Source organism: Scomber scombrus, chromosome 10, assembly GCF_963691925.1.
Source record: "Scomber scombrus chromosome 10, fScoSco1.1, whole genome shotgun sequence".
Taxonomy (NCBI): Eukaryota; Metazoa; Chordata; class Actinopteri; order Scombriformes; family Scombridae; genus Scomber; species Scomber scombrus.
In genome coordinates, this window is record NC_084979.1 from 582,512 (window position 1) to 726,690 (window position 144,179).

The 144,179-nt window shown below is 39.1% G+C and overlaps 5 protein-coding genes across 8 annotated transcripts; 2 read left to right on the forward strand and 3 right to left on the reverse strand.

The window, feature by feature from the left end:
• The first annotated feature begins 337 nt into the window (after window positions 1-337).
• Window positions 338-35,159, forward strand: plod1a (procollagen-lysine, 2-oxoglutarate 5-dioxygenase 1a). Of its 2 annotated transcripts, XM_062427903.1 has the most exons (20): window positions 338-532; window positions 3,833-3,924; window positions 4,261-4,394; window positions 8,794-8,957; window positions 10,759-10,871; window positions 11,394-11,457; window positions 13,196-13,293; window positions 19,589-19,690; window positions 19,865-19,996; window positions 21,608-21,729; window positions 23,052-23,156; window positions 23,345-23,470; window positions 24,472-24,613; window positions 24,811-24,924; window positions 25,556-25,621; window positions 26,091-26,195; window positions 27,113-27,259; window positions 28,999-29,124; window positions 29,370-29,495; window positions 33,963-35,159. In XM_062427903.1, exons 1-20 carry the CDS (start codon window positions 442-444, stop codon window positions 34,116-34,118), a joined length of 2,325 nt encoding a protein of 774 aa, XP_062283887.1. In that variant the 5' UTR covers window positions 338-441; the 3' UTR covers window positions 34,119-35,159. The 2 variants fall into 2 exon arrangements, with proteins under 2 accessions (XP_062283887.1, XP_062283888.1); XM_062427904.1 differs by lacking the exon at window positions 28,999-29,124.
• Window positions 15,434-17,597, reverse strand: LOC133988306 (uncharacterized). The gene is made up of 2 exons (XM_062427918.1): window positions 17,188-17,597; window positions 15,434-17,106 (listed from the first exon to the last, which is right to left on the reverse strand). Exon 2 carries the CDS (start codon window positions 17,004-17,006, stop codon window positions 16,140-16,142), a length of 867 nt encoding a protein of 288 aa, XP_062283902.1. The 5' UTR covers window positions 17,007-17,106; window positions 17,188-17,597; the 3' UTR covers window positions 15,434-16,139.
• Window positions 35,160-40,663: 5,504 nt separating the features above from the next.
• On the forward strand, window positions 40,664-64,803 carry LOC133988300 (DENN domain-containing protein 2D-like). Of its 2 annotated transcripts, XM_062427909.1 has the most exons (17): window positions 40,664-40,899; window positions 45,796-45,865; window positions 46,007-46,093; window positions 46,288-46,347; window positions 53,490-53,537; window positions 54,022-54,114; window positions 55,582-55,757; window positions 56,557-56,669; window positions 56,797-56,866; window positions 56,967-57,044; window positions 58,548-58,688; window positions 59,631-59,779; window positions 60,552-60,723; window positions 60,833-60,883; window positions 60,993-61,071; window positions 61,174-61,419; window positions 62,588-64,803. In XM_062427909.1, the coding sequence occupies exons 1-17, from the start codon at window positions 40,870-40,872 to the stop codon at window positions 62,653-62,655; spliced, it is 1,731 nt and encodes a 576-aa protein (XP_062283893.1). In that variant the 5' UTR covers window positions 40,664-40,869; the 3' UTR covers window positions 62,656-64,803. The 2 variants fall into 2 exon arrangements, with proteins under 2 accessions (XP_062283893.1, XP_062283894.1); XM_062427910.1 differs by lacking the exons at window positions 40,664-40,899; window positions 45,796-45,865; window positions 46,007-46,093; window positions 46,288-46,347 and adding an exon at window positions 49,778-49,988 and having other exon boundaries at window positions 62,588-64,770.
• A 338-nt stretch (window positions 64,804-65,141) lies between these two features.
• On the reverse strand, window positions 65,142-84,768 carry stk38a (serine/threonine kinase 38a). The gene is made up of 14 exons (XM_062427912.1): window positions 84,736-84,768; window positions 77,739-77,876; window positions 75,593-75,644; window positions 75,057-75,179; window positions 73,981-74,064; window positions 73,766-73,889; window positions 72,371-72,525; window positions 71,251-71,362; window positions 70,817-70,878; window positions 69,682-69,799; window positions 69,442-69,565; window positions 69,265-69,360; window positions 68,627-68,721; window positions 65,142-68,532 (listed from the first exon to the last, which is right to left on the reverse strand). Exons 2-14 carry the CDS (start codon window positions 77,867-77,869, stop codon window positions 68,396-68,398), a joined length of 1,413 nt encoding a protein of 470 aa, XP_062283896.1. The 5' UTR covers window positions 77,870-77,876; window positions 84,736-84,768; the 3' UTR covers window positions 65,142-68,395.
• A 2,261-nt stretch (window positions 84,769-87,029) lies between these two features.
• LOC133988305 (mitochondrial carrier homolog 1-like) lies at window positions 87,030-101,232 on the reverse strand. Of its 2 annotated transcripts, none has more exons than XM_062427917.1 (12): window positions 100,999-101,232; window positions 99,369-99,453; window positions 98,428-98,534; window positions 97,110-97,169; window positions 95,509-95,566; window positions 94,992-95,043; window positions 94,740-94,799; window positions 94,544-94,637; window positions 91,491-91,538; window positions 90,971-91,038; window positions 89,782-89,857; window positions 87,030-88,687 (listed from the first exon to the last, which is right to left on the reverse strand). In XM_062427917.1, the coding sequence occupies exons 1-12, from the start codon at window positions 101,152-101,154 to the stop codon at window positions 88,613-88,615; spliced, it is 939 nt and encodes a 312-aa protein (XP_062283901.1). In that variant the 5' UTR covers window positions 101,155-101,232; the 3' UTR covers window positions 87,030-88,612. The 2 variants fall into 2 exon arrangements, with proteins under 2 accessions (XP_062283901.1, XP_062283900.1); XM_062427916.1 differs by having other exon boundaries at window positions 97,110-97,172.
• Window positions 101,233-144,179: the final 42,947 nt, after the last annotated feature.

Genomic DNA, 144,179 nt, shown 5'->3' on the forward strand with positions numbered 1-144,179 from the left:
CACACACACACACACACACACACACACACACACACACACACATTGTGTGATGTGATTTGAAATATAGCTAATTGCGGAGATGGTTTGAGTGTATTACTCTGTTCCTTTAATGCTGTTAACTGGGGATTCATTCCAATGTGGCTACTGTACCCATCCAGTCACCCTAAACAAACCCCCTCATCAGCATTCTCTTTCTCTGAGAGGGAGAAAGAGAGAGAGAGAGAGAGAGAGAGAGAGAGAGAGAGAGAGAGAGAGAGAGAGAGAGAGAGAGAGAGAGAGAGAGAGGAAGGGGTGGGAGAGAGCCATAAAGAGACGGAGGGGGAGAGAAGAGGGAACATAACCCTGCGTTGTTGGCTTCCTTGGACGGAATCAGTGGGGAAAGTGTTGAGTGTGTCTTACACAGCGGCTCCGTGGAAGGATTTTACTCTTAATTTCGCAAAGATGAAAGTTTCGCTGGTGCTGTTGTTTTCAGGGTTTTTGGTCTGTGCACTTTTCCCTCCGACGAACTGTGCAGAGCAGCGCGTCCCCGAGGGTAAGTTAGGAGACTAACGTTATGTCTGCAGCCTACCAACATACTGCTTTAACTCAACTACACACTTCTAACGTTACATAATAATGGCGTTAAATCAAGTCTATGTTACCCATCGCAGCCGTTTGGGGCACGGATGCTGGGTTTGGGCTGTTAGGGGAGACTCCAAAGCTCACTAGAAAACGTTTTACTCAAACTGTTGTATGGTCGAGCTACCGACCAGTAAATGAGTCATGTCCTCCTTCCATAGTGCGTCTCTCTGGAACAACCTGTAATCACAGCTCTTACTGGATGATAGAAATAGAAATGGTTATCTTGTAGCTTGAATGTTGCTTGTTTTATGATTCTTAATACAGTTACATGAAATAAATAGGGGTTTAATGACCCATTAACTTAGAAAACTACATGTCGGTGCTCAGTAGGGCTTCCAACTCGCTGACGTGGACGGGGCTCCAATGAACCAGCTGGTGGGCTGTTAGTGTTGCTGGTATATGCTTCATTAATGTAGTGGAACTGTGTTGAATGGACTCTTAAAGAACAAAAAAAAGCCTGCCTCATCTTTTTAGTATTTTTCCAGTTAAAAAAACTTCCTGGCCGTAAGTAGGACGGAAGAATTTGAGTTAGTGAATAGCACTAGAGTCTTCCTCGGGACGTTTCTAGAAACGTCTGCCAGTAGCTTTAATCAGGACTAAAATCACTTTGTACAAGAAAGCTTTGAATCGATGTTCTACTGAAAACTGATTCATCTGGCAGTTTGTTTTGTCTTGGAGAGATGTTTCAGCTCTAAATGAATGGGGGAATTTTCCAATGTTCCATTTGAGTCAATTATTCTTCCCTTCTTGAACTGTACTTTTAGTATTATACAGTCTCCAATGTAACTTTTTTCCCACACTGGCCCACTGGTCATTAGATGGGAGTTTTAGTGGTTCCTTGTATATGTTCACTGTGGGCTATATTCACCAACAGTAGTGGCAAATCACTATAAACTCAACGATATCTCACATGGAAACTGATCTAAAACGTCAGTAAAACAAATAATGTTCCTGACATCAAAATGTTGATTGAACCTGAGAAAGAATGAAGATCACAGACATCAGTGAGGATCAGTCATTGATCCTATCCTCTGTCCTCATGTTGCAGGTCTGCTCTGTCTCACATCACATGGCTATACACTGGGTGTGTATGTTTAGGGAAACGGAGATTCTGCCACACTTCCGAAACGCGTAGCAGCACGTTTGGTGGAATCACAAGCATTTATTAGAGTGGACTTAATCGGCAAACTAACATAAACATGCATACAGACAGCACACTGCTTTTGTTTCAACAATTCGTTATCAGCTCAACCAGTGTACTGTGTGTTGAGAGATGCCGAGAGACTGTGGACAAAACTGTTTAAATAACATTCTCTACATGTTTATTCTTATTGAACAGGCGTGTGTGTGTGTGTGTGTGTGTGTGTGTGTGTGTGTGTGTGTGTGTGTGTGTGTGTGTGTGTGTGTGTGTGTGTGTGTGAGGATACAGTCACACGCTGGGCAGAGGAGAGGACAGAAAAGCAGCGACCATAAATGATACAATAGAATCGAAAATTAGCAATTTAAGTCAATATCAATGATGATATTGCAGAAAATAGATCGATGTAAACATTGTATATGTATACATAGCCTACACGTGTTTTCTTCTGCTTTCTATTTATTATATTTATTAAATTCCCAGTGAAGTTGACCGTTTCAGTGCAATCATGTCAGTTTATTGTTAAACTGTAAAATATCGTGCGTCCGTTACATGTCTTATATAGAATATATCTTATATATTACGAGAGTTTGATAACCACATTTGAGGGATCATTGCAAAAAATGTGTGTTTATCTACTCTGCATATATAAGATTATCAGCTGATACATCCATATCAGATTTATTTTAACTCCCTACTATCTACCAGCGATGACCCCAATTTATTTGAGGTTATTTATTTGTCCGCCATCATAGTCCAAAGAAAAATAACTGGCCAAGCATTTGGTTTTTACCATCGCAACTCAATTACTGCCCCGTCCAACCTGCACACATTAGTATACAATATCAACAGACATTTATGACTGCAATTTCATTTTATGAGTGTACAAGTCATATCATTATAATAAGGCCAGTGAAGCACGCACACACACACACACACACACACATTTACATTTATAAATTGCATCACTACAATGTACGCCTATGCTTACATATACACACACACACACACTCACACACTGGCACACTAACACATACAACTGAGCCCTTTGCCTAATAATTTCAATTGTGTCATAAAGTCTAAATAGCTACTCATATAACACTAATAAGTGAAACCTACATGCATCCTTCTGTCCACTCACAATTGGTGTAAGAGTAAGAATATTGCACCAATCAAAGCACAAGTATTTATGTCCATTCTTCCTCCTGGTTTTACATGTAGCAAAGTCCTTCATTACAGCTGGAAAACATTAGGCTTTAACAATGTTAAGTAATGCATCATTCTGTTTTGATCATTTCCCCCAGCATGCTCACCTCAGCTAGCCACTTTCAAACTTCCAGCTCCAGCATCACATGTTGACAAACAGCCACTGAACGATGAATACTCTGATAAACAGTCATTTCCTGCCATGAACTGAAGCCTAGAGAGTTAAACATGCTTCATAGAAACAGAAAGAGATGATAGACAGTTCACAAAAGAGAGAGACTAAAAGTGTAAAGGCACAAATGAACACAAATAGACCACAAACATATGAACGAGGCAGGAGTTGTTTTTTTTTGTCCACCCTTTGTCTTCTTTTTTTGAGCCTCATGGTACTTCCATGTGATTGGGCCGGGGGCGGGGCTTGTACCCTGGTAAGGCATTTAAATGCCACTAATGCTGATTTCTCCTGAGAGGGCCAAATTCATGGATGGGCGGGCATGGCACTGCATGGTCCTTACATAATGCCAGGTGCAGCCATGACAGGGATTGGCTGTCACTGGCCCGGACCATCTTGCCCCGCATAAACTTTTACTGGTTATGTCAGAATCTAATAAAAAGTAAGTTCTGTGTGAGGAGATTTTTCCTTCAGTATGTGTATAGTTTATGGATTAAACTCACATTAATGTTTAGACCTGCAAGGGCATACCAAGAATTGATAATAAAAAATCAAACCCTTTCTAAAACACGTGCACAATCACACATATATCACAGAAACTAGCAATTGTGTCACCGTTGAGTTGCTTCAGGTCTAAAGCAAAGGAAAGAGAGACTCCAGTATCATCTTTCTGATCATAATGCTGTGTCTTCCAGACAAACTCCTTGTTGTGACAGTTGCAACCAAACAAACTGATGGCTTCAGGCGTTTTCTGAGGTCAGCTAAACACTTCAACTACACTGTGAAGGTAGGAACCCCTGCAGCAAGATCACAGTTTGACGTTCCTTTCCTGCTGTTTGGCCATGAAAGCCTCTTTGTTTATATAATAAATATATATAATAAATGCATATTTTTGTGCAGCATGTCTGTAATTTAACAATATCTATATGATGTCCTGTATTTGGGACTTTGACTCTTTTTGTCAAAAGTTAATCAAAGTAAAACTTGTCAAGTTACATACAGAGAGGTATCTTTATTAAGTGGCAGGAAAGAAGTATATTTGTCCTTAAATTGTAGTAAATGTTTGTTTGTGTGTGTGTGTGTGTGTGTGTGTGTGTTTGTATATGTGTCTGTTCTTTTGAAGGTCCTTGGTCAGGGTGAGAAATGGACAGGAGGCGACTACATGTCAGCACCAGGAGGAGGCCAGAAAGTGCGACTCCTTAAAGAAGCTGTGGAGAAGATGAAGGATGAAGACAAAATAATCCTTTTTATTGACAGGTAGAGTGTCTTAACATTTATTTAGGAGAGACAGTGCACATTAATAAACATTGCTGTAAATTTTAGCCAATTGGATATTTTTGTATCTCTAGTCCCTGATTGCTACAAATAGATGTAAATGTGGGGGCGCCAAATTTTCCCGTCTCCATATTTTAATCTATTTCATTCAGGCGGGCCTGTGAAATCCAACATGCATTCTGGGGCACTTCCTGTTGGTCCATAGCAACATAAATTGAATCACACCATCATAGGGGTGCTGGCTTTCAGGCAAATGTGGTTGCAAGTCTGTATCACACCGTATGGCCGAGCAAAGCCCCGAAATGTTGCCTAGCCCTCATTGACTTAACATTATGACCTCTTGACCTCCAATCTAAATGGCTGTAACTCACCAACCGAAGGGGTAACTGACATGGAACAAGGTGTTCCTGAAAGCTCTCATAGAGCTTGATTTGGCTGAAAGCTCCAAGATGGCCCCAGACTCTCAGAGTCCATGCTGACCCATAGTTCCTTAGGCCCTCTGGTTAAACAAGATGAATCAGACAAACTCTGTCATATTGTGCCAGGTATGGACGGAGAGGTCTGATCGAGCCGAGTCGCTCTGTCTTGAAAGCATAGCTGTAGCCCCTTCCTGTCCAGAGCTAGGGGGCACCAAACGTTGACATTTTTTACTCCTAACGGAAGCAGCGGGGGAGGAGAGACAAACATCTTGGAAAGCTCTCGAAGAGCTTTATCACATAAGCCAACGCCATCTAGGTGGCGCCCTTCCGGAGCAAACTCTATAACCAAAGGGGATAGAGACATGGGACATGGTTAGCCTGAAAAGCCTTAATGATACAAATGTAAGAATACCCTCAGTGTCCTCCCGCCTGTAGTAATTATTAGTCTTTATGGTAAGATAGACTTTTAGTATATCACAGCATGTTTTCTTAGCACCACATTGTTGCTAAACTGCTTTACCCATGCACACTAAATATTGCCTTGCAATGCTATCCATAGTCATAAGTAACAGATAATGTATTTACCTTCTACACACATAATACTAAAACAAGCCTGACCTTTGCATAGTCCACCAGTAATACATTCTTCAAAATATACCGAAACTTGTGTATGAATTTAATTATATTAGAACATATATAAAATGTGATAGCAACATAAACTATTTACCAGATACATGGACATGTAGTTGCAGGTACAGTCCATGAAGAAATGATTTTGGAAATAAGACTCCAGGAAGCTGCAACAGTCAAAAAAATAGTAGAAATAGTAACTCCTCCTAAAACCACAAATTGTCATTTTTACATTTCTATTTGTGTACAGATCAAACAAATAAGAAATAAGAGAAATAAGATGATTTTTAGAGGTGTTGGTTGGTGTAAAATGATGGATGGCAAAGTATGCAAAGCTAGCATTATTGGCAACTTGATCAGCACAGGCTAACTCTTGTGTGTCCTGCTGTCCTGCCCCAGAACTGCAACATGTCCAAAAGTGCTCTGATTCTGATGGCAAACTCACTGAAGCCTTGTGAGTGTCCAGCATCCAGACATCTCACTGAAAACTAAATGATGTGGTTGGACATGGTGCTGCAGTCAGTGCGTAGGTGTAAGGATATGTGCATGAGAGAGGGCGAGGGGACAAGCAGTCGCCAGCTACAGATGGTCAAGCAAGACATGATATTTATACTGCTCAGGTTCATCTTGGGGTGGGAATTTGTGAAGGGGCATTTTAACATGGCAAATTCCTGAAAGTTATCATGGATGAAATGAGGGAATAAAAGGCTTCATGATGGGACTTGAAGGTAGCAGCCTTCAGAACAGGAATGGCTGGGGGAAACACCACAGCTGGCTGTTGCATATAAACTCAAGAGGCATCAGTTTGAACCACCTGACCTCTTTATAATATAATAACATCATCTCTGAACCACCTGACCTCTTTATAATATAATAACATCATCTGAACCACCTGACCTCTTTATAATATAATAACATCATCTCTGAACCACCTGACCTCTTTATAATATAATAACATCATCTCTGAACCACCTGACCTCTTTATAATATAATAACATCATCTGAACCACCTGACCTCTTTATAATATAATAACATCATCTCTGAACCACCTGACCTCTTTATGATATAATATCATCTCTGAACCACCTGACCTCTTTATAATATAATAACATCATCTCTGAACCACCTGACCTCTTTATAATATAATAACATCATCTCTGAACCACCTGACCTCTTTATAATATAATATCATCTCTGAACCACCTGACCTCTTTATAATATAATAACATCATCTCTGAACCACCTGACCTCTTTATAATATAATAACATCATCTGAACCACCTGACCTCTTTATAATATAATAACATCATCTCTGAACCACCTGACCTCTTTATGATATAATATCATCTCTGAACCACCTGACCTCTTTATAATATAATAACATCATCTCTGAACCACCTGACCTCTTTATAATATAATAACATCATCTGAACCACCTGACCTCTTTATAATATAATAACATCATCTCTGAACCACCTGACCTCTTTATAATATAATAACATCATCTGAACCACCTGACCTCTTTATAATATAATAACATCATCTCTGAACCACCTGACCTCTTTATGATATAATATCATCTCTGAACCACCTGACCTCTTTATAATATAATAACATCATCTCTGAACCACCTGACCTCTTTATAATATAATAACATCATCTGAACCACCTGACCTCTTTATAATATAATAACATCATCTCTGAACCACCTGACCTCTTTATAATATAATAACATCATCTGAACCACCTGACCTCTTTATAATATAATAACATCATCTCTGAACCACCTGACCTCTTTATAATATAATATCATCTCTGAACCACCTGACCTCTTTATAATATAATAACATCATCTCTGAACCACCTGACCTCTTTATAATATAATAACATCATCTGAACCACCTGACCTCTTTATAATATAATAACATCATCTCTGAATCACCTGACCTCTTTATAATATAATAACATCATCTGAACCACCTGACCTCTTTATAATATAACATCATCTCTGAACCACCTGACCTCTTTATAATATAATATCATCTCTAAACCACCTGACCTCTTTATAATATAACATCATCTCTGAACCACCTGACCTCTTTATAATATAATAACATCATCTCTGAACTACCTGACCTCTTTATAATATAATAACATCATCTGAACCACCTGACCTCTTTATAATAACATCATCTCTGAGTCAGAACCTCTGAAACCATGATGGAGGACTGGAACCAGTTCCCTATCTCTCTCTCCCACACACATCTTTTAAAGATTCATTATCCAAAATTCTTATTGACAGATGAAATATTTATCAACTGTATTCACAAAAAAAGACAAGTTATGAGTTGACCTATGAGTTGTTGTTTTCAGGTCATTTCTTTCTTTTCTTTCGAGTTAGATTAATGTGAAGTTACCATGATTGTTGTTGTTAAATGTTTTTTTTTTCAGCACAGAATTTACAGTTGAAGCAATTAGTTCATTTATTATACTAAATACTATCATATTTGATTTTCAGTTTCCATTTCTTCAACAAACAATGATGTTTGACTGTAGAAGGAACATGGTCAGACACTGTATCAGATTTTTATGAAAAATACTGCTTACATCTATTGATGCAACCCAGTGTCCAGTTGGTGTAAGCAGTATTTTTTCATAACAATCTGATTATGTACAGGAAAATAAACATGAACTAAAATGTGGAATAAATGTAATCCACTTTGACAATGCAACAAAATGTTTTTTTTTAAACTAATTTTATATGATTGGGCCCAACTTATGTAGAAAAAAATGTTGTTTTTAGGATATGTCCTGCTCGATAATGACAAAAAGCATTGAAATTTAAATGAAGGAATACACCAATTTTTTTTCTTTTCATTTTATGTCATTCTTTTTATAAATAAACTTAAATACACTGTAGGTGATTCAAATATTTAATATATATCATTCTTTGTGGTTACACCATGGGACACTTAGTCTTACTTTTGGTAAAACAAATGTTGCAAATGTCATTTCAAATCACATCAAACCAACAAAAACACAAAATATAGATATTAATAAAACTGACATTTTTGAATTTCTCATCTTGCCTACCCTTATTTGTCACTGACCCATATATAATAGTCAAGAGAGTGTGATGTTTTTTTTTTGTTGAGTAGTTCCTCTTTACAATAGTGACCACAACCACTGGCAACTTCAGACTCCAAATAAAGACCGCTAGAATCTTATAAAGGCTACCCTTTCATTTCTTTTAAACATGTCACTGGTTTCACACACTGCTGAGCCGCACAGTGCAGTAAAGTTTTCTATTTTCACTCTCTGTTTGACACAGCTTTGATTTGGTGTTTGCCTCGGGTCCCAAAGAACTGCTCAAGAAGTTCCAGCAGGCTAGACACAAGGTGGTGTTTTCCTCTGAGAGCCTGATCTGGCCCGACAGACACCTGGAGGACAAACACCCTCACGTCAGGGAGGGCAGCAGGTTCCTGGGCTCTGGGGGTATGTTCATCACTCCTGTCATTCAAACACATGGCTTTAATGTCAGTGCTAGAAATGTAAACGTTTGTTTCACACATTCTGATGAACTTCATTTGATCCATACATGACAAAACATTTTGTGTCATACTAGCAGCATGGCTGCACCGATCCATCAGCCACTGAAATCAGCCATTGAAAACAAACAGTTTTCAGCTGAACAGCCATGACTGATGATTAGCAGCAATCAGCACCTTTGCCAGATGGGAAATGTTAAAGTATCTTATCAGAGGCCTAAAATGATTGTTTTGAGGAAATGTTTGTATGTTATTCATAACCAAGAGAACAAATAGGCATACATTTATCATTTAAAAAAATACATATTTATGGAGACATGCTACTGTTTAAAACTACAGGACTGGCCATGTTGTTTCAAATAAGAATTGCTGACATAGTTATGAGGCGTGGAAGGGTTTAGTCTGATTACACAGGCTGATTACTATTAATTGTCACAAAAGAATCAAATGATCTTATGTTATGGGACTTAATGTGTTTGTTTTGTCATACAAAGGACAAAATGATCATACAAATACAAAAAATATATCCGTGTCATATATCCAATTTTTTGACAGTCAGATTTACATACATCTAATGCACAATGGTTCATGTTGCAAACCCAGTGGCACAGACAGTAATTACTATCTAATCACGGTTTGTAGATAAGCTACAGTAACCTTCATATTCAGGAAGGAAAGAACATGTCACCCAATGCAGCAGTGTGGCTTACTGATGTGTTTCTAATAGTTTTTGAACAACACTGGATGTCTAAATGAATGACAGTTTTTTATTAATTCATTTTGGTTTGTTTTTAAATTCATTTATTAAGTATTACAATGGTTTTAAATGCTCTTTTTTTGATCCAGCACTGTTTGTTTGTTTGTTTGTTTGTTTGTTTGTTTTGTGTGGATGAAGCCAAATCACTTCAACTGTGAACCAAATCTACCTTTGGGTACAAATAAAGTTACCTTACCTTATGACACAGAGGACTAAGATATACCAGGCTTTGGGTACAAACACAATTCTTGTTAGTAAATCAGTTTGTGGGTTTGGCTCTGCACATGAGATCTGTTTACAATAAGAACAATATAGAAAATCACCACACTTATCCTTAAATGTTTATTCTCATTTTGCTACTTCACTGGTTTGTTAATTAGTAGAGCATCATGACACTGACAGTTCTGGGTTTCTCTCTCTAAAATCTGTTTGGGTCATCCACACCACATTGTAGTTAGGCTCAGGTCTCTTTCTCGTTCCCCTTTTTTGAGGAGTATGAACACCAGAAACCTTTTCAGACCCAGCTATTTCACCAATAAGTTCTTTGTTTTGGATGTCAGTTTAGCAGACTGATAAAAAACAATATACGTGTGTCATTCAGAAATGTGTAGACACGTGATTGATTTTGAAGACAGTGAAAAGAGTCGAAGATTTTAAGGGATGCAACAAACTATTTGGTCTTGCCTGGTCAGACTTGCAGTAACAGTTTAATGATATGCCACATGTTTGTAGGAGGGAGTGTGGCAGTTTCTTTTTATAGCAGAGAAACAGCAGGTCTTTAGTCAGTAGTCAGCACAGGGCTGTATGTGGCAGTAATTATCTCTCATGGCATTTTGAAAAAGACTTGACTTTTCCTTGATGTGTTTGAATTTGGAAACAACATGGTACACAGCAGTGCAGATACTGTACATTAATGATCAGACTTTATAAGAATAAACTTAAATCATAGTTTCTCATTTTCTATCTGTTCTGTTTTCACTGCTATCCTCAGCTTTCATTGGCTACCTTCCCAACATCAAAGAAATGGTTGCTGACTGGACAGGAGAAGACAAAGACAGTGACCAGCTGTTCTTCACCAAGATTTATATCAATCCAGAAAAAAGAGTAAGAAATGTTAAACTACTGTTCACTTCATGGATCTTTTTATTTCATGATAATGTATCATTCAATTTTATGAATCCATTAAACATTCATTTACCTGTGTTATTCTATTATATACTGTACATTCCCAAACTGTGGCCTCAAGTACAGGGTGAACCAGGCCTTTATTTTATCACAACATTTTTATTATATTTTAATTCTCTGTTCTCTGGTCTGCTTCTACTTTAATTTTCTGTTAATGCACACTCCCCATGTTTATCTGTTGTCTTAAATATTCAGCTGAATGTACCCCATCTCACAGTTTTTAATTGCTGTTAAGCTAGTAAAACTAAACACTTTGTGGGCAGATACAAAACATTATAAAAGCCTTCCTTAATCTGAAACATCTGCAGGACATGTTGACTTTATAATAAATAAAAGCAAACAAAACAATGGTGTTGTAGACGTGAATTCATTACTGAATGAAAACAACATTTGTGTTGACAGCTACATACATATTAAAAATAATATATTTCAATCTTTCAGAAATCCATAAATATCACATTGGACAACAAATGCAGAATGTTCCAGAACCTTCATGGAGCACTTGGTGAGTTATCTTTTTTATTTTTTTTAGCCCAGCCAGTAAAGTTTCACAGACCCCATGCAACCAGATACATGTACCTACAGAAGACACTGTCTATTTTACTGGCTACTTCTGTAATGTTAGAAATGTTAAGTGCATGTTTCTAATAACACCTTTGCTTGTTGCCATCTTTCATCACTTGTAGGACAACAACATCAATGAAAGAGTAACATGTACACATATTAGAAACATGCACTTAACATTTCTGCATCTCTAAACCATAAAAAGAATGACAAAAGACAATATTTTGAGATACTGTATGTATTTTATATCATTTTTTTTATCTTCATATTCATTTCTATGTCATGCCAAACATCTGGCTGGTCCCACATATGAGGACACCGCTATTTTACAAAACATTCTCCGTTAACACATACAAATGCATGTGGAAAAAGAAAAGAGCACAAAGTATTGCCCAGTAAAAAGGACAGTTGAAAATAAAATATAACTCAATTAGACAACACTTTGGCTTTTCTTCTTTTAGACTAACAGTCCAAATTCAACAGTAAATGGGAAAATACCTAATCAGCTGGTTACATCTTAAAACAAATTATATACACAGTTTTTGGTTTAGTCCATATATCATCGGCCCGCTTCCCACTGATTCTCTTAACAAACAGATCGTTTTATTAAAATATTGAAAGGGCAGTGGCTAGGTAAGAGAAGCAAGCTTGTGACCAGATGGTTGTTGATTCAATCCCTGGACTAGCTGGATGAATCTGGGGCAAAATTTGCAGTTAGGCTTGTGATAAAAAATGATATAATATGGAGGAGAAACATTTGATACAGTGTTTTATTTATGCAAATGAACACACAGTGAACTAATGGAATGTTTGGGGTGCCTTGGTATCCCAAAAGTATAACAGTCGACTGCATATTGAGAATCAAAAGATTTTTCTCTATTCTTCACCATTACTGCTGGTTGATGCAAAATGTATGCTGGGATACATTCATGCCAGTCAGATCCCAAAGCATGCTGGGTAAAATAGGAAGAGCAAGAACACTGCGGTGAAATTACCGTCAGATATTGTAACATTGAAAAAAGGACTTGAAACGTTGAAATCCTGAACTATGGTTTTAAACTGATGTGTTTAAATACTTTAATATTTTATTGTCTGACATGCTCGCTTCACAATTATAATGTTTGCAGTGTAATGTGTTCAGTACAAGACTAGCTTTGCATGCATTTAATATAGTCCTTACAGTATGAAACTCACTGTTTTTAGAGATTCAATACTCACATTTCAGAGATTTGAATATGCACTTTCAGCTTTTCATTATAGGATATCTGATGAGGTTTTACCTGGGTTAATAATCTGAGCTGAAAAAAAAATGTGGCACCAAAATACCAGACCAGCCGAGGAGGAAACAGATGCTCAGTCAATCACATGGATGCTGCTCAATAATCAAACAGGAATCCATCAAAACATGTTTCCAATAGCCAGACAGATGTCGGTACAACAGTACAACTGGACACCAGTCACACTACTTGGGCTGTGTATAACTTATTATTATTTTTAAAGAACACAGAGGAACACAGGTTGACAAAGGTGCATTGTCTGCAAAAGTAGGAAGTTAAGGAATATAATAAAGTTGTTGGACTAACAAGTCTGTGTGTGTGTGTGTGTGTGTGTGTGTGTGTGTGTGTGTGTGTGTGTGTGTGTGTGTGTGTGTGTGTGTGCGTGTGTGTGTTTGCTTTCAGATGAGGTGTTGTTGAAGTTTGAGGATGGACGGGTACGAGTCAGAAATGTGTTGTATGATACTCTGCCTGTCATCGTCCATGGGAACGGACCAACCAAGGTACTGATTTCTTATAACATACTGACCAATCACATGCTAAACACAGTAGCCTGATGAAGCTAACCATGACAGTAACTAATGGCAAGGTCATCTTCTGGTACTGGTGTCAAAATACTTCCAGTACATTAGTCAATGAGTATGGGACTGTGACGCCTCACATGCCATGATCAAAATAAAACATGCAAAACTGGTGTGATAAGACATCCCGATCAGTCATTTCTCAGAGAGGAAAGAAAGATTCATTTTTAGGCTTTAATGATACAGACTGACAGTGTGCTCCAAGTCTCTCTGCAAAATATGTTTAAATAGGAGGCAAACCCAGCTTTATTACTGTTTGCCTATGATTTCCAACTGAAATCAAGTATATTTTTTATGCTAAGTCATACATATCTGCTTTGTAAATAACTTGAGTGTTCCCTTTAAGAAAACTAAATAAATAAAAAAAAATGTTTGTGTCATCACAACGTCCCTTATCTCTGCAAATACCACCCAGAATCTGTATCACATGTTGCAGGCAAAGTGAAATACGAATAAAAGCATACAGAAAAATGACTTTTGTTTATATGCTATTTTAATTAAAACACTTACGGTGGAAATATAATTTAACCATTTCAAAAGCCATTCAATCTCAAATATTTTGCCTCCTTAAAGGTTCTGTATTAATTATTAAGAAGCTATTTGCTTTTATTTATTGTTTTTCTTGTGGCCAATGAGTGAATGAGTATTAACGTCAATTAAACAATGAGATTAGGACTGGGTGGCCAAAATCTTTTTTTTTAAAGATTTATTTTTGGGCTTTTCTTGCCTTATTTATACAGTAACTAACAGAGATGCTGACTGGAAACAGGGAGAAAGAGAAGGGAATGACCTGCAGTAAAAGTGCAATACTTTTCTTCCAAAGCTCCCAGGATATGCGCTGCTAGACGCGCCCAATTAACCACACGTTCTTTGTTGTTTTTAAGGATGTTTATTCCTGATCGTGACGGACAATTGTGTCATTGCTTTCTTACCGGAGTGGAGGAGAAACAGGCCAGTTCGTTACCTGCCGATTGATTCTGTTGTAGATTTAGTGGCTGCTTTGCTGCAGTCTAAAAACTGTGTGACTGCATACCTGGGAACCCAGTTCACTGACTGGGCACAGCTGATATTCACTGACTGGGCACAGCTGATATTCATTAGCAGGCTCTCAGACTCGTTCAATTGTGGGGTGGAGTTTGTTTTACGCACAGTCCTGTCCTCAACCACTTGGCATAGACTAATTAATTGATTTAAATAATATGTAAATCAACAAACAACTCAAAATTGATAAACCAATGCAAAATATCCAATAAATCACGAAATCAACTATTTGGCTTCAACATTCAGGCCCCTAATTGTAATGTATACATGACAATTACTTAATTAAACAAAAGGAGCCAAACTCGTTTCATATTTTACAATTTCCAAAAACAAGAATACATTATAAATCCATAGATTCTTCAACGTATGATAACGTTAGTGGCAAAAATTCAAAAAAGATTGTCCATGGAAAAATTGTCATTGAAAAAAGTGTGTGTGAGTGTGTGCGGGGGGGTCAGACTCCAACTGGAGCCTCAAGGAGCAGGGCAAGTTTGGTGATGGGCCTGCGGAGGGTGCTGGTCTTGGTCCTAACTTCAACATGCCTTATAAGACCTCTGGAATCTGGCAGGGTTTCCATGACTTGTCCCATTATCCATGAGTTTCTTGGGGCTGTATCATCAATAATGAGCACAATGTCTCCTTTGACCAAGTTTCTTGTTTTTCTTGTCCACTTTTGTCGTTCTTGTAGTTCTGGTAAGTATTCTTTGGTCCACCTTTTCCAGAATAAATCTGCCATGTATTGAACTTGACGCCATTTTCTTCTGTTGTAGCAGTTATCCGGACTGAACGTTCCTGGAGGTAAGAAGGGCTTTGTTTTAAGCAGTAGGAGATGGTTTGGTGTAAGGGGTTCCACATCCAAAGGGTCATTTGAAGCTTTTGTGATAGGTCTATCATTTACAATTACTTCCACTTCACAGAGCAAGGTGGCTAGTCCCTCTTCATCCAGGGTTTGTTGGTGCATGAGTGCACTGAGAATCCGTCTGATGGTTCGAAGTTGTCTTTCCCAGATGCCTCCGGCTTCTCACGGCATAGCAGACCTGTTCAACCTGCCACCAACTCTTATCAACTGATCCTGAAGAATTGGTGCAAGCTGGTGCAGATGGCTACTTCTTTTCACCACGTTTCCTTTCCTTAAAGCAGTCATCTCCTCTGCAAAACTTGTTTGCTGACAAAACTGAAGGATGGCCACTTCAGCTTCCTGGAGGTTTTCCACAGAGAGAGATTGTGTATTAGGTTTGTCCTCCTTTTTTAGTTCCAAGCAGTCCCTTTTTCTTTGCGACTGCCATTCTTAGTGCCGCCTTAATGTGAGTATCCAGGCCACAGCCCTTTTGAGATGGTGCCACTTGGAATACTGCAAGATAATCCTGTCGATGGCGTCATTTCCTTCAATGGCAGTAATGCTTACTGCAAGCACCTTTACCTCAGGATCTTTGACAATGACAGTCAAATCTGGAGCTTTGGGCCAGTCAGACTCATTGTGACGCAGGAATTCTGGGCCGGATATCCAAGTTGTAGTTTTCAGGAAGGTATGGACTGACATACCTCTGGAGGCACAATCGGCAGCATTCAGACTGCTGTTTGTATACTTCCATTGGTCCAATTGTGACGCAGCTCTTATGGTGGCCACTCGGTTGGCCACAAAGGTGTGGTATCTGGAAGTTTCATTCTTTATGTATTTAAGCACCGATGTGCTGTCAGTCCAAAAGACTGATGGTTCAATAGGGAGTTCAATCTCTTCTTGCATCATGCGATCCATCCGTACAGCTAGCTACAGTGGCTGCTGTGAGCTCCATTCTGGGGATGGTCACAGGTTTCAGGGGAACAACTCTAGCTTTTCCCATGAGGAAGGCACAGTGAACTTGATGGTGCTGGTTCATCATTCGCAGGTAAGAAACGGTGCCATATCCATTTTCGCTAGCATCAGCAAAGTGATGAAGTTGCGAGGAGACTGGGTGTGCAAAACCATGAGGTTTAAGACATCTTTTAACCTTGTAGTCTGATAGAAGGCCCAAGTCTCTCAACCAATTTGACCATGTTTGTTCTAGATTTTCAGGAATGTTATCGTCCCATCCAGGTTTCAACCTGCAGAGCTGCTGCAAGATTTGTCTAGCAGGGAGGATGACAGGGGCCACCATTCCCAGCGGATCATAAATGGAACTGACTACTGATAGAATCCTACGCCGAGTGAGCGTTTTTTCTGGGAGCTGGATCTTGAATCTGAATGAGTCTGTCTCGAGGCACCATTGTACACCTAGTGCTCTTTCGACAGGCAAAAAGTCTTGCTCAAAATCCAGATCCTTGACCTCCTTAGCTCGATCCTCCTCTGGTATGGAGAGTATTAAGGCTCGGCTGTTACTGACCCACTTGTTGAGCTTAAAGCCTCCTGTAGCACATAACGCTGTGAGGTCCTTAGCAAGTGTGAGAGCTTCTTCTTCACACTCAACTGATCTGAGGCAATCATCCACGTAAAAGTTCCTGAGCACTGTTGTGATGGCTTCTGTCTTAAACTTGCCAACATTGTCCCTTGCACACTGCTGAAGAACAAAGTTAGCGCAACTTGGTGAAGATGTTGCTCCAAATATGTGCACAATCATCTTGTACTCCTCCAGTTCCTTTTCCACATTTCCATCAGGCCACCATAGAAACCGAAGAGGTCAGCATCTTCCATCGATACTTTGATCTGATGGAACATTGCTTCGATATCAGCCATAAAGGTGACGGGTTTCTGTCGAAATCTTGTGAGAACACCAATGAGACTACTAGTTAAGTCTGGACCTTGGAGAAGCTCAGCATTGAGACTCGCACCTCGGTAAGTAGCACCACAATCAAACACTACCCTCAGTTTGAGTTTTTTTGGGTGGTACACCCCATGGTGTGGTATATACCAAACTCTTTTGCTCTGGCTTGCCTTAGCCTGTTCCTCAGGTGACACTGGAACAGCAAACCCTTTGTTCAATATGTTGGCCATAAATGTCTTGTATTCTTCACAGAATTTGTTATTCTTTGAGAACTTTCTCTTCAAGTTTAAGGCTCTTTGTGCAGCAACTGAGTGATTGTTATGGAATTCAGTGTCTCCATTCCTCAATGGCAATCCAATCCTGTAATGCCCATCTACCAATTTGATGGACTTGGAGACGTGTTCCATGAACATGTGATCCTCTTGTGACATTTCCAGGCGCTCCTCAAACTGACGTTCTGGAAAGTCATACTTGATTTGCTGTTGCATCAACTCTTCCATCCTTACAACAGCGATCGTGTGGGCCATAACAATGGGTTTTCCAACCCTTGAGACAATCGTCTTCCTTAGAGGTCCATTTACAGTCCACCCCAAGGCTGTTTTAATGGCATGAGGTCCATTATCTTGACTGCTGATAACCGTACATGGTTCCAGAGCCTTCGGTACGTTGCTGCCAATCAGCAGGCCAATATCAGCATCAATCTGAGGGAGCTTTACCTCTCTTAAGTACGACCATTGTTCCACGTCCATTTCGGTAGGAATGCTTTCCTTTTTCACTGGGATTTCTTTTTGTGTGTAAGTATCTGGGAGTTCAAAGAACGACGTTCCGCTTCCCAGGCCGCTTATTTCTAGACCGCAGCAAAGCAGCCACTAAATCTACAACAGAATCAATCGGCAGGTAACGCACTGGCCTGTTTCTCCTCCACTCCGGTAAGAAAGCAATGAAACAATTGTCCGTCACGATCAGGAATAAACAACCTTAAAAACAACAAAGAACGTGTGGTTAATTGGGCGCGTCTAGCAGCGCATATCCTGGGAGCTTTGGAAGAAAAGTATTGCACTTTTATTTGTTTAAAAACATAAACTGCTTGTTGCATGGACGGCTCAAAGCGCAGTCTCACAAAGAACACGATGGCAGTGTTTGTGGAAGCGATCCTACGCTTGTAAAGTAATGCACCGGATTGATGTTACGAGCGTTTCACTAAATGCATATTTCCTCAATGAATCAAAGCGCCGTTGCCGCGTCATTAATCTGCCAGTCTCCTAAAAAATGCATCTTAACGCACTTCAAGAAGTCAAAGCAAATCAAGAAGTCAAAGCAAATCAAGAAGTCAAAGCAAATCAAGGGATATTCACAATGCAAATGAGGTGAAATAAATAATTAAAAAAAGGGACTCCACTGTGTTGATTCTCCTCTTTGCTGTGTGTTTATTGAAAAAGAGGATCATGGAGGATTTGCAAAACTTGGAAAGTGACATTGATGTTGCACTGCTTGAAAAACTCAATCAGTTGAAAGCATCCAGAAAAAATAAACTGGCCCTATTAACAACTCAAAATTGATAAACCAATGCAAAATATCCAATAAATCACGAAATCAACTATTTGGCATTTTTTTTTTGCATTTCAACATGCAGCATTGGCTGGATTCGAACCAGAGATGTTGCGATTATGTGGCATGCCCTCTAATCACCAGGGCGTTCTGATATGACCAAAATCCATGACCAATACAGGACATTTCATAACTCTATAACGGTATCCTGATGTAGCACATTTTAATTCATTGAATAAATAGTTGGTCCGATGTGTAAGGCAGTGCAGCAGTGCAGGTTCTCATATCATCATAACTCAGTCTTGTCCATATCTATAAAATTCAAAAGCCCCCTTTTTGTCTACATGGATCCAAGTCTTGTGTCACATGTTAGCTTGCTGAATAAGAAACCAAAAATCCATCTGCAGGAGAGAAGCAAACTGCTGACATCAGTTTGCAGGCTAGACAGTTATTACCTGCAGCTCATTAACTGTCAGTTAATGAGCAGCACATTGAACAACCTAAAAATGTCCTCACAAATATCAGTATTGGTTAGTTTAGTTGCTTGATGTAGCCCTTAATCTTTGACACCACTGCCTACAAAACTGTCTGATTGTGGCTTGTAAGCTACAGTTAACAGCACAGGTTTGTTACATTATGTCTTGGAGCCCCTGTCTGCTCACCTGTCAAAGAGGTACAGCTGTCTGCTCAGTAAGAGGGTTAGAGGCTGAGGGAGCAATTTTGATGTATGATATGTCAATTCATATATATTTCTTCAATCACTTTGATTTAATTTGATGCAGTTTTATTTTATTGCCGTGGTATCATTAGGGGTGTGCAGTCAGTCTTGCCACAGTACCTTATTCAATTACCAGATATTAGATTGAGATAAGATCATTTTTGTTTTCCAGCTCCAGATCAACTACCTGGGCAACTACATCCCCAATGCATGGACATTTGAGAGTGGATGCACGGTGTGTCATGAGGATCTATACTCACTCACAGCTCTTAAGGTCTGTTCACACATTTTGGGTCTCCTGACAAATTGTTTTTCCATCCTCCACATTTAATCAATACTGAAAATTATTTCAGCTTTCAATTAGTGTGTTTTTTTCCAACCACCTTTGGTACCAAATAGAAGTAATAATCCCTTTCTCATGGAATGTTTATTTTTTTCTTTCAAACAGGAAAGTGAGTACCCGCTGGTAATGATTGGCATCTTCATTCAGCAGCCCACCCCTTTTGTCACAGTGTTTTTTGAACGCCTGCTGAAGCTCCAGTATCCCAAGAAGAAGCTCAAACTCTTCATTTACAACCAGGTAAATGATTTAATACATCAACATTTTCTTTAAATTCATATCAAAGGCACGTGTTTCTGGTAGATTGTTTTCTAGCTAAATAGTTTGAATAACATGGAGTACAAGGCAGGAGTGTGCCAATCTAGGTCTTCTAACTAGTCCAGGTAAAATACCAAAGTGTGATGGAGGCTTTGCAGTTCTGGCTCCTCGGCTCTATAATAACCTTCTAGATCAGCTTACTCTGTCACTGCCTTTAAATTTCGTTTTAAAACTTACTTCTACAGAATGGCTTTTTCTCACAGCTGATTGGCAACATGTGTGTGGTCATCAGCTGTTGTTTTTGTATTATTATATATTTTGTTTTTATTACTTGCTATTATCTTTAATGTTTCCTGTTTTGAATTTTTCTCACCTTTTGAAAAGCACTTTGTGTTTAGTTCTTTAAAAAGTGCTCAACAAATATAGTTATTATTATGATGAAGATGACGATGGTGATTATTATTTTTTATCATTATTATTATTAATAATATTGTTATTATTAGTAAATGCAAACAAATGAGACATGTGCAAGGTAGGATGAAGGGAAATGTACTTATGCAGTAGTAGTCAGGAACAGGCATACAGGTATGACTGTATCCATTTTAAGGCCTCCCTATTAAAACCTTTAATCTTTAGTTGGTGACCCACTTTGTCAAATGCTTTTTTCAGGGCGAGCCTTGCCACTCCACAATACTTGTGACTGTCAATTTCTTTTTTAATAAGGTCAGTTAGATACATCATGCAAGTCTCAGATGAGTAACACTGTCTAAAACCTGACTGAAAACCATATAAGATATTAAACTGGTTAACATATTTAAAAATCAGTTAATGAAAGGCTCTTTCCAGGATATTACTTAAAACACTTATAATATAGACACAGGCCTGTAGTTGCTTTGTTCAATCGTACTGCCAATTTTTATATGGAGCAGTAAGTCTGATAGCACTCCATACAAGGAGATACATTCTCAGGAAAGTCGAGCAGGCAGGTCAGAACACAGGTAAGACACAGGGCCAGCCCTGACTATGCTGGTGCCTGAGGTGAGATTATAGACTGGAGCCCCCCACACACACCCTGGTGCTGCAACAGTGCAACACCACTTGCTTTTCAACTGAACTTCAATTTAATAAGGAAAATAATAAGTACATTTAATAGAAACATTTAGTAATAAATACAACTGTGCATTCGACAACAACAAAAACATTTTTTGTATGTGTGTCATGGGATTGGAATGTATGATATGGCAATTTGAACCCACATTGTGGTAAATACTCTCTCTAGGAAAAATCTAACTGTTGTAATGAGGTTTCTCTAATCCCCAATATCCTACTGAAACAATGTTTCTTTTAAGTGGAGTTTAAGAGAACACTTAGTGTCTGTAAACCGATCACTTAAGTGCAGGTCAACACACTGACTGAAAAAAGGTAGTGTTGAATGAATAGAAACAGGTTGTAAGGTTTTACAGACATGCACATGCATAACTGTGCTGTGGTCCACCTGTATTATAGTCTTTTATGCATATTTAGTGCAACTCTGTGACTGTTGTAATTCAGAGTCCTGCTCTCTACTTCTGTTTATTAATTCTTTCCATCTAGGAAGCTCATCATGAGCGTCAGGTCAGCTCTTTCCTGCAGGAGCATGGAAGTCTTTATCAGGATGTGAAGTTGATCGGACCTGAAGAGGAGATGGATGAAGCTGCGGTCCGCAACCTGGGCTTGTGAGTTATACAAACAGTGGTTGGCTGTATGACACATCAACAGTTAAAAGATATTCCTAAAGAAACTGAGATGCTTAAAATTCTACATGGTCTCCTTATAGACAAAAAGAAGCATTGCTCAAAGGATTCAGTTTGACATAGTATAATGTGTTTTCTTTTCCCCAACTCATGATGTGAAGTCATCCTTTCATCTTTCCATCTTTGCAGTCACCAGATCTCAGCCCAATTGAACAACAAGTGCTCATCCCTGCAGTAGAGTTCACAGACTGTAGAATCAATGCTAAGGTGTATTGAAGCTGTTCTGGCAGCACATGGTGGCCCAACACCTTACTAAGATACTTAATGTTGGTTTTTCCTTTAATTTGTCACTCATCTGTATGTACAGAGTTTATTTTCACATTCATCTCTGTGCTCACCTTTAATCTGAGTTTAACACATGAGCATGATTAGTTTGTATATATGATTAGTTTCTTATATAAATAACCTCAAGAGGTCTGATGTCTTAGTTTTAAGTTGAACTGAAATATATAATTTTCCTCACTTTTTGCATAAGGAAATATTATTGATAGTGATACAGCAATTGGGAAAAATGTTCTGCTTTCATAAGAGGACATATTTGTGGAAATAGTCTCTAAGCAATCTTGTAGGACATGTGAATTTTTAATTATGTTTAAATCAGAATCTTTTTTTACTTGCCAAGCATGCAAGCATATAAAGACCACAAACCTTCATAGAGTGATAAAGAATGAAAATAGAGCAAAAGTAAGGTAAGAACAATGAAATAAACAAAATAATATTAAAATTAAAATTGAAAACTATTTACAGAATAGAATTGTAATAGTTGTGAAATTGGATATGAAACTTGAAATGGAATATTGACTGTGCAAAAGAAATATGGACTGTGCTGTGAAGAAAAAACTGAAATCAAATCTACGAAGGTGGAAGTTCAAAAAATGTACATGTTGACAAATAATGAAATGATATAATAGTGGAGCTGGAATATACAATGTACAATATTACGTGTAGATTGATGAAATATATGAAAATGACAAGTGCAATTTCTGGAAAGCTGTTGCTGTGACTGCTGGTGGAGATTTTCATGGAGCTTATATTTCCACAATGAAAAACAAAGGAGGTTTTGTGCATGTTACACTCAAGAATCTAAGGAAGGCAAAATGCAGCATGCAGCATCATTTGTTGGAATACATGTCGAAATGAGTGCTGTTTGACACTGTATCGTTTACATGAAGCATATTTCAGCATTGTTTCTTAAGTTCACATAACATACATGTTAATGTTTCATTGCCTTTCCCTTCTTTCAGTGATATGTGTCGGAAGGACAAGGACTGTGACTATTTCTTCAGCTTGGACATAGAAGTGGTCTTAAAAAATGAGAACACACTCAAAATTCTCATTGAACAAAACCTGCAAGTATATTTATCAATATTGAATTGTCAGTAATAATCTTGTGACGGTCTCTTCTGATGTCTTAGGAATGCTGTAGTCACAACCACACAGTAAATGTCTTCATTGTTACTTTACTTATTTAGTTGCATAAGTCATGTTTTTACCACCTTTGCACTGTTGTACTAACACCTCTGTAATTGTTCCTCAGTCCTGTTCTGGCACCAATGATAACTCGGACTGGCAGACTGTGGAGCAACTTTTGGGGAGCCCTCAGTGCAGAAGGCTACTATGCTAGGTCTGAAGACTATGTGGACATTGTTCAAGGACGCAGGCTGTAAGTTGCTTAACTGCTGCTCTACATAGACTTCACATAGCTGGTTAGCTACAGAAGACTTTGTAAGATTTGGTTGACAAACTAGATGTGAACACTTGAGGAACTAGAGAACTTGCATCTGATTACACTGAACATACAATATAATGGAGGGTTGCAGCAGAGAGATGTAATCTCAATAAATGGTGATAAATATCCTAAACATTGATGTGGACATTGGCAAACGGTTTAACGACAACAACAACTGAAAGATGCATTTGCGGCAAGGTCTGCAAGAACGTGTGAGGCCTAAAAATACATCAGGCCTGAATGAAATGCTTGGTGCAGGAGAGTGCAACACAGCACACAGGATCCATTCCTGGTGAGACGCAGGACGAGCCCGGCCTGGAGACAACCCACAGAGCCCAGAACCTCCAAGTGCTAAGCTCCCCAGCTCCCAGCAAAGTAGTTCAGCAGCAGATGCACACCTTGAAATTACCTATAGCTCATATAGTAAATTCAGCACAATTTATGTTTCCATAGAAGTCATTCCATCATACATCAGCAGTCATGTCATACTCACAAATATTCTCCTCATAAACTAATTATTGCTTGTTGGTTTTCCTTTACATTTCTCTTCTTTTATGTTTTCTTTTCCTCAAAAAGGGAGGAATGATTCCCTGTGAGCCCATGGACAGCTTTTAATTTGAAACATGTTGTGCAGCAGTTTGTTTCATTGATAGCATCTTAACAACAATCAAAAAAAACTGCAAGGTGTAAGAGACTGGCAATAATAAGTGATAGAAAACAGTGTTTCTGAAAGTGGTGAGTATGACATGACCCTGTTGTAATGTTAGAGTTAATGCTCAGCAGAAAACAAGGAAGCCTCTTATTAAAATATGATGAAATATACCTTTAAAACAAGGGAAAATAGGAGTATTTACAGTATCTTAGCACAGAGTGTTCCTGATATTAGATCCTAGTGTTAGTATGCACATTTTCTAAGATGATGTCTTGTTTTTTAGGGGTGTGTGGAATGTCCCATATGTGTCCAGTGTGTACCTGATGAAGGCCGGCCTCCTTCGATCAGAGCTCACAGACTACGAATTGTTTAACTCACATATTCTAGACCCTGACATGGCTTACTGCCACAACATTCGCAACAAGGTCAGTAAGAGTTCATGAAGGCAGTAGCTGAGTCACCTCATTTCATGTGCAGCACTTGTAGTTGATAATGAACAAAATAAAAAAAGCACTTAGAGGATAAATGCAGTTAGTTAGCGTTGCCCTAATTTGTTGTTCTAATGTGCAAATGTTAAATGTGTTCCCTGTAATATTTGACCTGCTGTGAATCTTTCTTTCAGGGAATCTTCATGTATGTAACCAACATGCACACTTTCGGTCGCATCCTATCAACAGAAAAGTATGAGACCAGTTATCTTCATAATGATCTGTGGCAGATCTTTGAAAACCCAATGGTAAGAATCAGCATACTTATCTTAATATATGTATACATAATGTCTCTATGTTAAACATAAACATGTTTACATGTTGAATTGTTTCTGGCTGACTGAAACACAAACAGGGATCAACATTTCAAAAAAGGATTTCAAAGGATTTCCTTCCTTTTTATGTTTAGAGCAAGACTAATTATAATTTTAGTTTTATCTATTGTTTCTTGTTCAGACTGACTAAAATTATTTGATTTCACTGTCCAACTAATGATAATAATAATTATTAGTAATTAGTATTATTTGTATTGTATTTTTAATTGATGTACTTAGATGTGGATAAGAAAGAATGACAGTATTTGATTTGACTATTTTCTTCATCATGTCATTAATTGGATGATGTCATGTTGTGTGATGACCTTATGTACGTGCAACAGACCTTAGGAAATGATTCAAAATGATCTAGAGGCTGAAACAAAGTCCTCGTACATAGGAATGTTATTACTCTTCCTTCTACTTGATTACTCTGAGCAGTTTCTTACACATCTGCCATAGAACACAATTTCAACAAGGGCTGTAACTGTAGCAGGAATAGTTACACTCTGTTAGTTATGCTCTGAATTTGCACTGAATAGTATGTATGTTGTGTTTCTTTCAGGACTGGCAGGAGCGCTACATTCATGAGAACTACACTCACATGATTAAGGATAAACTGATTGAAACTGTGAGTTGCAACACTTTAAAGGACCAGTGTTTAAGATGTAGTCATCTAGCAGGACGGACTTGTGTATAATCCCATGAAAGTAAGAATCATTGTGTATTTGTTCCATTAGAGTGAGCTGTTTATATCCAAAAAGGGGTTGGGTCCTCTTCCACTGAGGCCATCATGTTGCACAGCCATGTTTCTACAGTAGCCTAGAACAGACAAACCAAACACTGGCTCTAGAGATGGACTTTCATGTTGCAATCTGTCATTTCACTGCTAGATGCCACTAAATCTTACACACTGGTCCTTTAAATCAGTACATGAGTTATCTGCATTGAAGCACAGTAAAATGATAGATTGTATATATAGAACTCTTAATGACAGTGAACACTTCATTTAAAATGTGGATTCTCTAAATAGTGTTGTTGTATGGAATAGGTAATGTCACTCAGTGGTTAAACTGTACTGTGTTTTTTCTGTGTTGCAGCCTTGTCCTGATGTGTACTGGTTCCCAGTGTTCAATGATGTTGCTTGTGACCACATTGTTGAAGAAATGGAACATTTTGGGAAGTGGTCAGGAGGAGGCAATGCGGTATGCTATCATCCCATATCATCCCATACCTTGTAGCCAGAACAGAATTGGTAGAAGACAAGTTTGTTTTGTCAGTAGTTCAATGACTATAACTTGATATCAATATAACATCAATATAAAATCATTTTTTAGGGGTGCAGTATTTTGGCTCTATAGCCTTTTCATTTTTGAGGTGCTCGAAAACTCACAAAACTTTGCACATGCATCAGAAGTGACATAACTTTATATCTGATATGGGATGTGGATTTGGATGTAGTGAAGTGGCTCAAGGGAGCTCCTTCGAAAATGTTAAAGTCGAGGCACCCACTTTTAAATTTGATATACATTTCTGAAATTTGGTAGGCAGATGTAACATTTCCAGACTTAAAAAAAAGCCTCTTGGAGCTATACCCTAAGACCAACAGGAAGTTGGCCATTTTGAATTTACAGTGCAATTTGTTTCTCAAAATGTAAGCCATTTACAGTTGCTCTACTTTAACAAACTCCTCCTGGAGAGTAACCCATATTCATCAAAATGCATATGTCAGGAGAGCTCTATTAAATGTATTGCTGCATGAATGATCCACTTGTGTAGCATTGCCTACTGGCATCAGGAAGTTAGCCTTATGTGATATGCAATTTATAGGAAATGTACATGACGAATAATTAGTGGCACACCCTGACATGTACAAAGGTTCAAGGGCCAGATAATCACTGCTTGCAGCTTTCATTTACTTAATATTTATTACTTAGGTTGAAAAGTTTTCCTAATATTTCCCCACCTCATGGACAAAATATTAGGAACACTGTTCAGTATAATTCGTCCTCCAAGTTTGTTGACTCTCGTAGTTAAAAATCATTTTGTCATTATCTGAAAAAGAATCTTTCATTCAGTTTAGCTGATAATGATTTTACTGATTCATTTTCTTGCTCTTCAGGACACTAGAATCCAAGGTGGCTATGAGAACGTCCCTACCATTGATATCCACATGAATCAAATCAACTATGAAAAGAACTGGCAACAATTTTTAGTGGAGTACATAGCACCGATAACAGAGAAAATGTTTCCTGGTTACTACACCAAGGTAAGACTCATGAACGGGACGGGAGCGTGAAGTTAAAACCATCATTGTCACACATTCTTAAGAGATTACATTCTAAATTGAGAGGAAATGAATTCATGATTTCCATGTCTCATACTAACAATCAGAAAACCTTAAGTTGATGTTCTTGAATATAATCAAGAATAAATTGTGCTTCCTGAAATGATCATGTTTGCTATGAATGTATTGAAATATAATGATTGTATTCTGTGATGTTCTTATTTATCCTGCTTTGTCTCCTGGTTGGTGCAGAGTGGATGTGGATGTGGTTGTATTGCATTTCCCAGAGATCACCTGTCAGTCTGATAGAGTACCTTAGTGGAAAGAATTATTTTGGGTGTCCAGGGTTTCAGGAGTAAAAGTCCTGTTTGGATGATGTGGGTGGTCGTTAAACTGTCAAATATCAAACCAAAAGTAAGAATGTGTTGGGAAAAAAAATCCTAAACTTTCTAAGAAGCTTGATATAAAGAATAAGTTAAATTTACAGTATTGTAGTTTTTCCTACACTTTAGAGGAATTTAAAGAATAGGTCTGACATTGTTCAAGTCAGTATTAAGACAGTTTTGAACAATTGTGAACATCTTTAACATTGTTATTAAAAGAAAAGCCATCCACTCCACTGTGGCTTTTTCAGTCACTGTGGCAATCACAGTTAATGCTAAATTGGTGAGTATGATGTGACTCAGCTGATAGAATGATGTTGATTTCAAAATATAAATGATGCAGAATTTATCAAGACAAACGTTAAAACAGAGTAGACCTAAAGGACTTACACTGTTATAAGCTAGTGTCATACTCTCTGCTGATCATGTATAGTACTAGATACAGTATAGTACTGCTCTGACAATGGTTAAAGAAGAGCAGGATCTCTGTTATTAAAAACTGGATAGGTCACTTTGGGTAAGGAATACAGATTAGGTTTAGTGAAGAAGAAGGGAGGAAATCATTTTAATTTCTAGAGATGGCTAATGACACATGGTGTTCAACAGACTAATTATGAATAAGGTCATAAAAGTTTCAAAGGATCAATCTGGCATTGTTTTTTTTTTTTTCCTTTTGTCAACAATTCTGATCAAATCTGAACAACAATGTGTTAGTCCATTCCTCAGTACTTTCTGATCTCACTTCTCTGTCTATGTCGCTCAGCTGTAAACCCTCATCTATATATAAAAAAAGAAGCTCAGTAATAACATCTGGAAAAAAACTAATAAAAAACAGCTGGACAGTAGTTTTTATGAAAACATCATTGAGGTGGAATTTGTTTAGAGACTATTTTAGCACATTTTAAAAACGTGGTGCTCATGGTAATGAACAAATATGTCACCCACTGCAACAGTGTAAGTCACTGATGTCTTTTTAATTGGACTGCAGCAGAGATATATCATCTTTGAGACATACTGTACACAATACTTGGCAATGAATCCATTGTTGTTCGTTTGGCTCTATGAATGGAATTAGTTGACAAGAAGAAAAATATAGAATTTTGGGTTTTATAGTAAGAATGATGTATCTATTGATTCTTGGCATGGTGCTGAAATGATGAATCACTATCCATTATGATAACTGATTAATCATTGGTCAGGTTGAAAAATGCCCAACATTTGTAGGACAAAATTAGACTTAAACTCTAAAGGTACTGTTGGTGTATGATTTGCCATTATCACTGACATGTTACAGACTAACTGAATAATGTATAAGATGATGATGTCTTCCTTCATCAGTGTTCTACTCCCTTGAACTTCGTGGTGAGGTACAAGCCTGACGAGCAGCCCCTGCTCGCGCCTCACCATGATGCCTCCACATTCACTATTAACATAGCTCTCAACAGGAAAGGTGTCGACTACCAGGTAAATGAGGAGAAGCTGGGAGGTAATAGAGGCTACAGGACATGATGATGCAAGCGAGCTACACCTTTCTCTCTGCTTCTTCTGCTCCATCTATGGAAGTGAATGCTGGAGTGGGAACCAAGCTGATGCTTTTCTTTATTAAGCAGGAGCTGCGAGGGTGCACATGTGTTCACTCTTTCTTCTGGCCAGATGAGCAGTTTCTATGCGAATGCTTGCATGACTCCTTTCTGTCTGTGTGTTTGCAGGCTCATTTTGACTTGGCCTTTGTAGTTAGATATAAACCAGATGAGCAGCCATCTTTGAAGCCACACCATGACGCCTCCACATTCACTATAAACCTTGCACTCAATCAAGTGGGCCTTGATTACCAGGTGAGTGTGTTTGGAGGTAAAAATCTGATATTTCCAACTGGTAGCTCATGAAGCTACATGTAGCTACATCCTAAAAACAGTTTGCACAACATTTTATTTACCCAACATACAATTTAATTCCATTATCCATACTCTGATTTTCAGCTATGTCAGTTGGTATTTTAATATGTTATGGAACACAAATGTTTCTCTATCCCAGTAAAATCACCATGACTGCCGTCACAAGAGTTTGTCGGTTTATTTATTCAAAACCATTACGATATGTCTAGGTTTAAAAATGTCTGACTTTGGAACCCCCTGGTGGTAGAATGAATAGGACACGTCTCTCTGTCATGTCATATCAAGGAGAGTCAATACAAACACAACACTTGTAACTGTAAATCACTTGATGGTGGAGCAGATGGGTCAGTACATCTGTTTTCTTGAAAGATAGTGTAGTGGTAATAGGGGAATAGAAGGGAGAAAAAACCTCAGTAGACATTCATTCATTATTCATTTCTTGTCAGAAACTTGATATATGTTAACTTAATAATAATAACAATAATAACAATAATAACAATAATAAAGATAATAATAATAATAAAGATAATAATAATAATGATAATTATATATAAATATATTTTATTTTATTTTTTAAATTTAATTATATTAAATTAATTAATTTATGTTTTAATGTTCAGCTGACCTGCAATACAATGACTTAAAGACACTGACATGGAAATAAATACATTAAAGTGTACCAGCTAAACAATTTATTTTTTCCATTTAATTATAACAAAGTTATTTCAGGGAATGTCTTAGAAATAAACTGGTAGAAATAAACAGAATTAGTAAATAAAGCATTCAATTTCAAATATTGTGTCTAACATGGATTTGAGTGCAGAGAGATGTTGGTCCATCAGTTTCATGGTGTAGGACAGAATTTTTTATGACTTCTAATGGAAGCATAACAAATAGCAATGTATAATATTATTTAAGTCATTGCATAATACAACATTGTTGAATGAAGTCACCAGAAACAATGCACAGTGGGAGATATGGGGGTCAATAGAGGCTCATTCTTGCCCCTGGGCAGAAAGGTTTAATTTGTTTCAAAAATGTAAACACGTGAACGTAGAGTAACACCAACAACACATTGTAGCATAAAGATTTGACAAAGCATGATGCTTTAATCAGAATCATATTGAATGCCATCATATTTCTGGCATGTACAGCTACATTTCTGGTGTGTCAAACTTTCCATCTGTTTCATTTCTGTATTTGTGAGTTTGTCTTCTTTGCATGACACATGAACCCAAGCCTAAAGTCTTGTTATTGTTGCATCCATGTTGTTTCCCTGCATCTTTAATATACTGGACTAAACAATCCACATTATTTGTGGTTTATGCCACATGGATTCTTACGTACAAGAAACAACTGTTAAATACAAATTATATCATTTCTGAAGCTGGTGAAGTATTAGTGTCTACAAAGTCCTATAAGGATGTCTGAGAATTATATTTGACATTTTTGAAGATTAACATTTTTGATATCAATCAATCAATCAATCAATCTTTATTTATAAAGCGCCAAATCACAACAAAGTTATCTCAAGGCACTTTACACATAGAGCAGGTCTAAACCGTACTCTTCAGGTTTCATTTTAAAGAGACCCAACATTCCCACATGAGCAGCACTTGGTGACAATGGCAAGAAAAAACTCTCTTTTAACAGGAAGAAACCTCAGGCAGAACCAGGCTCAAAGTGGGAGAACATCTGCCTCGACCGGTTGGGGTAGAGAGGAGAGAGAGGAAGAATAGGAGAGAGAGGAAGAATAGGAGAGAGAGAGAAGCACATTGAAAATAAACATTGAAGCTAGAAGGTCCGGGACTGGAATCTGTCATCCGGACGTCTACAGGCCCAGATTACCTGTGAGACGAGAAAGCACAGACAACTCCGGGGAAGAAGTGTAGGTTACTGAATGCATTAATAGTACATGAATGTTAATGGATATAGATGGATGGATAGAGAGAGAGAAAGAGGAGGAGAGAGGAGCTCAGTGCATCATGGGAGTGGGAGTCCCCTGGCAGTCTAAGCCTATAGCAGCATAAACTAGGAGCTGGTCCAGGACAAGCCTGGCCGGCCCTAACTATAAGCTTAAGTTTTAAGCCTACTCTTAAATGTAGAGAGGGTGTCTGCCTCCGACCCAATCTGGGAGATGGTTCCACAGGAGAGGAGCCTGATAACTGAAGGCTCTGCCTCCCATTCTACTTTTAGAGATACTAGGAACCACAAGTAGGCCTGCATGCTGGGAGCGCAGTGTTCTAGTAGGTACATAAGGTACTATAAGCTCTTTAAGATATGATGGAGCCTCACCATTAAGAGCTTTAAAAGTGAGGAGAAGGATTTTAAATTCTATTCTAGATTTTACAGGAAGTCAATGCAGTGAAGCTAAAATAGGAGTAATGTGATCTCTCTTTCTAGTTTTTGTCAGAACGCGTGCAGCTGCATTCTGGACCAGTTGGAGAGTCTTTAGAGACTTGTTAGGGCAGCCTGATAATAATGAATTACAATAATCCAGTCTAGAAGTAACAAATGCGTCGACTAGTTTTTCAGCAACTATATATAATATACTGTATAATAATTGTTCGCTGGTTATTCTGATGACATTACCAGTGGTGTTGCTTGTTAAAGGCCATCAAGTAGGAAAAACATATACCCTAAATTCCCAAATAAAAGCTCATATTACGTTCTAACAAGAATGAACAATTAAAGACATAATCAGGATTATGTACAACAGAGTTATGCCTTACTCACCACACTGCTGAAAACACTTCCTGTTGCTGCCACTTTGCTGTTTTTGCAAATTGACAAAAAGCTACATGAAAGAAAGTCCACACTTCCTCCAGGTTTTTTACCATAAAAGCCCACCATGAAAGGGAGGGATTCTGCCTATTGAGCCACTTGAATTTGTTTTATTTGAAATATCTGTGCAGGAAGTGTTGAGGTTATTGGAAGCATTTTAACAGTGATCAGAAAAACAGCAAAGAGAAACTGGGATTGTCAGTAAATGAAAACAGTAGTGAGACACAGTAGTGAGAGCAGCACAGTGCTGAGTTTTACTGATTTTCCTACACATTTCCACTTGTAGTTTTTCAGTCATCTTGTTTCATCCTTGTCACCTGTCCCTGCACTACCTTTTGGTTTCAGGGGCCATGTTGAGACAAATGACAGTACAGCATAAAGAAAAATATGGTGAGGCAGCCTAATTAATGCTCACATACTGAGTTTAGCTGCAAAATACATGAAATGTTCATTAAATATGTCTGACAGACTGATTGAACAACTGTAGCCAGCTGTACTTCACCAGCTACTTCCTCTCAATACTGAACATCCTGATTCACAACTCTGAAGTTGATTAGACTCAAATGATCTGATGTGAATCAAAGTTTTACTCAGAGATTCTTAAAGTGATGTAAGCTGATCAGCTGTGACAGTGATGTTACCTTCACATCTACCCAACTAAACATAACACACATCAACAACACTGCTGATAAACCCTGAAAGTACTAGTTGTTCACATCCTAGCCAGGAACTGCTCATTAGAGAGCAGGACGAAAGCAAGACCTCTGACTTGTAATGTTATGTTTAGTTACAACCCAGGGTATGTGCAGTACAATGCCTGGTTGGGTCTGAATACAGCCTTAGCTCCTGTCTATTTAAGGGCCCCCTTGCAATGAGCCCACACTCTTGTGATTGGCTACCGAGGGGCAGTCATATCAGAGTCATGTTTAGTTACTGCCCATGCAAACCCAACATTTCCTGCTTTACTGCATCATGTTAAAAGTTGAATGACTAAATAAGAGGAGACTTTTATTTTGAAGAATTTAAAAGAAATGAAATGTGTTCCTCACAAAATTAGCGGAGCTTCGTAACAGGTGCTTAAAATTGGTCAAAGCAACATATGAAGATATTTGGAGTTAAACAACTTATTTTACATTGCCATGCTGGGGAATGGAAAAACACTCACAGCATGCCAGCTCAGCTCAAGTCATGGCTCAGCTTGAATAACTGCAAACAATGGGAAAATGCGAAAAATGTTAGCAGAGCAGTGAACACATGAAAAAATCCATCTTGAGTCAACATCAGCTTGGGCTGAAAGTAGAAAAAACCTTTGTTAACTGAGTGTTCAGATCATGTGAAGCTGGTGCTTTTTGCTCACGGATCATTTGGACATACATTTACCTCAGTATTTGACATTGTGGCCACAACTAATATGAACATCTGACATTGTAGCATTATTCATAAGACTGAAAATAAGGAAAAGCATAACAGGTTCTTGCAGTGTGAAAGACCTATGTGTTGCTGGGATCAATTCATTACAAAAACGCTATAAAAGTGGGGGGTGATTTAACTATGGCTAACACAAGCAAAACCAATTGATTCTGCGGGGGTCACATGTTAATTTGAGTTGTGTTGTGACTGCAGGGTGGTGGATGCAGATTCCTCCGCTACAACTGCTCCATTGATGCTCCCCGTAAAGGCTGGGCCCTCATGCACCCGGGCCGCCTCACCCACTACCACGAAGGCCTGCCGACCACGGCCGGTGTCCGCTACATTGCAGTATCGTTTGTGGATCCCTGAGCTCCCTGGTGAAGGTACACATCCCACCATATAATCCAGACCAAACAGGACACACACTGGCAGCATCCTTCAGATATGTGCAAAAGCATCACAGCTGCTCTTTGATTTCTGAATTGGAGTGGTGACCATCTGTTATAGTTTATTTCCTTGTTTTAATACCCAAAATGATATTGTCTCTGGCTTTAAATCATCAGCAGTAGAATGTTAGTGCTCTATGAAGTAATGAAACATAAACAAAGGTGCTCAATGCAACAAGTACCAAATCAAGAACATATAATGAACATGTTATCAGCAAGTTACAGGAGGAGCATTCAGACCTACTAGGCATCATTTAAATGAGTGGAGCGAGCACAGGGGGCTCACTGTGTGCTTGTCGGTTTGTCATAATTGGACTAATAATAAGTGCTAATTTAATTGAGGAATATTCACTACTTAACCACATCAACTAAAGGGATTAGAGCCTTATAAAGCAATGAATATTACATTGTTTTGTGGCACTTTCTCTAAATCTAGTTTGATGACCTTTATTATTTCAGTTGTTCAGCAAACATAGGGACAGGTAGTATTCCAATATACAAGGTGATGTCTGGGTGACTGTGTACTTACACACTAATATCATCTCACAGCTGTGTTTTTTGCAATTCACTCATTTTGTATTATACCCGAGCTCTTAAAGGAAGGGTTCACAATGTTTTAGATCTGTCTTAAAAGAGATGTCCAAATGGTTATTGAAACAGTTTTCTTGCTGTAATCATTCCTCCTGTTCATACTGACCACTTACAATGGAAGTGATGGAGGACTAAATCAATTCCTTGTTCTGTGCAAACATGTAAAGTAAAAAAGTATTTTCGATTTTTTTTCAAGTTCATTTGAAGCTTCAGCCGTCTAAATGAACTGGAAATCTTCTAAAGTGTTTTAGTGCAAATGTATTTTTCTCATGGTCAAAATGAGGAGAGGATTGATTACAGCAAAGAAAGCCTGTTTCAGTGCTCATCTGGGCACCTGACTATTGTTTTAAGGCAGACTTAAAAAAACTGTGAACCTGTTCTTTAATGATACAAAATGGGATTTACTCTTATCAAGTTGTGTCAAAGTGATAGAAGTTGGAACACTTCAGAAAATAGTCCAGCTACTGAGTTTAGTCATCTCATGTATTTTTCCTTTGTTTTTTTAGATAGTGGGCATGTTGCTGTAGTCCCAGGTCTAACCTGACTATTGGAACAATGGAACAAACCCTCTTCCTAATGCGAAACATGATGTTCACACGAGTCACTATTTAACAGCATTCAAGCCATTTTAGAGATTAAAGGGATTCCACATATCTTGCACATCATATTGATCATAAAGTATAGTCTACTAATCAACCTGTGCAGATATCCTCAGATACCTGTTTTACAAACTGGGAGTGAAGTGCACCAGTTAAGGGCAGTTTTAGAAGACACTATGCTGTTGCATTATGGGAAGTATTTGAGACTAAATATGTCAGACTTATGTCAATATACATCACTAAAGCACTGTCAATGAGCTGATGAGGGCATGCAGGTTGGTCCTGATCTGTTACCTAATCTTAAGGTCTTGTCTTGAAAAGATATATTTGGTTTATAAGACCTTTATTTCACTTTTGGCTCATGTTGCATTTTACTTCAACGTATTCAAACTAATTACCACAAACAAACCTGACATCAGGCAGTCAAATATTCAGAAATTGACATTTTCTTTGCCAATATAACCTTCTTGCTTTCCAGCTACACTTCCAGTTGAGAAAGTGCTGTTTTCATCATCATTGCATGTAGTGTCACCATGGTGACCTGCTGAGTCAAATCTCTTGTTTGGTCTGGACTGTGTGGTGTGCATCAACAATCAAGTTTATTCTTTTGTGCCTTAAGATACATTTCTCTCAGGAAATCACCAGGAGTTCAGCTTAGATAGAGACATGTTTTTGAAAAAGTTTTATGTTGTTGCCATTTTTCTGTATCCAAACAGTTCTTTTCTAATTCTCACTCCAAAGCATCTTATTTATTTTTTGTATATTTTATTTTATAAAACCCACACTTTTTTTTCATTTGCAATATACCTGCTTTTTGTGAGATTGCATATTGTCTGCAATGAAAAAAGTGAGTTTGAGCTCACTTTTTCTTCTGTCAGCTGACTTTATAAAAGTGGAACATACTCACACATGTCTTGCCGATATAAACTATCGCTGTGCTTTCATGCAACTTGAATAAAACAGTGAACGAACTTTGAGTCTCAAGTGTGTGACTAAGTGTGGGACTAAAATAGAGTCTCCTTGCCATGTGAATCTATATCTGAAATACAATGTGTCAGAATGCCTCAAGAAGAAGAATCCATTTATGTGGATGTGTTTGCAGTTGGAATAAGCAGCACTGAGAAGTATCTTGTCTGTGGTCAGCCCAGCATCATGACATGCCATTCTACAGGTATAGTTATGTAAAGTACTAACACTTTGAATTAATTGAAGAGAATGTAAGAACAGATTCAATAAAAAAGGAGTAAAACAATTTCATAAAAGTGGTGTCAACGTTAAAACTGCGAAGCTTGCGGAAAAAAAGAAGTGCTTGAGGTTCAAAACACAGCTTGCTGTTGATCACAGTACCCAAGTATTTGTACTGCTGCACAAGTTTAACAAGCTGTCCATCCAACACCACCGGGGAGATGACAGAAGGGTTTCTGCTGAAATCCATACACATCTCCTTCTTCTTTTCCACATTGATATTTAAAAAGGATGATTTGCACCATTGGGTCAAATCGTTCAAAACAGGACCATGATTGGCATCGTCACTGTTGAGGAGGGACACAATCACAGAATCATCTGCGAATGTTAAGATATGGCGCCAGTCATAACAGCTTTGATTACATTATCATTATTCAACATTTACTCCATTATTCCTTGTATTGCCTCTATTTTGAAAATGTCCGTTCCATTTGTATTCCATGATTTCTATATTTATTTATAATCCATTAAAAGTCAGACAGATGATTCTTTAGCTGGACTTACGACCCTCCTGTCACTGTTGATGGATATTACTATTGTCCTGTTAGCACATTCTACCTGTTTATACCTCTGAGGTATCTTCCATTTCTTTGTTTAACTGCAGGCTTAAGGTCAGAGGGTGTTGTACTGTGAGACATGTAATGGGCTCAACAATGGAACTTTACTTGATTCATTGTACAAGGCAGACTCGTTGTATCTGCAAATGTGATTGTGAACCTCTTTTGACATAAGTGTGCAGAGTGTACAGTAATAATAAATCACCAAACTACCTATGTTATTAATTATTGACCTACTCCTAATTGATTGCACAAGTTCATTTTCATATTCATTCAGGTTTTCTCCCCCAGGATTTAACCACAAGGTGGTGCTGGGGCACCATTAACAGTATTGTTCTTAAAGTTGAGTGCCACTTTAGAGAAACTTCATAAGATAATTTACATAGCCAGAAACAAATGCTAAGATAGCACAACACCTTTCCACCCACCTCTTCCTCATCCTGGCACTTCTTACTTGAAGTGGCCTCCTCAACTGAGCAGCCTCCTCCTCTGTTTTGTCGATGGGATTGAGGTTCCGTAGCCACCAGGATGATCGTCCTTCCTTGAAACAGGCAACAGGTTGCTAACCTCTGAGTGATGTTGTGGTATTTTTCTGAAAACACTGAACACAGATATGAAATAATACACAAAACACTGCTGTGTTGAAGATTAAACTAATATTATTGTACAATAAAGAGACAGCATACACACAAAGTGACATCAGCTCATCTCAACAAGCGAAGAACAAACCTAACCTATTATAGTCTCTGAAGGAACAAAGAAATGATCTGTGATTGGTCAAACATGTCAACCTATGTGACTACAGCCAATGGAAAATAGCCACAAAGAAATACAATTGCATGTATGCATACTTATTATGCAAAAGTCATGTCACACAAGGGTCACACATCCCCTGGGTTTAGGATATGGAACGTTGAACGATAAATGGTCAACTGTCACTGCCCTTTCCAAGACCCTAACCCTACCTTATCTTAACACAGGTCAGGAACCTGACCCCTGAATGTAGTCAATAAGAGCATTTTCTTCAGGACACACACACTTACAGAGTCGTGGCAGTGGTGATCTATTCACTCAGAACTTGTATCTTATCATGACATGGACCAAGGCAAGGAAGTAGCAGTAAACTCATTAACAATAGCACAGAGCACATTCCACAAGACAGCACAATTACAAGTCTAACACAGTGCTCAATCATGAATTAAAATGACACACTGCTGATTCTTTACTTTTACAGCTTCTTGGTAAACACTGTCGGTTGCTGTTAATATTGCCTGCTACATATTTGATCTTCTTGTTTAAAAAAAAATGTGAACCACAAACAATTGCCTTACCTTACCTTTCCTGCTTTTGGCTTGTGATGGAGAGAAAAAATGTAATAACAGAAGCCATGTGAAAGAGGACTGTAGCTGCTTTATTATTAAACAGTACACATTACATTTTTAGTGTACAGTTGCGGACTAATCAGTTGAGCGCATTGCACAACAGTTGTTATAGTTCAGGCAGCCTCTGTGCTTGGGGTATTGCGCCATACCCGGAAGTGTGCTTGTGACCTTACAAGTTCATTCTCCCACAAGCAACTAGTGAGAACGTTCTCCTCGTGAACACAAGTCCATTTTTTTGCATTCATGGGTTTGATCTTGCTCCGACAGCTTCCACTCCACAAACACAATTTATACCTACATCAGATTGTAGACAAATATGTCTGCTCTCATCCTGTGTTATATCCATTTGTCAAAGGTAGGAGGAGTGTGTTTGGTTATTAGCAACAATGAATAATTAGAGGTATTAATACAAATGAATAATATTGGGGCACCACCAGGAAACCGGCATCAATAACTAAACAGCAAGTCTTATAAAAGGTGATTTAGGTAGTAATATCTAAGTAAATCAGACCAGAATACACAGGTGGATGAAGAAGGTGAGGGTCCAACCTTTTCTCTCAAGCAGCCTCTTATCACAACAAGTAAACACAAGACTTCTCTTTAAACATACAACAGATTTTATTCACTTCAGCGACAGTTAATACAATTAACAAATTCTTTAGTTATCAAATTCCTGTACTCTGTCTGACACACATGGAAGTGAATGGAGGTGAAAGCTTGTGTGTATAATTACTGGCTCATGGGGAAAACAGAGCTTTTTCTGCAGCACTGTTACAATGGAAAGGTAATGTATCTGTGCAACTGGTACTTCTAACTGAGGTGATGATGGAATAATGATGTGACACATTTGTTAAGGTATGTGGGTATTGATTTTGGAGTCACATTTATCGTAAAAGCAAAACTATATTTAATTGTTGATCTGCTACTATTTGACTACGTGAGTTATGTTATTGACCACTTGAGAATAAAGCCTTTCTTGGTGTCCTAACAGCTCGTCCAGAGTCTGCACTGGTACAAACTGCTTCCAGGAAATTCCAACACCTTGTACATGAGTCTGACACTGACAAAAACTCTCACCTTATTATATCAGCCTTTCTAGGTTGGATTTATTACAACAATATTGAACTTATTTCAATGTTTCACGTTTAATTTCACCCTTACATACTGTTTGGGTCCAATTTGACCCGTTTTAAAATTTGACAGCTGTAAAAACACACCACATGTATTTTACCCTGAAATTTGATGACTTTTCTTAAAGTGGCCAAAAAATACACAAAAATAAAAATATTTTAAAATGTTATACTTTTGTATAGGTGCTACACATGTTTGTAAATTAGAGCCGTATCTATTGACATGTGTTTTAGTGAAATGAATAGTTAATAGTTTTAATAAAGATTTCTTTTTATGATGAAACAGTGAAGACTGATGGCTCTAATGGTTCTACAATAAACACCACAGTTCTTGTCATTTTAGGATTGCCAAAACAGGACATGATATTGTGTGATAGTAGCTGTTTTTTCTCCTAAAAATACACTCTCTCTGCTCTCTGAAACATGAATCAAGGTTTAATCACACATTTATTGACCAGTCAGATCAACTATTGAGGCTTTCTAAACAGATATTTTTTATGAGGGGATAGACCGGGTCAACATTTACTTGGTGTATAATATTAACAGTATGTAAGGGATCATCTCTGTAATTCACATTTTCTCATTTATATTCAGTGTTGCACATCAAGCTGTTAAAGGCTCAGGATCCTTTCCTGAGGATTCTTGCATTGTTCTTCTTTGTGGTGGAGCAAATTTTCCCTTGTCTTAAAGAACTTGAGTTGACTCTGGAACTGTTGCAGTAAAGCTCACTGAGGCATCATATGTGATATTTGCTTATGCAAATAAACTTGACTTGAGACATCTGCCTCAAAATGACTGACTCAATAGGAAGTTAGCATCAGGCAGGGTTTCATGCATCAACCTTCATTTAGTTGAACTACCAATGGAAGCAGATAAACACAGATCACACATGCCCACACCCACATTGTGTCAACTGCGTCACTGCACTTTGGCTTTGCATTGAAAGAGGAAATCCCTGCCTCAGACTGAAGTCCGTCAACCACATTTCAGCAAATGCACTTCCTCATCCATGTGCACTTGCTGCCTTATTGTTACCTATAGCAATTAGACACACCGCCTGCATACGAGAGAATATTTGAAGCTGGTATTTATTGATTAAGAAAGCAATTCAAACTTATGCCAAAGTCATTGCATTAGTGCTGGATTCTTCCACCTGTTCAGCCAAAAGAAATGGACAAGATGTCACAGCACACACAGGTGGTGAGTATGATTCTGCTTCAAGCTATACTCTTTATATTATGGGTTCAAGGCTGCACCACTTGTTTCAGTAGGGCAGTGTGATTAACCAACCAATGCTCACTTTACATATGATTCGCTGATAATTGATATCTGAACTGCATAGATTTAAGTGTAGTATTGCAATAAAGTAGATTGAGCAATCAGAACTAAACATTGCACTGTGAAACTGAGAGACCTTACTGGGAAAATTTCTGAGACACTGACATTTCCTGTGAGTGTCACATGACACGAGGAACAGAGAACTTTGATCTTGACAACTTCACTTTTACTTCCTGTGGTTAGAGTTACATCAGAAACGTAACACATTTGACTGTAAAGGGAGGGGGGTTTATTTTGTTAATATATACATATGTAAAGACATGAAATGTAGCACCAAACACATATTGGTACACTAACCTCAGCTATCAGCAATTATAACTTCCTGCACACCTGTTCCTGCCAGCATAGTCTTTTCATATTAGTTAGTTCAAAAGTACTGCTGCTGCCCAACATGAATGACCCTTTGACCTCTTGTACAATGTAGGATGAATTATAAATGGCCTAGTAAATTTTAGTATTAAAAAAAATCAAAAATCTTACTTAACTGTGATATACAGTTACGTGAGACAACATTTCAACAGACCAGCACTGTATAAGTGAAACAAAAACACACTCTGACCCTGCATCGTTCCTGTATTTATGTTTCCACAGCCTGGTTGGTATTGTAATACACACCAGTATCAAAGCAGGTTCAGTCTGAAGTGCTGAACAACTCTTATTTCTCCTACTCAGACCCCCTCTTCAAGACAGCAACTCAAGATTGTCTAAAGTGTTTCCAAACCCTCAACGGTTGGCAAGACGAATCTGAGAGGTTGAGAAATGATTAGCAGGAATGAATGCACAAAAACACATTCTTGCTACACAAAATTGGGTTTGCCATTTCTTTTTCATCGACTGTGTGCTTCCACTCTATAATTTTATCTTAGGCTTCAAAATATTCAGATAAAATGAATGAAATCGTTGGTTGAAGTGGCCAGCACACATGGACATCCAGTATGTAATCTGTGATGAGTTTTAACCACTCACAAGCAATGGTGAAAGAAGTATTCAGTTCCTACCATCAGTAAAAGTACCAATACAGCTATCTAATAATACTCCATAACAAGTAAAAGTACTGCATAAAAAAAATCCTGCAGTATTATGATGATGTAGTATGCAGTATTACAGTAAAAGTACTGCAGTATTATGAGTGATGTAGTATGCAGTATTACAGTAAAAGTACTGCAGTATTGTGAGTGATGTAGTATGCAGTATTACAGTAAAAGTACTGCAGTATTATGAGTGATGTAGTATGCAGTATTACAGTAAAAGTACTGCAGTATTATGAGCGATGTAGTATGCAGTATTACAGTATAAGTACTGCAGTATTATGAGTGATGTAGTATGCAGTATTACAGTAAAAGTACTGCAGTATTATAGTGATGTAGTATGCAGTATTACAGTAAAAGTACTGCAGTATTATGAGCGATGTAGTATGCAGTATTACAGTAAAAGTACTGCAGTATTATGAGTGATGTAGTATGTAGTATTACAGTAAAAGTACTGCAGTATTATAGTGATGTAGTATGCAGTATTACAGTAAAAGTACTGCAGTATTATGAGCGATGTAGTATGCAGTATTACAGTAAAAGTACTGCAGTATTATGAGTGATGTAGTATGTAGTATTACAGTAAAAGTACTGCAGTATTATGAGCGATGTAGTATGCAGTATTACAGTAAAAGTACTGCAGTATTATGAGTGATGTAGTATGCAGTATTACAGTAAAAGTACTGCAGTATTATGAGTGATGTAGTATGCAGTATTACAGTAAAAGTACTGCAGTATTATGAGTGATGTAGTATGCAGTATTACAGTAAAAGTACTGCAGTATTATAGTGATGTAGTATGCAGTATTACAGTAAAAGTACTGCAGTATTATGAGTGATGTAGTATGCAGTATTACAGTAAAAGTAGTGGTTTGGTCCTCTGACTGATATATTATTATTATGACATCATTAGATTATTAATAGTGAAGCATCAGTGTTAGAGCAGCATGTTACTGTTGGAGCTGCTGGAGGTGGAGCTAGTTTACACTACTTTATATACAGTTAGCTAGTTTAGTCCAGTGGTTCCCAACCTAGGGGTGGGGCCCCTCCAAAGGGTCAGCAGATAAATGTGAGGGGTGGTGAGATGATTAATGGTTCTGATACACAAATGTGTTTTCAGTTTTTGGACTTTTTCTCTAATCTTTGATTTTTGCTAATATATTGGATCATTTGAACATTTATTGAAATGAAAGCATGTGAGAAATCATACAATTATCTTGCTTTATTAAAGTTGAATAGATAAGCTATATAATCACACTGCAATCTTCTCATAAATGTGTGTTTGCGATAGAGTCAGTGTACAGACTTATCATATGTGTTACAGGCGTGGTGCCTGTAGACGCTTGAGGCCACCTGTTCTTTGAAACGTGTCATAAACAAGGGGAAGCACAAGTGTGTACATGTTTAAAAGCACCGCAACAGCCACACGCCAGAGGCTTCAAATAACATTTGCTTTTAGGTGGCCTTATATTGTTTTGTAGGGTTACAGCAGGCATACGATTTGATCATTTAAAGCCACTATGTGACTATTTATGTGACTATAGTGTCTTTCAAATGATTCTGATTGCAGTTTGTTTACTTTGAGTGTGGGACTGTTAACACTATGTCTGCTACAGTGTCATTTGCCTGTGCGTCCAAAGTCTAGAACTTTCCAACTCTTCATATAATGGCTTCAAAGCAATAGTTTTATATATTGTGAAATAGATACTTTCTGAAAGTGACGATAAACATTTCATATCTGAATGTGTGAAACACAGAATTGGAGTCAGAATGTGATTAGCTTAGCTTTGCATAAAGACAAAGGAAACAGGTATAAACTAGCAGCTCTTGAGTAAATACTTAGTTATTTTCTACCACTATTACTGTGTTTTAATGTCGTTTAATGTCGTTTATTAGCAATGACTGCAGTACTGATTTGTCAGGTGATACTGTGGCATCTTGTCTCTTGGACTTTCTATAGAAAAGCTTTGACTTGGTGTAGGTGGTGCACTTTCCTTTGTTCACTAATTGTTTCCTTTGTTGGTCAGTTACAGTTAATTTACCCCCAAAAAAACCCCAGAAACATAAAACGCATCACTTCCTGTGCCAGAGGATTTTCCCAGGAGCTATCAATGAGTGACTACACTGTACATGCGTAAGCTATTAGGAACACAAATAAGGAATTTCCAATCTTCTACATAAAACCAAGATTACACGTATTCAGCTCTTTTGTTTTCTGCATAAGTATACCATAAAGGCATATCACATACTTTCATTCCACTTGTACACAATGGGTTTATATTGCATGGGAGTTTTCCCATAGGGCATCCTCATGTCCTGTCATTTTGTTCTTCTATAAATAGTATCTGTGTCTTCTCATGCAGAAGCTGTCATGCTCATATACAGTATATTCCTCCTGTTGTGTATTCAACCAAGGGGTATTAGCAACAGCAGGGGGTGAGTGGTAGAGAAGTGATCACATCATTAAACTGGTATCAGATAGTGTTTTTGGCTAGACTGAGTTTCAGAGTGGAGCAAACAAACTATTAAAGCTAGTTTAAGACTATACAGTATGAGCCTGTACACTAAGGTCAACATACTGTTAATCACACTCAGCAACAACTGTCTAGGTAAATACCATGAGAGTATACAGTGTTGCAGTGACAACAAAAACAAGACTAACAGTTTTTTTCTTAAAGAGTGGGGGCCGTTAACCAGTGCAGTAGGAATGCAGGCCCATATGCTTTGTTTATTTTAATCTCCAGTCCACATGTATATCTGTCCCTGGGCAAGATACTGAACCCCAAATTGCTCCTGTTGCTGTGCCAACAGTGTATGAATGTGTGTGAATGGTTAGTTTCCTCCTGATGAGCAGGTTGGAACACTGTGTGGTAGCTCCTGTCATCAGTGTATGAATGTGTGTGAATGAGTGAATGAGACATGTAGTGTAAAAGTGCTTTAGTGGTCAAAAATACTAGAGAAGCGCTAGGCTATATAAGTACAGTCCATTTACCATTCTATCAATCAAATAGATTTATAGCACTGTTCAGGGTTGTATCTGAGGGCAGATGGGATTGTTTCCTTTAGTATGTGAGGGCATATCAGAGTTACAGCTTATTTTAATGCTGAATTGGGTAAAACAAAAAAAGACCCATATACACAAATAATTTGTTCTGTGTTGCACTTTGAGATAAAAGATGTACTTTACTGTTTATCCATTGTTATATCCTGCTCCTGCTGCATTGATGGTTGATTAAAAGTACTGTTGTTTTTACCTTAGGAAGAAAATGGCATCAACACATTATTTCTGTTATAGTGCTACCTATTTGTGTTTATGAAGAACAAATCTTTCATGGTTGAATAAGCTAAAGTTGTGGGTTTCAAACAACATTTGAATTATGATTTTTACATTTCTGGCAGGTTATTAAACTTAATTTCAGCCTCATGTACTGTTGAAACAGCATGGTGCTACTGGTATTAATGTCTATCATCATGTAGGCACAGTGTTAGATGTAACAAGGTTTTTTTTTCATTGGGAAAATAAATACTTGATGTAAACTATGAAAATCAAAACTTCAACTTTCATCAATGGGCTAGATAGTGTTGTTGTAGGGCTGGTGGTATGTGTCATCCCCTTCAGCATGTTCTGCATCTGCCTCAGGGTTTAGTCCCTGTTGAAAAATTCCACCATAAGGTGATGGCTTGATCATTTACATTTCATTTACTTGTATCTTTGTTCTCTTTCCTTTTAGAATGCTGAGCAGCAGCGATCTCAAAACCCTCAAAGAAGGAGTTTCAGCTTCTCATCTATGCGAATTAAAAGTAAGACAGAAGTGCTCCATCTATGATCATACCGATCGTACTATACTGTTCATATCACCTGAAATGTCTTAAATTAAAGATTTCAATTAGCCTGTTGCTTATTGGTAACTCTTTTATGATATCTATGTGAATTTTCCACAGAAAGGCACAACAGTAATGAAGAGGGTGGATTCAAAGGGCGGAGAGGGCTGAGGTCTTTTTCATCAGTCCGGGAGTCATCGAGAGAGGGTAAACAACATATGTTCATAATGCAGTCATTCCACTTCTTTTACTATCTTAAATATACTAAGGTGAAAACAAAAACCACAGACATTCATATTCAATAAGATGACAAATCAGTTGGTGCCCCAATGAAGAAGAATGCAAAATGTGTAGACCTCAAATTTTTTTACACCATTTTACATTTTGACTCGTATTGTCAGTCGCAGATGAAGATGGTGCCTCACTGCCACAGAGATGTCAAGACTGGATGAAAAAGACAGGTATGCTAGCATCACGTGGCATGGCAAAGTGTGGCTTCTTAAATGGAGAATAGCTTATATATTAGTCGAGGCAGAACATAGGTCCTGCTTGCATCAGCTGCTTCGTTCATTCTCCACTATCATTGGCTCATTTGCTCGTGGCTGTTTTGCCATGAGCTGATAAGTAATGTCCAATCATATTTAGACAGGCGTACAGCATGGCCGTTACAACCTGACACTTCTCACTGCTGCTCACCACTATTGCTGCTGATTAGTTCGCAAATCCAGCCACACTGTGAAAGTCACAACACAGTTTGTGGTAAAAACCCAGTTCCCTAAAAATAACATTATATACTTCTGATAAGCAACTGCAAACACATTGCACAAAAAATGATAATGCTGCCCAAATCATTTGGAACATAATGATCTTTTAAAAGTCTCACTACTACTACTACTGATACAGAAGGCATACGTAAATATTCACTGTCAACATTTCAATGAGTTTTACTTGCAGTATACTGTACACCTGTGCTTAAAAAGACAGTTACAGACTTGTTTAAGGGGAAGGAAAGGTCATCATGTAGTTAAATATTGAAACAGTGACTTGACGCACTATGTCTTTACTTTCTCAGTATTTGATCATAACTACAATCTTTCCCTGACCAAGTGTTTTAACCTAAACATAATCCCTCAACCCTGGTTGTCTAATTCTGCAGCAGACAGGGTTTTAAAAGCAGTTGGTTATGATTTATTGTCAAATAAATCAGAAAGGTATTTCTGTAGTTGATTACAGGTACAGACAGAGGCTCCATGATGGATTCTCAGCCTTTCTTCAGTGGTCATTACTCTGGAGGTACACTTACATACTACATCACTCATAATACTGCAGTACTTTACTGTAATACTGCATACTACATCACTCATAATACTGCAGTACTTTACTGTAATACTGCATACTACATCACTCATAATACTGCAGTACTTTTACTGTAATACTGCATACTACATCGCTCATAATACTGCAGTACTTTTACTGTAATACTGCATACTACATCACTCATAATACTGCAGTACTTTTACTTGTAGTGAAGATATGTTTACATTATTGTGTTGGTACTTTTACTTAAGAAAAAAATTGAGTTCTAAGATGGTCTTTGTAGAACTCTGAGGAAGAAGAGGATATTGCATGAACACTTTTTCAAATTTTTGGTTAAATTAATGACAGAAATCACATTTATTTGGCCATTGTCATGATCCTTTTACCTCATTTTGAAGAGTGATAGCTATTAGCATATCTAACATAAGGCTCATAAGAAATGTACATTTCCCAATTGTGGGACTAATAAAGGGATATCTTATCTTATCACCAACTGTTTCTTTGATGCACAAATGGCACATTTCACCTGTCAAAGTAGAGTACTAAGGATAAATTATAGGGAAATATTCTTATTGCTAGCTATTAGCACCCTGGAAACTACGTGATCTGGATTTTGAAGTGTATTTTACAGATGTGACCTTTATCTTGTAGCTGTGAGGCAATTAGCCATCTGAAAGTTCTGGCAAATGAAAAAGTATTTCAGTATTTATGAGCTGAATGTACTAATAAACAGCATTTTCCAAGAATCTCAACCTGTCTTAACATCCCTGTCACAGTGGAAGATAGGTCATTAAAGCAGGCGGTCTGACTCAGCGCTGACATTTAACAGGTTCCTAGTAAGGTAAAGAGTATTTTGGCCTGCTTTCACTCAGGGAAATTGGGTCATTGCCTGCCAGTAACTTAAGAGTTTCAGCAGGAGAGACTCAAAGAAATGATATGTTGTTTCTGTTTATTGGTTTGACATCTGCAGACCTTGGCATTGGACAGAGTGGCATCCTTCATTTGAATAGAATAGAATAGAATAGTGTAATGAAGAGCGCTTCGTTACTAGTGACTGATGGCTTTGGTCTTGTAAATATGGCACAACTGGGTCTGTGTATTAATGTCACTTTTAACCAAACAATTTAATTAGGCACTTTAATAATGGCACATGGCACTTTCATTGTGATAGATGCACTTTATTGCATATTTGCACATTAATCTTTATTGAATGTGTGAAGCATGTGGGAGAACAGTTTAAACCATTGGTAATGATGAGTTGTGATTGATGTGTGTTGTCTTCTGCCAGGTGTGATAATCGGCTTCACCTGAGGGAGAGAGGGAGTTAGATTATATAATACTGTGTGTGCACCCCCAGTGTATAATTGATAGACAACAGTGGAAATGTTGAGCTTTATCTCATCAGACACAACATAAATGTGTTTTAATATTGCAATGTGAAAGTGTGTATTAGTGTGTTAAAGTTGCAGCCTGTGTTTGAGTTGTTTGTGTGGATTCTTACCTGTCTTCTGTCCTTTTGGTGTCTCATTCAGAGTGTTTGGCCAAGAGAGTCCCTGGGGGTACGAACACCAATTTAAAGGTTCCGGGAGAGACCAAGTGTTAGGATAGGAAGAGGGGGGTTTGGTAGTTGGTGTATATATGTATATTTATTGTAGTGGGTTTGTGTTTATTCTGGGGAGGAGTAAATAGCAGTACAGCAGTAGTGATAAATATTATGTAAGGGTAGGCTGGTTATATTGTCTGTGGCGATTAGCCGTGAGATAATATATTTTGTTAAAAGAAACCTGTGAGTGGAAACATCCAATTAAGTAGACCAGTGATGGGGTATAAAAGGCGCCAGTTTCCATCTGTCCTTGTTGCTGGTCAGGTCTCTCATCTGTAATACTGCCATGCCTGTACAGCTGTATGTATTTGTTATTTTGGGTTTTGGTGAATAAACACCCATGATTTGGTACATCGTACCATCGCTTTCGACTGCTCTTTAACTGCATCATCCAGCAGCTCATGGTCAATCTAACGAGTAGAGTAGAGTAGAGTAGAGTAGAGTACGATGGTGGAAAATTGTCTTTGGCTCACCAATAATAGACATAGGCTACAGTATACAGAAATTACATAAATATCATAGAATCCATAAAATTACATAACATAGTTTCTATAATACATAAAATACATAAATACATCAAATATGTGAGGTATAGAAATACAAGTGCATAACAGTTCCTGTATGTGTATTGATCATTTGGAGGTGTTTAAAATATGAATTGCAAGACTTCTTATAAATGTTCCTGGTTGCCATAGGAACTCTTAGGAGTTATTAGGCTTTGAGTGCTGACTACGTGCATGCATGTTGAATCTATTGTTTTGGTTGCGGGGTTCACCTACTCTACACAGCTTCCTGTTATTTGTGTTGGTTGTGCCAACAGAAATTGCTATTAACTCGCTGTGTGTCTGATGTGCTTCAGCTTCATGGCTCAAAACCAGATTTTCTTTTACAGCCAATGAAGAGGCTGAATTGAACTCTGTGGGAAACACATGACAGCCCGTCTTCACTTGAACGCAGCACATGACCGCTGGGGCGCGCACCCAGCAGAGCTGTGTGAGCAAGCCAGTCAGTATGCGATGTTACGCGCAGGAATGGAGACGATAAAGTACCGTAGTTGTGTTGTTGACTTGTTGGACATAAATAGCTGAGAGGAACATATTTAAAGGAGTGAAGCAGCAATGAGTGGAGCAGTAACGAGAAGAAGAAAAGGACCTGGACTGACACTGTTAAAGAACAGATGGAGTGAGTATTGGACCGCTGCCACTAAATGACTGAGAGCTTCATGTGAGACCAATCTATCCACAACATGTGACTTTAATACAAACTAGCGTCACATTTGATGTTAGAATGTTAAAAGACAAACAAAGTAGCTGCTGAAGCGCGCTGGTTAGAGCAGGTAGTCGCCTCTTTGTGTCCGAGTATCAAGTGTTTTACCAAGAATCAGCCCTGTGTCTGTGCGTAGTGCGTCCGCTGGGGTTGGTAGTTGGATAGATTACTGCACACAACCGATGTTTACCTAATAGAGTAGTCAGACCAATGAGATGTGTGTGACTTCAACAATTGCACAATATTTATGCAGTTTGTTATGAAAGATAGAAGGTAACATTTTCGGGTTAGACAGACATTGAAACTGAAAGCTTCTTTTCATTTCAGTACTGTAGCCTACTTAAGCATGTCAATAAATAAATGTGTTCTTAGATCTTTATTCCATCGACTCTTAGTTAGGGATGTATTAAATGGAAGAATTTGGATCACATTGAAGCCTTAGGAAACACTAGTGTTGTTATCAGTGACACCAGGCCTTCTTTCATTTTTGAAGTCAAACACCTATTCTCTTGGCAGACCAAGGTGAGGTTCCTTCATGGCTGACTACACATTAAGCTGGAATGTGGTTGTTGACACAGGAAGGATCACTGGTGAAAGAGAAAGTTGAAACCTGCTATATTTTGGACATAACTGGACATATTGAGCAGCTATACATACACACACATCTGGGATTCTCTGAATGAAAGTGAAAATATGAGCATGTTATGAGATTCAGACAATTTGAATTGGGAGAAGTTTTCCCTGTACTGTGTCATTGTACCATCATTCCTTTTGTGAAGAATTGACAGCTCAGTGTTGTAACATGTTCAGACTGTAAGGCTGTTAAACAGGATCGTTGTGTACACCCACGTCATAACTCAACAGCAGTAATACAACCAGGCAGTAGGCTTCAAAAATGCTTCCTGTGATGTGAGCGTATACAACTAGAGCAAAATACAATGTTATTTACTACAACCTAAGATAGAATTAAAGCAATAGTTATAGTAGTTCTGTGCTCTTTGGTGGCTTGTTATGTGCAAAGTGTTGGCTAGCGTTGCTATTGACAGTGCAAACATCTTATCCTTTCATCAGAGGTGGACTTTAGACTTTGGTACAGCTTGTAGTTGGTCCTGTTTGTTTAGTTGAATTCATTCTTAATGTGCTGCATGTGCTCACTCAGCTTTTTCACTTCATATGATTAAGTGGATGATAAATGGTAGATAATGTTCCACAGTAAATCAAACACTGTGGAAACAACCACAAACCAACAAGAATGCAGTTTGTGGTAAAGTTGACCAGTTATGTCTTAAAGTAATTCACTTGGGATTATAACTCTAGTTTTTTGTTTGGCAACCTTTGCTTTAACATTGTAGTTGAATAAAGCAGGATTCTAATACCTTGTTCTACAATGAAAACGTGTTCAACTCACATCTCCCATTACTCAGGTGATCTGTGTAGATGCTCTTTACTGAACTGGTTTTACAGCAGTATTGTGTGTCAACACAATAAATAGGCTTTTGTCGTCTTTTTTCCAACATTATATTTATTGAAAGTTTTTCAAGATAAGTAAGCTTACATCACACACATGGTCGCCCATAAAGTTGGAATAAAATATTGTTTACTTCTTCTCATGAAATGATTGTGACAATGTGATTAATAATTGATAGATAAAGTGTATATATTCTCAACATTGTATTGATCAATCTCATTGCACCTGATCAAAGGTGATTACTGATGTGTATGAATAGAAAATAAAAAGAGGAATGTGTCTGAAAACTAAATTATTCCAACTTTATGGGCGACTGTGTACATACATACATACACACCATATCAACATATACAAACTGAACCAACATTACAAAGAACATCTTATCAGACAAATACAATTATAGATATGAAGGACAATTAGGGGGTTTTCCTTTCTCAATGTTAGCACAAATGTAGCACTTACATCCGTTTTATTCACTCTCTACATCCTCTGTTAGATCTAAACTTTTTATAAATACAGTAAAAGACGGTGTGTTAAAGTTGCCATATCTAGGTATTTGGGGGCACTGAATAAAGTTAAAGTTAAAATATCTTGAAGGTTAATTTAGTCATGGTCAGATTCCCATCATGAAGTTAAAGCAAGTGATTTAAAACTAACATGCACAGTTATTACAGCATTGTGTTGTTGTTACTGAAGCACTTTCAGTCTTAACCACATTGCTGCAAGGCTTCCTCCTCTCTCCTCTTCCTCCTCTCTCCTCTTCCTCCTCTCTCCTCTTCCTCCTCTCTCCCTGCTCAGAGTTTCTGACTCAATCACTAACTTTCACTTTTACTTGGACCAATACCCTTAGAGATCTTTCTTTATATCTATTAGTTTTACAGTATTTCCTTCTTGTTTGTAATTAACACATTCTATACATCTAACTTGGGATATTTCCTTGTTTTCAGAGATTTGGATAGTCAGAGAGCTAGTTTTTCCCATATGACCTGAATGCAGCACTAGTATGAAAATTCTTTCCTCAGGGTCTGAAGTAAACAAATGATTCAGCAGACTGTTATAACTGCAGCATACGCTAAAGATTGATAGAAGAGCAGTGTTACAAAACCTTTGTTGTTAGGCAACAGGAAAACATTAATAGTGGTTGATTCCAGTAAATAGTCAATCCAACAAGTATGATGAAGTCCAAACACCCAGCACAGTTCAGAACCAAATGGTCACCATCTCTGAGTAATCTGAAGGACAATGCTGTCACAGTAATGGTGACATAAGAACAGGTGGTTTAATAAACACTCTGTCAACATCTGTTCCAGCTTTGAACTATGAGGATGGTTGAGTCAGAGTGTGTGCTGCTGAAACTTACCTTGATAAATCATGTTGCTTCTCAAATGTTGAAGTGGCTCCTTGTTTAAATAGTTAGTTGTGATGTTTCCTTCTGCTGGTGGTCATCTCCTGTCACTGTTCAGCTGTACCATACTTTACTTTCTGCTGTTTGTGGTCAAGTGGTCTTGGTCCTTCAATTGAAGCGTGTCTGCATTACATTATTTCCATACCTGAGGAATGCTTCAGAAAGCATGATTATTGAAGTAAGTTTAGCTTTAGTTCATTATGTCTGTATTCAAAATACTGTATCTAACATTTTAGACTTTTCTTATATTGTCTATATTATTCTATATCTGCAGAGCCAAACCAACAAGGAAGTGATCTACTAACCAGTATTGTGTGTGTATCTAAAGCCTGATCTTATTCTTCTGTGCTATATCTCAGTAAGAGTGCACAGTGGAGTCTGCTTTACATAGAACTACTCTACTGGACACTGAAAACATGATCGCTGTTGTCACTGTAGTGTTAGGAGCTGTCTGGACACAAACTAACATGATCATACTCTATATGGTGTAAGAATGTGTCAACCAGTGCAGCAGTGTTACTCATGACTTTGTTTTGTACTGTAGGCGAGCAGCCCAGAGGTAACCTCATCTCTGATGTTGCAGGGAAACACAGTAAGTATACACTTTGAAGTCAGTTTTGAGTCACGTCTGAAACAATCTTGGCTAGTCAAATAAAGTGTTGCTAAATGGGATTAGTCATGTTTTATATGTTCTGAGTATTGCTACCAACCTGACCATGTGTAAGCTTGTAAGGTGTCTGAGATGTTTGAAGCTGGCTCCTTCACAGAGGAGAGCAGCTTACAATACATCTCAATGGCACAACTCAGTCACAGCAGAAAAAAACATCTCAAAGCATTTGTACACACTTCTTTTGTGCAGTTTAATTCACTTGTTCATATGTATGCTTATTATGGATGTTGGTGACATCATTCTGAACATACTAGTGTCACTGACTTCAAACTGAGTCTAATCGTATATATAACTGTTAGCACTTGTGTGGTTGTTCAGGGCCTTTAAACTAGTAGGGAATGGTGGGGCTAATGTTGCTGTGCTAATATTTGGTATTAAGTAGTTGCTGGTGCTGTTTCCTGAACAGGCAACCTACCTAGTGAAGATGAAGGTGGACGACAAGGGCCCTTCAAGAGGTTAAATGCCATGTGGTCATCCTTCCGCAGAGGCAAAAGACATGGTGAGTAATACATTACACCTCATCACATACACATCCAGTCATTTATATATATGTATAGTCATGTGCACCCTTGTGAAAGAGTTGATGCTGGATGTTTGATAATGTTGTGGTTAGGGGTTACACAAATGCTGATTATGGACATTTTGGGTTTTTTGCTTTGTAAATGCATAGAATGCAATCACAGCCTCTAATCTGACTAGAGTTGAAACAACACTTACACATTTCACAAAGGCAGTGGTGTGATTAAAGGATATTATCACATTGCATGTGCAGGTGCACAAATACACACTTCAAACATACACTGAACATAAAAGTATGCAGGGACAAAGGTTATGCACTTTTACAAATCATTTAAAAGAGAGCATGAGTAAATGACAGCTTGTAGCACATATAACAGCTCTCTTCTGTTATGACTGTGTGTGTGTGTGTGTGTGTGTGTGTGTGTGTGTGTGTGTGTGTGTGTGTGTGTTTGTGTGTGTGTGTGTGTGTGTGTGTGTGTGTGTGTGTGTGTGTGTGTGTGTGTGTAACATGCACAGTCAGACTTCACACAGCCAGAGGGTCAAGCCCTGTTTCATCAGACACTTTCCCTGAGAATGGACAATGGATTGCACAGCATTTTCACTCACAATCTGCTCTGTTGTAATGTTCTATCCACAGAAAAATGAGCTCTAATGATATGTCTGGTTTGTGTCTGGAAGCGGAGCAGTTTCCAGTGTTTCAGGTTTTTCTCCACATTTCAGCACACAGATTGGTCCATAATGAAAACTACAAAGAGAACAAAAGCCTCACATTGCTCATCTTTATTTAGCAGAGATGCACACACACACACACACACACACACACACACACACACACACACACACACACACACACACACACACACACACACACACACACACACACACACACACACACACACACACAGAGCTCAATCACAAACCAATCTTCATCTATTTTACTTCTTTTATTAAAACATAAAAATGTAAAAGTACATATATCAAAGTATGCAAATCTGAAATGTGTTAAATGAATGTCTTAATCTTAAATAATGTTCACCTCAGAGGCTCAGCCTGAGCCCTCTGCAGTGGCAATTCCACAGAAACATCAGCACTGATGTTCTGGTTGTTCACAGCCGGCTGCAGCATCACACAGCAGCTGAAACGATGTGACAGTGTGTCTCCAAAGCAGCAGTAACTTCATTAACATTGGGTTAATTCAGTCACAGCTCTTCTAAATATCCCCTGGCTCTGCATTGTTGGCCATATCTCTACCTACTGTTGAAATCCAAACATAATTAACATTCTTCCAGCTGATATTTTCTGCTCATAGATAGTCATCAACAACCTTGCCAATCCTTACATGTCATCACTGTGACTTCCATCATCACATGGGATCAAGTGGTGATCTAATCAGACCTGTATATATTTATGGCTGGACCTCAGTGGTAATCCCATCATTCTATTGCAGGAATGAGAGACCCAGAGCCAACAGAGCCAAATGCCCCTGCGCTGGCAGACAGCACATCCACGCAGCACCGCTGTGTCAGTGGTCAGTACTTCTTTGAATATCTGGTGGTGGTCAGCCTCAAGAAGACCAAGGATGGCAGCAGTTATGAACCTCAGATCACCTACCAGTTCCCCAAGGTTAGTTTGAGCAACGGTACAAGCCTAGTGAAGTAGAGACAAAGACACAATATAGAAACCTTACTTTACCTTTATTGAATTTTACAGATGCATTTCTGTTTAAGTGTTACAGTTTATGTTTACAATCAATTCAGATGACTGGCAAAGGTTGTATCAGTCTCTGTGCTGCTCCACCACATCGCTGTGAAACTAGATAACATTGCATGATGGTCAGCTGAGTTCACATGGCTGTATGTTCTACAGGTGTCAACATTTCAACTGCCAACATATCTTAGAAAGGTGTTTCTGACCAACCGGCAACCTTTATAAATTGATCAAATAGTGTTTGGTGATTGATGAATAGCTTTCATTTGAATTAAAAAACATAACTTGGACATTTACAACTAACCCTTTTCAAAGAGAAATGAAAGGTGCTCTTCAGTGTACTGCATGAAGTAGCATGCTAACCACTAGTATTCTCACTGGAGATGGTGCTGTATGTATCTATAAAATGTAGCAGTTCACCAAATAAAAGAGAACAAACTGATTACCAGACAACATTTACCAGGCACATGTACTGTCTCCCCTCACTTCAGATGATAACTTAACTATCAGCATCAGTTTTAATCATTTGCTGTCGACTTTCAAATCATCATGTACAAAAACTTGAATTAGGATTATTTAAAGTGGAGCTGCGGAGATGATTTACCACTGCAGAGCACTCTAATCAAATCTACAGGTTCATTTAACTTACTGTAGGAAAACAAACATGTTTTAACTGTGTGTGTGTGTGTGTGTGTGTTTGTGTGTGCACTTTCAGAGAGATCAGATGCACAGATCTCAAAAGGAGGATGAAGAGAAGACACTGAAGGCAATTACACTCTTCTGTTTCCCAGAGGGCATCAACTGGGCTCCTTTGACAGAATACCACAGGTACAGCTGGATCTACTCTATGCTGCCTCTTTTATCACTTTGAATTTTTTTTTTCCTTCATTCATGGTTTGGTTTCATTGTCAGCATCCACTGTTTGTTGTACTTAGTTTTCCCTGTATGTTTGCAGTGAGACCTTCTCCTTTGTACTCACTGAAATCGATGGTAGCAGAAGAAACGGATACTGCAGGAGGTTGCTGGTGAGTGTGTGATGTGTGGACTGAAGGTGTGCTCCTCACTGTGTGTTATCATTTTCCTTTCGTCTAATGTTTCAACATCAAACATTGTCTCCTTTCACAGCCTGGTGGTAAAGGAGCTCGTCCACCTGAGGCTTACTGCATCATCAGCAGCGTGGCTTGTTTTGGCCTCTTCTCCAAGGTGATCTAACCTGAACATTCCACAGTTCATTCAACTTGGTGTGATACTAATGCTTAAGTGCTCTTTATTCAAATACTGAAGCCCACTTCCCTGACTTGAAGGTATTTTATACCATACAAGCAACTGGCTAGTGTAGCTTAAATGTATTGTGTATGCAGAACAGATAACAAGAAATAATATTTTATACATTTATACGAAAATGTCTTAAACCCTTTTTGGTTAGTCATTATTGATTATTGAGTGTAGATTGATGGTCATTGTATCCATTTAAACACAATAGTGTGCACAAAGTGACGGGATCTGAATGCTTTCTGTTTATCTTATGTTAGAGGACTCATGTGCTCGACTAATATTGACAGAACAATGAGTGTGTCATCAACATCTTTAAGAACCACACCTGTGTGTGTGTGTGTGTGTGTGTGTGTGTGTGTGTGTGTGTGTGTGTGTGTGTGTGTGTGTGTGTGTGTGTGTGTGTGTGTGTGTGTGTGTGTGTGTGTGTGTGTGTGTGTGTGTGTGTGTGTGTGTGTGTGTGTACTGTGAATAAATGATTCCCCAAACCAACCTGCAGACACCACTGAGGTCACATCCTGTGGATTTTTTCTGGGAATTTGGTTTGTTGCCAAATACCAAGCTGCTTCTAGAGGATCCAAATGATTTTTAAAGTTAGTCTTAAAAAATACCTAGGATTTATTCATGTTCTCAGTATTTCCAAATATACTAGTCATAGTCCTGATCTAAACAAGCAATACTTCAAGTTCTGTTCCAGCTTGGCTCTGTGGTGGTAGAATTTACAACTGATGATAAACAAGTATTGGCTTAAATATTTTGTCTATACCTTGAAACGTGAGAGAAAAATGAACCTTTGAAAAAGATATTTATTAGTTTATATTATTATAATTTATTTTACACTGGATCACCCAAAAAGTCTAGATGAATGTAGATAGTCCAGAATCCTGTGGCAGTGATTTAAGATGTTGTGAAATGTCAAATGATTGTAATTATTATTATAAACATTATTATTACAGGTCACATTCTCATACACATTGTACACTGATGACAGGGGCTGCCAGCAGGGTGCCAACCTGCTCATCAGAGGGAATCTAACATTCATTCACACATTCATACACTGTCGGTGCAGCCATCAGGAGAAATTGGGAGTTCAGTATCTTGCCCAAGGACACATGGACTGGAGGAGCCGGAAATCGAACCAACAATATTCTGATTAGAAGACTAATCTGTGGCTCTGTGGCTCAGGAGGTTGAGCCACAGAGCCACAGTTGAGCAACTGACCCACAGTGGCTCAACCTTCTGAGCCACAGCCACATCAGAAAACACAACATTTCAAAAATACATTCAGAAAACAGTTGAGAAAACATGAACACGTCACAAAACTCACCAACCAATCAGAGAACAAAGATTAAACATCAGAAAACAGACATCAACATTTCAGAAAACACAATAACCAATCCATGTTTTACTGTGTGTGTATGTGTGTGTGTGTAGATTTTTGATGAGGTGGAGAAGCGGCGGCAGATCTCCATGGCCATGATCTACCCATTCATGCAGAAGCTGCGGGAGGCTCCATTCCCAGCTCCGGGAAACACTGTGGAGATTAAGAGCTTCATTCCTGAGTCAGGCACTGAGGTCAGAGCAAAAGCAAAACACTCCACTTTAAATGTATTGATAATATGCTGCAGATCTCAAATGTTTGTGTGATTGTTTGGTTTAATTAGAGTTGAACTTTTAAAGGTTCAGAATATCTCAAGTTTAATGTAGTTTAAAACATTCAGGTGCAACAGAATAAGTTGAGATCTCAGATCCAACACTAAAAAAAACCCCAAAAACCAAATAAACTACAACAGCACAATGACATTATCAGACAGATTGTAAACAGACCTCTAGATGAACCTTTTTGGATGTGAAAATGAAGGCAAAGGGGAAAATAATAAGCCCAACTGTCACTTTGTACACATCAATCACAGTTTACCACTTCCTGCTTCAACTTTAACCTAGTGCACTTACTCTATTTGCTGTCTTGTGAATTCTTGTGAATTTACAGTTTTGCCTCCAAAAAAAAGTGGAGTTAGATAAAAGGCTGATAATCTGGTTGCTTTGATTAGAGCCTCCAGCATGAGCATGTGTAACCCACCCAGCTCATGTATTCATCCTGTAGATGGGTGCATTTGTGTGGAGTTGTGTCTCAACCTGTCTTGCATTGCTCAACATTTACCCCAGAGCGGGAACCTCACACTTATACATCAGGTTTCATACCATGTTTCAACAGCTCACAGTCACCTCAAGTATTCACTGATGCTGGTCAATGTGCTCCAGTTACTGTGAACAGCCAACAGGGCTAAACGAGAAACAAAAGCACAGTTCTCTGGCTGCATAAAGACTCTTGATCATGATGGCTGCAAGGATGCTCTTCTAAATGTGAACGACATGGTAGTGAAAGACTAACCCTGCATCTCATCCCATTCTCTAATCATATTATACATTACATAGTGGTGAAAGTCAGTGACACGCCAGTTGAGTGATGACATTACCACTGTTGACATATTTGTGACAGTGGTGACTCTCTCCTAGATTATCAGTCTGACGCGACCGTTGGACTCCTGGCTGGAACACGTCAACTTTGCCATGCTCTTTGGCTGCCTGACAGATGAGGAGGTGTTACTGGTGTTTGCTGCTGCTGTCCTAGAGAGACGGATCATTTTCATTGCTGATGAGCTGGGGTACAACACACTCACCTGTACACTCACACACAACTTCTTCATGCATGATGTACTAGAAGACCTAGAACAGTGTGACTCTTCTTTCACTGAATGTAGCTGTGTTTCATTTTAGTAGCATGACGGTTCCGTCACAAATGGTTCATTGGCAGCACTTCAAGCAGTCTCCTCTTCTTAGAGCTGAACATATTAGCTCATTAATTGTGTGATTTTAAACAAAGAATTAAGCTTTTTTTTTCTTGTACTTGAAAATGTTTAAACTTTAAAATGATCAATAAAAACCCTCCTTGGTAGACTGGTATAGCAGTGATGAAGGATTGAAGGAGGTCACAAGCCAGAAAGGTTGGGAACCACCTGATAAGTTCATCATGCCATTTACCATTAATGTTCTGCATATAGAGATTAAAGCTATTGCTAGTTCCCATCTCCTGTCTCTAGTTAGGCTATTAAAAGACACATATCAATATTACATACAAAACCAATAATGATAAAAAGGAAAGGAAAGGATATCGCCTTTTCTTTGAATATGAATGGTATATTTACCTAGATTTCAGTGTGATTGGCTGGTCTGATGACAGAGGATGTGTCTCCAGATAATGTTCCAGTGGCAATATCTCTGCTCTGTGGATTTTGAATAAATCTGTGATCGTAATACTTTTGTAAAACCACTGTGCAAAAAATATGAGGGAAGATTGAAATGAGTTTTATGTTGAGCTAATCTTTGGATAATTTGATTATAACTGGATCTGACACCATCTCTCTTGTTTCTCTAAAGCACATTATCCCAGGTCATTCATGCAGTAGCAGCCCTCCTCTACCCCTTTACCTGGCAACACACCTTTATCTCCATTGTTCCGGAGATCCTAATCGATGTAGTGATGGCACCCACCCCCTACCTGCTGGGGGTCCAGAGACACCTGCTAGACCAGGTCAACGACCAAACTGATGTGAGTTATTAAGGAGAATGCAGAAAAACATATTTAAAGCAAACCAAACTTTAGATCAGTGTGGTTTGATTGATGCTGGAATGACCTGCGTACTCTTTCTGTAACACAGCTGCTGCTGGTGGACTTATCCGAGGATAAAAAGAACACCTTCATTGTTTCAGTAAGAGACTAGAAGTTGTGTGGAAGAACCATTTTGTTAAAACAAGTTAAAACATTTGTGTATGTGTGTGAAATATTGAAATGTGTATTGTGAAATGACCATTTTCCAGGATGATGAGAAAGATATTCTGCCCCCGAAGCTCCAAACTGAAATACTAGAGGCACTGAGTCACAGACAAAAAACATCAAGTAAGTCAAATACAGTTGTATTAGTTGGGAATGGATCGTAAAATGTGTAAATATTAAATGAAATGCAGATTAATGGTAATGAGTTTGTATTGTTGGTTTCAGCGACAGAGGAGCTGAACCGGGTGGTGTCAGAGGCCTTCTTGTTGTTCTTTGTGAAAACAGTCGGCCATTACATGTCGCATGTGAAGTACAATCGCAGCGGAGAGCCAGGCGAGTTTGACAAGAGAGGATTCTACAAGGCCATCGAGTCCAAGACCACTCGTCACTTCGTCAAGAAATTCATTCAGACGCAGATGTTTGACCTGTTTATCCAGGATGTGGAGCAGCAGCAGCCTGGACCACAGCAAGGTGAGGACACACACACACACACACACACACACACACACACACACACACACACACACACACACACACACACACACACACACACACACACACACACACACACACACACACACACACACACCTGATCAGATTAATAGTTCTTATTGTCAGATAGAACAGAGCTGATCAGATCATTTCATATATTTCGTTGCTCATCTCATTTTCAGGTAGTGAGCATTAATGAAGCTGCCTCTAATAACAGCAGTGTTCATGCTAACGAAAGGTTATCAGACATCTTTGAGTTTCAGTTATTTTAGCCTTTTTATTTGCAAATTCCATTTATTTCTATTCACTTCAGCACAGCTAAGCTGGTGGAATTGTTGATTGAAGTGGATTGTATACTGGATAGCAGTTTGATAAAATGCTATCAAACCACATTCTTAATCAGGTGTAGAGAAGTTTCATGTGTATCAGTTCTCTTTTGAACATGCCATCTGTTTTCAGTTCATTTTTTATAGTCTTGATGATTAAATGTATGACACATAGTCGAACTAAACACACAAAGTGGTGTTATAGAAAAATGATATGAGAGTACAGACATGAGTTTGCGGCGTAATCCAGACAGCCAAAAGATTCATTGTAAGTGTTTATACATTTAATGTTAATCAGCTGTACGGTGTTTGCCTGAGGAAGTTTAACTGGTTAGAAGAGCAGATCTGGTAGCCTCTCAACTATTTATCCACCTGAAACCGGGTCTGGAGTCCAGATATCACAACTTAAGTTGGAATCTATTCAACATACAGCATCTGCAGGACAGGCAACTTCTCTGTTGAAATGATGATCAGCATAAAGGTTTAGCACCCCCTACAGACATGTGTGTAGTGGTGCAGTAAGAGTGGTATTTATGTGGAGAGCCTCATCACACTCCTTAAAATAAATGGTGACATCACAGATGCTAAAGGCTACTGCACTTTGTTAGCATTCATTAGGTATTGTTGGAATGTGGCTTTGAGTACACCAATGGCTAAGACTTATGGGAAGTGTAGTTGTTGAAAGTCTTTGAAGCCCTCTTCATCATTTTAATGAAATCATCTCAACTTCAGTAGCTGTATGCAGCTGCCTAGTTAACACATTAGGAACCAACTTAATGGTTTGTTTTACCAACTGGAGCTTCTGTCTTTTTCTCCTGCAGGAATTTTTTACAAAAAGGTCCTTGAATACCAAGAGAAGAAGAAAAGGGACAAGAAAAACAAACACTAGCTCTCTGCATGGATGAACCTGGGTGTGTATAAAGGAGTACAGAGGAATTGATGTGAATTTTGTACTGTGTTTTATTTCCTGTCAGTTTTTTTGTTAATAAGATATAAAAAAGTGTGACTTACTGTACAGCTGTGTTGCTGCCAGTCTGTGAAACATTGGAAAGATGAGCCTTCAGTTCCTCGTGTTGGTTCTCAGCCTGTGGTCACAGTGATGAGCAGGAACATCATTTCAAAGAAATCCTCGTTGTTTAAGTCTATTATCTTTGGCTGGTAGCCCTGGGTGGTATTTTGGTATCCATCTATCTATATTTCTATCTGTTTGTTTTTTTGTTTAATTCTTTCTTTTTATTCTTTGTTTTTCTCTTTTGTGACTGACTTGACTGATATTTAGCAGAGAGCTCTGTCAGAGTTCAATGCTGTGTGAATTCTAACTAGGTACAATACTCATGTAAGGGACAAAATTAAAATCAAATGTCTCAATATTTGATGAATGTACTTGTTTTTATTGTGCTGTTGGTGGTCAGATTAGAACTATATGCACATAATATCAATGAGTACAGTCCTTCTAAAGAGATTGGACATGTTTCTGTTTCCACTGCAGACTGTCAACAGAAACATCAAATATGGTTTCAGCACATTACATAAACATTTAAGTTCAAGAAAATGACAAAATAGAAAACCAAGGCTGTAGGAATCCCTCAGTACCTCCACCAGCACAAGGTTTTAGTCTCTGTAAATGTTTGAAATCATTTTCGCTCTTATTTATTTAGTTTACTGTAAAATAACAACAATAAAACTCAATTTAATTTCCCTACACAACATGTGTGAATAGTTTTGAAATCTTTCTCCACACTGTCAGGAGTAAATGCTGACCTGCAGTAGATCATTACTGTTAGACTAAAACTAAATATATTTAAAAACAGGACCCAGCATATAAATGACTCACAATAAATCATGTATTATAGAATGTGAACTCTCCCCAGGTTAATAAACCACCAGGTTCTCAGGGGGAAAAAGTAACACCTCAGAAATGTTCACATTGAAAAGAACAAAGCATTCACAAAGTGTAAAAGTAGACAGAAACATGCAGAGCTGCAGTGTTATTGCCCACCACTCTCCCTTAGGATGGACATTTTATTCAAATGTTACTTTTGTTCATTTCCACATTGGTAGTTGGGTCTGTGTATGTTTTCATTGTTTGTTTTTGTCATTTGAAACTATTGTCGTCTTTTTGTTTTAATGGAAAAAATTAAATATCGAAAACAAATCTGGCCCTGGATCCTTTTGCTCATTTTCTTTTTTGGACCTGAGCTTTAAATCAAAAGTCTCAAAAACAAAGCTCAAGTTCCTTTTTTGTCACATCACATTCATAAACAAATAATGAAATAAGCCATTTTAAAAATATGGATAAATATCTAATGAACAAATGATACACAGACTTCTGAGTCCTGAATTTGATACTTTTTGGTATGAACCTATACTAGATCTGTGAATGTTATTTCTTTATACTTCTATATAGGAAACGTGTAATTCATGTGATATCTTGTCTGTTTTTGATGAGAACATAAATCTGTTGTTACAATACATTTGAAGTTAACTTTGGTAAAATAACACATCTGAACCACTGCAGGTCTACAATGATTGTTTCTTTGATTAAAAACATTATGTGCTAAATGTCTTTAAAGAAGTTTTTGTTTATGAAAGCTAATTGTTTCATATGCCATTCAGCTTATGAAGTGGCCCCCCCCTCCAATTATACAATGATGATGCGGTTTGTTGTATGATTGGCTCCATAGTATATGGTGTTTTAAAATATTGAAAAAGCTAAACTAAATTAAATTTGTAGCGCCTCTGTAGCTGAGTGGTTACCATGCAGGCCACATGAAGGCAGCATCCCTGATTAGATACTGCTGCATGTCATTCTGCTCTCTCTCTCTCTTTTTGTCTCCAGTTAGCTTAAATGCCATTTACTGTCAAATAAAGGCAAAAATACCCAAAAATAAATCTATTAAAAAATAAATAAATTCAGTTGGCTGCATTTGCAACCACACCAACAGATGCTACTAAATCCTACAGACTGCTCCTTTAAGGACATTCTTTTTCTTAGAGATAAAAAAGACTTTCATTTTGTATATAATTTAGTATGAATTAGTTCATGTTGACATTTCACATTTTTAACGGACATTTAAATATCCAGAGGTAGAGCAAATTGCATTCAAATGCTCTAAATGCTTTAACTGCAGTATATTTTTTATTGTAATAACGATCAAAGATTAAATAAAAAATAAACCTTACTGCATAGATTCATAGAAAATGATTGGGCCCATTGTTGAAAGCCCCTCTAAAAATGCTGTATATATTTAGCATCTCCACACCTGGTGCTGCAGGCCAAGCACACTCTAATAAAGACATACCACCTACATCCTTACAGGGACTTTGACAGTTGGCTAGCAGTCTTTGAAATGTTGTAAAGAAGGACACAACACATGAAGTGCAGAGTAGTTCATTGTCAAATAGCAGGAAAATAATACAACAGCCACAGGCTACAAAGAGAACAGTGGTTTAAATAATGCACACCCACCTTCCCAAATCCCCTCACTTCTGACTCCCAGATCACATGTGGGACATGATGACAGAAGCACATACATACATATCTGAGCATAGCTGGTAGAAAACATACAGATCATCAAGCAGGCCATCAAAAAGTCCAACATTGCATCGTTTTAACTGAGCATGATCACACACACACACACACACACACACACACACACACACACACACACACACACACACACACACACACACACACACACACACACACACACACACACACACACACACACACACACACACACACACACACACACACACACATCTATTGCTTTAAGTGGACTAATTTACTGTTTGGTAAAAGCATGCAGAGCAGGATCCTTCCATTAACAGACAGCTCACTTAAAGAACTGACCCCTGCTATAGAAAAAAAAAAGCTCCACTGTGTGCTTTTCTAAATTGTGTTACAATATGCTGAGCTTCATCTACACACTACCTGAATACACAAGTTTTATAGTACAGATGAGAAGAAAAAGCTTTGGACACAACTCAGCTACTGAAGTCCATTAGTGCTGGGAAATAATAGATGAAGTTGTGATTTACAAAAATAAAAATCCTCATTGCGAGTTAAAACTTTGAGAAATTAAAGTATTACGAGATCATTCAAAATAAAAAAATGGCAAAATAATAATTGACTTAAGACAACATTTTAACTACTAAATTATGTGGTTACTTAATACTTTAACTTGTGGCTTTTTACATCTAAATTATGAGTGTCGTAATATGACTTGCCTAAATTCTCTCAGTTTTGACTGATAATTTTGACCTACTAAGGCAAAATTAGGACAACACATGGCTAGATTTCATTTATGACTTTAAAATTTGGACTTCATAAATAAAATAAAAAAATGTTTTAGCCTCATAAATCCAAATTATGATGCAAATCATAAGTATTAAACAAGAACAATGATGCCCGAAATTAGACTACATTTGGTCTTAATGATATTGAACATTTCACGTCCAATTCTTGAAACAAGTCAACATTTTGAGATAGTAGTAGAAATGTAATATCCATATGTATATTTTAATAAGTATTAATAATCCCCTCAAAATAAGAATTGCTGTGTTTTTCTTACCTTACACTGTACCCTTTATATCTTAGAGAGAGGGTCTTCTTCCATACAGTAGCCCAGAATGGACAAACCAAACATTGGCTCTAGAGAGGCCTTTTTTATTTTTTGCAGCCACCATAGGTTCTCCTATATTCTTGGAATGGAAGAGGGGGGGGCAAAGGGTGCGGTGATTCAGTTTGTTGTAAATTGTAATCTCACTGCTAGATGTCACTAAATCTTACGCACTGGTCCTTTAAGACCATATACATTTTTATTGTTCATTCCTAAATGTCTTGTTTGAGAGGGGCTTCCATTCTTATAACTCATGTGTAAGAATAAAAAACTAAAAAAAGCATGTGTCCAGGCTACATTCAAGCAAACAGCATTTGGAATTGTGTCAAAAAAAGTTCTTGTCTGTTACTCCATACACATTCATTTACATTCATTTCAGATGACAGCATTTTGGATATTGTGTTCACTGGAAAAGTTTAGCCCTGTGCTTCTAGACTTGAAGAGTAACTCCAAACTGGATCTTGCTTGGAGGACAAGCATTGCTGTACTGTGAGTTACTCTTTAAGGTGTTGAGTGTCTCTTCTTAAAAAAATAGCACATTTAGAGTGACAAATGTGGCAGAGGATTCCCTCCAGCTGGTATCAACTTCAAACACCTCAGGAATCAACTAACATGTCAAAATATATTACAACATAAAAGATTACTTCTCATAAGTTCATCACCCAAACCAAATGTCTAAAGAAGGCAGTACTCAAAGCAGGGTGATGATTTTAACAAAAAAAAAAACTGCAACCAAAACGTGTCCCTGTGACTCACACTGAACATTTTCATAAGGAATGATTTCTTTCTTCTTTTTTTTTTTTTTTTAAACAGGCTTCTGTTTAAGTTCCCTTGTTTCTGCTGCATTCCAACAACACAAAATAATCACAGCATGACCTCTGAGAAATCAGTGTGTACTGTGTCCAATATGTTGAATGTTTTCACCTGAGGTGTTTCAGATGGAAGTTTCTCTACTACAATAATGTACTATGAACAGGTGTAATGGGTCACCCTGTCTTTAACTCAATCGTTTATAGAATAGTTTTCCTGAAATGCTTCAGAGTTTTCTCCCACCCTGACTAAGTCTGAATGTAGAACATGTTCATTAAAACAGTCAAATCTCTGAAAAAGAAATGGTGACTTCAGTTTGGAGAGAGCACTTTCAAACCCCTGTGAGGAGACACGTGTACTTTTCCTGTCCAATAAATAAACCCAATTTAAACACACAAACAAATGAGCTGTAGGCCTGACTATACTGCTGTGGGATCCAACATCATATAAGGTGCTAAAGGAAGCTGAACACAAGTGGGTCATTGTGAAAACGTAACAAGAATCTCGTGTTTGTTCCACAAAATGCATCATTCTCATATAATCACTCTTATTAACAAGCAAATCTTGCAAATATATCTATAAAACTACAATTCTAAGTTACAAGTGACATGACAGAGAGATCAAGCAGAAACATGACTTGATTCTTTAAGCTCACAGTCTTTGGTTAGGCGCAATCTTAAGAAGCCCTTGTAGGAAACAAGGAAAAAACATTTGGACAGAACCCCTGAATAGCACCTGATTCACTTCAAGTGACAGCTAAATGCAATGTTTGAGCTAAGAACTCGACATAAAAAAGGTAAATCAAGTGGACATCCTGGTTTGGAAGGAGAGGAGCCCTTGGTAGGTCCAACAGACTGGTGCTGGTGCAGAGAGGAAATGTAAGTGATGCTGGTGTCTGGAGTGAAGAAGTCCCACTGCATCCACTGGTGTAAAAGGCAAGTGGAAAGAATTTAAATCACTTTAATCCCAGTTCAGTCATGTGTGAGCAGAAGAAGTAGAAAGGTACCCTCGGAAGCATCAGAAATGAAGGCAGCAGTTTCTGTGGAGGACAGCAATGAAATTGAACCTTTGTGATGAAAATCCACATCACAGGTGTGAGAAGACGGGAGCGGTTGTCCATCCTCAGACAACAGGGTTTAGACAAGGACTCATTCAGGTTTTCATGGTGGAGTTGGTTAAAAGCCTGTCTGAAGGTGTTCATCTCTTTCCTGATTTCATGTAGGATGGTATGGCTCCTCGAGCAGTGAGGCCTTCAAAGCGTTTATAGGTGTAGTTGATGAAGACCCAGTCCTTGTTCTTCAGGTCAGCCTCTGTGTGGTTGGACACTGGAGCAGCTGGAACAAAAGAGGATTTGGGTTTCAGTCATTTCACACATCACAACAGAGGGCACTAAATATGAAATGTGCTGGACAGAAACAGGCAACGTACTCGTTGGTGTGAGGATATCTGAATCAGGGAATTCATCAAAGTTTGAGGTGTCATCGATGCTTTTGATCTCTATAGGAATGGCAGCAGGCCTCTCTCTGCAGAGCACATCAGAGAACAATGAGAAACAATTCAGACACGTTGCATTTGAGGAACTGAAGTAGCTGGATGTGACCTGGCTAACATGTCAGTGTGGATTATGTAGACCAAGTACACAGAGTGGATCCCCGGATGAACTAGTACTTAATGGAGCTCAAAAATGTCTGTGGGTCCTGTTCTTTATTCATGGATAAATAAGACTGCTGATGAGCTTAACTGGATTATGAGCGTTATGAATTTCAGGTAGAAATGCCTCCTTTCCTTACAGACACCAGTACAATAATTAGAATAATTTAACTGTGGCAGTAAAAACCCATCGTGTTATCATGCATTTTATATATTTTACTTATGTATTTTATAATAAAATACACAAACATAATATCATAATAACACATGGTAATGAACCTGCAGAGAATTAGGAGCAGCTCTAGAGCTCTCCTCTGCTTTGAAGAACAGGACTGAAGTGTCTTTAAAAAGTAATCATCTTAAACAAAAGAAAAATATTTAAAATCTCAATGTACTATATGATGAACAGGCCCCACCTGATATGGTCGTAGTCCACCCCCTCAAAGAATGGATCGGACTTGATCACCTCTACACCTGTAGCACCAATCCTGTGATCCTCCTCACAGCAGAACCTGCACAAAAAACCTGTTCACTTACTACTGTACATGCAGCATTAATGTCTGTGGTGGCAGTAATGAAAGATATCTTCCTACCTGAGGATGAGGTCTTTGGCCTTCTCTGATATAGGCACTTCTGGTGGAAAGGTTAGCGTCTCCCTCCAGTTCATCACTTTCCTGTACGTCTCCTGAGGCGTCTCTGAGCAGAACGGAGGATAACCTGGAAACACCAAGGACAACAAAAACATCAAGAATCAGTTGGACCACATTTAGTGCTGGTGTGGTCTTAAACCCATTAAGGTAAATCCAGTGATTATGATTTATAATGTATCTTACCTATCAGCATTTCATACATGATGACACCTAGGCTCCACCAATCACAGAGCTTATTGTATCCATTTTGCATGAAGACCTCTGGAGCGATGTAGTCTGGAGTTCCCACAGTGGAGAAGGCCTAAAAAGGATGAGGAGAAGAAGGGGAACAGTATAGAGAAAGTTAGTTTGACTTTTATTTTGAAATGACAGACACCGGAAGTGGAGACAAGTACACGTGAGGTGTGCCAGAGATCCCTGAAGCAGTGAGAAAGAGAAAGGGAAAGAAGAAGAGGACAGAGAAGACAAAAGGGTAGATTTAGCTAGCCAACATTAGGTCTGATGGATTTAACAGTTAAAATAATCATACACTGCGTGTTATTATTACTGCAGGAATATGAATGATGAAAGAATAGTATATCTGGAGGGAGCTCATTTTATGGGGGATTCAGCTTAATTTCACTAAACTAAATTCATGTCCCCTCTTATTAAACAATACAAGATGCGACAAAAAATGGATCTTTCTGCAGACATATGTGGATCCTACTTGTCACTAGTGGCAACAGGAGAGACTGTGGGGGAGTCATGTTATTGGGTGCCGACTTTGTTGAAACCTCCGGTGGAGGAAAGATGAGCTGACTGAATAAAAAAAGACAGAACTCAACTGAGAGGGCAGTGCAGCAGCTGGACAATACACGCTCAGTTTGTTACTCTCATGCTGGAAGCAGACTGTAAGATGCTTAGAAATTCATTCATTCATTAATAGTTTTTTAATAGATAAGACCGTGTATCTTATCTGCCAGTTCTGTTTCATATTGTATTTCAGTGGAATGAGGACACTAGTGATGGTTTGGCACACAGTTAACTGGATCAAGAGACTGAAAATAGATCCTCCTTTTCTATTTCTATTCATTCAGTAACAGTTTTTAAAAATCGAGAATCGATTCTGAATCAAATCGGCGCTCAAGTATCATGATTGTACTGTATAAGAAGTACTGTACAATCACTGTAGAGAAGTACTGTATATCATCACAGGACTTCCCAGGTTATCCAGCTTTTTCCACCTCTGTCTCAAAATCATCCAGGAAAAATTCTGGCTATTATGCAACGTGGTCAAAGTAGTGTCAAAGTGTACATGCAGAGCTCTGTTCACACCCACCAGCTGCCGCCTGTTTCTCTTCCACGTCTCAGCTTTCCTCTTGGAGTTCATGTTCTGAAAGGCTGTGAAGAGAGGACATCTCAGTTTTACAAAGCTGTTCCCTTACTGATGCATTACAGTAAATACTAACATGTCCTGCACATTAACCAGCATGGAGATACTGCTGCAGTATGTCATGGCTTACAGAGCTTTGTCATCACTCACAATGAACCCAAACATGTTTTTCTTTTTAATCTGTCAAACTAACTTTACTAGCTTGTTAATAAGTTATATGGTCTTGGAACTAAACAGCCAATAGAAATCAAAGTCTGAACCTGAGTGAGTAAATATTAACGTAGAGCAATATAAAGCTGATTCAGAATATAAAAAACAGATGCAAGTGGTTGAAGTTGCATGCAGAGTACAGTTGAAATAAATGGAAAGGGTTGCCTGACTTTGCTTACTGAGGTCACTGGGCAGGCTGTGGTTCAGGTTCTTGTAGAACTCGGTACGGTGAGCTCTCTTCAGCCCAGTGCACAGACCAAAGTCAGACAGCTTCACATGACCCTGGAAAGAAAACACACACAGTGAAGTTTAAACAACATGAGCCCAAGTTTGGAAGTAAAAGGGCTGCCACCATTTATGGATATCAGGAACAGTAAAGTCAAATATAATGAGTGCAGTTTATACAACACATTCACACTGCAGAGGAATATGGGTGTGTTACTGCAGAATAACATAGGAACTGCTGTTGTGTTGTTTTACAGTTCTGTTCTTCTTCTTACTTCACCTTACAGACACGAGTGCCACCGTTTATTTCAGGAAGACTTACCCTGCTCTCTCAAAGTTGTCATATAAAGTCAGACTGGGGTAACCCACCACACTGCTGTTCTCAGCAACAACAATCAAGTTTTCATACTCTCATTCCAGTATCATCTTTTCAAGTGGTGCTCCGGTTTGACGTTATGCTACCATCAACCAAATTCAAAATTTCCTGCTGTTTTTCATATGAAAAGAATAATTATGGAGCCACACAAAACAGTGAGAAGTGTTTCTTTCTTCTCAATCAACAAAAAGTACTCTACTCTTTTTTTTTTTACCTTTATTTATTGAAGAGTTTTACTGACTGCGAGGAATGCCTTGACCACACTGGCACAATTAAATCTAGACGTTATTGAGATTAAAAAAAAAAAAAAAGATTTGTTCAGGGCTGTTTTGCTTTTATTTATACAGTAACTGGCAGAGAGGCAGACAGGAAACAAGGGGAGAGAGGGGGGAATGACCAGCAGCATTGGTCCCTGGCCGGATTAGAACCAGGGATGCTGGGATTACATGGCATGCGCTCTAACCACTCAACCACCAGGGTGCTCCAATACTGTGAATCTAGACATGTTTCTGGTGGAGTGGCTGAGCTCTGCTAGTCAACACAAGCACAAGTTTGCTGTCTGAAGCCTGTCCCAAATAAGGGTCTGCTCCTTTTTGCCACTGATGTAGATAAAAGGCCCAGTTCATAACTAAAAAGGAAAATGCTCATTATTATGGAAACTGTGGTAAACAGTGAAAGTTTCTCCTCACCCTGGAGTCCAACAACAGGTTGTCTGGCTTGATGTCTCTGTGGATGAAGCCCAGCTGGTGGATGGAGTCGATGGCCAGCACCGTCTCTGCTATGTAGAACTGAGTGGCCTCTTCTGTCAGAGTGTCCTTCTTCATCAGGAGGGTCATCATGTCTCCTGCAGGGACAACAGCAGAGACCACATTCAATCCAGCTTGTATCATGTCGTAGAGATGGGCAAAAGCAGCCCAGAGATAGGCTTAGGGTACAATGTGTTAACGGGGTTGCATCTCCCACTCAGTTCTTTCTATACTGATGTCATCTTCTCAAATTAAAGCGGAGACATAGCACCTTAATGTAGTGTCCACTAACTCCTTAGAAATAAGGCTTTGTAGAAGTAAGTTGGTGGTGCCTCAAAGTGTAACGGTTAGCTGGCTTGTGACACAGCTCACAGGTTGTGATCTTCCAACAGCACGGTGTTGTGGGATTGGTACTGATCTGACTATTTCCAGTCCTGTTACAGATACTTGTCACACCCCTGTCCAGTTGGTGGTGGATGTTCATAGTAATTAGCTATTAGGGTTTAGTCATGTCTTGTCTTTGGTCTCATGTGCATGCATTGTTTAGGTGGCTTTAGGCATAGCAAAATGTCAGGGCATCCGAGTGTCTGAAGGTTCTTTAAAAGGGGCCAAATAATTGTCATGGCATTGATAAATGAGGTGAAAAAAGAGGGACTGATGTGGTGGAAGATAACGTGTCCAGAGACTTGAGTGTTCCAGGTGAGGTGGAGACGACATTCAGTGAGGCTTTAAATGACACAATGTTCTGTGACATCTTGTTCATGCAGGCAGAGGCCAAAACCTTTTCAATTTTGCACACAGAGTACATCATGGGAGGAAAGTAAATCTATCAAAATAGATTCCCTCCGGAGCATGTGGGCATCATTGCTGACGTCCACACTGTACTTAATGCATCTCTCTATCCTGGTGCTAACAGCATGCTTGAGAGTTAGATACTGGATGATTTGGAGTGAGTCTGTGATCATGACGAGTCAAAGAGGGGTGCAGCAAAGCCAATTATTAAAAATTCTTGTTGTTCTGCAACATACAGAAACTCCGAGCCACATTCAGACAGAAAAAAACACTGTAAAACAATGCTAGCAACTGGTGGGGGCTGTGTTGTTTTAAGTATCAGTGAGATAATGAAATATGATCCAGCAAGTCTGGTTGAAGTAACACATTATTGCATGTAAAAGCTTATCACACTGCAACCTTATTGTCTAGTGCGCACATGTTGAATGCATCTGTGTCCACTGATGCTCAATTGCACTATGTGAAGGATCGCTGTGAACTGCTGTGAACTACTGCTATCTACATATGTGGAAACCATGAATTGGTCTTTAGGGGTGAGACTCATACCTCCTGGCAGGAATTCCATGATAAGGTAGAGGTTCATCTTATCCTGGAAACTGTAGAACATCTTGACCACCCACAGGCTGTCAGCCTCCACCAGGATGTCCCGCTCAGCACGAATATGACCAACCTAACAAAAGGTCAGGGCACACACACACACATACAGGGTTAAAAATGGCCAACAGTTACAACAACAGCAGTGTATGTATTTTCCTCCTCACCTGTTCTTTCTCCAGCATGTCAGCCTTGCGAAGAATCTTCATGGCATAGACATGACCGGTGTCTTTCTTCTGCACCAAACGCACCTAGAAGAAAACACAGCAGTGCTTTAATGTTTGATCAATGGGAACTGTTTTTTAAAATACAGCTTTCTAGGTGTATTCTGTACACAAAACATCTGTCTGTCTCTTTGTCCTCTTCTGTTGCTCCTGACATTTTGTTCCCAGTTTTTCCCTTATCCGAATCAAGGGTGCTATAGGGGATATCATACGCTGTACAGATTGCAAAGCCCATTGAGGCAAATTTGTAATATGTGATATCTGGTTGTGTAAATAATATTGACTTGGCTTAATCAATTTTGTTATTTGACGAGTTTAAACAAACAGTCATCCTACATGGCCTTTATTGTTTGAATTTACTGTCTCAGCTGGTTTTAAGGTTAATAGTATACAGTATGTGTGCCTCTGTTAAAATATGCTGTAGGAAAGCCTGCTGTTATTACTGAGTAATACGTATTCTGACTTATGATACATAAGCATGTTCATTTCTAAAGAGAACTCCTCTTATTCTACACATGTGATTAAAGTGTTATAAAAGAGCGCTGCCACATTAGTACACTATTAGGGTATTATGGGTTCTCTGTCGTGTGCAATTGTGATCCAAGAGTTTAAAAGATTTTTGAAGTTGGGCTGACCATCAAGATAAATATTTACACTCCTGGATAACAGTAGAGTTACATTAGTTCCAAATGTAAAACTCTCACTCATTTTCCCCATAGACACTGTTACATCACTCACAGTTCTACAGCTGGGACAATTGAAATAAACCATATTGAATTATTACTGCTCTTATTCTCTCTAGCAGTGACAACCAGGGCTCATGGGTTTGTAGTATTTTCTAACAGCCTGCCAAAATGATGGACAAAACATGGTTTCTCAAATTAACTTGTGGTCAAAACATGAAACTACAGGATTGTTACACTTTCTGGAGTTCAGTGTTTCAATGTTAAATAATACCAAAGATAAATAATTGCAGATGGAATTCATAATCCAGGTGTTCATGTTTTATGTGTTTTTACCTCTCCAAAAGCTCCTCGGCCAATCACCTTCAGAGACTCAAAGTCCTCCAGACCCAGGCGGGTACGTTTCAGGCGCAGAAACTCAGTTTCTTTCCTTGCATGCTGAGAACGTCGAATACGTTTCTGCAGAGCAGAGACACCACTGTTACCATTAAATACAGCACACACCTTACCGTCATCCCATTCACCCAAATAGCTCCAGTGGTTTACAGTTTTGTGATCTCAAACCCAGTATATGTGTAGGGCTTTTATTTTCCCTAAAATTGTGTGGAAGCCCTCAGTAAGCTTCAAAAAGTTTCACATCAAAACTATCTAAAACTCACAACCTAGTAAAGCTAAAGAATGCCCCACAAAGGAAGTAAGTATTAAGCAATTACAGCAGTGTTGGAGGAGGATGTAAAAAGTCTAGCCAGCCAACAGGGACTGAGGACAACCACAGTTCTTTAAAGTGCTGTGCTTGTACCATGCTGCCACAGAGCATGCTGAGGAAACCATTGCAGATGTGTGTGTGTGAAGAACAAATGATGGACACTCACCTCTTCATCAGCCAGGCCCTCCTGATCCATTACTTTCTCCAGCTTCTGCTGCCTGAAAACAACAGTTTACCATTATTTTTGCTTTATAGCCACCAAGTATTGTGTACATAGGGTATTGATGTTGAAAAGATGGCAAAAACTATTTTTAAAAAAAGGCACCTGCACACCTAACTGATACTTCCCAAAAATATTTTGTGTACAGCAGCCCCTAAAAGTCACAGAGTGAGCACATCGGTGTAGATGCCCCTGAGTCGACGTACATGTTCTAAGTGGAATTGCTGCCTTTTTTAAGAAGAAACTGCTTTTTGGCTAATGCGGAATGACAGTGTGATAGATTCTTGTCTCTAGATGACATAAATACAGATGCTGGTATGTGTCTGTGTTGACTCTTCAGCTCACAGAGCTGTCACTGCATTTGCATTTTACAATTCCAGGAATATAAGCAGACTAGGGGTGTGACGATACACTCAGCTCAGGACGAGGCGAGACGAGACGAAATATTGGGTTCACGAGATCGAGACTTTAACTAGATTTTTAAGAAAATTTCAATGAGGAAATACATGACTGTTCTTTTATTTGAAATCCACAAAATGGAAATAATGCAGATGCATTTTGAAATGTTTGAACTAATCATCTTGTAATGAATCACTTCAGTTCTACTTTCTAAATATATAATTATCATATGCAGTATGCAGCACTGTAAAAGGTTTGCCCATATAGATATTTTATAGATAGATCATTTTGGTATTTATGGAAATAACAACCATAAATATAAAAGTTAGATACAATCACAAATACTAAAAAGTAAATTATAAAGAGTAGAAACAATTCTAATATATAAATATAAATTAAATAAAGAATCCAATTATCACAAATTATAACATATTGCTAGTAAAACAACACAGAAATAAAAGTAAATTGCACAAATCCTGTATCACATAAATACACAAGTAGAACAAAATATAAATAGTGTTATAATTTGGTAGTGTGACTCATTTTACTTTTTGCATCATTAGGCTTCCATAGCTGCGCTAGATTCCCTGCTCCTCCTACTTCAGGCTCTCAGTGTAGAGACCTGAGGTCAACTTACTGCTGCTCCTCTCCTCTCCTCATCTCGGTAGGTAGACGCTGCAACAAGGTTAATGATCCAGACATGACATGAATGAGCGATAGAAAACCGATCGTCTTTTTTTTTTTTTTTTGGTGCGCCCCTTAATTATAGCTTTGCGAGACAAAATTCACTTCGATGAGAAATATCGCGCGTTTTAGTCTCGCAAGATCTCGTCACACCCCTACAGGAGACACACTTTATATTTCTCTAACTGTGTAGAAATCTGATGTTACACATCACGATGATGAACAACGGGCATTATTACACCTGTCTTACAGGTAAAATATGAGACTCATGTTGGCTGTTATATCCGTTTAGAGTGGGGAGGAAGATCTGCAGGTGTGCTTGGTTAAACTACAGTAACTGAGCGGAGAAAAAGAATATTTCTGATAGGAGGTGACACTGAAGAAAGGCACAGTAAGTAATAATGTTCAATATGTAGGTCTGTAAGAATGAAATACAAGTAATGAGATAATGACAGAAGAGTATAGATGAGAATATGAGGATATATATTACATTAACATACTATTAAGAGGATCGTGTTTCTTGGGAATTTTTTTAATCTCAGCTTGATGCATTTAAAAACAGCCTGTGTTACAAGCTGCAGGTTTGAGCTTTATAAGAAATGAAAAATTCTGCCTAATGAGCCGCTTTGGAATGATAATAGTGTTATTTTCTGTACTTTCCCTGTTGTACTGTTAATGTATTTAACCATGATCCCAAAAATGACTTGTATACTGAACACAGCAGGCTGACACAAAGTAACCTCGTGTGACATAACCGTAACCTGTCATAACAGGAAGTGACTTTGTCTCCTCTTAATTCTAACAAAAGCCACACCCACTGATGACACACATGCTATTAACTTGTTTATAAAGTTAATAGCAAAAGTGTTTTTCAGCTTCATTATTTATTACATTGTGACAGTCTTGTCTTAGACTGGAATTACACATGATAAATACTCTGAGCTTTTTAGATACATAATGCAGCCAGTCAAAACCTCCATATGTGGCTGTGAAACTAAACTGGATTTACCTCATCTCTCTCTCCTCATGCTGGGCGATGAGGTTACTGTAGAAGTTCTCAAGGGTCACTTTGGCCATGGTGACCCGCTCCTTGGTGTGATTGCTCATGGAGGAGCATGAGCTGTGGCCGGTCATCGCCATGCTTTACCTGCAAGGATAGACACACTGACTGAGCTTAGAGTCCACAGTAGAACATCCTCTGCATCCACACGTCCATTCAGACTGGTGACATGCAGCTTAGTGAGAAGACGCTGTTCCAGAGAGACAGAGGAAAGGTGGAAGGCAGCAGCATAGAACACTATTAAAATGTACCTTACTGTTATTGAAAAGTCAGAGTAGTCCAGTTATCACAACATGGAGCTGAGCTCTAAAAAGCTTGAACTATGAAAAGAAATGACAGTTGGCTCAGAAAAGAGGAAGGAAAGCTGCTGGCTCTGCTGCTGAAACAAGACAACAGTGATAACATTGTGACAGTTATGAAGAAACAATGACGAAATCTGATTTGTGCAAGTACTGATGGTAGAGTTGTGTTGTGACTTAGATGGGAAGTTTTAGGGTATCAGGGCCTACATTTCAGTGCAGGGTTGCAAGTATTGCACATAATTTAATTGATTTCCGCAAATCCAACACTTATACCACGGGATCCACACACATTTACAGTGATATATATGTTAATATTCAGCCAATATCTGCACCGTGCTGAATGCAGGGCGCCTGGCCGGAAACCGCTGCGTCCAACTGTCTGACTTCAACCCTGAACACACATGTAGCTCCCTCTGCTCTCTATGAGGCTGAGACCCCTCCCTCTGCTGCTGCTGCACCTCCCGCTAGCATAATACAGACAAGCTTACAATGATATTAAGTTGAAGGCAAACAAACATGGACCGCTGGCTGAAACATAAATCTACATTATCTGAAGCTGAACCTGCTCAGGAAAAAACAAAAACAGTACCATGTGATGTCAACATTAACAATGTTACTCCCCACACAGGTAACTGTAACATTCCTTTAATGACAAGTTTCATGCTCACTGGCTCAGAATATATCCACAGCTCCAACCAAACAATGGTGAAATTAGCGGCTTGATGTGTGAAATGTACGGTGCTGCACGTCTTATCAGCTGATGTTACAAAACGTCAACTTTAAGTCACCACTCACATGTTTCTCATACAGCAGCCATGAAGAGAAAGAGCGAAGCAGAAAAATCGTGATGCTAATGCTACTGAAGCTGCAGTCACTCTCCTCCAACTTATATATCACTGAACTATAATACAGTTCAAATATAACTACTTAACTAGATAATACTATATAGCTTCTAATTTACTATATAATATAGTTCAAAGAATATAACTACATAACTAGATAATACTATATAGCTTCTAATGTACTATATAATATAGTTCAAAGAATATAACTACATAACTTCTAATTACTATATAATATAGTTCAAAGAATATAACTACATAACTTCTAATTACTATATAATATAGTTCAAAGAATATAACTACATAACTAGATAATACTACATAACTTGTATATAATATAGTTCAGTGAATAACTTAACTATATAATATATACTCACTGGACTCTTCATTAGGTACAGCTGTGAAATCTAATGCAATCCAATACAACAACTCTGCAATACATTCTACATTTATGAGGTTTATACATTTTAACTTTGTAGGATCTCAGTAATAAACAAAGTAGAATAATCACCTTCCTGACAATGTTAACAAAAACTGAAAATGTCTAAACATCTAGAATTTATAGCGGAGCGGTTATATTGGATTGAATTAGATTGCACAGGTGTACCTAATGAAGAGGCTGGTGACTGTACTTCAGAGAATATTACTACTTAAGTATACGCTAAATAACTATTTACTATATAATATAGTTCAGAGAATATTACTACTTAAGTATATGCTAAATAACTAATTACTATAAAATATAGTTCAGAGAATATTACTACTTAAGTATATGCTAAATAACTAATTACTATAAAATATAGTTCAGAGAATAGAACTACTTAAGTATATGCTAAATAACTAATTACTATATAATATAGTTCAGAGAATAGAACTACTTAAGTATACGCTAAATAACTAATTACTATATAATATAGTTCAGAGAATATTACTACTTAAGTGTATGCTAAATAACTAATTACTATAAAATATAGTTCAGAGAATAGAACTACTTAAGTATATGCTAAATAACTAATTACTATATAATATAGTTCAGAGAATAGAACTACTTAAGTATACGCTAAATAACTAATTACTATATAATATAGTTCAGAGAATAGAACTACTTAAGTATACGCTAAATAACTAATTACTATAAAATATAGTTCAGAGAATAGAACTACTTAAGTATATGCTAAATAACTAATTACTATATAATATAGTTCAGAGAATAGAACTACTTAAGTATACGCTAAATAACTAATTACTATATATTATAATTCAGAGAATACTTCAAATTTAGGGAGAGTGACAAAATATGTGACAGGACACGGTAAGACCTATTGCCCCCCCTACAAAGTAAAATCCTCCCCATGTGAAGCATGTAAGGGGTGTAAAGTTAATTTTAAAGTGAAGCTACTAACACAGAGTGTGGAAGATCTGTCTGTGATATGGGCCTCACATGCTGCCCTCCCCCTTTTTAAGTTTCACTAGCATGAGCAAAAATGGATTTCTCAGAATGCTGAAAGCTTCTGCAATCAAGCTGCTGACAGGTGGACGGATGATTTGTCTCAAATACACTGCCTGGCCAAAAAAAAAGTTGCCACCAAAAAAAAAAAGGTCACACACTCTAATATTTCGTTGGACCGCCCTTAGTTTTGATTACGGCACACATTCGCTGTGGCACTGTTTCGATAAGCTTCTGCAATGTCACAAGATTTATTTCCGTCCGTAAGATGACAATGCCAGGATTCATGGGGCTCAAATAGTGAAAGAGTGGTTCAGGGAGCATGAGACTTTATTTTCACACATGGATTGGCCACCACAGAGTCCAGACCTTAACCCGCAGTGGTCCGACTCTCCCATCATCAATACAAGATCTTGGTGAAAACTGAATGCAACACTGGACGGAAATAAAACTTGTGACATTGCAGAAACTTATAGAAACAATGCCACAGCGAATGCTTGCCGTAATCAAAGATAAAGGCGGTCCAACCAAATATTAGAGTGTGTGACCTTTTTTTTGGTGGCGACTTTTTTTTTGGCCAGGCAGTGTATAAAGAGAACACACAATAAGTTATGCTGGGTTATTTTGGCATCATGTTCACATCATGAACACACTGAAACACAATGGGCAATATCAAAGTCAGCAAAAATGGTCAATAACATAATTATCATCTTTATCATGTCCATACATCTACTATCTTATGATATGTTGATGACTATGTTATCATACAATAAGTCAGTAAAGGGCCGCCCACACTGAGAACGATAACTGTAATGATAACGATTCTCCTCGATTCGATTTTAAGGTCACGATTCGATTCGATTCTCAATCTTTTTTTTGGGGTCCTTTTAGCACAGATGCCTATGCCATTTTTAGACTAGTCATGAGTGATATAATCTCCATCAGTTGTTTGCAATGTACCACACTAAGGCCCTACTGTCAAAATTAAATAATTTATTAGCAATATAATGTAACAATAACTTGTTTCAGCAGTCAATTGGAAACTTACTGTAAACAAAAGAATGATCTTGTGACCCTTTTAGATGATATTCAAGTTCACAATAAAACAAAAACTAAATTAAAACAGCCTAATGTCCATAAACATCCCTGAACAATTAAGTGTGTTAACTGTCTTAACAGTGTCCTCACAGTATCCTAACAGTAGCATATCTGGTGCTACAAATACCCCTATAGCGCTATTCATTGCTTTAGTGCAGACATCCCAACTCTCCCGGAATTTCCGGGAGTGTCCCACATATTGATAGCGGCTCCTTGACGCCTGCAAATTATATACAATCTCATGGAATCTGCAGCGAGCAAGCAAGAGCTTGTGTGACTATCAATGTAGGGTTTATAGTCCCTGCGCGCTCCAGCTGTGTCTGCAGCTAATTATTGATGAGCTGTTACTGCTGTAGTATGTTGTACAGAGAAATAAAAAGAAAAGTAGAAGAGTTCTGAGGTGAATTAGAATGACATTTAAAACTATACATATATAGTTATCGTTCTCAGTGTGGACGGCCTTTAACCTCATTAACCTGATTCTAACCTGGGACACATTTTTCCTCTCTTACCCAACTTTCCCCTAATTTGTAGTGCAACCCAGTGACTGGATGAGAGCTATGCTAGTTAACATGCTAACGTGCTTAACAATAACCATCACAACTATTATATCCTGCATAGAATTGGTACGGTGTTAATAATACACACGTACATTTCAGACTGTGGGAGGATTTCAAGCTAGCAGCAACATACTGCTCTGGCTGTTCAGCATGAAGCTACAGCAGGTCACACACACGTAGCTCCAGCTCAAGTCTAATGGGGCTTTTCCACTATACAGTTCTAGCACTACTCGGCTCGACTCGGTTTATTTTGCGTTTCCATCAGGGATAGTACCTGGTACCTGGTACTTTTTTAGTACCTGCTCTGCTGAGGTTACAAGCGAGCGGAGCCGATACTAAATGTGATGTCAACAGACTGCCGGCCACTGATTGATCAGAGAGTGTCGTCACTGGAGAGTCATGAGCCGTCCCACACACAAATCAAACCTGACATTTTTAAATACTGGCAACAATAGTTACAGCGATTCAGCCCATTTCTCTTACTTTGTGTGTGACAAAAAGGCACAGGCCAAGCAGCAAGTACACCATTGCCTCCATGTCCTCCATTGTTTGTGTTTGTGTCGCGTATAAAACGAAGTCAGGCAGTTTCTCACAGCCGTGCTATGACGACCCCGCCCACGTTGAGTAGGTACTATAGTAATGGAAAAGGTCGTTCGTGGTACCAAACCGAGTCGAGCCGAGTAGTGCTAGAACTGAATAGTGAAAAAGCGCCATAACTAAACTCGACTAACTCACTAGACTAAACTAACTAAACTCAACTTGGTGAATGAATGAATTCATCAATTTGTAGGCATTTTACATTTTACAAAGTGATGGGGAGGCACAGTGTTCCTCTGTGTTATTAGCATCATGTCTCCAGCAGTGAGAGCAGCCTCTCTGCTGCTGTTAGCTCCAGTGAAAAACATCATTGTTCAACATGCTGAACAGGTGCCGGCTGTGTGAGGTGAACATTTTCTTCATCTCACAGTTGGTTTAAGTTGTTTAATGCTGCAGTGTGTGTTGGTCTGCAGGCCTTGTTCATTGCTCCACACCACTAACATTAGTCTCTGACTGCCAGTTCACAGTATACTTCATGTTCATGCAAATGTAATTATTTAAACATTAAATCAAAAAATGTTTGCAACCACTGCCATTTTTAAAGAACTACAAAATAAGTGGAGCCTGTGTGCGCTGTACTAGTCCGACTGCTGCACTGCCCTCACAGTGGGAGTTCCACCTTTTTTGTTCCATTAACATCACATGCCATCATTCCCAACAAAGGCACCTTTGAGTTAAACAGGCAGGGAAAACCCTGCAATGTTTAATATAGACTGATCAAAACCACAACAACTTAGAATAGGCTTATTCAGTGTTCTGTTAAAAGGACCTCAAGATAACCTTCTTCGAGCTCACAAGAGAGATGATAATTAAATTACAGATTTTATACAATACTATAAATAGCGGAATAAGATGTGTGTAATCTCCCTCTGTATTGTAAGGTTTTGTTCCAGGTTGTTCCATTTTACTTTAATACAGTGCTGACATGCCTACAATAAAAAAGTTGTAGTCTTAATATTAATCTGACAGAATTCAAATCAGACTTGTGTAGTGTTTAACCAGTTACAGAAATGTTACAGGCCTGATCTAGTTGCTGTCATGACTTTTTGCATAATAGTGACTTGGCTGGTATTCAGAAATGACACCAACATAGTTATATTAAGTGCAAAGCGAAACAAAAGTAAGGCAGATACTTTTACTGTACATCTGTGTTGGTGCAGTATATTCAATTTTGAAAAAATACAATCATCTGTTGTCATATAAGTTTTAGGTAAGATACACAAGGGTTCAAAACTGCTCTACACAAGTCTTTTGGGCTAAAAAAGGAAGCACATGAAAGCTAACCAAGTAACTTGGAATTCGCGACAAAGGCGAAAAGTAGAAGGGCAACTAATATTAACAATAAAACAATATATATTTCCATTACATCTACACATCATTTATCATGTCATATCGTCATGGCTATTCGTAGAATCGGAGTAATCAAGTGCAGCTTTGTTCAGCTGTTGCCAGACAGACTGACCCAGCCAGTGTCAACAACACGTAGATACCAAAGCTGTTAGTTGTGGTAGCAACGTAGCCATCTGTACCATAAACTACCTAACAGTAAGTTATTATACATAGAAAGATTAATTTAACTCAACACTAGGCGTATCCTACTTTCAGTTATAGTTTATATTTTGTAGTAACATAGTTTTCGTTCACTTGGAGTGTCATAGATGCTTTAACTTGCTACCACTGGGTAGCTAGCTAGTTAGCTATTAAAGTTCCTGACTGTTAAGTTTAGATGACAATGTATGAATAACACCGGATATTCACTAGAAAATAAAGCCGTACATTTCACGCCAACGACAATTTAACAGGCCATTCGGTTTTGTGTTTTACTTTGAAAGTTTGACCGGAAAACACTGCTTTTCATTTTAACTGCTTTGACTGTTGAAGGCAGCCGTATCGAATAGCTAAGAGAAAGTTAGCTAACGCTAGCCACTTATCTGCTAAAACAGCTTGAGTCGTTTGTTTATAAAAAGGTCACCATAAAACGGAATAACTTTACGTTTGGTTAGATAAGTTGTTAAAGCAAATATTCAACATATAATGTTGTGGGCTTTCATCTCTGCGCCTTTCATTCTATATTTCTATAGTTGGTCTTTGTTCACTTACCTTGGTCGAAGGTGCGGTGTCTGTCTATCTTCCTCTGCTATACTGAGCATGTTGCGTCACCATCAGTTTGAACACAGCGTGACACCTAGTGGCCTAAACCTGCTTCTTCTTTTACTTTTATGGCGGATTGCAATCATTGCTTATACGGTGCATACCACCACCTACTGTTCCGGAGTAAGTCATGTAGAATGAGACGCTATCCCTGGACTACTTTACATCATTAAGTAAATAACTAAATCTTAAATGATTGTTTTAATTAAAAAAAACAGAAACGAATGGAAGGTATCAATCAGTCTCAATCAATATGTATTTGTATAGCGCCAAATCACAACAAAAGTCATCTCAAGGCACTTTACACATAGAGCAGGTATAAACCGTACTCTTTAATTTAATTTAAAGAGACCCAACATTCCCACATGAGAAGCATTTGGTGACAGTGGCAAGAAAAAATTCCCTTTTAACTGGAATTTTTATTTATACAAATAAAAAAATCATGGAAAAGCTGTCTATAACCTGTTGCTATGATGTAAATATAACTGAAAATCCTGAACAAATGTAACATATTCTTTAAAAATGTTACGCAATGCGATGTGTCTGAAATTTTAATTTTTTACCTTGTGTTTTAGGATTGTTCTTTTGCTTTTTAAAATTTAAAAAAAAAATATGTTTCAGCTAAAAATGTTTGTCATTCCATTTTAATAGTTGTGTTTAACTAGCCTGGTTAAAAGCATGTGTTCTTGTCGGATGTGTATCCGATCACTCGTGTGACTGAGGATGATGTCTATCATCCCAACTACCAGCCATCCTTTATGTTTATATTCTTTGCACTCATTCAAATAAAATATTTTCAACTCAATGGTGTTTTGTGTATGTTTTGAATAAGGACAACACTTTTTTATTGGACAAAAGTTTATTCATAATGTATTATGTAAAAGATGACAATGTCATTATACTTTCTCCATCCAGACCAGGTCTAGATCAATAAACCTGACCTCTTTATAATATAACAACATAATCTCTGAACCACCTGACCTCTTTATAATATAATAACATCATCTGAACCACCTGACCTCTTTATAATATGACATCATCTCTGAACCACCTGACCTCTTTATAATATGACATCATCTCTGAACCACCTGACCACTTTATAATATAATAACATCATCTCTGAACCACCTGACCTCTTTATAATATATTATCTGAACCACCTGACCTCTTTATAATATATCATCTGAACCACCTGACCTTTATAAAATATATCATCTGAACCACCTGACCTCTTTATAATATAATAACATCATCTCTGAACCACCTGACCTCTTTATAATATAATAACATCATCTCGGAACCACCTGACATCTTTATAATATAATAACATCATCTCTGAACCACCTGACCTCTTTATAATATAACATCATCTCTGAACCACCTGACCTCTTTATAATATAATAACATCATCTCTGAACCACCTGACCTCTTTATAATATAATATCATCTCTGAACCACCTGACCTCTTTATAATATAACATCATCTCTGAACCACCTGACCTCTTTATAATATAATATCATCTCTGAACCACCTGACCTCTTTATAATATAACATCATCTCTGAACCACCTGACCTCTTTATAATATAACATCATCTCTGAACCACCTGACCTCTTTATAATATAACATCATCTCTGAACCACCTGACCTCTTTATAATATAACATCATCTCTGAACCACCTGACCTCTTTATAATATAACATCATCTCTGAACCACCTGACCTCTTTATAATATAACATCATCTCTGAATCACCTGACCTCTTTATAATATAATAACATCTCTGAACCACCTGACCTCTTTATAACATAACATTATCTCTGAACCACCTGACCTCTTTATAATATAATAACATCATCTCTGAACCACCTGACCTCTTTATAATATAATAACATCATCTCTGAACCACCTGACCTCTTTATAATATAACATTATCTCTGAACCACCTGACCTCTTTATAATATAATAACATCATTACTGAACCACCTGACCTCTTTATAATATAACATTATCTCTGAACCACCTGACCTCTTTATAATATAATAACATCATTACTGAACCACCTTTTCGAATCCGTCCAAGGACCTTTGCTGTAGGTCATTTCCCTCTTTCTCTCTCTCCGTTTCCTGTCGGCTTCTATGCTTCTAAGTACTATCTAAGTAAAGGCAACCAAAACCCAACTTTTTTGTTCATGTCAATATAAGACATAATCCTCGCCTCAAGCTGCTTCAAAACTAAACTGGCTTTGTGTCAGTTATTGGTAAATGGAGGACAGTAACCGGTTTGGATGACACAGTTGGTTGCCTGAGAGGTCTGTGTGAACAATAAGGATGAGATGTGAGAGAAGGATTCCACAATGCAAATACATGAGAAAAGATTTATTTTGTTTTTGATGTTTGTTTTGTTAATGAGAGGAAAGCTGCTAGTTCAAGACCTTATTTAAATTTATTTTTCAAGGGACAAATTCCAGCTCTGTATTTCTATTGAGGGACGCCACTAACTTTGTATGATTCAAAGTATTAAAAAAAACTCCCTATTTATCTAATACTGGCCTTTTATGCAGCCCCTCAGTTCAGGTGAACTACTTAATTTACTTTGCACCTGCTGTGTAATGGAAAAACACGCCTGACACAATGGAAAAATGCCACCATGTTAGTGGATTGGAGCAGTGAACTTGTTCGCTGTGTGTGTGAGAGAAATTTGTCACAAGCTGACATCAGCTCGGACTGAAGGTAGAAAAAAAACATTGAAAACCGTGTGTTCAGAGCAGTCTGTAGCCAGTGCTTTTTGCTCACATGGATTACTACTACATGTAGTATGTTTACTGCATGATTTGACACGGCATATTTAACATGAATGTCTGACATTTTAACATATAACTGAAAATAAGGAAAGGCATATTAGGTACCCTTTAAGGGCAAAGATTCTTTGAAGTGAGACTATTTATATTTGGGAAGAAGACATAGCACAACATCCCTGTTACAAATGTAAGGTTCAATTCATAAGCAACAAAACACACACTCAGTGGTTGTGCTGCCACAGTCACGTATAACCATGTTCACAAACTCTACCACAGTTAGCACAGTAACAGGCAGCTCACTTGATAACTATGATACTGTTACAGTATGAGCATGCAACATACATTTTAAAACTACAAATAAAAGCACAACACCTGATTCAACTTCTTCCACATCACAATGAAGGTAACTTTGTAACATGAATGCTGTTCATGTGTGCTAATGTGCTAATCAAATTAGCAATCCCCGAGCCCCTTTTATCAGCTCAGTAAAACCTGAAGCAACACACCCCCAACACAGTTTTGGTGCAGGCATGTTTTCTGTAGACTGCCTGCTAGAACAACTGACTCAGGAGAATTTGGGAAAATGACTTACAATTCATAAGCCATTATGTGGCCACAGTGGCAGTCGGTCAGCAATAGTTACATCGCTTTAAAGGACAATACCAGTGTTTTTGCAAATATTAGTATCTTGATTGCAAACCATGAATTCTTTTGCAAACCATTTTAAAATGCATGCTCTAATTTTTAATCAGTGGTACCTCATTTGTGGGTAATGCAGTAACATCGTAGACTGATTTAAAAACTCACTCTTATTAAAGATAATGTAGCTGATAAATGCATACTAGTTTAAAAAGTCCATTGATCAGTTTTATAGTGTTTAGAAATGAATGCAACACAATGGCTGTCTGAAGAAAAAACAATCAGGACATACAACAACATAGGAATATGTGTCATGGCTGTTGGAAGTGTCTTTTGAAAATATTTGTGAATAGGAGGAGGAAGAGTCAAGCAGGTGATGATGATGATGTCAGTCCTCAATGGAGGGCAAGGAGGTCACTGGCACCCGACGGGAAAAGAAGCTGGAGCCTCTGAAGAGGTGGCCCTGACAAGAGGGAACATATATCACCATTAAATACATTCAAGATTCAAGATTCAAGAAGTTTATTGTCATGTGCATAGTAAAAACACAGAGGTTCAGACAATGCAATGAAATTCTTACTTTGCTGCCCTCCTTACACCCAACAGTAACACATATACTACACAAACACATGACAATAAGATGCATATAGCAATAATACCTTTGAATTAAAAAAAAAGATTAAAAAGAAATACTGGAATCATTATCCAACTGTACTGGATGTACACAATCAGCCTTAACAATCTCACAAGTTTGTATTCATGCAGTAATAAGCTGCTATCTGTATCTGTATGTATGCTGTTGGACATCATCTACTGTATACTGCTTTATTTTTTGTGATAAGCCCACTGACATTATGTAGACATGACCTTAAACAGGCAGTTCATGTTCAGAAATCCTCCACTCCAGTGTGGCTGAATTACAGCATTGCTATAAAGAGTGGGCCAAAATTCCACCATAACCAATATTTACTATCTTATGCTTACTCTGGTAACTTTTGTTTTCATTTAAATGTGGTTTTAAGATCTGAAACTATTTAGAATGAGATATTACAAAAGCAGAATAAATCAAGAGGGGTCAGATACTTTTTCATGAAACTGTAGGCACAGAGGTGCTTTGAGCTAAATGCTAACATTTGCTAATTAATAAAGAAACAACAGCTGAGAATGTCATTATTTTTAGGTATTTGGTCATATTTTCATTTCTAATCTAATTTACAAGGGACACGTATGGCTCCCATAAGTGTTGATTTCATCTCATTTCATTTCATTACATCTTTTTACATGTTTGTAAAGCACTATCCCATAGTTGTTGAAATATTTCAGTCTGGATCAAAGTGTTGGACCAAAGATACTCACCAACGAGAAACTAGAAAGCATTTTTGCTTTATGGCTGACCTACACAATGAATTGATTGTAAAGAAGAAGATTTAGATGATCACTTCCTAATATGTCATGCGGCGTGACTTCATGTGCTTATGTCAATTCAGTCCAAACACGTGGTGATGCTGACACATACTGAGAGATGTTTATTCATACAGATGAACAGAGTGATTATACCTGCGAGCTCAGATGATTCCAACAGTGCAACCAGGATTTAAAGATGGGTGAGTGAGGAGGAAGACCAGCAGTCAACCTGACAACACAAAGTTCAACCAACCAGACTTAAGCATCATCACTGTAGCCAAGATTTAAGAAACACAGAGTTCCACATATACCCAGGTCTTACTGAGATGGCTGTGAATGGACCTGGTATAGGGGTATAGTAATGACAAGACTAGGTCAAGACCTAGTATACTGCTCTACTGTGTATGGGTGTGAAAAATTGTGGCCAATTTGTTAGAGCGATAGTTAGTGGTAGTGTATAGAATTCCTAGAGATGAAATGCTCATCTGAAGACTACGGTGGAAATGATAAATGAAAGTACTGACAGCATAAGATATATATTCACGAGGCTTATATCTGCCCAGTTACTGCAGTTACAGCAAGAACACGACACAAAACTGATACATCAGCCAACATGAGTCTCATGTTTTACTCGCAACATTCATATTTTAATGCTGTTGTTCATCGTTTGTGATAAAGATCAAAGGAAAGAAAACGTTTGTATTCTGATATTTAGTTCAGTTATAAAATCCATTATTTCTAAATCACATGAGGCCCCTGGGTCATATTACTGTCCAAAAAAAAGGTACAAGTGGGAGTGCTGTAAATGCCCATGATGACATGAAAAACTGCCCCACTTCACATTGAAAGAGCCACGACCAATGGGGACACTCAGCTGGGCAACAAATGGACTAACTAACTAACTAACTCACAGATTCATATTGGCTTCAGATCAACTTTTAAATCCATGTTTACACAGAAGGAGGACTGTGGATTTAGTCCTCCATCACTTCCATTGTCAGTGTATTATGAAGAGATCTTCTGATGGTCAGTATGAACAGGAGGAATGATGACAGCAAGAAAACCAGCTTTACTAGTTCATTAGGGAACCTGACTGTTGTTTTAGGACAGACTTGTGAACCTGTCCTTTAAGTATGTATAATGTTTCATCAGAGCATACCCATCAACTCACATGAATCATAGTGGAATGATCTACCAGACACTGAATGAACTGACTGTATGTTAAATCATTATTGTAGTTTCACAGAAAACATCAACAGTAAAACAGTAAACAGTATCCACAGGAAAGTATCATGATTGTTGATTATTAGTAAGTCTAATCATGTTTAAATGAATCACTCACCCACAGTTGTTGACCGCCATCAGATCAGCCACTAGCATGAATGGATATGTTAGAACACTCACTGCAATCTAGAGACAAACAAATACTGCATTAACATTGAATGATGGTGCACATGAGGAACGTTTCATATATAGCATTACATTAAGGGACCAGTGTGTAAGATTTTATCTAATGTAACAGACTTGGCAGAAATGGAAGATAATATTCTTATGTATGTTTAAATTAGTGTATAATCACCTGAAAATAAGAATTGTTGTGTTTTCTTAAGCTTAAAATGAACCCCGTATATATCTAAGAGGGGGTCCTCTTTACAGAGCCCACCATGTTGCACTGCCATGTTTCTACAGTAGCCCAACATGGACAAATCAAACACTAGCTCTAAAGATGGCCTATTTTATTTATTGCGACTTTGGTGGCCACCATATGTTCTCCTATATGCTTGGGTGGGGGGTAGGAGGGTATTTATTTAATTGCAATCTGTAACTTCACCAACAGATGGTCCTTTAAATGTTGAACTTACCCCCATAACAAACTTAGTGTAGCTTCTCACGGCTGACGCATGGCTGAACTGTAGAAGAAATACAGACAAGTTTCAAGAGTCAAATATTCTTCAATCTCTTTCTATATAACCTGAATTTCATGTACTTAAGTGCTTTGATAGCACTTCCAATACTTCATTAGAATGACATCACCTCACTATCCAGTACAGCATTATGTCATATTAACATGGAAAGTACTAGCTTAAACCTCACTTATTGATCATTTGTGGAAGATTTAAGTACCATTTTCACAAATTTTAGGAAAGCTATTGCATGAACTTCTGACACACACACACACACACACACACACACACACACACACACACACACACACACACACACACACACACACACACACACACAACTGTTTACACTTTAACTTTTAAGAGTTTCAGTATTCGATTCATTATGCAAAGCTAAAAGTCAATGGCAGTGCAAGCAGCTAAATTTACAGGGATATTAACACCTTCATTAATCAATTTCAAACTACTGTCTTTTGTTGTAAATTCTTGAAGTTTGAAAATGCTTTGACAATAAAGTATTTTAAAACGTAAAATATATTTATAATATATGTCAATATGTGTCCAGTTGTAGACTATTTAAATGTTGATCAATATTGGCTCTAGAAAAGATGAACCGTCATTAAAACACAGCAATAATAACCTTAAGATTCACATGGGTCAAACTGAAGAAATGATCAGAGACTTTTGAGGAGCAGAAGGTGGGCAACCACAACTCGATGTATCCAGGAAACTACTTAAGAATGTAAAAGTTTAAATTCAGTACCATTACTTGGCTAAAAGTTCAACTTTATGTCTGTGTTAGGTAGAGAGCTAGAGCCAAGAAGTGGTTAGCCTAACTCAGCATAAAAAGAAGAAGAACAGGGCAACATTTGTCTGACCAAAAACACATCTACAACACTCCTACAGCTCAACTGATAGATATCCTGTTCCTCATTTGTTTAATATCTACAAACAAATAGAAATGTATAGGTGACAATTATTTGAGCATTGTGATGGAACCATTTCTTAATAAGCACAGAGGTTTACAATACTCTGAAGCAGACTTTCATCACGTTGATCGGAAGGTAATGTATGTCACTAAGGACGTACTCACACTAGGCAATCGTACCGTGCACAAGCACGTTTGCCCCCTAAAGTCCGGATTATTTGGCTAGTGTGAGTGCAAGTGTACCGTGCTTCAGTACAGTACACTTCCCTGGCACGGTACGGTTGGAAGAGGTGTTCTTGAGCACGGTACACTTGGTCACGCATGCACACTAGGGATTAATATTTTTCCCGAAAATAAGACATTTTAAATGCCGGGAAAAGAAGCCAATTTTCCAGGGAATCCTGGGAAATCAACGATTTTTAAAAGGCAACACTAGCGGAGAGCTAGCGGTGGAGACATTATGCATATATGGGTTCCCAATCCAACCATTTGTTGTGTACTATTATATCATTATTAAGGCAAAAGAACTCAATTTATGTCCATGGACATTATAATGAAAAGGCTAAAGGCTTAATATTAGTTTGCATCCAGCGTGCTGCGTGGACTTCATTACATCTGCTGCACCACTGCTACCACAATTATGAAATGGTAAGTTTATGTGTGCCTCATAAAAGTCATATTTTACAAATCTGCATTATATAAACTAACGAAATTCGTTAAAGTAAGTCATTTGGCGACTTCTAAGTCATTAAACTAAGTCTTACTTTTACTGGCGTAAAGAGTTAAATCAGTACGCCTGCTTTTACTAGAGTCTTTTTACACAAGTATCTGTAGTACTGCATACTACACAGGCATGACTCAGAAGAACAAGCTTGCACTTTTTAATCATAGTGAGTTGTGCTAATTGATCGGCTGTGTTGTGTTTTACCGGCGCACAGCACGCCAACACACACCTGTGCATGTTTTATGAGAGTAAACTGTCTATATGTTTTTACACAATGTGTGGGAGGTAACCGTGCTTAAGTACGGTACGGTTGGGATAATGTGAGTGCAGGACAGCAGGGGACAGGGGAGGGGGGACATCCGTGCTTCAGCGTGTGAGTGCGCGAGTTTAATGCTACCAGGAATTAGTGCTTGCATGCATGTGACTAACACAGTGCCTTGCTAGATCCACTGATCCAGTTTAGTATGGAAATGGACTGTACTTATATAGTACTGTTCTAGTCTTTTTGACCACTCAAAGCTCTTTTACACTATATGTCACATTCACTCATTCACACACATTCATACACTGATGATAGGAGCTACCACATAGTGTGCCAACCTGCTCATCAGATGGAGAATAACCAGTCACACCCATTCATACACTGATGGTGCAGCCATCAGGAGCAATTTAGGGTTAAGTATCTTGCCCAAGGACACATGGACATGTGGACCGGAGGAGCCGGGATTTGAACCGCCAATCTTCCAATTGGTGGATGATCTCTCTACCTCATGAGACACAGCTGCCCCAACCTTTTTGTTTTTCTGAACCCTTTGCATTGGTACCCCAGCTGTGTTGGTACACTGGCTGTGTTACCCAACTGGCTGCATTCAAGTTAATGGGAACTTTTTCCATGCAGGCAGATATCTGTCTGAACACAACTGTAAGCATATTTTTGAGCTTTGGATAGAGTCAGGCTCTTTGTTTCCCCCCTTTTCAGTCTTTATGCTAAGCTATGCTAACCATGTCCTGACTCCAGCTGTGTACTAAACACACAGACATGAGCCTGATATTCATCTAAACTCATCGCTGTTGCCAAGTGCTGCTCATGGGGGAATGTTGGGTTTCTTTAAAGTAAGTTAGAGTATGGTCTAGACCTACCCTATGTGAAAAATGCCTTCTGATGACTTTTGCTGTGTTTTGGCGCTATATAAATAAATATTGATTGATTGATTGATTGATTGATAGATAAACATCTCATTCTCAGGAAGAAACACGCAATTCCAGCTCAATGTGGTCAGACCTCTAAAACACAAATATTTATTTTCCCTGTTATACTAACAAAGAAAGAGTTACTATCTGTGAAGAAGACGCGCATACACTTTCATCTACAGCATAGGTATTAATAAAGTGAGCCAGGAGGTTGCAACACCACAGGAAGAGGACCTCTCCCAGCACATGAGGTATGAGACCACTGCAACACAGCAAGCCACAAAAAACACTGGTCAGACTCATGGAGGTCAAAGATGAATATGTAGTTAGAATTTTACCAATGAGCAGTGAAATTATGACTCACACATAGAATCCAGTGACTCCTTCTTCCTTAAAAATCCTGACAACACACCTGAATATTCCACTGCATACATGACAGAAACAGTGATGAGATTAAATTACGGTACCAGCATTGTTTGTGTGTACCAAAAACTCACATCCCATCCAAAAACAGTCAAGGGGTTAAGGGGTGCTGTTATTGTAGAAAAATATTTCAAATGAATGTTTTTAGTTCATTTAATGTTATTAGTTAAGCATGCAGCATATGAAGCCTTACCTGTACTTGACCTCTCTGCCTACAAACTGGGCCATACATCGCACTGACATAACTGCCAAAGGAAACAGGTGATCAGCTACATTTTTCATTCAGATATTCAGTTACATGTCACTTGTAATATGAGCTTGAAAGGGACTGAACACATGGCACATCCTGTATACAGCACAAAACTGATTGTTTTGCTGGTTTCCATTTCCAGGGATTTGCTGTATTTCTCTCCTTTATATCATTGAATTTTGTTGGGATTTAGATTATTGGTCAAAAAATACCCAAGCACCAGAACTACTAACTACTTTATAAAACTTTACACTAATCAGTGATGAAATGTATAAGTTGCAGCTCTGGCTTTGGTTGTGTGGGAGGAAGCTTCCAGAACTAAGCCATGTAAACAAAGGCATATGAACTTCTTTTTATGGTGAAATAAACTTTGACAGAACTGGGTGAGGAAGGACTGATATTCCTGATATGCTGCTATTTCCTTCATTCCTCCTTTTTAATCAGAAAAATGATGACGTACCATGAAAAGGATGAGTGGCTACTCTGGACAGGCACTGGATGATCATTTCATGTGAGGTCTGGAGAGAGGAAACCGTTTAAAGAACAACAATATGAATTAAAGCGATAGATAAATCCAGCAGCTGAGTTATGTGTTGCACCATTCCTGCGATGTCAGAGTGGAGCTGAACACATTTCCACTGCCAGTGAAAACAGAGATGTTCCAGGTAGAAAGATGAAGGTAGTCGGTGTGCATGTGGAAGTTATTTAGTCTTAAAACATTAGTTGTGACAGACTTTTTGAAAACATAACGTGAAGGTAGCTTCTGTGCAACCTCTACTGTCTCATTAAACTCAGCAGCAATTACCTGCAGGCTTATGATTTCTGTCATCAAGCACCATGATTACTGTCCTTGTAATCAGAAGAAATACAACACTTCATAAAAATAAGAAAGATATTACTTTAAAAATGGAATTTTGTCTAGGAAACATGATGCTTAGATCTGCTGGGTGGCAGCTCACCATCGGCCCCATGTAGGCAGATCACTGATCATTGATCTTTAGTGATCCCTGGTCAGAATGCAATCACAATATGAAGTAGGGGTGTCACGATTCTCCAAATCCTCAATTCGATTTTATTTCGATTTTAAGGTCACGATGCGATTCGATTCTCAATCCCTTTTTTTGGGTCCTTTTAGCACAGATGCCCAGGCTTTACTGTCAAAATTAAATAATTTATTAGCAATATAATGTAACAATAACTTGTTTCAGCAGTCAATTGGAAACTTACTGTAAACAAAAGAATCATCTTGTGACCCTTTTAGATGATATTCAAGTTCACAATAAAACAAAAACTAAATGAAAACAGCCTAATGTCCATAAACATCCCTGAACAATTAAGTGTGTTAACTGTCCTAACAGTGTTAACAGTTGCATCTCTGGTGCTACAAATACCCCTATAGAGCTGGTTATTGCTTTAGTGCAGACATCCCAACTCTCCCGGAGTGTCCTGTATATTGATAGCGTCTCCCTGACGCCCGCAAATGATATACAATCTTCCGGAATCTGCAGCGAGCGAGCAAGAGCACGCACTACAGACAACCAGTTCGAGTTTGGTTGATGTGTCTCCTCTATCAGAGGTTGCCATGGTGTATTTTTACCGGCTGCAGGTTCAGGTTAGAGGACATAATGTTGACTCGCCACATTTCAACACATGTTTTTTTCCCTCTTGACTTGCCTGCAGGAAGTGACATTGGGGGCGTGGCTACATCTTGATTTCGATCGATATTCGATTTACAATCGAGATCGTGACACCCCTAATATGACCCCTAATACTTTGTATGTTCTACAGGATGTCATGGACAGTTTTACTGGCAAAAGCAATTACACACATTATACATGGGGTTACAAGTGAGGTGGCACCGCAGTACTGTGTGTCTACTTCTGCCTACAACACGGATACATCTAATAACTGGAATCTACTGTATCAGCAACGTATCTATGCATTTTCTGTTGTCCTGAGTAGAGCACAGTATCATTTGAAATGTCCTTATAGTACGTATATGCAGACATCTGAAAGTTACCTAACCCTTTTCATGTTATCCAGGAGCTGCTGACCTCTCACCTCTTTGACCACTTTCCTGAGTGAAAACTGCAGCTCATCTGTTTTGGACAGAAGCTCCACCTGCTGAATAAATAACAACAAAAAATCATTTGAAATCCTTCACACGTATACCTATAATGGTTTAAAAACATTCTATCTATATCTACAGTATATCTATGTCCATCAATCAATCTGTCTGTCTGTCTATTTATCCACACAGACACACACACACGCACACACGCACGCACGCACACACACACACACACACACACACACACACACACACACACACACACACACACACACACACACACACACACACACACACAGTATTAGAGGTGCAAAGATAAACCAATATATATTGTCTGCACCTAATAATGAAGACCTGTGCAATCTAATGCAATCCAATACAACAGCTCTACCATAGTTCTACTTTGTGTATATTAGGAGGACACAGCGAATGGTGTACTGGTGTGCAGTATATTGAAAAGTGTTCAATTTCTTTTGTCCACCCCATTAACATATATGAGGGGTCAATTAGTAGGAACACTTACGGTGGGTTTCAGTCTCAAAGTTTATAAGAATTTAAACTCATTTTAGGATTCATGTCTAATTAGGTTCTGTGACTATAATACTATGATACTATTGATATTAGCATAACGAGCTCTGTGTGGCTGTAAAACACACAAACTGTGAACAAGAGGGTACAGTGAGTAGACTGCAGGGAGAGCAGTCAAACATGTCACATTTCTACAAGTTTATTTTCTGCTTGTGTAACACTTGTCTGATAAATTGCATGTACCTTCTCCTTTACTGGCACATTTTTTTGAACTTACCAATAAGGAGCACTCTATTAAAATATAGCATAAAGTAAGTTTAATTTCCTCTGTTGTTGCCTCAGTGCTCTGCTGTCTGCTGTCCAATGTGTATGTATGGAGCTGAGCCTTTGTCCAAGCTTGCACTGACAGAAAACAGAGGAGAGCCTACTCAGGGTCTGACTGAGCATGATTTGGATTATACTGTGCATGTACTGGATGAGGTTGAGTAGCTTTTACATAGGTTTTGACTGTGTTTTGCTGCTACTGTTGAACAAAATGTTTCTCTTGATTTCACAGAACCAGAAATGGAAACCGCTTTAAGAAATGCTTTCTCCTCTAAAGTGCAGGCTGCTTCATTACCCTTTGAGAGATGATTGCATTTCTTTATGGTGACACCATGACACAACACTCAGTTGAAGAAAACACAAATGAATGTGCTTATGACTAAGATGCTTCATATAGTAAATTAAGTTAAACATAGTTGAGACATTTGTACAATAATAGTTTCGATCCTTGTTTACCTGTTTAACTTTGCTCCTGACCACAGTGGAGATGGCACTGGACACGATACGTGGTGAGAGGCCACGGAAGAGTCCCCTCTTTCCATCCACTGTCACAATATGCTGTGCTGAAAACAAATCCATTCACTGCCAGCTGCCCTTAAAGGACCATTCCAGTGGTTTTGCACAATCAGTCCAGTAAATCCTACGTGCATACAATTTACATTACCAACAGCTGTTTCCCAACGCTAATAATAAGACAATAGCATGAGTCAAGTCAAGTCAAATCTTATTTGTACAGCACAATTAAATAAACCACAGTACATATAAAAACACATAACAAATGGGAATAAAATAAAACAAACATTATAATAAAAGAATTCTGGCAAAATACAAGAGCAAGTCAAGGTGTCAAGCTCAACTCTCAATTGAAAGCCAACAAGAAGAAGTGGGTCTTCAGCAGCAACTTCAAAGTTTTTAGGGTCTGAGCAGTCCTTAGGGGAAGCCAATGCACAGGCTGGGTCGCCTACATTTTTGTGTCTGGACCTTGGAACATACAAGAGCATCTGGTTGGTCAACCTCAGTGCTTTCACTGAAGTGTGATAATGCAGGAGTTCTGCTAGATAAGTTGGTGTCAGACCATTTAAGAGAGAAATAAAGTTTGAAAATCAATCTTAAATGGACAGGAAGCCAGTGGAGAGAGGACAGTACTGGCGTTATGTGATGTGACGAGTTAGACAACCTGTATCACCTGAACATAAAATTCATTTGGAAAGTTTAGAGAATAAACTTTATATTAAATATTACAAAGCTGAAACGTAGCTGTGTGTGGCAAATGACTGGCACTAATAGAAGCAGACATTTTTTAAGTTATTTGGGTTAAACATGTTAAACCACTGGAATAGTCCTTTAACTCAAGTACAGTCAACCAGTGAACCATTGATTAATCAGAGCCGACTCACCATAGGAGAAGAAGCCGGGAAGGTACAAAACTTTCCTTCCAAACATAGTAGTGCCCACAGCTGGGGGAAGAGGTTCATGACCCACCTGGAAAAAAAGTGAAAATAGAGATTATAAATTGCTCCTCTGCATCATGGGAACAACAATTGGTTAATGACCAATAACATCATGGCCCTTGGTGAGCATCCACATTAAGCCAGTTACATATAAAAATACATATTTTTCTCTCAGTTTTGGCTATTTTTATTTTTTTTCCAACATTTTTTTGGAGATTTTACAACACAGTATAAAAATGACCATGATGGAGACGACAGGGCAAATGACACTTCTGGAATTTTTGAATTGACGTAAGCCAGCCCAGTAACAATCACCAAGAAAAACACTGAAAATGGTGTGTTAACAAAGTAATTAATCATGTGGCTTTAAAAAAAATATTGTACAGATGACTCGATAAGGAAAATGGGCAATTACTGTGTGCAACATTTATTTGTGTTCCCCACAACCCACCTATGTTCGTTTTAGTATCTGATGCCAATGCTATTGCCACTTAGGAACTGATAAAGTGCTAATGGTAAACTCTTTTTCTCTGCTGGATCTTTCCACCTCTAATAATCACTCTGAAGAACAGGGTGCTGCATCACCAACACTAGCAGTCAAACATGGCTAAATGCATTTAGCCAAATGCTATTCCAACTCCTGTTGGAAAAGAAGTTTTCTCTAATCATTTTTGGATCCTGATTTAGCCATGTTTGACTGCTAGTGTGACAGAGATTATAACCTCGTAACTACTCATAAGAAAGCCAGGGGAAGAGATGAGATATAGCTGTTATGCTATGATGCATTCTCAAATTCTGCTGCTTGTACAAGTAACAGCAGCAAGCAGTACATGTTTTCACTTTAAGGCAACACTGAGGTCATTTGTGACACACTATATTTGATTGTGAAAAATTGCGCAGCCATAATTGAGAAGTTACTGGAACAAAACTGTCGTAAATAGACAAAAAAACATTGTTGTCAGTCAACTCTCATCTGCACAACCCAACTGCTCTCTGCCACACACACACACACACACACACCCACACACACACACACACACACACACACACACACACACACACACACACACACACACACACACACACATCACCTCCTGTCTACCATGCTGAAGTCACTTTACAATGTGGGGTTAAGGGAGAAGTTAAAGGAATGATAAATCATGATGTTTATTCACCACTTACACTTATCTGAAACTGTGTTTTAATGAGTGTCTGTTGTGTTTGGTAACATAGTGGAGATATGACAGATCTAACTGTAGTGGTCACTGAACCTGTTCTAATGTGGCCTGGATGGGGACAAAACTGTGAAATTGCCCTTTTTTCCTTTTTCATAAACAAAAAAAGGTTTGACAAAAGTGACAGTGGGTTTAAACAGCGTTAAGGCTTTTGCTTTGATGTCTATCACTCTTTCACAAGTGTAGGTGGCGAAAATGTGCAGCTACATATCATTATGTTTCCTCTAACCCCGAAACGAGAACTAACTTCACCGTCTTCTCCTGTGAGCAGAGGAAACATCAGAGCTCACTCTGTCTGTTAAACATTATTAAGGTTGCTGTAAGCTAGTTCCATTAGCTACCTGTATTAGCAGCTTGACATATAACAGCGGGTGTGTGATGGCTGTCACTCCCGCTCCCAGTAGCAGAACTGCGGTGTCCACATCCACGGGTGTCGTTGCAGCGTCCCGCTCCACACCGCCCGCCTGAGCGGACAGGTTATCTGATGATTCCATCATGAATTACCGTGAAGGAGGCTGATGCTTCCTCCTGTTCATCCCCGCTCAGAGGGGAGGGCTCCTGTATGGGTCCAGTATGGATCCAGCTGCGGCCTGTTGGTGTCAGAGTTGAGGTGACTGTGATAACTTCCGCTCTCCACCTTCAAAATAATAGGCCTACTAATGTTCCAGAACTGTTTCAGTTAAAGAAATATTAGAGAGAACATGGTGTTGTAATAAGTAGTTTCATTATCGAAAAGTAGCTGCTCAACATCACGTGAGAGCGCGGATCCAGATCATCCGTCATCAGGACCAGTGATGGTGATGATGAAGATGGGACAAAACATTTTGTAAAGATTAGATTAAGACATGGCTGCAATTATGTTCATGTTCAGAAGTTGTTTTTTAAAACTTATTTATTCAATTATATCCCACTAAGACCCATGTTCTAGTCTATATTCTTCTCATTTACTTTTAATGCTCTTATTTTAAAAGTTTGTTACACTATGTTTCATTGGGTATTATCATCGCTATGCAACTGTAATGGAAACCAACTTGTATCACTCATACAATATATATTTAATGGCAGTTCATGTCCTCATGAATGGAAGTTTAAATATATGTTATTTACATAAATTAGAATAGTATTTACCACCATACAGGAATCAGGAATGACAAGAAAAACAGACTCATTTTACAACCCATTCAATAAGGACAGTCCATGTTCAATTCACTTTGCATTTGAAGTCAACAGCAGGGTTTGAAAAGGGGAGCACTTCATTTCCAGCAGGTGGCGCTGTTAGCCTTGCAATGGTCCTAGGTGTCTTCTCTTCAAGTCAGGACCCAAAATGCAATACTACATTTAAAGCGTCATAATACATGGTTCAGTGTGAGCTGTGTTCCGATTAAAGAAAGATTTCATTTTTATATGTATGTCATTTTGGATTTAAATACTAAATTCTTTCAACTTAGTTGGGTCATAGTTAAAGAAGTAAGTATAAAGGGTGGAAACATTTTGAATTTATGTGATAATATGAAAATAAGCTAGTACCTGTCTCTTGCTGGCAGTGACTAACAATTCCTGTTATGGTCAGTGGAGGGAAAGCTTAGTCCTCTACTAATCAACTGCCTTAAGACTAAGATCAGTTGATTAGATGAGTCAAGCCTGCTGGTGTGCTCTTGCTTGTTTGGAATAAAAACCTGCAGCCATATAGACCTTTATGGAATAGTTTAGACATGCCTGTATTAAATGGTCATAAGCAAAAAAAAGGTTGGAAACCACTGTCCTATGCCAGCCCCATGGTTTATCACCTCATTCCTTTAAACAGACCTTTGCCTTATATTTTTATGCCTTATTTTATGCTCTTCTTTTTTTATTTGATTATTTTGCATATTATTTTTGTTGTTGTGTATTTTATTCTTCAGATATATCTGCTTTTGCCATACACCAACACAATACCACATGCAGCCCACCTATATATACATTTCAGCATTTCTGTCCTGTCTTCTGTCTGTCTTTGTACTTACTTTTCATGTTGTGCTTTGTCTTTCTTTGTTAGTCATATTTCTATAATTATTATTGTTGTTATTGTGCCTCTCTATGTTCTTTCTCTATCAACCCAACTGGTCAAAGCAGATGAACGGCCAATTCAATTCAATTTGATTGAACAATACAACAATAATAAAAATGATAATCCAGTATTCCGATTGTCTGATTCATAATGTTGTTCCTACCTAACAGACACATCATTGTAGAAATAGAGTCGAAATGTAACACTAATTTATCTACGTTCACTCAAATAGAGTAAATGTCAACAATACACTTTAATTAACATATCATCTGGTGTCATTGTTTGTGCACAGTGTCATCACCATGTCATTCATGGAAAATTGAATTTCAGTTCATAACAATCAATCAGTCAGACTTTATTTGTATAACACTTTGCATACTGATGCAATGTAACACAAATTGCTCTATATAATAATATCTTCTTTTGCTCCCTCTCACTCGCTCTCAAACACACACACACACACACACACACACACACACACACACACACACACACAAACACACACACACACACACACACACACACACACACACACACACACACACACACTCCCAAGCAAGTATAATTTAACAAGCAGACACAGTGGGTCAGTTGATTTACAGTCATCATAGAAGATTCTGGTTTCAGCCCACTGACTGTTTCCATTCACTCTGACAGACACAAGCCTTTAGTCTGCAAATGGATACATCAGTTATTTGATACTGCTGCTGTCTAAGCAGTGATGCAGTGGTAGTAAAAATGAGGCTTTAAGAGCCAATCCATTCTTCCATCACAACAAGTCTGACACTACTTATTGTACTATAATGTATGCTATGATGCTACATCAGATGTATAGATTCATCTGATGGTTAACATTTCTTTATAATTAATATTTACATATCAATCACATTTGAAAAGGACTGCACCTAGTATCAAACCCACAGAGAATTATAAACAACTCTGCAATTCCCATCAGTTCTTCAGAGCTTGTTTGCCTCTTTCAGCACAATGCTCTGGTTTTCATGGCCCAAATTCACAATTTGTTTCAACCTTGTTTTCACCAGCAGCAGGCAATGAAAAAGTTCTGATAAACCCATTGTAAATGACCTGCTCTACTAGTGGAGCATTTAGCTGCTAAACAGCCAAATATTTTCCTCAGGAGTTGATTTAAAAAAAAAAAAAAAAGGCAAAAACAAAGCATGCCTTGCTCACACACACATTGTTGCTCAAAACAAAGTATTGTCTGTCATTAAGTATTGGACAAAGTGACATTTTGACTTCATGGTGGCACTAGAAGAGAAGTCAGGGGAAATCACCAAACACATTAGGAAGCATCCTCCGGGGACAATATTTCACTTAAACTATTCCACAATTAGTCTGGACCAAAGTGATAGTGTGACTGCAACCACCATCTCTACAGCCCTGCCACTGGCCAGAAAAATACAAGAGAAAAAAAGTACTTGTCTCCTGTGAAAGTATTACCTGTTTGGAATGTTGACTACCAGCTTTGATTGATGTTGACTATTGTCAGTGTGAGATTTGGCGCCTTTTGATCGAGCAGATCAACTTTAGTCATATTTTGGTATATTATGAAAACAGTTTGGATTGAGAGTATCAGTTCATGTATGAGAGCAGATGAACATCTGTCCTACCATTAGACATGAGTCTAAACTAAATCTCTTTGCCTGTCAACTGATCATAAATTTGAATAATTGAGTCTTGTAGTCATTAATATCCACAAGGCTGGGTTAAGTAAGATCTTCCCTGGTTCATTTTAATTAAAAGCTTCTTCTCTTTTCATCCTTTATTGATCCCAGGAACATATTCTTTCTGTTCTCATATACACACACAGCTTGTTTGTTTTATTATCTGTATTAACGCTGTATGGATTTCACCCTGTGAGGTCAGTGGGGTTGTCTTCAGATTTAGATGGAGTCACATTTTGAAAGCAGGTCAATATATATACAATACATATATATATATATACAATACATATATATACAGGTTATTTCCTGCAGGGTTAAAAACTGCCAAGTACCTTAAGTATTGTGATGCAGAGGTGTCATAGTTTTACAGTTAGGCAGGTTTTAAAGGTCATTTCATTTGCCTTGCCTTGGTAGAAAAAGGACTGTTGTATACTGTTTTTTGTTTCGCTAACTCAATTAACACCCTAAGAAATCACCACAGGTGCCTTGTTTTATTTAATTTAAATTTTGCGTAATAAATAATATAATTTCATAGAAAATGTCCTTTTTAATTTCAATAAATAGGAACAGTTGAGATAAGGGTTTACAGTGGGTTAAGATTATACAGTCACACTTTCAGTTACAGCTGGGATGTTTGGAAGTGGTATTTCATTTATATTGTAATACCAGACATACCATTAGTTAATAGTTAATACCAGGAAAGCTCTACATGTGTATGATTTTCAGCTTGTTCTTGAGTTCTGCCACCATGTAGCCAAAAACAACAGCAACAAACATAATTATTAAGCTTTATTTATTTGTATTATTCTTAAAGTTTTGCAATATTACAGCACTGTTCTAAGTGATGATGAAGACCTTTTCAGTCATATCTTTTAGTAATATTTTCAATTGTGCTTCTATTGTCTGATTTGTTAAAGAGTAACAGGCATGTTTTTCTCAGGTGTTCTCAGAATCTGAAGTATTGTGGCTCAGTTTCATCATCAGTGACATCATCAGTGACATCATCATTGCCATCTGTGCTGCATGCTGTGAAATGAAAACGTCTGCAGTGCAAATTGATATAAAGCAGCTTGAACACCCGCTTTACTTTCAAATGTTTGTTGTGATGAACAGATATTTTTTCAAAAGATGACACTTGTTGAAACAATTGGAAAGAACTTCAGGAGATAAAAACTGAAAATAAATAAATACATTTACTGTTTAAATTCTCTTCAGGTTCCTCCCAAAAGCTGATCTTCAGGTCATATGTACCTTGTAATATTAGAGTCGGTATCCATTACATACCTGTACAGTACAATATACATTTCACTTTTTATATTTATTTCCTTGCACCGTAAGGAACCTAGGAGTTTTAAAGGACTGCCTTTTTTTTTTATCTACATAATACTTCAAAAATCAAACACATTCTGTGTCAAAATGACGCTGAAAAAATTACGTGTGTGTGTGTGTGTGTGTGTGTGTGTGTGTGTGTGTGTGTGTGTGTGTGTGTGTGTGTGTGACAAACACACAATCGCACACACACAGGCACATATGGGCACACACTGGTCCGTATCTCCTTTCTTTCTCTCCTCTTTATTCTTCTTTATTATTAAATCAAATTACATTAAAGTGTACAGTTTAGACCTGTTCTATGTGTAAAGTGCCTTGAGATTACTTTTGTTGTGATTTGGCGCTATACATTGATTGATTGATTGATTCTACCTACATCTACAGTATCTGTATATACTGTACTGGTAATCTATACACAGTAAAGTATATAATTACATTCTACATTGCAAGCCATAATCTAAAGCATTACATGTGTTCTCCATTGCGAGACACAAATTATAACCCAACCCAATAAGTACTCCATCTACAGTACATGGCAGATGTCAAAGACAGTCAACAATGTTGGAAACACATCTCAGTGCAATACAAACCAACAGAACCATCAACTATTTAGTTAAAACGAAGTTTTGAGGCAGAGGGCCTCGCGGATGGCGGGCGTGACGCATGTGTCTTTGTTAGTTTCCCCTGTCGCAGTTGTCATTTTCCCTTCCTGCGCCCACGTTGTCTAAATAGCAAATGCACTTGCACCAGTCTGTGCGCCTATGGGCGTGTTGGTATCAAAATGAGGTGTGGTCAGGCGCGTTGGTGGCGCGTTGCTATTTTGAGGCAGAGGAAAGTGATTGTGCTACTGACCAAAAAAAACCCAGGTCTAAAGTCACTGGCTCATATGTCACTGTTATTTAAGGGGCGCATCATCAAGAGTCCAATATGCTCCTAGATAGGCGGGTGCACAGCGCGCAGACACTGTCCTTACGCACACACGGACGCGCAGCAGCACACAAAAATACATGTCATATTAGTTATTCATAATATTTATCAGATTGAATTAATTGTAAAAAATAACAAATTAAATGAGAATGAGCCTTCCACTGTTTGAGTGTCGCTGCGAGATGGAGATGGATCAGGTTTACATACTTTCAACAGTTAAAACCCTGCTGAGTTTACCTGTTACTACAGGACCATTTTTAAAGAGAACCAAAATTGTAATTAAATGATAAGTAAATGAAAACAAAGCACCACGATGTCTGTGTGGTGTAGCTGTGTGCACGGTGACCTGACGGGAGGAGACGTGAAAATACGTAGCACAAAGTGAGTTGTTGGTGTTTTTGTGGAGAATGGATCTCAGAACCACGTCTGCTTCTGGAGGAGAGCTGCTCCGCTGTCACTTAGTGATTTTATCCACAAGTAAATCATCTGAACATCTGTGGTTTAAACATCTGTATTAATCTGTTAATGAATGTGTGATTCTTACAGTGACTGTTATCCACAGCTGTTTATACTGTAGGACTGATATGTTGATAAGTCTGCAGCCTCTGAGATGCTGCACAGAGCACAGTGCCTTACACACAGCCATTCACTGTTTATTAAATCAGCTGATGACACCAGGCTACTGCAGTATAACCACACACACCTCTACACTTGTCAGACTGGTTGGTTATAACTCCATATTCTTCCTTCATATGAATTAAATGTGAGGTTAGCAGCTCATCAGCCAACTTTCTTTTCAGCAAAAATAACTCATGTTTTATTATTGAAATGCATTGCTGGGTAAATGCGCTGTTATAATAGCAAAGTGACAGCGCTCCTGGATATTAAAGGGAATGGGAGATGACACTCTGATTGGTTTATCACGTGTTACGCCCAAAACACACCGATGATTAATGAGGGGACTTAAGTCCAACCGTTTTAGGGCGCACTCACACTAGGCAACCATGCGCCTGGCGTAGTGACCATTTTTCCGCCGTTAAAATAGCAAAAGTGGATTTGGATACGCCCCAAAGGCACATGCGCCACGCGCTTCACGCCATTCGCTATAGATCGTTAAAATGGGGCCCAGAAAGTGAAGAGAACAAACCAGCACACCATGACATTTTATGGGTTCCATGAATTTGTGACTATACTGAAAAATTAAGCAGTTAAAAAATTACATGAACATTCCTTTATTCCATATTGTTTTGTTTCTGTATGTCTTTATTTTCTTCTTGTCTGTGCTCAGATGACTCACCTTTCTTATTATTCCTTCCTCATCATTTTCAAATTTCCTTAAATGTAATTTGTCTTGAAGTTCAAATTATTATTCATCTATCTTTCATAGTGATACTACAAATGAAATCTAACATCCAGCTCATGCATTAAAATCCCTGCAAACAGAATCCCTGTGGTGCTCCAGGAATAAAACTACCAACCTGACATTCCTTTAAACAGATGATTGCATTAAACACTATCTGGAGAAGGTGAAAGTCTTGTATAGTAAGTGAGTTAAAGCGACATTTTTAAAGACTGTAATTTCTATTTTACTGATGAATCATAATTCCCCTCTTTCTTTTTATTAAGGAGCAGTATTAGAGTTAGAGTAAAATGTGACTCATTCCACCCTGCACTCCCCTATGCACAAAAAACCCATCAGTGAATGGATAATAGTCACAATTTGTGGTTTCATCTACATAACTATATTTAGCTTATTCTCAATCAGAAGATGGTCCCTTAACCTTGAACGTCTCTTTTTGTCCTCTGTGCTGCAATCATCCTTCTGCCAGCATGCCTTTGTTTTAATGGTCTGTTCTTATCAGGCTTTTTCAATGTCCCTCTCATGTTTAGGACAGAGTGGCTGATGAGAATATGATCCTGCTTAAAGTAACGACAGTGACTGAACAGCTCAACACTCTTAAGATCTGACAAGGACAGGCGACGTTCACTTCAGTTGATTAGTAATGGTGCCTTCATCTGTGAGATGTGACAAACTCATTAGCAGCTAAGACTTATGTTGTTGTTTGCAGACTGAACCCTGAATACACACATGGGAAATGTGGTATGAAACTTTTTGATTGTCATCTTTGTTAAGTCACCCGTCTCAGATGATGATAAACCAGCATAATACCGGCTACTCCTTTGTCGGTTAGAGTTGGTAGCAAAAGCATTTGTTTGAGATTGTGCTGCTGTAGGCCACTTTCAGACCCGTTGTAGCCCTGTGTAACAAAGATGCTGTCCTCTCATTCATCTGAATGTGGTGACACAGTCAACACAGGATGTTAATCAGAGGCATCAGCAGTCCTATCAAGTGGATAGCGGCCACATTTACATCTTTTTAGCATCAAATTCCTTCTTTGTGTTTCTTCTGACAGTGTTTCCCTGTTAAGCTGCAGTGAAGTATCGTAACAAAAATAAAGACTATAAAGTTGAAACATATCTACTTGATTTGACTCATTTGGATAGTTGAAGCTTCTTATTAACTTCAGATTTAAATACACTTTTGCCCAGAAGGAGGACTGTGGATTTTGTCCTCCATCACTTACATTGTAAGCATTATGAAGGGATCTAAGGGGTTTAAGAAATTATAAAGGAATTGTAATGGTCATTAACGAACATGATTGTTTTAAGAGAGACTTGAAAATGTGTGAACCCATCCTAAAACACAGGCTTACTGTTTACGTTGGATTTACATTACAACTGCTACTCAATATCAACCTAACCAGAATCTAAAGGAAATCAGTCCAACTCTAGGGATCCAGGCTAAGGAATGCTAAACCCCCCCCCCCTGCGACCAAAGAGAAGGGCAAGATGCCATAGTCCCCCGACCTCCTAAACCAATTAAAACAGCTTTTAATAGAAGAGCGATACATAAAAACCTGACCAAAATTAATACCACTCCAGTAATGGACCATCAAAATAAGAGAGTTATATGTGGACTCTTAAACACTAGATCTCTCTCCTCTAAAGGTGTATTAATCAATGATATAATATCAGATCATCATATTGACTTATTCTGTCTTACTGAAACTTGGCTGCGTCAGGATGAATATGTCAGTCTAAATGAATCCACTCCTCCCAGTCATATCAATACCCACATCCCTCGAGACACCGGCCGAGGAGGTGGAGTTGCAGCCATTTTTAACTCAGACCTAAAAATCAACCCTAGACCTAAACTTAATTATAAATCATTTGAAAGTCTTGTTCTCAGCCTTTCTCACCCAGCCTGGAAAACTTTACAGCCTGTCTTATTTGTTTTAATATACCGTCCTCCTGGCCCGTACGCCCAATTTTTATCTGACTTCTCAGAGCTTTTATCAAATTTAGTCCTTAGTACTGATAAAATAATTATAGTAGGTGACTTTAACATTCATGTGAACGTAGATAACGATATCCTTAACACTGCATTTATTGCATTATTAGATTCAATTTGCTTCTCTCAAAATGTGAATGAGCCAACTCACTGTTATAACCACACCCTCGACCTTGTTCTGACATATGGTATTGAGGTTGAACATTTAATAGTTTTCCCTCATAATCCTTCTTTATCAGACCACTACTTAATAACATTTGAATTTCTATTACTGGACTATACACCACTGGACAGACATGTTCTTACTAGATGTCTGTCTGATGGTGCTGTCACTAAATTTAAAGAAAAAATTCCATCAATGTTGAGCTCAATACCATGTATCAATACAACAGAGATGACTTATTCTGATTTCAGTCCCCCCCAGATTGACTGTATTGTTGATAGCGCTGCAGACTTACTGAGAACAACTCTGGACTCCATCGCTCCTTTAAAAAAGAAGATAATTAAACAACGGAAAACAGCTCCTTGGTATAATTCCCAAACTCGACAATTAAAACAAATTTTACGAAAACTAGAAAGAATATGGCGTTCCACTAAATCAGAAGAATCTCACCTAACCTGGCAAGACAGTCTTAAAACATATAAGAAGGCCCTCCGTAACACCAGAGCTGCCTACTACTCATCACTAATAGAGGAGAATAAAAATAGTCCAAGGTTTCTTTTCAGTACTTTGGCTAAACTGACAAAGAGTCATAACACTACTGATCCATGTATTCCTTTAACTCTCAGTAGTGATGACTTCATGAGTTTCTTTAATGACAAAATCTTAACTATTAGGGACACAATTAATCACCTCTTGCCCTCAATACACACTGATTCATCCTCTAACATAGGAAACTCAGAAACTGCTGTTAAACCTGATATTTATTTAGACTGTTTCTCTCCTGTCGACCTTATAGAATTAACCTCAATGATCACTTCCTCTAAACCCTCAACCTGTCTCTTAGACCCGATTCCAACTAGGCTGCTTAAGGAAGTCCTTCCCTCTGTTAGTACTTCCTTATTAAATATGATCAATCTGTCTTTAGTGACAGGATATGTACCACAGTCTTTTAAAGTAGCTGTCATTAAACCACTTCTTAAGAAGCCTACTCTTGATTCAGAGGTTCTAGCCAACTATAGGCCCATATCGAACCTCCCCTTTCTCTCTAAGATCCTCGAGAAAGCAGTTGCTAATCAGCTGTGTAACTTTCTAAATAATAACAGCTTATTTGAGGATTTTCAGTCTGGATTCAGAGCTCATCATAGTACAGAAACTGCACTGGTAAAAGTTACAAATGACCTCCTAACTTCATCAGACAATGGACTTCTCTCTGTCCTCGTCCTGTTCGATCTTAGTGCTGCCTTCGATACTATTGATCATCAAATCCTGTTAAAGAGACTTGAACATTTAATTGGTATTAAAGGAACAGCATTAAATTGGTTTAAATCCTATCTGTCAGATAGATTTCAGTTTGTAAATGTCAATGATAAATCCTCCATGCAAACAAAAGTAAAACACGGTGTTCCTCAGGGTTCAGTGTTTGGACCAATACTATTCTCCTTATATATGCTTCCTTTAGTTAATACTATTCTCCTTATATATGCTTCCTTTAGGAAATATTATTCGGAAACACTCAATAAATTTTCATTGTTATGCAGATGACACTCAATTATATCTATCAATAAAGCCTAATGAAATCAACCAGTTAACTAAACTACAAACATGCATCAAGGACATAAAGGCCTGGATGACCTGTAACTTCCTGCTGTTAAACTCAGAAAAAACTGAAGTTATTGTGCTTGGCACTAAACACCTTAGAAACACATTATCCAATGATATAACTACTCTGGATGGCATTACTTTGGCCTCCAGTACTACTGTAAGGAACCTAGGAGTTATATTTGACCAGGATCTGTCCTTTAATTCCCACATAAAACAAATTTCAAGGTCTGCCTATTTTCATCTGCGTAATATTTCAAAAATCAGACATATTCTGTCTCAAAATGATGCTGAAAAACTAATCCATGCATTTGTTACTTCTAGGCTGGATTATTGTAATTCATTATTATCAGGCTGCCCTAACAAGTCTCTAAAGACTCTCCAACTGGTCCAGAATGCAGCTGCATGCGTTCTGACAAAAACTAGAAAGAGAGATCACATTACTCCTATTTTAGCTTCACTGCATTGGCTTCCCATAAAATCAAGAATAGAATTTAAAATCCTTCTCCTCACTTTTAAAGCTCTTAATGGTCAGGCTCCATCATACCTTAAAGAGCTCATAGTACCTTATGTACCTACCAGAACACTGCGCTCCCAGAACGCAGGCCTACTTGTGGTACCTAGTATCTCTAAAAGTAGAATGGGAGGCAGAGCCTTCAGTTTTCAGGCACCTCTCCTGTGGAACCATCTCCCAGATTCGGTCCGGAGGGCAGACACCCTCTCTACTTTTAAGAGTAGGCTTAAAACTTTCCTTTTTGATAGAGCTTATAGTTAGCCAGCTCCTAGTTTATGCTGCTATAGGCTTAGACTGCCGGGGGACTCCTACCTCCATGATGCACTGAGCTCCTCTCTCCTCCTCTCTCTCTCTCTCTATCCATCCATCTATATCCAATAACATTCATGTACTATTAATGCATTCAGTAACCTACACTTCTTCCCCGGAGTTGTCTGTGCTTTCTCATCTCACAGGCAATCTGGGCCTGTAGACGTCCGGATGACAGATTCCAGTCCCGGACCTTCTAGCTTCAATGTTTATTTTCAATGTGCTACTCTCTCTCTCTCCTATTCTTCCTCTCTCTCCCCTCTACCCCAACCGGTCGAGGCAGATGGCCGCCCACTTTGAGCCTGGTTCTGTCTGAGGTTTCTTCCTGTTAAAAGGGAGTTTTTTCTTGCCATTGTCGCTAAATGCTTGCTCATGTGGGAATGTTGGGTCTCTTTATAAATTAAAACTTGAAGAGTACGGTTTAGAACCTGCTCTATGTGTAAAGTGCCTTGAGATAACTTTGTTGTGATTTGGCGCTATACAAATAAAGATTGATTGATTGATTGATTGATAGTTGCTCAAACTTCTTTCCTGTAAGACAGTCATGGTGTTACTCTGTCTTGTACCTACAACAGTTTCAGATGCTGATCAAGAACTTGGCCTTCAATTCAATTCAATTTATCTTTTTGCAACCTCTGACTTACACCAAACTTACATACAAACATACAACTAGCTGGAGCTATAAGGTGTGGGGCTTGTAAAAATGCAGTCATGCAATGGGTAAGAAATAAAGACATTTTATGGCAGATATGGATGATCCGAACCAATGAGAACCAGGGGCTTAAACTTATTCATTTAAGGCAACAGTGATGGTAATGCTGTCATAGCATTTGAAGAGTACTCCATAAAATTCAAATCTTGTGCAGTAAGTGCAATTTGTACCTGATATCTGGATGAAGACTCACCAGCTGGTATGGTAAAGGTGACTGATTCTCCTTTGGCTTGCACAGCTATGGTGTTCAGAATTAGTAGAATGGGAATGACTGGAGGAGCCACTTCTGGAGTTATGTACAGGCCTGCAAAACGTATGTTGTCCAGGTTGATCACTCACTTGTGAGGTGTCCCTGGGAAATTGAATTGAGAGCAACTGGACTAGTAGTATAACTTGAAGACGTTTAACCTCTTACCCAAGAGACTTCATCAGTTCATGCACGTCAGACTAGTCTGACTAACTGGTGATAACTATGACCTGGACGAATGAGAACATTCACAGACACTGATGAGGTGATACAGTCATTGTGATACGCTGGAGGATGCCTTTCTCATTGGCCCCTGCTGCCTCCTGGTGGCATTACTTTTGGCTTGGTTCCTAATTGGTCAGTCAATGTAGCTGCTAAAACTCAAGATTTTTTAAATTTTTGTTTTTGAGAGTTAGCCATGGGCACTAGATAGTGGCTTGGTCATTGTTATCTATGCTCATATTATTAAAGTCTCATTTTTTATCCAGCTTCAAGGATCATTTGTTGTAGAAGAATACACTGAACTTAATGGCTATAAAGACAGGAGAAGCAGTCAGCAGGTTCCATTTCAAAGCATTCATGATTCTTTCTTTCTAATCATTTCTGTGTGTTCTTTGACTTACAGATCATTCCAAATGTTCAGTTAACCTCTGTGTCTGTTAGGAGAAGGTACATAAATGAGAATACCACTGCAAAGTTTATGTAGGCTATAGCTATGTCACCAACTGTGAGTGCAGAGTCAGTTGATGAACTCCTGGATAATTTTAACTTGAAAATCTCAAATGTCATGGATGCTGTTGCACCTGGTAAACACCATGGAGGAACACTATGATGGTAAAGGCTTTGAAAACAGAATGCAGGAAAGCAGAGCGTAAGTGGAGAAAAACTAAACTTCAAATTCACCTTGACCTCTACAAACAAAGTCTTTGTAATTTTAACTATGAGTTACTCAAAGCTAGACAGCGACACTTTTCTGAAATGATTAATAAAAACATCAACAACACTCGCACTCTGTTTGCTATGGTTGATAAGCTTACAACCCCCCCTAAACAGACAGCTCCAGAACTCCTTTCCACAGATAAATGCAATGAATTTGCTTTTTCAGTGAAAAAATCCAGACCATAAGGTTAAATATCAACACAAATCAACAAAACAATAAAATGATGCAATCCCTAAGACCTCCCAGGAATAACTCAACTGTGTCAGAATTTAAAACAGTTGATCAAAAAACCATAGAGGAAACAGTTCAGCATCTAAAAGCATCAACATGCTGTCTTGACACAATGCCATCACTTTTTAAAAACTATTGTGAACTCTGTCCAAACAGATCTGCGACAAATAATAAATAGCTCACTTCAATCAGGCACGTTTCCTAAACCCCTAAAAGTAGCTGCCATTAAGCCACTCTTAAAAAAGAGAACGCTGGATGCTTCCATGTTAACCAACTACAGACCTATCTCAAATCTTCCTTTTATAGCCAAGATCATTCAAACGTGGTTTTTAATCAACTCAGCAATTTCTTGAACTCCAGTGGACATTTTGACAAATTTCAATCATGCTTCCGACCTCACCACAGTACAGAAACAGCTCTTATTAGAGTGTTAAATGACATAAGGTTAAACACTGACTCAGGCAAGGTGTCAGTTCTGGTCCTGTTGGATCTCAGTGCTGCGTTTGACACTGTGGATCACAGTATACTGTTGAACAGGTTGGAAACTTGGGCAGGACTCAGTGGAACAGTCCTAGAATGGTTCAGGTCCTACTTGGAGGAGCGGAGCTATTTTGTGACCATTGGAAGTTATGAATCCGATCGAGTGGCTTTGAGATGTGGAGTTCCTCAGGGGTCGGTTCTTGGACCCCTTCTGTTCAGTCTATATATGCTGCCTCTGGGTCAAATTCTGCAGAACTCTAATGTAGACTATCACAGTTATGCAGATGACACACAGATATACCTAGCACTGTCCCCGGATGACTACAGTCCAATACAGTCATTGTGTCACTGTTTAGAGCAAGTAACACATTGGATGAACCAAAATGTCCTTCAATTAAATCAGGACAAAACTGAGGTAATCGTTTTTGGCAATAAAGAGAAGAGGATTGCTGTCAGTAAACATCTCGAGTCACTCTCTATAAAAACTAGCGACCAAGTTCGAAACCTTGGCGTGCTGATAGACTCAGATCTGACCTTCAGCAGTCATATCAAATCAATCACCAAAACAGCCTTCTATCAGCTGAAGAACATATCCAGAGTGAAGGGTTTTATGTCTCAAACAGACCAGGAGAAGTTGATTCATGCTTTCATCTCCAGTAGACTCGACTACTGTAACGGTCTTCTGACTGGACTCCCACAAAAAAGCATTAAACAACTGCTAGTTTAGGTCCAGAATACATGAATGACATGTTAGTAGAATATAAACCCAGTAGAGCTCTGAGATCTACTGACTCAGGTCAGATAGTGGAGCCCAGAGTTCATACTAAACATGGTGAAGCAGCTTTTAGCTGTTATGCTGCACACAACTGGAACAAACTACCAGCAGAACTGAAATCAGCCACAACTGTGAATATTTTTAAATCCAGGTTAAAAACACTTCTTTTCTCCTCTGCTTATGATTGAGCTCTTTCAAAGCACTTTAAATTGTAATCTTTCATTTGCACTCTATGTCCTTTTAATGATTTTAAAGCAAATCATTATTTTATGCTGCAATCTTATTTTTAATGCTCTATTCTAGTATTTTATTTATCTCTCTTTCTATGTTTCTGTACTTTGTTTTTATTATTAGTGTGTGTGGGGGGAGGGGGGGGGTGTATGTGTTTACTATAATTGGGTTTTATTTTTATTTCTCAAATTTTATTTTATTTTTTCAATTTTTTCTGTTAAATGTTTGTTTTATATAAAGCACATTGAGTTGCCACTGTGTATGAAATGCGCTATATAAATAAAACTGCCTTGCCTTGCCTTGCCTTTCCTTCAGTGAGGTGTTTTGAAAGAAAGTAACATACAAAATAAATTCAATCACATTATTGTTAATACAAATCAATGAAACTCATTCAGTACATCAATAGATTAAGCAGGTAAAACGACAATGGGTAGGAATCATTAAATGGAAAATAAAATGAAATAACTCTTTCAATGCACTCAGGATCAAAGAACAAAGGAAAGAGATGACCTCCTCAACTGAGGTGCAAATAGTGAATGAGATCAGATCTCTTTGGCCATAATCCTGCTCAACACCTCAGTGCTGGAGTGGAAATGTAGCTCCCAGCGCTGCAGTTGGAGCTTGACAATATAACATAATGGAACATCCCATGAGAGAGGTTAAGAATGGTTGCCAGTGTCACTGTCTGTGAGCTGATGATTCACAGCATGGACATCACACTGTACAAGGAGATGATGTAACAAATGATTGCATCTCTACAGGATGACCAGCAGTGGTTTGGTATGATATATATAAAATTAATGTCCTGACTTCTTTGAACAGAAATCCAAATTACAGTAAATCCAATTAAAACACCCTGATGTGGCAAACATATGTAAGATTCATTTCCTTTTATCCCTTGGCTAAAGCCAAGGCAGATCCAGCAACCACATCCTAAATCAATGTGACTCACAGTCTCTCCAGATGAATCTCAAGAATCAGTTTTATTTGCTCTGGAGATAAAGGCCAATATGTGCGGGATTAGAGCAGGAAGACACAGCTCTCTCAAATTTATACATGCCTATAAAATGTGCTGCCCAATCCAACTACTTGATCTGCGCTCTATAAATAATGTCCATAAAGGTTTGAACAGGGTTCCATACTTATACTTGTTTATTTGACAGTAAGATGTTAAAGCACCACCGCTAAAATAAAACATAAGCAACTTCATGATTGTGACATTACCATGTATGACCTATCATAAGGCCATAGGGCCTTAAAACAGGTAAGGTTATGGGTACAAATGCTGCGCAATTTATGGTGCTATTAGAGGGCACAATCCATTCTTTGTGGATTTGACCCTTTTTGGTGACATCTCAAATTGAGCCCTCAAGACACTAAGATTCCAGGCACTACTAACCCAGGAACTGAATCCCCAGAAGAGTCGCTACTGTCAGGTCATCTGGAGACTTACTGATCAAGTAACACCCAATACTGTTCAACCTCAGATCAGTACTGCTTTACAAACACTAATCAGAGTAAACCAAATTATTAAACTAACAAAAGATGGCTGTCTAGAACATTGGACAAATCAAACCAAAGCTCAAAACAAACTTAATTGCTATCTGGCCCTAAACCATGAATATAAGTCAGCAGAGCATCTCTTTACTATAAGAAATACAAAACAGACAGATCATAACCAAATACAGACTGAGATGGAATGCTTAAAGAAATTTGATTTGTAAATCCCAAACTTCACAAAACTAGTGTGAAGCAACAGATTCTATTGAGAGAGAGACATGTAGCATACTTAGCTGCACAATGTAAATGGACTGTACTTATACAGCGCTTATCTAGTCGCTATGACCACTCAATGCTCTTTTACATTACATGTCTCATTCACCCATTCACACACATTCATACACTGATGGCGGGAGCTACCACACTTTGTGTCAACCTGCTCATCAGGAGGAAACTAACATTCACACACTGATGGTGCAGCCATCAGGAGCAATTTGGGTTAAGTATCTTGCCCAAGGACACATCGACATGTAGACTGGAGAATCGAACCGCCAATCTTCCAATCGTATTGGTGGACGACCGCTCTACCTCCTGAGCCAGAGCCGACTACATGACACAAAATGAAGGACACGATTACAAAACATCACTTAATATGACAAATAAGTATCCTGGCATAGCCTATTATACACATGCTTATATTGATCTAATCCATTGAGTACTTGAAGGTGAAGGTCATGTTTTTGTTGTATAATCTTTCCTCTTTAATACAACACACACACACACACACACACACACACACACACACACACACACACACACACACACACACACACACACACACACACACACACACAAACACACAAAAAGATACATACTGTATAAACTTATATTTGGACGTTTGTGATTTTATCTAATATTGTGTTATCACTAATTAGTGGTTTCTCTGTATTGTTGTGTTTGTATTGTTCAATTTGTACTTTTCGCAAAATTGTGGTTGTAACTTTCATTCCAATAAAGCCTTTGAGTTGAAATTTAATTAAATGAAGAAACCATTTATCTGACTAGCAATCTGTTTGGAGACAAATGAATCAGAATCAGAAAGAATAATCAGAAGAACAAAGGTGTGTCCAAGGGTTCAGGAGTGTACAGAATAATGTAAAACTGAGTGAGAAAGATGATTAAGGCACACTTAAGGGAATTTCTTTGTTGTTTAATATCTCTGCAAATGTAATTCATATGCTTATGAAACATATTTGTCTATGCTTGTCAGTAGAACAATGTCTTATTGTTTGCTCAGAATTGAGACAAAGTTTGAGACACATGAGATATATTTGCTTTTAACATCATCTTTCACAAATACACAGCATTGATGTCATGAAAAGATGAGCTTACTTATTTACATAGATCATTTTAATCAGTATTCTTTTATTTCATATGTCCACACGGAGGATTCATTCCAAATGTGACAAATGCAGTCTATTTGAGGCCGTTTTAGCCCTCAAACCATGATTCTATTCTATTCCACAGAAAATAACATGCATCACTGACTCAGTCTTCACCTCTGTCTGGCAAAATGATTCATTAAAATTAATCATTTTAATGCCTTCAAGAAATTGATTGTATAAGAAACTGTTGAGTGACTGTCAGTTCTCTGACAGTTAAATAAATATTTAAGGAAAAATGTTGGGACCCAAGATGACCCTAATCATAGTTCCTCATAATCATTTATTGATCCCATCAGCTATTGGACATGTGCATGTTGTTTTTGTTTCACGAGTGATGATAATTTACCACAAGGGGGCAGTCTATAAGTGTAATTTGATTTTCTTTGACATTTCCACCACCAGTTTTGACAGGTTTCCGCTTGTTACATTAAGGGCCCTATTTTATTTATCTATAGCGCATGGCCTGAAGTGCGCGGCATGTGCCTTGTAGGCGTGTTCAAATCCACTTTTGCTATTTTAACGGCGGAAAAACAGTCAATGGCCAGGCGCAGGGTCCAAAAGGGTTGGACTTAAGTCCCCTCATTAATCATAGGTGTTTTGGGCGTAACACGCAGTAAACCAATCAGAGTGTTATCTCCCATTCCCTTTAAAAGCCAGGAGCACTGTCACTTTGGCGGATTAATATTATAACGGAGCATTTGTCAAGCAATGTGTTTCAAGAATATAACATGAGTTACTTTTGCTGAAAACAAAGTTGTCTGATGAGCTGCCAACCTCACATTTAATTCATAAAAATGAAAAAAAAAACAAGAATATGGAGTTATAACCAACCAGTCTGACGAGTGTAGAGGTGTGTGTGGTTATACTGCAGCAGCCTGGTGTCATCAGCTGATTTAATAAACAGTGAATGGCTGTGTGTAAGGCACTGTGCTCTGTGCAGCATCTCAGAGGCTGCAGACTTATCAACATGTCAGTCCTACAGTATAAACAGCTGTGGATAAGAGACACTGTAAGAATCACATATTCATTAACAGATTAATACAGATGTTTAAACCACAGATGTTCAGATGATTTTCTTGTTGATAAAATCACTAAGTGACAGCGGAGCAGCTTTCCTCCAGAAGCAGACGTTGTTCTGAGAGCCATTCTCCACAAAAACACCAACAACTCACTTTGTGCTGCGTCTCCTCCCATCAGGTAACCGTGCACACAGCTACACCACACAGACATCGTGGTGCTTTTTTTTCGTTTATTTATCTCTTAATTACAGTCTTAGTTCTCTTTAAAAATCATTTTGGTCAATCATGTAGTAACAGGTAAACTCAGCAGGGTTTTAACTGTTGAAAGTATGGATGATCCATGTCATCTTTTTTTGTTTTACAAGAAACATCACCTGGATGCGCTGGGACGCATCATCAGTGTTGTAACCTGGGGTCAACAGGTGTTTCGGGTCTCACAACATACACCCTCGCCCAGGTGACCCGGCCGGGGTTGATCAAGCCCCAACCTGCGTCCCAGCAGCGACCCACGGATCAGCCCTCTTTATCTAAAGCCACCTTGTAGCTTTCTCTGCGGCTTCGCTTGCGGATTTAATGGCCCTCTTCTTGGCTGCTCCTGTCACGCCCAATCGAGAGAGGACTTTGCAGAGTGAACGTCCTGCAAAGCCTCTGCAGCTGACCTCTATGGGCTCGTAGTATGTTCTCCAGCCTCTGCCCCTGCACTCCTCCACTAGTTCCTGGTACTTGGCGCGTTTCCTCTCATTAGCTTCCTCTATGCGCTCTTCCAAGGGCACTGTAAGTTCCAGCATGATCAGGTGTCTTGAAGCTTCAGAGGTAAACAGATCATGTCTGGCCGGAGCGATGTTGCTGCAATGTGTGCTGGGAACTTCAGCTGCTTTCCCAGGTCGACCTGCAGCTGCCAGTCAGAGGCTGTGTGGAGGAGGCCTGTTGTTGTCTGTGGCCGAGCGCAAGGCTTCTCTCCAGCCTTCACAAAGGGGTTTGCCCTCTTCGGAGCTTGATGGTGCTTGCTGGTGCTGATGGCTGAGGCTACACTTTCTGCAACTGCCTTAAGCACCTGGTCATGGCGCCAACGATAGCGGCCATCTGCCAGGGCCTTTGGGCAGCTGCTGAGGAGATGTTCCAAGGAGCCTCTTCCAGAGCAGAGAAGGCAAGAAGGTGTCTCGCTCTTCCCCAAACGTGGAGGCTGGCTGGGCTTGGCAGGGCATCATAGACTGCTTGCACCAGGAACCAGACCCGATGGAAATCTGCCTGCATGATGTTTGACCAGGAAATCCTACGCTGCAGCGCACTTTCCCACTTAGTCCAGGCTCACTGCTGCCGAAGTCCTACCGCTCTGCTCACTCGCTCTTCCTCCACACCAGCTCGAACCTCTTCCTGGAGTAGGTGGTGTCTCTCCTTGCCCTGGGTCTTGCTAACTTGGGTCTTTGGGAAGTAACCCAAGCCTGCTCTACCAGACGCCAAGGTGCCCACCAGTGCCTTTTGTCTAAGGCGTGATTCTGCAAATTCCACTCCCTTGTCCGCCCTCCATTTCCTTCCTGTCCTGACCTCTATGCCGGCTGTTGACACTTTGCAGTCCCTGGAGTCCCTGTACTGTAGGCTTCTCTTGTGCGTGCTACCTTGAATTCTTCAGTGAGGCCACTGAATGGTAGCTGCAGTGTGTTACTCGTCCCATACAGTGCTGCGCTGGAGAGGCTGCGTGGAAGACCCAGCCACTTCCGAAGAAAGCCACTGATCTTCCTTTCAAGGGACTCCACGGTTGTCATAGGGACTGGATAGATCAGGAGTGGCCACAGGTCTCGGGGCAGGATGGAATGCTGGTAGATCCAGGCTTTAAATCTGCCAGTTAGGCCAGACTTGTCAACCTTGGTTTCAGCCACGTGCCGAGCTGTTGCGTGGACTTCTGGATGGCGACGGTGTCTTTCAGGCTTGAGTCAAAGAGCTTCCCCAAACTCTTGACCGGCTGCTCTGTGATGGATGGTATGACCGTTCCTGAGATTGAGAACTGGAACTTTTCAGTCACCTTACCCTTCTTCAACACCATGGACCTTGACTTAGAGGGCTTAAAACTCATCCTTGCCCAGGTGATGAGTTTCTCAAGTCCTTATAGGATCCACCTGCTACCTGGGACCGATGTTGTCATGATGGTGAGGTCGTCCATGCATGCTCTTATCGGGGGCTGTCGTACACCAGACTTGTTCAGGGGCCCTCTGCATTCCACCTCGGCTGACTTGACCACCATGTTCATGGCAAGGGCGAAAAGAACAACAGAGATGGTACAGCCTGTTATTATTCCTTTCCCCAAACGATGCCAGTCTGATGTTTCTGACCCAGAAGTGACCCTCAGCCTGAAATTATTGTAGTAATCCAGGATCAGATCCTTAATCTTACTGGGAACATGGTGGTGGTCTTGTGCGAGCTCGACCAGCTTGTGAGGTATAGACCCGTAGGCGTTGGCCAGGTCCAACCACAACACTGCAAGGTCTCCTCTATTTTCATGAGCCTCTCTGATGAGCTGCGTAACTACACCAGTGTGCTCCAAGCAGCCAGGGACTCCAGGAACCCTGCCCTTCTGGACAGAGGGGTCGATGTAGTTGTTCTTGAGGAGATACTCGGTCAGTCTTCTGGAGACGATGCTGAAAAACACATTTCCTTCTACACTCAACAGTGAGATTGTCCAGAACTGGTCGATGTTTCTCGAGTTCTCCTCTTTGGGGATCCACACTCCCTCCGCACACCTCCACTGGTCAACAACTCTCCCTCTTCTCCAGATCACCTTTAAGGTCTTCCATAGGTGCTGGAGAAGCTCTGGGCAGCGCTTGTAGATGAGGTAGGGTACACCACTGGGTCCTGGAGTAGATGATGATCGAGCTGCCTTAATACCTCCTCCACCTCCTTCAGGCTCCCTCAGATTGAACTTTGTTGTTGGGGGGGCGGGGTTGATGACGGATCTGTTGGCGTCAAGATCTTGTTCCCTCATTGGGTTGCTTAAGGGGTCCTGGAGGAAGCGATTCACTTCCTCTGTAGAGCACTCAAGACCGCCGCTGCGCTTCTCCCCAAGCAGTCGCTTCGTAAAGCCAAAGGGGTTGGCAATGAACGCTGCTCGCTTCCTGACCCTCCCTTTTCCCCACCTCCTGTACCACTCTGCTCTGCGAAGGGTCATCAACTTCTTCCGCAGGATGTTTTTCAGTTCTGCCAGTGCCTGCTTCTCCTCGTCAGTAGATTTCTTGTACTGCTTCTTGAGGGTTCGGAGCTCTTGACGCAGTTGGTGTATTTTGGTGGCTCACAACATATTTTGGTCTCACAACATACACCCTCGCCCAGGTGACCCGGCCGGGGTTGATCAAGCCCCAACCTGCTCTCTCAATAATATGAGTTAAATATTCTTCATAAACTGTTTTAATCATGTTAACCTTTCATACAGTTGGTAGGACTGTCCGCAGGGACACTGTCCAAGGTGCTGAACCCCCCCACCCAAAAAGTGGAAGGCTCATTCTCATTTAATCAGTTATTTATTTTTACAATTCATTAAATCTGATAAATATTATGATTACTATGACATGTATTTTTAATATGTTGATGTACATCATAATACAAATTCACATTGTGGTCCTTTTATTTGTGATGTTTTGCATGTTTGTGTGCTGCTGCGCATCCATGTGTGCGTAACAGGCACAGTGTCTGCGCGCTGTGCACCCGCCTATCCAGGAGCATATTTAACTCTTGATAATGCGCACCTTAATTAACAGTGAAATATGCGCCAGTGACTTCAGGGGCCTCATCTTGTGGTCGGCGCACAGCGGATGGCGGGCGCATGTGTCTTTGTTAGTTTCCCCCGACGGAGTTGTCATTTTCCCTTCCTGCGCTCACGTTGTCTAAATAGCAAATGCACTTGCACCAGTCTGTTCGCCTATGACTGCGTGTTGGTATCAAAATGAGGTGTGGTCAGGCGCGTTGGTGGCGCGTTGCTATTTTGAGGCTGAGGAAAGCGATTGCACTACTGACCAAAGAAAGTCACTGGCTCATATGTCACTGTTATTAAAGGCCGCATCATCAAGACCCCAATATGCTCCTAGATAGGCGGGTGCACAACGCGCAGACACTGTGCCTGTTACGCACACACGAAACAGCACACAAACATGCAAAACATCACAAATAAAAGGACCACAATGTGAAATCGTATTATGATGTACATCAACATATTTTTAAAAAAGTCACAATGACGTGCCACTATGTATTAGAATCAGTCAATCGCAGTAATGATGAAACTGTCAATGTAGTCATGTGACCAATCTTGGTAAATCCGCTATCAAACTAACAATCCGCCAAGGTGACAGCGCGCCTGGATATTAAAGGGAATGGGAGATGACACTCTGATTGGTTTACCGCGTGTTATGCCCAAAACACGCCTATGATTAATGAGGGGACCTAAGTCTGACCCTTTTAGACCATGCGCCTGGTGCATTGAGCGTTTTTCTGCCGTTAAAATAGCAAAAGTGGATTTGAACACGCCCCAAAGGCACTTAAGCCATGCACTTAGATAGTTAAAATAGGGCCCCAGACCTGTTTTTTTTGGTCAGTAGCGCAATCGTTTTCCGCTGCCTCAAAATAGCAATACGCCTGACCACACCTCATTTTGATACCAACACGCCCATAGGCGCACAGACTGGTGCAAGTGCATTTGCTATTTAGACAACGTGGGCGCAGGGCGAGAAAATGACAACTGCATCGGGGCAAACTGACAAAGACACATGCGCAACGCCCGCCATCCGCTGTGCGCCAACCGCAAGATGGGGCCCTAAAACTCATTTACATCTGCTGCTTTCAGTAACTTAAAACCTTTACCAGCAGTGAATTAACATTGGCACCAATTCAGACATTAATTTGACACTCTTTTGACATTGTCACAAACAAAACAATATTTTCAAAACATTTCCGCAGTTGTAGCGCAAGCAGCAGTGACAGTAAAGGGCTTGACACATTTTTAATTAATTCAGTATCTACTGTTGGTTCATAAAAGAGGAAAATAATTCACACAGTTTTAGAATTATACATGAATTGTGAAATAAATTAATAAAAATGCATTAATTATAATTAACTGTATGACAGCTATTAGACCTTGTTTACTAGCAATACATTAACATTTCCTAAAGTCATTTATAATCTTACATTGCAATATTCGGGAAAATAGTACACGTATAATATTCTTATGTTACATATTTTGTGTATAATGTTTACAGTATTTAAAAACAATTTTTTGTCGGTGAATTTGTAGGCTACTTAACAGTTACATTATAACCTAAATAGTATATTATATATCTTAGCACTGTAACTGTAGCGAATATAAGATTCAAAAAGTATTTTTTCTAAAAACAGGTGTTGAAAGAGGGTGGGTTGTCTTATAATCAGGATTGCCGGTCATGTAAAACGTTGAATATTGATAAACTTTGAATGAACAAGCCCAGAGTGAGCTGCTCAGCCCTGTGCCTGAGAGCAGAGTATGCTGTCCAGTAGTATAGAAAGGAAAGAGTGGGGTGTTGAAGTGGTGACCGTCCTCTGCTGCTGGAGTGAAGCATTAGTGTGAGTGGATATATTATATAGGGAAAATATAAAACATATGTAAATGACAGTGAGTGTTCATTAAGCCCTCAAGTCCCTGCAGAAATTGTCTTAACCAAAAAATTATTTGTTTGTACTTCTTAATAATAAAACCATAAGCATGAGCACAGCCAGCTGTACAGCAAGTCAGAGAAGAGTTTTCTCAAATGGTGTACACAGTCAAAACACAGCAAAACAAAGCTCTTAACCTTTTAAACTCTTCAAGGAGCCAGGTGTCCTCAGCAGACATTACTGTCTTTCAGAGGCTGTAGTATAAAAACACCTGTGTCTGAAGATCCAGTCACTGGTTAATCAGTATTCCTGCTACAATAACACCATAAAGATAAAAGAACACTCCAAGCAAGTCTGAGAAAAGATTATTGAAAGTATAATTCAGGGGATGGATACAAATCAATTTCCAAGTCACTGAACATCAGCTTGAGTTCAGATAAATCCATCAATAAGAAATGGAAGGAATATGGCACATGTGTCAGTCTGCCTGGAGCAGGCCGTCCTCACAAACTGAGTGAACGTACAGGAAGGAGACTGGTGAGGGAAGCCACCAACACACCTGTGACTACTCTGAAGGAGATTAAAGCTTCAGCAGCTGAGGAGGGACAGACTCTGCATACAACAGCAGTTGCTTTATGGGAGAGTGGCAAAGAGAAAGCCACTGTTGAAGAAAACTCTTCACCAGAGTTCACCATGATGTATGTGGGAAACTCCAAGGTCAACTGGAAGAAGGTTCTTTGGTCTTGTGAGACCAAAATTGAGCTTTTTGGCATCCGACTAGACTCTATGTTTGGCGGTCACCAAACACTACACATCACCACAGACGCACCATCCCTACTGTGAAGCATGGTGGTGGCAGCATCATGCTGTGGGGATGCTTGAAGGCCCACAGGCCCTGGAAGGCTTGTAAAGGTAGAGGGTAAACTGGATATAGAGAAATCCTGGAGGACACTCTGATTCAGTCTGCAAGAGAACTATGAACTATGACTTGGGAGAAGATTTATTATCCAACAAGACAATGACCTGAAGCATACAGTGAAAGCTACACAGAAAAGGTTTAAAGACAAGAAGGTGAATGTTCTGGAGTGGCCGAGTCAAAGCCCAGCATTTTTGTAAAGAAGAATGGAGTAAAATTGCAGTGTCCAGATGTGCAAGCCTGATTGAGACCTATCCACACAGAGGCCAAAGATGCATCTACTAAATACTGACTTGAAGGAGGTGAATATTTATACAATCACTTATTTCGAATTATATATTTTTAATTAATTGACATCACAGAAATTTGTTTTCACTTTGACATTAAAGAGTTGTTTTTTGTAAACTCTTGTCAAAAAAGCCAAATTATATTGACCATGATTCAATTTATAAAAGCAATAAAAGTGGGAAACATCCAAGGGGGTGAATACTTTTTATAGGCACTGTATCATCAAACAGGCTACAGTTTCTCCAGCATTTGTTAGTAGGAGTGTTTTTAAGAGCACTGGCTGCCAGTAGAGTTCTAAAGAATCCCATTTTAACTTTCCAATCAAATTCTTTCCATAGCTGGATCCCAACCCTCCTGCGTCACACAGGCGTCATCGTCAGCTGTATTTCTGATGGTCGTTTGATATGTGAGTGTTATCTGATGTTTATAGCATTAGTTGTGTCATTTTATGTTTTTTATCCACTTTTTAACAGCATTTTATCTACATTTTATCATTCTGTTTATTGATTCTAGTTGCCGTTTTTATGTTTAAATGTATATACAGTATATTTATGCTTTGATCACATCTGATATTTGTCTTTCTTTCTTTCTTTACCCAGTGTTCCCTAGTTTTTGTAATGTTTTTTGCTGTTCTCAACCTATTCATCTCTGAACTTCCTCTTTTGAAGTTACATTTTAAACTTTTCTTTTCCTTGGAAAACACATTTATTTACTTACTATTATAATTCAATCTCAGCACCTCTACATATGTTACTCGTGTCATCTCTGTCCCCTCCTGACTTTTCATGTATCAACAGTAGAAGAGCTAGCAGGAGGGCCTGTGGTCCTTCCCTTTGCTGACGTCTAGAGGGCAGCGCTGTTCTCTCCATGATGCTGCTTCTGAGGTTCATGCATGAACTGAGCTTTCATTTCAGCTTCTAGCCATCAGTTCTCAGACAGAGGACGCAGCGCTGTAAATGTGCTGGGACATTGTGTACGGAACGCTGTGTGCTGCCGCTCAAAACACACACACACACACACACACACACACACACACACACACACACACACACACACACACACACACACACACACACACACACACACACACACACACACCAAAATGAATAAAACACTCAACTGTTGTCCTGTGAAACCTTCATGTGTCCACTTTGTCAGCACTTCAGAAATCAAATCAAATATTGCAGTCAGTGGTCATATATTGTGCATATACAGAGCAGTGTTATTCCAGAGAAGCTGATTATTTAGACATTAATCCAATTGTTTTATATGTATTTTTTATTTCAAATATATTTTACATTCTTCCCTGTTAATGTTTTTAATATTTTGTATTATCGAAAATGTGTATGTTTTGTGTACTCAAAACTCAGATCTGTGTGAACATTTAGAGCTACATTAATCACTTTTTTGATCCTGTGAAATTTCAGACAAGATATAGTCAAATTGTATCTCAACCAAAACACAACAAGTCATAATCTAATATTTAAAAAAAGGGGCATTGACATTTTTAATGAGTTTTTAATATACACTTATGTCAACAGACACTGACACAAAGGAACACATTCAATACAGAGGTAACATTGAGACAACAACATCTACACAGACAGATAGTACATTTACAGAATTAGTTTGATTATTTATTTTTCCATTTACATCAAGCTGAGCTGGAAATGATGCAATCATTTTGAGCTCAAAATAATTAAAAATGACATTTTGAGTGTTTTGCACATTTGAGTCCTCTGCTATCTAAACTGAAAGCAATGAGAAGTTTGCATTTAAATAAAACTGAATGAAAAGCATAACTTGCAAAATTACGATGGAAAATATTGCATTGTGAACGAAAGAAAGGTGAAAATAGACATATGCTCCCTAAAAATCAGTAAATAAGAAGAGCAGAATGACAGACTGGGAGTCTGCATGAGAACATGTGGATGTAATCTACTGTTCTGTGTGTGTGTGTGTGTGTGTGTGTGTGTGTGTGTGTGTGTGTGTGTGTACTCTATTTTCCTGCTGTGTCATGCTCAGTGGAAAGATTGGATTGAGGACCCGTCATCCAGGCCAGGCTATGCGGAGGCCAGTGCGTCCACAGTTTGTTCTCTCAGCAGATTAAAGGGCCTTTGGATTAGGATTAGGCAGATCTATGTTTACCTGTGAACACTTCTCATCCTTGCAATTGGTAAGACACGAGTTCAGGAAGTGAGGGGCGTGTTGTTGACATGCAGGTCACTGCAGAGGATAGGCAGGTGGAAATGATTTACACTGATTTTTAGTTCTAATGGAGGATGCTTCAACATGTGATTTAACTCAGATGAGAAGATTGAAATAGATACAAATATCTCATCTCATCTCCCTCTGGTGTCAACCTCAGGCTAAACAATAGTTACTACAGCTGCAATGATTTATTGATTCGTCAGTCAACAGAAAATGAATCAGCAACGATTTCAAAATTGGTTAAATCAATTTTTTTTAAGCAAATATAAATTCTCTCAGTACAACCTTGCTAAAGTTCATCATAGATATACAATACTTGCAATGAAACAAAAATGACCAACAATCAATGAATTAAAGGGCTATGGACATCACACATAAATCAAATGACCTCAACAATCAACTGTACAACGCAGTGTCATTAACACAGATTACTCATTAATGCAGATTAAAAAAAAACAAAAAGGTTTATCTGTGATATTGAGCTTCATCAGTGTGAGTTAGTCATATCAAGTGATATCTGACACATTTACAGTCTTTTTAGCATCAACTTCCCTCTTAGTGTTTCTCTGTTGAGCTGTGGTGGAAGTATAGTAACTTGATTTGACTTATTTCATATTAGCTTCAGATAAATATTTATAAACATTTTGCACAGAAGGAGAACGGTCAATTTGTCCGCAATATGTTGTCCTATAATTTCTATATTTGACACACCTATGAACATCTAGCAGTCTGTCTTCATGGGATTACAAGGCTGACTCCTACTTTGTTGCCTTGGCTACTGGTGTTGCCTTATAAGTGTTTAATTCATACATAGCATCTTTTGATATACATACATGTGACATATATGTATATATGTGTGTGGTTGTGTGTGTGTGGTTGTGTGTGTGTGTGTGTGTGTGTGTGTGTGTGTGTGTGTGTGTGTACATTATATTAGATCCTGATATTTGCACCTTGCATGGCAGCCTCTGCAATTAATGTATGAATGTGTATATGTGAATGGGTGTATATTGACATGTACTGTACTTTAATAGAACAAACAAAACTCTTAAATCATAAGGTTTCATCAAGTATGGACATTTAGAAATGCAGTGAATCTGTCAGTATGTGTGAGAACAGCAGACAAGTAATGATGCTGATCTAAAAATAGTTCATCAGTCTGACTCTCCAGTCAGAGAGGGAGGAGTGACAGACAGGTTGAGATGGAATTGGATGAACAGGGCAGATTTTAGCCTTGATTCAACATCTCTCTATCTCTCTCTCTCTGTGTGTGTGTGTGTGTGTGTGTGTGTCAGTGTTGCTGCAGGGTCCACGTGCCATCCTGGAACAAGGCAGCACCACAGAAGAAGTGGGTCATCCTGTTCTGAGAGAAAGAGACAGAGACAGAGACAGCAGCTCTCTGAAGCTTGTTTGTTTGGTTTGACCCATGTGTGCTGCTGAGTTACTGTACCAATGTACCAACAAAAATGTGAATGCACATCAAAATGATTCTTGCTAAATGTTATTCTTGTCAGGTTGAGTAATAAATGCTATATTTACACTCTCACTCCTCCTCCAATTACATTTCCATTATATGAGGTATTCCTCATATAATTATTATTATATGAGGATCTTATTATTATTATTATTATTAATATTATTATTATTATTATTATTAGGGCCCAAGCACTCCAGTGCGAAGGCCCTATTGTATCTGTAGAGATTATTAGGGCCCAAGCACTCCAGTGCGAAGGCCCTATTGTATCTGTAGAGATTATTATTATTATTATTCTTATTATAGGTCTGCCTTAACAAACGACTTTTTGACAGCCTAAACGTGCCCCAAAACTCACCAAAACTTGCAATCATGTCCGACCCGGCGAAAAATTTGATATTTTAAGGATCGCGAAAATGGGCCAGAAAAAATGGCTCACTAGCGCCCCCTAGAAAATTTAAAAAAGCGAGCCCCTCGACTCAGATTGTCGTAGACAAACCATATTCGGTACACATATGTATCGTGTAAAGTCGCACGAAAAAGTCTCTTGGACCCATATCGCCACTAGGCAAAATGGCTCAATAGCGCCCCCTAGAAAATTTAAAAATTGAGCCCCACCTTCCAGATTGACATAGAGAAACGAAATTCGGTACACATATGTATCGTGTAAAGACGGACTAAAATGTCTCTTGGACCCATACCCTCACTCCAACAGGAAGTCGGCCATTTTGAATCAAACGTGCCAATTTCGTGCCATTTTGGTGTTTTCCACGCGTCTTATTTTAACGAACTTGTCCTAGGGATTTTATCCGACCGACTTCAAATTCACTCAGAAACATCTTGAGACATTGGAGATGAAAAGTTAGCAAAAACTTTTTGATTAGGGAATCGGTTGCTACGTGGCGATGTGAGGAATTTCGCCTTTTCGCTTTTTAACAGTAACTGCTGGCCAAATGGGGGTACTGCACCCCGTAGAAGATTAAGAAAGTTGAGCCCCTCCCTCCAGGGTGACGTACACAAACGAAATTCGGCAAACATATGTATCGTGTAAAGACGCACAAAAAAGTCTCTTAGACCCATATCCCCACTAGGCAAAATGGCTCAATAGCGCCCCCTAGAATATTAAAAAATTGAGCCCCTCCCTCCAGATTGACGTAGACAAACGAAATTCGGTAAACCCATGTAACGTGTAAAGACGCACTAAAAAGTCTCTTGGACCCATATCCTCACTTGGCATAATGGCTCAATAGCGCCCCCTAGAATATTAAAAAATTGAGCCCCTCCCTCCAGATTGACGTAGACAAACGAAATTCGGTACACATATGTATCGTGTAAAGACGCACTAAAAAGTCTCCTGGACCCATACCCTCACTCCAACAGGAAGTCGGCCATTTTGAGTCGAATTTGCGATTTTGGCGCTGTTTGTTGCCATTTGACTTAGAAGATGCGTCGCGGCAAGTCTCGCTCATTAGTGGCGTGGCGAGGGAGCTTGGGCCCGGTCATCGCTGCTCGCAGCTTTAATTAGGGCCCAAGCACTACAGGTGCGAAGGCCCTATTGTATCTGTAGAGATTATTATTATTATTCTTATTATAGGTCTGCCTTAACAAACGACTTTTTGACAGCCTAAACGTGCCCCAAAACTCACCAAAACTTGCAATCATGTCCGACCCGGCGAAAAATTTGATATTTTAAGGATCGTGAAAATGGGCCAGAAAAAATGGCTCACTAGCGCCCCCTAGAAAATTTAAAAAAGCGAGCCCCTCGACTCAGATTGTCGTAGACAAACCATATTCGGTACACATATGTATCGTGTAAAGTCGCACGAAAAAGTCTCTTGGACCCATATCCCCACTAGGCAAAATGGCTCAATAGCGCCCCCTAGAATATTAAAAAATTGAGCCCCTCCTTCCGGATTGACATAGACAAACGAAAATCGGTACACATATGTATCATGTTAAGACGCACTTAAATGTTTCTTGGACCCATACTCTCACTCCAACAGGAAGTCGGCCATTTTGAATCAAACTTGCCAATTTCGTGCCATTTTGGTGTTTTCCACGCATCGTATTTGAACGAACTCCTCCTAGAGATTTCATATGACCGACTTCAAATTCACTCAGAAACATCTTGAAACATTGGAGATGAAAAGTTATCAAAAACTTTCTGGTTAGGGATTCGGTTGCTTCGTGGCGATGTGAGGAATTTTGCCTTTTCGCCATTTAACAGGAACTGCTGGCCAAATGGGGGTACTGCATCCTGTAGAAGATTAAGGAAATTGAGCCCATCCCTCCAGTTTCACGTAGACAAACAAAATTCGGCACACATATGTGTTATCTAAAGACGGACAAAAAAGTCTCTTGGACCCATATCCCCACTAGGCAAAATGGCTCAATAGCGCCCCCTAGAATATTAAAAAATTGAGCCCCTCCCTCCAGATTGACGTAGACAAACGAAATTCGGTAAACCCATGTAACGTGTAAAGACGCACTAAAAAGTCTCTTGGACCCATATCCTCACTTGGCATAATGGCTCAATAGCGCCCCCTAGAATATTAAAAAATTGAGCCCCTCCCTCCAGATTGACGTAGACAAACGAAATTCGGTACACATATGTATCGTGTAAAGACGCACTAAAAAGTCTCTTGGACCCATACCCTCACTCCAACAGGAAGTCGGCCATTTTGAAAAATATGTGCGATTTGGGCGATTTCGACGCCTCGTATTTGAACGAACTCCTCCTAGAAATTTAATCTGACCGACTTCAAATTCACTCAGAAACATCTTCAGAAATTGGAGATGAAAAGTTATCAAAATCTTTTTGATTACTGGTTTGGTTGCTTCGTGGCGATGTGAGGAATTTTTCGTGGCGATGTGAGGAATTTTGCCGTTTCGCAATTTAACAGGAACCGCTGGCCAAATGGGGGTACTGCATCCTGTAGAAGATTAAGGAAATTGAGCCCATCCCTCCAGAGTGACGTAGACAAACTAAATTCGGCACACATATGTATCGTCTAAAGACGCACAAAATAGTCTCTTGGACCCATACCCTCACTCCAACAGGAAGTCGGCCATTTTGAATCGAATTTGCGATATTGGCGCTGTTTGTTTCCATTTGCCCTGGAAGATGCGTCGCGCCAAGTCTCGCTCATTAGTGGCGTGGCGAGGGAGCTTGGGCCCGGTCATCGCTGCTCGCAGCTTTAATTATTATTATTATTCTTATTATAGGTCTGCCTTAACAAACGACTTTTTGACAGCCTAAACGTGCCCCAAAACTCACCAAAACTTGCAATCATGTCCGACCCGGCGAAAAATTTGATATTTTAAGGATCGCGAAAATGGGCCAGAAAAAATGGCTCACTAGCGCCCCCTAGAAAATTTAAAAAAGCGAGCCCCTCGACTCAGATTGTCGTAGACAAACCATATTCGGTACACATATGTATCGTGTAAAGTCGCACGAAAAAGTCTCTTGGACCCATATCGCCACTAGGCAAAATGGCTCAATAGCGCCCCCTAGAAAATTTAAAAATTGAGCCCCACCTTCCAGATTGACATAGAGAAACGAAATTCGGTACACATATGTATCGTGTAAAGACGGACTAAAATGTCTCTTGGACCCATACCCTCACTCCAACAGGAAGTCGGCCATTTTGAATCAAACGTGCCAATTTCGTGCCATTTTGGTGTTTTCCACGCGTCTTATTTTAACGAACTTGTCCTAGGGATTTTATCCGACCGACTTCAAATTCACTCAGAAACATCTTGAGACATTGGAGATGAAAAGTTAGCAAAAACTTTTTGATTAGGGAATCGGTTGCTACGTGGCGATGTGAGGAATTTCGCCTTTTCGCTTTTTAACAGTAACTGCTGGCCAAATGGGGGTACTGCACCCCGTAGAAGATTAAGAAAGTTGAGCCCCTCCCTCCAGGGTGACGTACACAAACGAAATTCGGCAAACATATGTATCGTGTAAAGACGCACAAAAAAGTCTCTTAGACCCATATCCCCACTAGGCAAAATGGCTCAATAGCGCCCCCTAGAATATTAAAAAATTGAGCCCCTCCCTCCAGATTGACGTAGACAAACGAAATTCGGTAAACCCATGTAACGTGTAAAGACGCACTAAAAAGTCTCTTGGACCCATATCCTCACTTGGCATAATGGCTCAATAGCGCCCCCTAGAATATTAAAAAATTGAGCCCCTCCCTCCAGATTGACGTAGACAAACGAAATTCGGTACACATATGTATCGTGTAAAGACGCACTAAAAAGTCTCCTGGACCCATACCCTCACTCCAACAGGAAGTCGGCCATTTTGAGTCGAATTTGCGATTTTGGCGCTGTTTGTTGCCATTTGACTTAGAAGATGCGTCGCGGCAAGTCTCGCTCATTAGTGGCGTGGCGAGGGAGCTTGGGCCCGGTCATCGCTGCTCGCAGCTTTAATTATTATTATTATTCGTCTGTCAAAATGAACGCCTTTTTGACAGCCTAAACGTGCCCCAAAACTCACAAAAATTTGCAATCATGTCCGACCCGGCGAAAAATTTGATATTTTAAGGATCGCCAAAATGGGCGACGCAAAATGGCTCTCTAGCGCCCCCTAGAAAATTAAAAAAAGCGAGCCCCTCGACTCAGATTGACGTACACGAACGAAATTCGGTACACATATGTATCGTGTAAAGACGCACTAAAAAGTCTCTTGGACCCATATTGCCACTAGGCAAAATGGCTCAATAGCGCCCCCTAGAAAATTAAAAAATTGAGCCCCTCGACACAGATTGACATAGACAAACGAAAATCGGTACACATATGTATCGTGTAAAGACGGACTAAAATGTCTCTTGGACCCATACCCTCACTCCAACAGGAAGTCGGCCATTTTGAATCAAACTTGGCAATTTCGTGCCATTTTGGTGTTTTCCACGCATCGTATTTGAACGAAATCCTCTTAGAGATTTAATGTGACCGACTTCAAATTCACTCAGAATCATCTTGAGACATTGGAGATGAAAAGTTATCAAAAACTTTCTGATTAGGGATTCGGTTTGGGCGTGGCGATGTGAGGAATTTTGCCTTTTCGGAACTGCTGGCCAAATGGGGGTACTGCACCCCGTAGAAGATTAAGGAAATTGAGCCCCTCCTTCCAGATTGACGTAGACAAATGAAATTTGGCACACATATGTATCGTCTAAAGACGCACAAAAAAGTCTCTTGGACCCATATCCCCACTAGGCAAAATGGCTCAATAGCGCCCCCTAGAATATTTGAAAAATCGAGCCCCTCGACTCAGATTGACGTAGACAAACGAAATTCGGTACACATATGTATCGTGTTAAGACGCACTAAAAAGTCTCTTGGACCCATATCCCCACTAGGCAAAATGGCTCAATAGCGCCCCCTAGAATATTAAAAAAATTGATCCCCTCCCTCCAGATTGACGTAGACAAACGAAATTCGGCACACATATGTATCGTCTAAAGACGCACAAAATAGTCTCTTGGACCCATACCCTCACTCTAACAGGAAGTCGGCCATTTTGAATCGAATTTGCGATTTTGGCGCTGTTTGTTTCCATTTGCCCTGGAAGATGCGTCGCGCCAAGTCTCGCTCATTAGTGGCGTGGCGAGGGAGCTTGGGCCCGGTCATCGCTGCTCGCAGCTTTAATTAGGGCCCAAGCACTACAGGTGCGAAGGCCCTATTGTAATCGTAGTGATTATTATTATTCTTATTATAGTTCTGTCAAATCAAACGCCTTTTTGACAGCCTAAACGTGCCCCAAAACTCACCAAAACTTGCAATCATGTCCGACCCGGTGAAAAATTTGATATTTTAAGGATCGCGAAAATGGGCCAGAAAAAATGGCTCACTAGCGCCCCCTAGAAAATTAAAAAAATTGAGCCCCTCGACTCAGATTGTCGTAGACAAACCATATTCGGTACACATATGTATCGTGTACAGTCGCACGAAAAAGTCTCTTGGACCCACATCGACACTAGGCAAAATGGCTCAATAGCGCCCCCTAGAAAATTAAAAAATTGAGCCCCTCGACACAGATTGACATAGACAAACGAAAATCGGTACACATATGTATCGTGTAAAGACGGACTAAAATGTCTCTTGGACCCATACCCTCACTCCAACAGGAAGTCGGCCATTTTGAATCAAACGTGCCAATTTCGTGCCATTTTGGTGTTTTCCACGCATCGTATTTGAACGAACTCCTCCTAGAGATTTGATCTGACCGACTTCAAATTCATTCAGAAACACCTTGAGACATTGGAGATGAAAAGTTATCAAAAACTTTTTGATTAGGGATTCGGTTGCTACGTGGCGATGTGAGGAATTTTGCCTTTTCGCCATTTAACAGTTACTGCTGGCCAAATGGGGGTACTGCACCCTGTAGAAGATTAAGAAAGTTGAGCCCCTCCCTCCAGAGTGACGTAGACAAACGAAATTCGGCACACATATGTATCGTGTAAAGACGCACAAAAAAGTCTCTTGGACCCATATCCCCACTAGGCAAAATGACTCAATAGCGCCCCCTAGATTATTAAAAAAATTGAACCCCTCCCTCCAGAGTGACGTAGACAAACGAAATTTGGCACACATATGTATCATCTAAAGACACACAAAAAAGTCTCTTGGACACATATCCCCACTAGGCAAAATGGCTCAATAGCGCCCCCTAGAATATTTAAAAAAATCGAGCCACTCGATTCAGATTGATGTAGACAAACGAAATTCGGTACACATATGTATCGTGTAAAGACGCACTAAAAAGTCTCTTGGACCCATATCCCCACTAGGAAAATGGCTCAATAGCGCCCCCTAACGAATATAAAAATGTGAAAGATTTACGTACTTCAACGAAATTTGGTATATATATGTATCATGTCCAGACGCACAAAAAAGTCTGGGGCGCCCATGACGTCACTCCAACAGGAAGTCGGCCATTTTGAAAAATATGTGCGATTTTGGCGATTTCCACGCCCCGTACTTTAACGAACTTGTCCTAGGGATTTTATCCGACCGACTTTAAATTCACTCAGAAACATCTTGAGACATTAGAGATGAAAAGTTATCAAAAACTTTCTGATTAGGGATTCGGTTTGGGCGTGGCGGCGCCGACAATTTCCTTCGCCATTTGATCCTTCGCCAAAAAGCAGGAAGTCCTTATAACTCCTACAGACATCGTCCGATCTACACCAAATTAATCACGCATGTAGAAGGTCCCGACCTGAACACGTATATGCATCAATACTGTGTTAGCTCCATAGCGCCACCTACTGGATACAATAGCACACCCTAGAAAAGAAAAGAAAAATTGAGCCCCTCAACTCAGATTGACATAGATAAACGAAATTCGGTACACATATGTATCATTTAAAGACGCACAAAAAAGTCTCTTGGACCCATACCCTCACTCCAACAGGAAGTCGGCCATTTTGAATCGAATTTGCGATATTGGCGCTGTTTGTTTCCATTTGCCCTGGAAGATGCGTCGCGCCAAGTCTCGCTCATTAGTGGCGTGGCGAGGGAGCTTGGGCCCGGTCATCGCTGCTCGCAGCTTTAATTATTATTATTATTATTGTTATTATTATTATTATTATTATTATTATTATTATTATTATTATTATTATTATTATTAGGGCCCAAGCACTCCAGTGCGAAGGCCCTATTGTATCTGTAGAGATTATTATTATTATTATTCTTATTATAGGTCTGCCTTAACAAACGACTTTTTGACAGCCTAAACGTGCCCCAAAACTCACCAAAACTTGCAATCATGTCCGACCCGGCGAAAAATTTGATATTTTAAGGATCGCGAAAATGGGCCAGAAAAAATGGCTCACTAGCGCCCCCTAGAAAATTTAAAAAAGCGAGCCCCTCGACTCAGATTGTCGTAGACAAACCATATTCGGTACACATATGTATCGTGTAAAGTCGCACGAAAAAGTCTCTTGGACCCATATCGCCACTAGGCAAAATGGCTCAATAGCGCCCCCTAGAAAATTTAAAAATTGAGCCCCACCTTCCAGATTGACATAGAGAAACGAAATTCGGTACACATATGTATCGTGTAAAGACGGACTAAAATGTCTCTTGGACCCATACCCTCACTCCAACAGGAAGTCGGCCATTTTGAATCAAACGTGCCAATTTCGTGCCATTTTGGTGTTTTCCACGCGTCTTATTTTAACGAACTTGTCCTAGGGATTTTATCCGACCGACTTCAAATTCACTCAGAAACATCTTGAGACATTGGAGATGAAAAGTTAGCAAAAACTTTTTGATTAGGGAATCGGTTGCTACGTGGCGATGTGAGGAATTTCGCCTTTTCGCTTTTTAACAGTAACTGCTGGCCAAATGGGGGTACTGCACCCCGTAGAAGATTAAGAAAGTTGAGCCCCTCCCTCCAGGGTGACGTACACAAACGAAATTCGGCAAACATATGTATCGTGTAAAGACGCACAAAAAAGTCTCTTAGACCCATATCCCCACTAGGCAAAATGGCTCAATAGCGCCCCCTAGAATATTAAAAAATTGAGCCCCTCCCTCCAGATTGACGTAGACAAACGAAATTCGGTAAACCCATGTAACGTGTAAAGACGCACTAAAAAGTCTCTTGGACCCATATCCTCACTTGGCATAATGGCTCAATAGCGCCCCCTAGAATATTAAAAAATTGAGCCCCTCCCTCCAGATTGACGTAGACAAACGAAATTCGGTACACATATGTATCGTGTAAAGACGCACTAAAAAGTCTCCTGGACCCATACCCTCACTCCAACAGGAAGTCGGCCATTTTGAGTCGAATTTGCGATTTTGGCGCTGTTTGTTGCCATTTGACTTAGAAGATGCGTCGCGGCAAGTCTCGCTCATTAGTGGCGTGGCGAGGGAGCTTGGGCCCGGTCATCGCTGCTCGCAGCTTTAATTAGGGCCCAAGCACTCCAGTGCGAAGGCCCTATTGTAATCGTAGTGATTATTATTATTAGGGCCCAAGCACTACAGGTGCGAAGGCCCTATTGTATCTGTAGAGATTATTATTATTATTCTTATTATAGGTCTGCCTTAACAAACGACTTTTTGACAGCCTAAACGTGCCCCAAAACTCACCAAAACTTGCAATCATGTCCGACCCGGCGAAAAATTTGATATTTTAAGGATCGCGGAAATGGGCCAGAAAAAATGGCTCACTAGCGCCCCCTAGAAAATTAAAAAAAGCGAGCCCCTCGACTCAGATTGTCGTAGACAAACCATATTCGGTACACATATGTATCGTGTAAAGTCGCACGAAAAAGTCTCTTGGACCCATATCGCCACTAGGCAAAATGGCTCAATAGCGCCCCCTAGAAAATTTAAAAATTGAGCCCCACCTTCCAGATTGACATAGACAAACGAAATTCGGTACACATATGTACCGTGTCAAGACGCACTAAAATGTCTCTTGGACCCATACCCTCACTCCAACAGGAAGTCGGCCATTTTGAATCAAACGTGCCAATTTCGTGCCATTTTGGTGTTTTCCACGCATCGTATTTGAACGAACTCCTCCTAGAGATTTAATCTGACCGACTTCAAATTCACTCAGAAACATCTTGAGACATTGGAGATGAAAAGTTATCAAAAGCTTTCTGATTAGGGATTCGGTTGCTTCGTGGCGATGTGAGGAGTTTTGCCTTTTCACCATTTAACAGTAACTGCTGGCCAAATGGGGGTACTGCACCCCATAGAAGATTAAGGAAATTGAGCCCCTCCCTCCAGATTGACGTAGACAAACGAAATTCGGTACACATATGTATCGTGTAAAGACGCACCAAAAAGTCTCTTGGACCCATATCCTCTCTAGGCAAAATGGCTCAATAGCGCCCCCTAGAAAATTTTAAAAATCGAGCCCCTCGACACAGATTGACATAGACAAACGAAATTCGGTACACATATGTACCGTGTCAAGACGCACTAAAATGTCTCTTGGACCCATACCCTCACTCCAACAGGAAGTCGGCCATTTTGAAAAATATGTGCAATTTTGGAGATATTTTTTGCCATTTGGCTTAGAAGATGCGTCGCGTCAAGGCTCGCTCATTAGTGGCGTGGCGAGGGAGCTTGGGCCCGGTCATCGCTGCTCGCAGCTTTAATTATTATTATTATTATAGTTCTGTCAAATCAAACGCCTTTTTGACAGCCTAAACGTGCCCCAAAACTCACCAAAATTTGCAATCACGTCCGACCCGGCGAAAAATTTGATATTTTAAGGATCGCGATAATGGGCGAGAAAAAATTGCTCACTAGCGCCCCCTAGAATATTTGAAAAATCGAGCCCCTCGACTCAGATTGTCGTAGAAAAACGAAATTCGGTACACATATGTAACGTGTAAAGACGCACTAAAAAGTCTCTTGGACCCATATCCTCACTAGGCAAAATGGCTCAATAGCGCCCCCTAGAAAATTAAAAAATTGAGCCCCTCGACACAGATTGACATAGACATACGAAAATCGGTACACATATGTATCGTGTAAAGACGGACTAAAATGTCTCTTGGACCCATACCCTCACTCCAACAGGAAGTCGGCCATTTTGAATCAAACGTGCCAATTTCGTGCCATTTTGGTGTTTTCCACGCGTCGTATTTTAACGAACTTGTCCTAGGGATTTTATCCGACCGACTTCAAATTCACTCAGAAACATCTTGAGACATTGGAGATGAAAAGTTAGCAAAAACTTTTTGATTAGGGATTCGGTTTGGGCGTGGCGATGTGAGGAATTTTGCCTTTTCGGAACTGCTGGCCAAATGGGGGTACTGCACCCCGTAGAAGATTAAGGAAATTGAGCCCCTCCTTCCAGATTGACGTAAACAAACGAAACTTGGCACACATATGTATCGTCTAACGACGCACAAAAAAGTCTCTTGGACCCATATCCCCAATAGGCAAAATGGCTCAATAGCGCCCCCTAGAATATTTGAAAAATCGAGCCCCTCGACTCAGATTGACGTAGACAAACGAAATGCGGTACACATATGTATCGTGTTAAGACGCACTAAAAAGTCTCTTGGACGCATATCCCCACTAGGCAAAATGGCTCAATAGCGCCCCCTAGAATATTAAAAAAATTGACACCCTCCCTCCAGATTGACGTAGACAAACGAAATTCGGCACACATATGTATCATCTAAGGACGCACTAAAAAGTCTCTTGGACCCATATCCCAACTAGGAAAAATGGCTCAATAGCGCCCCCTAGAAAATTTAAAATATGGAGCCCCTCGACTCAGATTGACATAGAGAAACAAAATTCGGTACACATATGTATCGTGTAAAGGCGCACGAAAAAGTCTCTTGGACCCATATCCTCACTAGGCAAAATTGCTCAATAGCGCCCCCTAGAATATTTTAAAAATCCAGCCCCTCGACACAGATTGACATAGATAAACGAAATTCGGTACACATATGTATCATGTAAAGCCGCACAAAAATGTCTCTTGGACCCATACCCTCACCCCAACAGGAAGTCGGCCATTTTGAAAAATATGTGCGATTTTGGAGATATTTGTTGCCATTTGGCTTAGAAGATGCGTCGCGCCAAGTCTCGCTCATTAGTGGCGTGGCGAGGGAGCTTGGGCCCGGTCATCGCTGCTCGCAGCTTTAATTAGGGCCCAAGCACTCCAGTGCGAAGGCCCTATTGTATCTGTAGAAATTATTATTATTATTATAGTTCTGCCGGATCAAACGCCTTTTTGACAGCCTAAACGTGCCCCAAAAGTCACAAAATTTTGCAATCACGTCCGACCCGGCGAAAAATTTGATATTTTAAGGGTCGCCAAAATGAACGACGCAAAATGGCTCTCTAGCGCCCCCTAGAAAATTTAAAAAAGCGAGCCCCTCGACTCAGATTGACGTACACGAACGAAATTCGGTACACATATGTATCGTGTAAAGCCGCACTAAAAAGTCTCTTGGACCCATATCCCCACTTGGAAAATGGCTCAATAGCGCCCCCTAGAATATTCAAAATATGGAGCCCCTCGACTCAGATTGACATAGACAAACGAAATTCGGTACACATGTGTATCATGTAAAGACGCACTAAAAAGTCTCTCGGACCCATACCCTCACTCCAACAGGAAGTCGGCCATTTTGAATCAAACTTGCCAATTTCGTGCCATTTTGGTGTTTTCCACGCATCGTATTTGAACGAACTCCTCCTAGAGATTTTATCCGACCGACTTCAAATTCACTCAGAAACATCTTGAGACATTGGAGATGAAAAGTTATCAAAAGCTTTCTGATTAGGGATTCGGTTGCTTCGTGGTGATGTGAGGAATTTTGCCTTTCGCAATTTAACAGGAACTGCTGGCCGAATGGGGGTACTGCTTATTGTGCTGAAAAAACAAACGCCATTTTGACAGCCTAAACGTGCCCCAAATCTCACGAAAATTTGCACGCACATCGGACCCGGCGAAAAATTTGATATTTTATGGTTCGCCAAAATGGCCGTCGCAAAATGGCTCAATAGCGCCCCCTAACGAATATAAAAATGTGAAAGATTTACGTACATGAACGAAATTTGGTATATATATGTATCATGTCCAGACGAACAAAAAAGTATGGGGCGCCCATGACGTCACTCCAACAGGAAGTCGGCCATTTTGAAAAATATGTGCGATTTTGGCGATTTCCACGCCCCGTACTTTAACGAACTTGTCCTAGGGATTTTATCCGACCGACTTCAAATTCACTCAGAAACATCTTGAGACATTGGAGATGAAAAGTTATCAAAACCTTTCTGATTAGGGATTCGGTTTGGGCGTGGCGGCGCCGACAATTTCCTTCGCCATTTGATCCTTCGCCAAAAAGCAGGAAGTCCTTATAACTCCTACAGACATTGTCCGATCTACACCAAATTAATCACGCATGTAGAAGGTCCCGCCCTGAACACGAATATGTATCAATACTGTGTTAGCTCCATAGCGCCACCTACTGGATACAATAACGCATCCTAGAAAATCCAAAAAAAATTGAGCCCCTCAACTCAGATTGACATAGATAAACGAAATTCGGTACACATATGTATCATGTAAAGACGCACAAAAAAGTCTCTTGGACCCTTAGCCTCACCCCAACAGGAAGTCGGCCATTTTGACAAATATGTGCGATTTGGGCGATTTCCACGCCTCGTATTTGAACGAACTCCTCCTAGAGATTTAATCTGACCGACTTCAAATTCACTCACAAACATCTTCAGACATTGGAGATGAAAAGTTATCAAAATCTTTTTGATTACTGGTTTGGTTGCTTCGTGGCGATGTGAGGAATTTTGCCGTTTCGCCATTTAACAGGAACCGCTGGCCAAATGGGGGTACTGCACCCCGTAGAAGATTAAGGAAATTGAGCCTTCCCTCCAGAGTGACGTAGACAAACGAAATTCTGCACACATATGTATCGTCTAAAGACGCACAAAATAGTCTCTTGGACCCATACCCTCACTCCAACAGGAAGTCGGCCATTTTGAATCGAATTTGCGATA

Coding starts and splice junctions, on each gene's coding strand:
- plod1a (XM_062427903.1), top strand. CDS start 442: ATGAAAGTTTCGCTGGTGCTGTTGTTTTCAGGGTTTTTGGTCTGTGCA. Junction 8,958..10,758: donor CAGGTTCCTGGGCTCTGGGG/GTATGTTCATCA, acceptor TGCTATCCTCAG/CTTTCATTGGCTACCTTCCC. Junction 11,458..13,195: donor GAACCTTCATGGAGCACTTG/GTGAGTTATCTT, acceptor GTTTGCTTTCAG/ATGAGGTGTTGTTGAAGTTT.
- LOC133988306 (XM_062427918.1), bottom strand. CDS start 17,006: ATGATTGTGCACATATTTGGAGCAACATCTTCACCAAGTTGCGCTAAC.
- LOC133988300 (XM_062427909.1), top strand. CDS start 40,870: ATGGACAAGATGTCACAGCACACACAGGTG. Junction 60,724..60,832: donor AGGTCAACGACCAAACTGAT/GTGAGTTATTAA, acceptor TCTGTAACACAG/CTGCTGCTGGTGGACTTATC. Junction 60,884..60,992: donor AGAACACCTTCATTGTTTCA/GTAAGAGACTAG, acceptor ACCATTTTCCAG/GATGATGAGAAAGATATTCT.
- stk38a (XM_062427912.1), bottom strand. CDS start 77,869: ATGGCGATGACCGGCCACAGCTCATGCTCCTCCATGAGCAATCACACC. Junction 71,363..72,370: donor ACCTGTTGTTGGACTCCAGG/GTGAGGAGAAAC, acceptor TTTTCTTTCCAG/GGTCATGTGAAGCTGTCTGA. Junction 69,566..69,681: donor CATGTATGAAATGCTGATAG/GTAAGATACATT, acceptor TGGTGTTTCCAG/GTTATCCTCCGTTCTGCTCA.
- LOC133988305 (XM_062427916.1), bottom strand. CDS start 101,154: ATGATGGAATCATCAGATAACCTGTCCGCTCAGGCGGGCGGTGTGGAG. Junction 95,567..97,109: donor TCAGGAAAGTGGTCAAAGAG/GTGAGAGGTCAG, acceptor TCCTCTCTCCAG/ACCTCACATGAAATGATCAT. Junction 91,539..94,543: donor CCTATGCTGTAGATGAAAGT/GTATGCGCGTCT, acceptor TTTCTTCTACAG/TTCAGCCATGCGTCAGCCGT.